Genomic DNA, 144179 nt, shown 5'->3' on the forward strand with positions numbered 1-144179 from the left:
TAACAACAAATGCCGTTGACCGCATGACTCTAGGTGGTGTAGTTTTTTTATTATAATTCAATGACACGTTTTCTGGGAAACCGTGTAGATATAGGTATGAATTTTGGGGTCAAATGCCAGAAGAGGAGCTGGAAGGAAAAGATCGGGTGCTAGCTTTAGTTTCGTAATCCCGAGTGAAATACGAGGTTATTTCGACCTTGACCAAGTGGCAACTCGGCAACCCTGGTGGGAGCGGTGATTTCAAACATAACTGCAATGACTAATTTCGCAACCATAATGATGACGTGATTGGGCGAGGTGTTCGGGTACGAGTTCCTGCTGACTGTCGACAACACACTTCACCTCACCTCACTTCAGAATTTCGAGACACCGATTCGCGGATAACTTCGGACTTGGTTCCTGGCGCGTCCATTCTGGGTTCACATTTCGATCTGACTGTCCCAGTCTTTGTCCTCCCCTAGGTTTTATAATCACTGTTGTTTTTCACCTGATTTACTGTGCCTATCTTTGGGCTCGTCGCTTTCCTTTGAAGATTCCAACTCCCATGCAGGGATGGGCAGTATTTAAATACATTGTATTTGAAATACTATTTAAAATATAAATACACGTAGTTATATCGTGTACGTAAATACAGTCTTGAAAAGTGTATTTGTTCCTCCAGCCCGTAACGACACACACGTGCTGCGAAGGCAGGGAAGGATAACGGACGTATTTTCGTTGCTGCAATGTTTTCGTTTCCGTTATTCGTTTCTGATACCGGCCTTCCAATTTCATTTCCGTTACTGTTTCCGGTAAAGGAACGGCTATTATAGAGCTGCGGGAGGACAGCCCATCCGGCTCTGTCACCACCCTGTTTTGCCTAAGTGCTGCTTTGGTGTCACGCGTACACACTACGCAAGTAATTTTGTATCGTTGGGATGCGCACATCTTGCAAGTTTTAAAATAAATAATATAGGAACAGGTCTTTGGTCATTCGGAGTCCAGCAGCTCAAGATGGGCGTAACCTTCATCCAATGTCGCATTCATAAGCGGATGCTCTCACCTGTAAATAATACTGCCATGGCCACAGTGAAAAAAGAAAAAAAAGTGCAAAATAAGTAACTAAAAACTACGGGTGTGCGAATCCGAATTTTTTGAGTCGAATCGAATATCGAATCGAATGGGAGAAGAAATTCCGAATACCGAATCAAATATCGAATATTCGTGCAAAATTTACAATATGTGACTTTCCCACTAAAAGTTTCCATTTTGTAGCCCATGCCTTTAGTGTAATTTTTCTGGCGTTAACTGTCACAAGAGAGACGTGCAATTCTTCTGCTAAAAACCCCTACTCTTTAATTTTACATGAGAATGCTTCCTGCTTTTCAGGTGAGCCTACACTTACTGGAGTGGTTACCTTCATTTCAAAATTTTATGTCCGGCAGTGACCTGTTATACGGATGAGGCTGTAATTGTTTCAGACAACTACAGGCCATTTCTGAAACAAACGAATTTGCATTGTGCGTCAGCTTTGCAGTGAACACCCTTTAGTTCCTTTGCTCTCGCCCGAGGAAGTTGCGCTGCTGACATTTTGGACATAAAGGACACCTTTAAGACACCCTTCTTGTTCGTGGGCTGTAGTCATTATTCAAGAGCCCTAACTTTTTAAAGGCAACCTCGCAGACATCAAATCAAAGTCCCCCGTCGGCACCGCTAAACTGCATATGGGAGGGGCGGCACCCTTTCCACAGATGACGTATACAAAACTAAGTTTGGATAACGTTATCTTAAACTAAACACTGTCCCGCCTGTGTTGGTCCTGCAGCCAGGGCAATTTCGTAAAGCAGGCTTCACCTCATGCACAGAAGCATCAGGTGAAGCCCACTTTCGGGTTGTGTCCTTTTACGAGGAATAGTCGTTTTACAAGGAATAGTTTTTTTTTTTCGTGGAATAGTCGAATATTCGAAAAAGCAATTTATTGGATATTCGATTCGCCAATCGAACAGTTCGAGCGTTTGATATTCGATTCGAATTCGAGAACTCGAATATTCGCACACCCCTACTAAAGACCGTAGGTTCTCATCCTCGTGGAGTATAGTCATGTGTGGATGCCATGGAGTTACGAGGACTGGGACGGGGTAAACAAGAGATGCACCCTCGAGATCCAATATTGTGCCTTCTTTCCATGCTCTCGTGTGCTATGTAGTGCATTACAGGGAATGGAGACATCAAAAAACAAAAACAAAAATTAAAAGTCACGCAAATGCCATTGCACAACAGGAATAGCCATTACCCGAATTCAATACCGGACGATAATTTTCGTTTCTGTTTCTGTTTCCGGTAATGGAGGACCATGGTATGCGTTTCCGTTATCGTTACCATCTCCAATTTCGGTAATATACTGTTTCTGTTACCCTTCCCTGCCCGAAGGTGTAAGAGCAATAAGGACCGACCTCCCAACCATCCCGTCGGTACCCTTTTTACTTGGGTCCCTCTTTTAAGTGGACGTAATGGGAGACATGTCCCGACAGCAGTCCACTACCGGACTTGTGGCTGCGAAGAGGCCACTTTACACACATGCATATTTTGGCCTGTGGATCACAGACCGCATATGTTTTCGTTTACCGTAAATACCGGGACGGGAGCACTCCCACTAGAGCCCTGCCCGGATGAGATTTTTTGCATCCGCATCCGACCCGCATCCGCACACACGTTATCCGCGTCCGATCCGCATCCGCAGCGTACACAACAGTTTACATCCACATCCGATCCGCTGAGTAGAACGCACCATCTGCATTCGATCCGCAAAAGCCGCACGTTTCATAGGGCGCGTAAAGACTGCAGGAAGCATATGTTTGTATTATTTCGGATGCCTCCATGCTGTCACGGAAGGAGTCATGACGACAAGCGAAGGTAAACCTTTCAACAAACGCAATATGGAGAGACTTCTGCAAGGCGTAGAAGGCTACCCCACCGTTGCTCGCGTGGACGCCAGAATGCCCCCTCAACCGTCTTGGCCGTGCATGGTCAAAGGTGAACCCGAGCATGCGCTCACTGTCGGCGCGCAATACAGATAAATTGCTGGTTGAAGAATTACAGCACGCGGTATATCCGCATCCGATCCGCACACCGCAGGAAGTGCTGAATTTTCATCCGAATCCGCAAGTGTCTTGCGGATATCCGCGGATATCCATTTCCATCCGCCGATGGTGCAGGGCTCTAACTCCCACCATCTCAACCCTACACCTTGACGGTGGAAAAATGCTTCAAAAATGCTTCACCTGTTTTTCTTCCTGATAACCTGGGAGGCAGATCGCCACTAGGGGAAACGTAGTTAGTATAATGTGTCTTTTATGCCTCTCGCACCCCTTTGAAGATTTTCAGCTTTTAAGTTGAGATGAACCAATAAATTATTGCCGTGTGTCTGAGAACTTACATGTGTCGTCTTCTGTGTCTGTCTCTCTCTGTCTTCTTCGTGGATCTATACCAGCTAGCCTGCACCCTTCCCTTGTTTATTAGTTCATAAGTTCAGTCCAGTGGCCATCACATGACTTGAAGCTTTCTAATGTGTCTTTATTTCTCTCCCCTTTTTTTGTTTCACTTCAGGATTGATGCCTGGGACGGGTCGCATCAAAGAAGAACCTCGAGAAGACTCTTCGAACGAACGTCCAATCATAGAAGTGAAGACAGAGCCTTACAATGTTCCAATCTTAGCAGAGCAGGACCAGATGGGACACAGCTGTGACTCAACATCCGAAGGTAAATACAAAATGGTTGAGGGAATTTTGTCAACATCAAACTGGACGGCAACACGTGGACGAAAAGAAGGATTCAACAGAAATGCTGTTTCGGGTTTCTCTTTGGCATGTGCCAGTTTTCCGGCATGTACTGTCCTCTGTGGAAGATTCGGATTTTGCAGATTCCTGGTCCAACTTTGCATTGATGCAGGATTTGCTGGTGGTGATGTGGGGAATGAAATAATGAACCCCTTCGTGATGACAATTTAGTTTTCTCGCATACAAAGCAGCTCCAAAAGGCTCAATGCAGAACCATGAAATGCCAACGAACGTCCCCATTACTGGTCGTTTTTATCACTCTGGACATCCTCAGGACGTACACTTTGGAGGCATTTTTGTGTCACTTCACCCATGTTGCGCACATGAAATGGATCTAAAAGTGTGTTGTTGGAGACCTTTTAGCATGCTGGGGTGAATTGAATTCAGTGCTGTTTGAGAAGTTGGCACATTATATGGTTACACAGTTGGTGGCCCTGCACATATTTTCTATGGCCGTTGGCTTCAGTGGTTATTGAAGATTGCTTTTGCCACAGGAATATTAGAGTCGCTGACTCATATTTCAGAGACCAAGAATTTAGACTTTCCAATTTTTTTGGATATAGCTCTTGGCACAGTCAAACGCCCCCATAGAGCCAATGTATTTCGGCTTCCAATATTTCGGAGAGTATTTTGGATGGAATGCCTGGTTTTTCATACTCTTTTTGCTCTTAGCGTACCTACTTTTGAGGGGTGTGCGAGTGCCAAAATTTTGACCGTGAATTGTTTTTGAACATTTGAAACTCACTGCAAGTTGAACACAAATATTGAAAACGAAGAATTCGAATAACTTCCAAATATTTTCATCCAGTAATAAAGCTGCGCAAATAGCAAAACTTCCATCGCAAATAGTTGCAGTGTGAATTGAACCCAAATAATTTCTTCAGATGGCAAATTGAATTCGAATAATCAAAAAATGCTCAATTCAAATACCTCATGGTGAGCTACCTTGTGGTGTTGTGCTTGTTCAATGATGTTCTACTCCGAACTTTTCACCCAGCACAAAGTATCGTGAGAGAGGGGTACCTCTGCGTTGTACGTATTTTGTTGGCTGCATTAGTGAGATGAACTGTTGACATGAGAGTTAACATTAACATGAGAGTGAACATGTTTCACGCTGCCCACTTTGTGCGCATCTCCTCAGTCCTGCATTTACATTGTGAATTTCCCGCGAATTTTTTTAGAAGCTGCACATATTTCTATCCGTTAATGAACATAATTATGAAAGTTGGGAGTACATTTACTGGAAGAAGCAGTGTTGACCCCGAGCTCACAAAATACTTTGGTGAAAAGAATGTCCACCAAAATGGCAGAAACGGGCCCGTTGTTACATGACGTCTCTAACCTGTGCTAAAGTGTCATGCACCTCAGAGTGAAGTACCTGATGATGTGACTGTATAATCGAGAGCTCACTCACTGTAGTGCGAGCGTGCAGGAATTGCTATGGGGCGTACGTTGAAAGAACACTGACGGGCTTCCTGTCAACTGTCCTCTAGCTCGCACAATTCCTTCCATCTAAGTCGAGGAATGGTGTAACATCATGTATCTTCGAAGTTTGGGGAATCTGCTTGTTTTTTTTAGAGCACGAATCTCATACATGAAGCCCAAATGTTGTACTTGTCCGATCCAGTAACGTTCAGCTGACATGACTTCCGTTGCTCGATGGGGCTCCGTTTGCTTTTGCAGCCCTCTTACCTTCTTTACAAACTGAACGATCCACGCTGTTGTTCGAGGAAAATGATTTATGCTACTGGGGGAGCCTTTCGATCAGGGTTGTGGAGTTGCCACTCCGGGATTGGAATGATTCCGGAATCATTCCAGATTTATCAGAGCCCGGAATGGTATTGGAATGGAATGGCTGAAACTGTCCTTGGAATGGAATGGGAATGGAATTGGGCATTTTTTCGCAGGCGGAATGGAATTGGAATGCAATGCTGTGGGTGCCACACGGTCAAGGGCGATGGCTTGGTTTAGTTTTATGAAAAAATAAAATGGAGATTTTGGCTTCATTAGTGTGAGGCCCGCAACCCCACATCACTTGCACCAGTTACTTTAGTGGAAAACTCCTGTAATGATGATGCCAATGAAGAAGAGGAGGATTGGAGGAGGGCGAAATAACCTTGTCTTTGCGCTTTTCCCGTGCTGCGTAATGCCAGTCTCCTCTATAGCACTGCTGGGCTAGCTAGTACGGTTACTGGTCCTAATTCTTTTATCGTAGAATTTAATGTATGGAATGGGGTTGCCAAGCCCTTCCAGGAGTGGGAATTCGCCATACCTTTTTGTTCCGAGGAATTGAAAGGAATGGAATTACCCAGATCTTCATTCCTCGGAATGGAATTGGAATGGGTGATCCCATTCCGCAACCCAGCTTCTGTACACGTAACAGGATGCAGGCGTGTCACTTGAAGTACTGATATGTCGGCACTTGTCATGGGCGTTACGATTTTCATGGGTGGCAATTGGTCGGGCATGGCATCTGGCCATTGGTCTGGTGTAGCCTTTAGCCGTGATGGCTCGCTCCACCAAATCCAGTTATGGATTACGGCAACTTTTGCACAGTTTGGCTGCATAAACGCGCTGATGGCCAGTAGTTAACTACATGTAGTTAAACAAACTGATTGTAGTTAAAAACCAGTTATCAACTACTTGCAGAAATGTAGTGGCAACTACTAGTTAAGCTACTATTTCGAGTAGTAAACTACACTAGTTAGGTTACTGCAGGCACAAACTGCTTATGATTTTGCTGCAAGCTTTACAGCACGATTGTGCTTCCAACTTTTATCTTGAGCCACTTGTTTGATGAGAACGGAGGTGCAGAGCAATTGTGCCATGCATGTGTACTAAATCTTCACTTTTAATGCTCCTTGTGGTCCACATTTATGTGTCCAAGAACACTATAGAATGGAATTGGTGTTGATGGACCACGTTGAGTAGTTAGAGATGTACTTAAAATAAATTACAACTTAGTTAAGGAAGTAGTTTTAACTGTCCCCTGAAAAGTAGTTGAACTACTAGTTAAACTACTCCATTGCAAAGGAGTTAGTAGTTATAACTAAACTACTGTAGAAGTAGTTAGTGGCCATCACTGCGTAAACGACTACATTATGATGATGTTTCTAAGTGAGAAAACAAGGAACGGTAGATGCAACCTAAGGAATCAAGTACAAAATGGTGCACGGTGTGCTTTCCCACTCGCGCATGCTCCCACAATGTTCAGCCCTAACCAGCACGCTCTACATAATCGAGCGCAACCGTATTGCAAAAGTACATAGGAGTGAGTGATTATGTGTGGTCAAGGTTTGTTTACAAAAACAACTCAGCTTTCATCCCTTTCCCTTCGGCTTTCAGGATTGCACTATATCTAATGCACAATTAATTAATTGTGCATCTGATAAAGTGCAATCCTGAAACCCGAAGGGAAGTTTCTGAACAATTATGCAGTGCATAGATGTATGCCTATATTGTGCTACATCTGATGCACAATTAATTAATTAATTGTGCATGAGATATAGCGCAATCTTGAAACCTGAAGGGAAGTTTCTGAACAATTATGCAGTGCATAGATGTGTGCCTATATCGTGCGACATGTGATACACAATTAATTCATTAATAAATTCACGCAAAAGTTGATAACAAATTATCTGGTGAGCGATTTAAAGAATGGGCTAAAAATGAGCGAAGCGAGTGCCACTTTTATTAGCTAGAACAGTGTGCAAACGCAAAACGTTAATCTGAAAACATGCCATAGAATATTTTTCATTCGTTAGTACAGGAGGGTGACAGTCTGTGAAGAAGCCAACCTCACGAGCGAGCTTTGATTGTACGTAATAATCTCTCCATGATCATTTCATCACTGCTTCAGTTGGAAATTGACTAGCGTTCAAGAGTCGTGGCTGGCAACCCCGGTTTCATCATTCCATCTCTGTGCATGTTGCCCGTACTACGATCCTTACTATCCAATCACACTTGTGTGCCAGCACCTAGCACATATGCGTTATAGTACAGCTTTGATGTATTCAAAACAGTACGAAGGTTTACGGAAAATTACACAACACTGAGTACAGATGCCAGAGACTTGAGAAAACAATAAGCATAGCTTAAATATATAAAAATAGTCGTACAGAAAAAGAAAAGAAAAAAGGCCGTGACCGTCCCAAATTTAACTCCGTTGGGGGATGGGGTGGGGGTAGGGGGCTTCCATCTGAAGGTCCAACACCGTCCATCTCAGCAAATGCTGGATGACGCCGCGTAGTGGCATGGTGTGCGCAGCCTCGCAGCGCATCATGGGAGATGCACTCTGGGCGAACGAGCGGCTGTTTTGGTTTTCGCTTCGCCTTGGCAGGTGTGTTTTCTTCGCTCGGTCTGAGCTTTCTTTGATTTGCTTCATCTACCGGACGTACTGGACGAAAACAGCTGATCGAAGGTAGGTGAATGGTGCTCGTTCCTCTATCGTGATGGTACGTGTGTGTGACTACTGGAAATTTTGTCTCCGACTGTTAGCTAAAGGGGAGTCGACAGAGGAAGCTAAGCCTGACGATAAGCTCGCCACAAATAATTTGTGGGTTGCATGCCTCGCTCTTTGCATTTGCAATCCGTGGCTCGTAATGTCGACACGAAGTTGACAAACGGGAAGATTGGCTTAGGATAGTTTGACTTGTTTGCGGTTGTCCTGACTCGATTCGAAAGGCGAACAAGTGACGTACTCAGTACTTCGAAGACCACCTATCACGACTTCTTTCGATTTTATTATTCCCTTTTTTTGTCTGTCGCTGTACGAAGAAGTATTCCTCGGCGCGTGTTGTGCCCACTTGAACAGTTTTTTAAAAAAATTATTTTTCGTTCCCCTCAGAGATGACATCGATCCCTTTGCGAGGGACGAGCCCTTGCGTTGTACCCAGCTGCAATCATCGTACTGGGTACAACAAAAAACTGTCGTGGCACTACTTTCCCAAGACGGATCCCCTGCGCAAGCTCTGGGTACAAGCCCTTATCTAGAACACTGTGCTACCGGGGTCATGGGAGCCTAAACCCAAACAAAGGATCTGCGGCGCACACTTCAACACTTCGGGAAGAAAGGGGTACATGGACAAGTTGCCACGCTACTTGACGCCTGGGACTTTCATCCAATCAGGTATGGGAACTATATACCATGTCCGTCAACGGGACAAAAAGTTTGATATTTCTTTATCTCTATTCATGGCAACCATTCAGCCATGCTAGACACCGCTGTGGAGGTTACCGTGGAAACGTCCTTTGAAGATGTCAGCTGCACATTGGAGCTGTGCCCAGAAGTGGGTACATATCCCAGTGTGAGCTAAGATGGGACTGGGATGGGGATACGATCACGGTAAGAGCATTTCTATGCTCGGTTATTTCCTACCTCTACTTGCAGAAGCGAAAATAATTACAAATCTGATTCCAGCACCTACAGCAACATTCGAATACAGTACATTCGAATGCAACAAATGCTACCAAGCCCAGGCAGCTTGAAGATGTAAATGCAAAGCTCACTCAAGAATGTTCACGGCTACGAGAAGCAGTTTCGAGCCTTCATGAAAAGAATGCAGCGCTGCAGAACGTGAATGTAGGGTTGCCACAGGTAAATGACGACCTGCATCAGAGGAACCAGCAGCTTGAGTGCCGTATCACTGAACTCGAAGCAGCCGTTGAACTACAAAGCCATGAACTGGAAAAGCTTCATGCAACACTGGCCACAGCTGGTGAAAAGTTCTCCAAGGAACGCCAGGAGTTGGAGTCTTATGTTTGTGACTTGGAGATGAAACCGGAACGGAGCAGTTCCATTCAAGAGCTCTGTACCAGGTGCACCCCCCCGCCCGCGTTCTCTCCGACGATGAACAGCTTCATTTTTACACTGGGTTTAATAGTCTGGAGCGCTTCAAAAGGTTTTGCAGCTTTGTTGAGGCAGGCTGTGAAGACTACGAGAACGCTTGCACCGAGAGTCCATCAAACAGAGGTAGGAATCGGGTTTTTTCTGCGGAGGAGCAGCAGCTCATCATCATTGTTCTCGTCAGACTCAGGGTGGGACTACTGGAAAGGGACCTGTCATTTAGATACGATATCAGTTTAGAGTACGTGAGTGAACTGTGCTCATTTTGGACTGAATTCTTGAGCAACTACTTGGAACGGACAGCGATATGGCCTTCCAGAGAGACCGTGAATGACTTTATGCCGGAAGTATTCGAGGAATCATACCCAACAACTAGAGTCATCTTGGACTGCACAGAACTCTTCATTGAGACCCCGAGTGACCTGCGAGTTCAGAGTGATACCTACTCGTCATAAAAGTCGCATGACACAGCAAAAGGTCTCATCGGTATTGCTACAAATGGGTTTGTTACATTTGTAAGTGACTTGGCACCTGGGAGGATCTCAGATAAGGCTCTGGTTAAACAGAGTGGACTGTATCAATTACTTGAACCAGGCGACAGTGTTATGGCGGACCGGGGATTTCTTATTGTTGAGGACCTTGCTGCACTGAGTGTTGGCTTAAATATTCCCCCATTCTTAAATGGTGCTCCACAGCTGACCCTGGAAGATGAAACAACAACAACACGAAGGATGGCTAGAGTTCGCATTCATGTAGAACGTGTTATTCGGAATGTGAAAACGTTTCGAATTTTGAAGTACGTTTTTTTGTGACTCAATGTCGGGGTCGCTCAATTTTGTTTGGAAGACTTGTGCATTGTTGTGCAACTTCTTAGATGAACCACTGCTGACAAGGAAATAGCTTGAGGGGCTGCCACTCTGTGCGCAGCACCTGTGGAAGATTACGCGTGTTTGCAATGTTCCGCGTACGAAACAAGATCCATCTGTTTCTGTAAAGTTGAACAGTACTTGCAGCGCATTCACCTTTAATGCTGAAAAAGCACCTGCAGATTGTGTGTTTTACATGTTGGGAGCTCTGTTACTTTGTCACGATTTAGCATATGATTCCTACACACTAAATCTGGTGACGCTTAAAATCACTACGTGACGCCTTTTCAGCGTTAACAAAAGGCACTTATTTTTGCGCCAAAGACTGTTTCTCTCCACTGAATGTCGGTTCCTCCAAATGATTCCGAACTTATGTTACTGGAAAGGCTACCCTACGGAGCAAACGTACCCGAAACATTTCGGCTCTATCTTATTTACACTTTGAATAATCAAACTCCGAAACAAACCCCCGAAATTCAGCAGTCAGCGTGGGCTCTTTCTTTGAACAGCTCGAATAAACCACTATAACCTGCGGTATTCAGTATACTTTACAAATTTGTCAGTGACGTCTTTGAAGTGTGTTCTTTAATTTCACTTAAGAAAATAACTGTTAGTTACAACCATGTTTTTACTATTAACCAAATACTTTAGTGTCAAAAAAGGACTGTTTTTTTTTAACGCTGAAAAGGCGTCACCAGATTTAGAGAGTAGCCCATTGAACTGCATCGAGATATGTACATAGTTACAAGAATTATCCTTCCGTACTCTGCATATGATGTGCCTATTATTTACACAAAATTAATTTACATACATGCATACATATCTACACATATGAAACGTTCTTCATCACATCAGCAACCTGATAAAAGCTCAGCAATGTAGGAAGCAAAACATCTGTCCAGAGATGCTGATCAAAGTAAATTCTGTCCACAAGTGGCTCGCCCGAACCACTGTCAGATACCTAGTCGCACCACAACAGACCGGTTAAAGCCATCTGCCCCTGTATCTGATAGTAGTGTTTATGCGTTTCCTTGAGCTTTCCACACTTCAGGAACGGAGCCAGTTTGCTCAAAATTGCAGCACTGGTGTCGATGTTTTGTTCCTTAGCTTTTGCAAGCGTTTTGACTTCAACCAATCCATACTCCATGATAGACTGATCATTATAGGGCCCGAATTTTTAGGCATGTGCCTATAAATGCCCAGGAGCGCCTAAATACGACATTTTCGGGGTTGCCTGCCTTTTTATCGACTCTACATTGCATTGTGGCTTTTTTCAAACATTTTTAGACGCCATAAGAGCCCTTTTTAGAGATGTAAGTGCGAGTGCGGCTTTCAGGCTCGTGTTGAGTGCTGCACTTCGCTTTTTGTAACTGCATGTTGCGTGTTGTTCCTTTTTTTGCGTACATTTGATCCAAAGATATAGCGTGCTTCCCTGCAGCCTCAGCATTTATGTCCCTGTCAAAAATATGAACTGAAATTCTGTGTAAAAATGATGAAACTTAACACAGCAGGATACAGCAAGAATGCCGGAAATTCAGACGCTCTGCTGTGTACAGCAGACCTGCAGTGTTTAGCATTAATTCTGCTGCAAATGTGTCCCTGCTGCACTGTGCTGTAATTCTGCTTTCAATAGCGATCCTGCTGTATTTTGCTGCACTTCTGCTGCAAGTAGTGTTCCTGCTGTGCTCTGCTGTAATTCTGCTTTCTACAGCCATCCTGCTGTATTTTGCTGCACATCTGCCGCAAGTAGTATTCCTGCTGCATTGTGCTGTAATTCTGTTTACTCATATCCTGTTGTATTTTGCTGCACTTCTGCACTATACAGCTGTTCTGCTGTACTGTGCTGAAAATGTGTTGCAAACAGCAATGATTGCTGCATTTTGCTGTACATATGCTGGAGATTAATAATGCAATTGTGCTGTCACAGGTGCCATAATGTAAAACCACAGTAGTTTCCACAGTATATCATTTAATGCGCACCCAACATTCAGAAATACTAGACAGATTTTTTTTACAAAGATACTGACTCTTGTCTCCGACGATTCTATTAAATACTGCGTCGCTGAACGGAGTGGTCTTGACATCCCGCCTGGCATTGGCCTGCCATACATATTCATGGTATGCACCTGGAAAGTATACACATCAAATACTAAGCAATCATGGAACAGTCAGGAATCAGGCAATTCAATACATTTCCTATCAATACATATAGCACCAAGAGGAATTATGCACAACAAAGTACATATCACGTGCTGCTGCTAGCTTCTGTGGTGTCAGTGGTGGCTTTGAATGTTCATCATGCTTGGTGTTGCATCTTTGGCCCTTCACACTCCTTTCACAGAGGACATCTTCACCCCACATAGCAGAACATACATTTCGTATGAACTTGCTGTCCGTTGCAGAGGTCAGGAGGGAGTTCCATGTTTCTGTAGGAATGGAAACTCCATGGCCGATATGAACCTGTAGTGCATGGATTTCTCAAACCAGAAACTGGCCAATCTTAGGTACGTACGTACCTGTACGTGTGTCTGGTACGTACCTGGTACGTACCAGACATCAAGGCTGATATGGTACTGTGGCCTATAAACGAGCAAGTTTTCCTTGGTGGGACATTCTGAAACACCAAGAAAGCCAAAGAGCGTACCAGATGAACCTGCCCATTTTTGCTTTTTATTGCCTGTTTTGGCCTTTTTTGAGGCCTAAATGCCTGCCTATTTCCGTCGTTTTTAGTGCTTAAATTTCCGGGTCCTACTGATCATAAACAAGGCCATCAGGTGACGCACCAAGGTCCGCAACACCAGGGTTTACACAACGCCCCACTGGAAAAACTTGCACATTTTTGTCAGCTTCGTATCTGACCAACGCCAACTTCTCGTTTTCTTGTCCAATCTTCATATATTTTGTCGGATGACACCGTTTGGAAAAGACAGATTCAACGAGGCTTTCTGTAAGCGGAGCTCTCCTTCTTACGATATCTCCAAAGTGAGAAGCAGTAATCCCGGTAGCCCTCTCGGACGCCCATAGCTTGACAGAGCTTTGCCCGCGCGTCTGTTTCTCCAGCTCCTGTGCATTTTGCAAGCTGAGCTGATGATGCTTCGGGAACTTTCGACTTTCCTCTTCCCACATGACTCTGAGAGGAAGGCTCACTGGGTTTTGACTGTGGGTTTGCCTTTCGGATGCGGGCTGTTTCTTTGGAAGCGGCTGGAAATTGCGTTCACGTAATATCCTGCTGTGCATCAATGTCTCTCCCTGACTAGTCATACTTTCAGCAAGAGTTCTCAAAGCACTTTCTGATGGTCTCACTTTAGCTTTTAATTTTGTCTTGCGTGGAGAGCGGTCACAGTTTCCGGGTGTATGCCTGATGAATTTAAGTTGTGCAAACTCATGGCAGTTAAGACCACCCTTAGCACACTGATGCCCCCACTGCTGTGGTTTGAGTGCACGACAAGCTGCCAGGGATGTAGGAAATGCCAGGACGAATGACGTGTAGTACGAACCAGGCGACGGCACAATCATGCTTGCACACCCCTCCCTGACCGGCGGGGCACCCACACCAACCACCTTTTATCTTGCCTGTGGGGCTCACAACACACTGTATTCTTTTCGCAGGGTGAACGATGCCTCTACTGATGCTTTGACCCACGTATCAGATGAGTAATGGAGTAGAACATTCTTCACCTTTGTCCCCTTTAAACATTGTATATCCTTGAGAGTAGTGCTTTTGGGCGCCGCTTTCATGTTGATAATCGGATATGGATGCTTCGCAAAATCCTTCCGGGAAGTTCTTCATTTGCTTCGTCCATGGACCCTTTGGGATGCCCTGGGAATGTGGGCGAAGTGGTCTGAAATAACGTATAGAATGGGATAACTATACTTCTGAATTGCACAAGATAGACACTGCAGTGCCTAGGAGTCCTTTGTACGATTGGCTTTGAGAGTCTGCACATTATTCATTAGAGCTTTGCAGGTCCTGAGTGTAAAGCAGTATTGAAATCCAACACTCAGGAAATAATTACATTTTAAAAAATGCCACAGCAAAAATTCGTAAAAATTCTCACGCCAGGATTGGAACTCGCGAACCTATGCTTCAGAACGCAACATGTTACCACTAGGCCAAACAGAATGACTTTTTCTTTATTTCTTTTTGTTCCACATGAAATGTAAGAGGAAACCAGCCATGCATGAGCAACAAGAACGCAAAGGGATAGCAACGGTTGCAGGAGGTTTCCCCTTGTATCCTTACATGGTATCCTTATATAACAGTTCAGTACAATTCAGCTTTGCGACATAGACGGTGTCTTCGTTACTGGAAACACTGCGCCTTCCAAAAACAGCGATAAAAGCAAAACGAGCGCTACATTTCTGCTGTTTGAGTTACGAAGAGGTGCTACACAGAAAGTAGCACCAGTTTCTAACTCAATAGCGTATAAATAGTCTCCAGTTTTCTTTTAGAGCTCTCTTCGTGAATCGTTACGCTTCCAATAAACAAAGACTGTATGTGGCTTCGTCGCGTTAAATTCGGTACATAAGAAATAGGAAGTTTGTAGGAAGTCCGACGCCGTTGGTATAGCAAGAACTCTCCAATAAACACCAACGTTCAGGTCATCGCTGGGCCATCCGACAGACCGCTACGCACTTCCGAAACAAGCACAGGCACTGAACGGAGTGCCATGTGCTTCCACGGTACGAGTGTTGAGTGCGGCGCTGCACAGCAGCCACTATTAATTTATTACCTATCAAGTATTGAACATGTATACTTACTCCATGTGAAGGAATAGACCTCTACCTGTATGTAAACAAATGACGTCATAGTGTCCGACAGCGCCGCGAGTTTGGTAGAGTTGAACTACGTTCAGATCTAGTGGCGAACAAGGTCGCGCCCGAAAGCCACGGTCTTGAGGGGATTACGATGGTCTCTGAAAGGGACGCGACCCTCGGTCCTACTTTTCTTTCAATAGGAGGCAGCAAACAATTGCAAATTCGTGAAACCCAGCTCTCCCCTTCCGAGCTGTTTCGGTTTCGGTCTGTCTATCAACGTCATGATGACGTTTCTCGGGTAGAGGTTTATACAGTCCAGCCAAAGACGGCTGTCAGGGCGGTTATCCGTGTGGGAAGTTAGCCTGCGCAGTACATGGCGGCATCCAGGACAGAAACCGAAACCAACCTTCCCTCCAGCCGGATTGATTCTCCCACAATGCAGCGCGCAGACAGCGACTGTGCGCCGCCGCGCGGGCCGCTGACGCATTTTCTGAAATCGTCTATTGTGCAAAATGGGGACAGTTTGCGCAGTTGGACACGAACACGCAGCACATTGAACATGGTGCCATATAGGTCCTTAAAAATGATGAATCAGAGATGCGCCTGGACTGGTACGCTCTCTTATTGTCAGGTTTCTGGAATTTCAGGAGCAAGAGAAAGCACTGGTATGCTCCATACCAGCCCAGCCAGAGGCACCTGTGATCAAGCATCTTCAGCTTGCAGTTTTTCAAATGCACAGCTCAAGATCAGCACATTAAAAGTTGAGCCGCAATTCGACAGCACGCTAGTAGTCACTACAGGGGGCCGACCCACAGAACAACCTCCAGACCAGTGCAGACCAGTGCCATGTGCATGCACATCGAAAGCCAGCATGAACTGCCACATGTTTGCTGAGCGTCGCCACGAGTCTGAAAAGTGTCCAGCTTCTCCTTCTTCGGATGCTCGGATGAGAGAGGATAGCTTTGAGTGCGACATCTTTCCCTCTGCATTCTCACAGTCTGTCAGTCACGAGAACCATGTGTCAAAGCCTACGGACCAGAAGTCATGCAAGTGTAATCTCTGTCCTGCTGCGTTCATCTGTAGCCTGGAGCTGCAGTGTCACAAGAAGATGCACGCAGGTGAGAGGCCATACAAGTGTGACCTGTGTCCTGCACAGTTCACCCGGAGCACAGACGTGAAGCGTCACAAGAGGACGCACACGGGTCAGAAGCCATACAAGTGCGATATCTGCCCTGCGGTATTCCGCCAGAGTGTACACCTACGGCGTCACAAGCGGGCACACACAGGCGAGAGGCCATACAAGTGTGATCTCTGTCCTGCAGAATTGACCCGTAGTGCGGATATGCAACGTCACAAGAGGACGCACACAGGTGAGAAGCCATACAAGTGCAATATCTGCCCTGCAGAGTTCAGCCAGAGTGGCCAGCTACAGCGTCACAAGCGGACACACACGGGCGAGAAGCCATACAAGTGTGATCTCTGTCCTGCAGAGTTCACCCGAGGTGCGGACGTGCTGCGTCACAAGAGGACACACACCGGTGAAAAGCCATACAAGTGCGATGTATGCCCTGCACAGTTCTGCCAGAGTGGGCACCTACAGCTTCACAAGCGGACACACACAGGCGAGAAGCCATACAAGTGTGACCTCTGTCCTGCGGGGTTCATCCAGCGCACGCAACTGAAGCATCACATGAAGAAACACGTGGATGAGAGGCCATACAAGTGCCATATATGTCCTGAAGAGTTCATCCAGAGCTCAGATCTGCAACGTCACAAGAAGACACACATAGGCGAGAAACCATACAAGTGCAATCTCTGTCCTGCAGAGTTCATTGTGAATGCAAACCTGCAGCGTCACAAGAAGAAACACATGGGCGAGAGGCCGTACAAGTGCGATATCTGCCCTGCAGTGTTCATCCAGAGCTCGGACCTACAGCGTCACAAGAGAACACACACAGGCGAGAAGCCATACAAGTGTGATATCTGCCCTGCAGGGTTCAGCCAGAGTGGAAACCTACAGCTTCACAAGCGTACACACACGGGCGAGAAGCCATACAAGTGTGACCTCTGTCCTGCGGAGTTCAGCCGGAGCACGCATCTACGGGACCACAAGAGGACGCACATGACCGTGAACCTGTACAACTGCAATGCCTGCCCTGCAGAGTCCAGCTGGATCGTGTAAATACATCATCACAAGCGGACAGACACAGGCAAGAGTGTGATGTTTGCATCGCAGAGTTGATCCGGAGCAGGCACCTACAGGATCACAATTGGACACACGTGGGTGACAAACCATACAAGTGCGATGCCTGCCCTGCAGAGTTGAACTGGAATAGGTCGCTACAGCATCACGGGTGGGCAGCCATTGTCGAGAAGCCATACAAGTGTGATGTCTACCCTGCTGACTTCAGCCAGAGCAGGCACCTGCAGTTTCAGATGCACAAGCAGGCACACACGGGACCGAAGTCATACAAGCCCTGGAGAATCCAGCCGGAACGGGCACCTACATGATCACCAGCGGACACAGACGGGCAAGAAGCCGTACATTGTGATGTTGTACTGCTTAGCCGCATCGTGGAGTGAGAAGCCACTCAGGAGCTTCCTCTGTTCTGCCAACTTGATGCAGAACAGAAGTGCTCAGCTAGAGCACGATCCTGTAGCTTCACAGCCACGGAACTCTTGGAGTAGAAACCGTACAGAAGAAAGAGGGGGTCCAAGTGTCAACTCCATTGTCCCCAACCGATTGGATTGAGTGGTGATGCACACGTGCAATATACGGAGCGATAACAGTCGAGTGTGGTACAAGAGATTAAAACCGTTTCCAATTTTTTTTTACATCTGGTAGCATTAGCTTTATCAATGACTAAATGGTTATGTGACTAATCCTTGAGGTACATTCGAAAAACGCTAGTTAGGGCAGTTTCTACTAATCCAGTCTTCTGAGGAGGAGGTTTTGTTTTTTCAGTAAGGGCGCTGATGATACAGCCACCAGTGTGGCTGTCCGACATTCTGTCATCACTGTTGTGTCCCCATGAATGATTTTCGTGGCAAAAGAGTGAGCCCTTGTGTGCCAAGAGCCACGGCGGCGGCATTCTATAATGATTGGATGCATTGAGCGCACAAAGCGCGTCAACTAGAATTGTGCGAATGTCCGAAATTTTGAATCCGAATATAATATCTTATGCTGTTCGCAACCAATTTTCATTTGTGGCGGAGCAAGGCAAGGGACTACCGAGAGACACGAGAGCCAGACTAAGAATGATTTATTGCTCACACACAGTGAGTGAGCTAAGCTCGGTTCGCGATGATGTCGATGCTGCTACACAGTCCCCCCGCTGGAGGAGACTATAGGTCTCCAAGTAACAGTGTTGGCTGGGAGCGCGGTAAGGGCCGGGGCGATGGGTCCAGAAAAACCAAGGAGGCTGCAGGCGAGACGTTTGGGTTCAGGAGGTAACCTGACTTCAGTCTATCATTTGAGACAGTCTCGTGTCTTCTGTTGACCTTGATCACGGAGGTCTTTGCGGTGCGAGACAGGACAAGGTGAGGACGTGAGTACGGCGATTGCAGGGGACTTGCGAACAGCATCAGTCCGGAGGAAGATGTGGGACGAAGTCGAGCGGTCCGGGCTGACGAAAGGAGAATGGCTGTGGTGCGTTTGTGGCAGAGAAGGGCGAAGGTGGGGGAAGGCCTGTTGTAACCGTGCGAGGTAGTCGGAAGGGCCTTGCGGGTCCGCCGACTGCTGGGAAACACAGAACTTGGAGGGCAGATAAAGGGTGGTTCCGTACACCAGCTCCTCCGTCGAGCAATTCCGTGAGGAGTGCATAGCTGTGTGAAGGCCGAGGAGCACAACGCGCAGACTGGAAACCCACGCCGATGTATTCCGATGACACATAATGGCAGCTTTCAGGGTGCGGTGGAGACGCTTAACCATGCCGTTCGTGGCCAGGTGGTAAGAAGTTGTCCGAAGGCGTGTGCAACCGAGGGTCTTGGTCAGGGCGTGGAACAAGGCAGATTGAAATTGGCCTCATCTGTCAGTGATAATCTCTGAAGGGGCTCCGAAACAGCTAACCCACGTGTTGACAAAGGCCGATGCAACGATTTGAGCTGTTATGTCGTCAAGCAGAACGGCCTCAGGCCAGCGCGTGAATCAGTCTACACAAGTTAGGATGTAACGTTTCCCTCCGGAGTGCGGCAGAGGACCAACAATGTCAACGTGGATTTGGTCGAAGCAGGCGTCGGGAGGAAGGAAACGGGATGGGGGGGGGGGGGGGGTGATGGTATAGCGATGAACTTTGCATCGCTGACAAGCCAGACAAGCATGTGACCAAAGCCGAGTTTCCTCGTTAATGCCGGGCCAGACGTAATGCGCGGAGATGATCTTGATGGTACGTCTGACGCCTGGGTGAGCGATGTTATGAAGACTCTCGAAGAGCGCACGGCGCAGACTTGCAGGAACGAGCGGTCGTGGCGAGCCCATAGGATACGTGACAAGTGACTGGCAAAGCAGAGTCTGGAAGGTGCAGGTGTTCGAGGACAAGCCCTGATGGAGAGAGTCTGAGGCTTTGGAGCTCGTCCTCGATCTGCTGGAGTTGCGCATGCATACTCTAAACAAGATTGAACTAAAGTTTTATATGCCTAATACAATATATTTATTTCATACTATGGCGAAATTTCCTTCTTAGCATTCAGACTTCGAGTGCCTATCCCATTGCGGACCGTTCCCTGTCGCCAGGAATGAAAAGGGTGCCCAGAAGAAGCACAGACTATTTGCTCACTCTAAGGCTTGGCTATGGTTACGGAGGAACAAGTGTCCCGTTTACTCGACGCAATCGCAATACTCCCCCGCTTGGTGGTTGGGCAAACCACTCTGTTGAACGACATAAAGGACATGAAAGAAAAACTGCACGCCGCAGATCAAGCGATAATGAACCTGAAATAAATTCTGGGAACGCCCATGTCAGTACCCCACTACTTCATTTGTGGACAAGGTTCACAAAATAGCACTGAATAACTGTTCTGTCTTGAGTGGGAATCCTTTAATGGAAAAATTGTTGTTGACAGCCTAAAAAACATTGCAAAGTACACGTAACAGCGGTATAGGCAGCCAGATATGGTACGCGCGTGTCTTGCGTGCTCCAAATAAATTGCTAAACTTTGTTTTACATTATTCCTCCCACTGGTAGTAAAAATTGGAACGTATAATAATGATTTGATTGTTCCTTTTTTTGTCTTTTTTGTGGTAAGCCATTTCAATTCAGAGTGTGTGGTTCGCCTTTGATTGGATGTGATCGAAAACTGGAGGGACAGCAGCGCACAGAGGCTATTGTTTCTGCTTAGTTTTTCTCGTTGTAGCGTAGATTATTTTAAATGGTCACATAAAGTACTGAAGTTTCGTCACACTTTCTTTTCTCTTTTTAGTTCAAAGAAACATTTTCCTTCGACCATCCTTGCGTTTGCTGACCAAGAGCAAGGCAGGGTCCGCCTTCTGTATACGGGCCAGTAGGAAGATGCGGGGGGGGGGGGGGGGGGCAGGCAGTTTCCGAGCCTCTGCTCTTGCCCAGGAGATGACATAGTGTTACCGTTAACGGTAACAGTACGGTTACATTGGTCCTCCATGACAGATGCCCTGCGACACGTGAGACAGTGGTTTCACGTGTCGCATGGCTTCTGTCATGGAGGACCAACCTAACCGACAGCTGTCTGCTGCGAGGCTTCTGTCATGGTGCACGAATACAGCCCACGGCTTCTCCGTCCGTTTACCAGCATGCACGACACTCCCGCTTAGGCTCCTTCCCTTGTTGATGGACGGTGAAGCCTTGGGTTTGATTGGCGCGCCTTGGCAGAAGCCTTGAACCAGGCGTAATAGCGGTAGCTACACTCGTGCCTAAGCCTCGTTCAGCAGTTGGTTAGATTGGTTCACTACGCCAAAGGCCTTGCGACACTGTTGTGCCATCTCTTAGGTGAGAGCAGAGGCCTGAGAAGTGCACACCCTCCACATCCCCCTATTGGCCAGCACCCAGGAGGCGGGGCCTTCGTCTTCTTGATCAGATAAAGCAAGGATAGCCGCTTTGCAAGGTGGCTTACGTTTCTCCTGTTTTGCCTTACTTCAGGATTGATGGCTGGGATGTGTAACATTAATGAAGAACCTCAAGAGGAACCTTCAAATGAACACCCAATCATAGAAGTGAAGACAGAGCCTTACAATGTTGCTATCTTGACAGAACAGGACCAGATGGGACAGAGTTATGAGTCAACATCAGTTGGTAAGTAGAAAATTGTCGAGGGTATTTTACACGAGCTGTCACATAGGCACTCTACAATGACAGTTGAAACCAATTGCGGTTGAACATGTGCACTGTGCCACCAGGTATGTAATTTGTCAGGGTCAGTAGGATCCAGTGCTCTTTGAGAAGTTGACGCTTTCATGGTTGGTGGTGCAGCGCATGTTATCAATTGACATTGGCTTCATTGATGATCGAAGATTGCCTTTGTGACAACGATATTAGTCAGCACCAAATTCAGTGGCATGGTATAGACAAAAAAGAGTGATGCAACAGGACTGCTTTTTGATTTCACCTGCACCACGTATCAGTATTCCGGTCTGTGAAAGATTCTCCACGTAGCAGAATACATATACACAGATTCTATATCCAATTTCGCATTATTGCAACTTTACTTTTGTAGACTTCGACCGCATAAACAACTGCGTATAATGGATGTAGACACAGGTAGAGATCCAGCGAACCAGGAGGAAAGTGCGAAGGGCGTTGCCAATCAATTGCTTGCTCTTGAAGTTTCCCCATGCTAACCTTCCCCCACCTAACCTTCTTATCTTTTGGAATGCTCGCCAATTCCTAGCCTGTTGTCCCATTTCGTCCTAGTGTTCGTTTCTTCCTCCTCCCATTTCTGTAACCGGTCATTCCTTTCGTGATGGAGAGCTAAGATCACTTCATTCACATGGTCCCCTCTACACTCTAACACATCGGTCATTCACTCCGGCCGTAGAAGTCCGTACGGACCCTTTCTTCCCTCCACGCTGTTCATCCACTATTCGCGTGGACCTTTGACTCGTAGCGCGAAATGTTTTGATGTGTGCAATTTGTTTCCCAGAAAAAAAAACTTGCATAAACATGGCTCCGCGCGTTCACCCTTAACTCGCCACTCCGGGTATCCGCTCCTTGCACTAGGCAGGTGGAGCCAGCGTCGTATGTCCCCTACCAGCGCTGTGCAAAATGTTGGGTAGTGAAGGGTGCGTATCCTCGCTTGCTTTGACTACGCGATTTGACTGCGTCGCGGCTGTTCCTGCTCTACTTGGCCTCAGAAATACTGTAGCTAAAGTTGTTGGTTGTTGTTATGACACGGTTTCTGACCCATGAACTGCCTGGACATTTTTTTTTTTTTTTTATGGAGTAGCGCTGTCAAAGGGTCAAGGATCTGTGAATGCACATCATTCGGCTGAAGATTTCCCGGGGTATTGTCGTAACGTGTGCTGGCTTGGACTCATGCCAAAATCCCTGACTTTTGCGGAATTCTATTTCCGCACGCATGTAATCTCAGAAGTTGTCTATTTGCCCAATTGTTATGTTGCGGTTGAACGGTTATGGTATTATTATGGTTTTTGTTAGATATGTAGAGTTAAAGGGACTCTGACCAGAAACTGTGGGAGCTCTTTCGTACTTGTAGTCGATAAAGCACCCAACAACGACTCTCCATGCGAAAATTCACGCATTAAAACCCCACGGTTTCTCTAAACTCGAATTTTAAACATTCGACTTCATCCGAGTGCAGCACGCCTAGCGTCAAACCGAGAAAACATACGTTTATATAGAATATCCACCCCGGCCCACCATCAAGATGACGTCAACACGGGGGCCACTCGCAACACCCACAATTGGCTCAAACGCGTCACGTGGCCACGCAATATCTGTCAATTTCCTTCGTGAAATGGCATTTCTACGTTAATATGTTTTTGTTACAGAGCCTCAAGAAGAAAAATATACCCTGCATTTATCACCTGCAACAGTTTCTACGATTTTCTTTTCAATCTGTACACGGCGTTCGATATATGCTTCCGTATCCGGTCAGCTGTAATGGATGCCGTATGCCGAGCTCTCTAACTGCGAACTTGTGTGACTCCCGGTTCATCCTCTTTGTTCGGGTCATTGGGTTGGTGTTGGAGTTGGTCACCATATTCTGAACGTTTCACCTATCGTCGCGGTGTACTGTTCTTGATCTGTTGCGAAGCGACGAACCGCAACGGCAGTCACTCGCCTCAGCGAACTTCTGTCTGCTGCATCTCAAAGGAGCATGGAGACCTGATGATACCTTCAACTAAAAAAACCAAATGTGCTCTCGTGTGGTCCTGACGGAAAAGTAGTATCAACAAGGTTAGCACATTTATTTTTCAGTTCCAAGTCTACGTACTGAAAACCATGCAGGTGCAGTCGATCATTCTCGTAGCTGTTGTGTAACGCGTATGCTTTCTTACATATCCCACAGAACCCTCCACTTTTTCGACCAAGTTATCGTTATGAGATCCTTCTGATGGCTTCTTACTAGGCTATGCCGCTCCGAAGCATTGAGATGACGAAGCGTCGTGGTAGCTGCACCTCTGCCTTCGAAAGATGAATCAGTCATTCCACACTGTGCTTACTGGCTTTGTATAGAGTCTGGCAAATCCGACAGACTTGGACTGCCTTTTTCAAGAAAGTTTGAAATGTAAGCATGTGTATATTGGTTTCACATATCCACCACATATTGAGCGTGTGTATGATTGTACTTTATATGCTACAGCGTATCAGCGTACATTATTATTCAACACGTAGTGTGGCAAACTCGACATCAGTCACACAAAGCCAACAATTGCCTTTTCTTCAATTGCCTTTTCTTCATATCATGTTTTTGTCTATATCTCAATTTACCAACCAACAAAGTATATTATTTTAGTATAATCATCTGATATTTAACAAGTCACAGTTTTACCATGGTTTTGGCACACTATAGCCCGAGTTGCTTATGCGTCATTAAATTGAATCATCGTCATCTTCAACTGCCATTATTCAGTTGAAGTGCCAGGTGGATATAATGATATGGCAAGATATTTTTTTTGCTGTCATCCTGGAATTGCTAATTTCAGAAGAGTAGTCACCGTGAAGTTTGTTTTCGTTTTCAGAAACATTAAGAGGACTAAAACCAAACACTTTTTTCTTTCAGAGCATCCCTTATGCACCTGCATTTCAATTCCAATCTGTATTACAAGAATGACAGACCACTCAACAGAGATGAACATCTGAAAGTGAAAGAGCTGGAATGAAGATACGTTAATCTGTGTCAAAGGTTCTTAGTATGTGTGTGAGTCGAGGACATAGGTCTCAAGCTTATTCCTGTCTCCAGAAGAGGTGACAACTATTACATGAGGGGGGACATCAACATGGGTCACTTAACAAATACGGAAGTTACAAGGAACATACATATTTGGAAGACAAGACTCTATTTTTTGTTCGTTCATCAGTCTTGCTCAAGAAATTGTTCACTGTAGCAATGGTACACAATGTCACGAAAGGAGTGCTCATCTATCATTCCGCAAGACTCATTAAAAAGGACTAGTGTTGTGTTTCAACACAACATGTTGAACTCATGAACCATGCATCATCCTGAGAGCTATAGATCATCCTAAATACAGATGCTGAATTATTTTAAATGTGATAGACGAGCTGTGCGAAGAGGTACCCCCAGTTAGGATCTTGGGTACTTGAAGCCTGTGGCATTTTCTGTGGGAAAGGCTTGCCAGACCCTCTTCACTGCACAGGCTGGGATGACCATGATCTTGTTTTTTCCAAGCTTGTGCCATACTCACCTTGCAAACTGGCGATACGCAGTGTATCTGCATCGTCTACACAGATGTACATAAAATATAGTTTAGGCAAATAGGTAACCGGTTACAGTACAGTGTGTGTGCATTGTCATTTCTACATGTACCTGAGAGTAACTGCAGTTTACCTGCCCACACCTTGTACATTACTACACATGCTGTGTTCTTTTAGAACCCAAAGTTGTTTTACTTTTCACTGAATCGACAATCAAGAACACTCAATATCGCTAAAAACCTACGCTAAAACCTTATGCACAGGGCAATACATAAAAACGTGACTCGGGACACAGCACACTGACAATTACAAAATTGCCTATATTGGTTTTCTCCAGTTCAGAGTCCTGTACTGTATAGCCTTTTTATGTGCTGCGCCCTGTACTGGAGTTTTTAACGACTCTATTGCAGGACCAAACCAGTTTTGGGCGCCCAAATTTTAACATCGTTCGACAAGGACACGTGTGACTTACTTGTGAATACAGTCGCTCATAGGTTCGCGTGCCCACGGAGTTCAATATGCGACCTTCAGGACAGTCATATTGAAGAATAGAAGTTGGAAATCTTTGTGGGTTGTAATGCACTCATACTGCAGTCATTCGGCAGTGTTTTCGAGCTCCTTGCAGCACAAGCATTCGATCTCCTTCGGCATTATGACACACCAGCCACACCGGCACCATGAACAGCAAGTGCGCATTAGATATCAGAACACGAAATTTCTGCGAACGTTTACATGTTCGATCACAGTGTGCGTTAAAAAGCTCATCGCTTACCTGAAGACAGGCGACTCATGCTGTTTGCTTCATCTGTAACTGATGTTCGTAGAGCTCTAACTTCGTCTCGCATTCGCGGCATCGGCGACGTTTCGAAAGCCTACCGAGCTGTTCAGCACGCAGAATTTTCTTCTCGATGTCTCAATCGCAGAAAGGTCAGAAAGAAGTTCCGGGCTCGAAGTCTCCGCATTTCTGCCTTCGACGTCCATATTGCCCGATCGGGCATTCCGGACGGATGCCGGCGCTCTCACAGACTCACTAACAACAGAGCTTCCGGTCCGGGCGCCCAATGAAACGTGGCCCTCGTGACTTCGTCACGCACACGGAAATTGGCGGATGTCCACTGCAAAGAGGCTAGATTTCGGCCCCGATTGCGCGAGTTGAGGGGGAAAAGCGAAGCCGATTTTCACCTCCCTGTTTGGCAAACTTTGCCTCCGCGCACAGCCAAAATATTTCGCGCGTGGCTTGGAGGCATATTATACCTTCGTAATAGATGCAAACGAAATATTTGTCGAACTTCTGGTCAGAGTCCCTTTAAAACACGCGGAGAGGTAGGTCACGGCTACGTTGGTCCCTGAGTTTGCATAAACTATTCACAAACGGTACAGGTGACAATGAATTTCAATTAAAATTGCCGCGGATCTGAACTGGCGTTTTCTTGGCCTGGTGGCTCTCTGGTATCAACGAAATTATGCTTATGAGAGCGCATTGCACAACTTTAATAGTATATTCTGCAGAAACGTTCGAAATGAAAATGAAATTTCGAAAATGCAGAACTACACAGCAATTTTTAGACATTCTTTCGTTGAACAGCAGACATGACGGCACATTTAGCTTAATAATTACGTAAGGTCTCTTTAGGTTCATGATTAAAAGCGTTAAAACCCCACTGTTGGGGAGCTAAAAAGTCAGACACAGACACATGCACTGACGCCGTTTTGCGTTGTTGCCGTTTAGAAAACCATGTAATGAGGGGTGGATTTCAGCGTAATTTGCTGCACACTTAATAGTGTGTTTCAGTATAACCGTGGTATAACGTACGCTGTCGCCTTTGCGCACGTAAGGGAAAGTGTTGGTGTTTCGCACGCGCAAGACACAAGCAGCGCATTGCGCAGAACCAAGAGGCTATTCCTTACGTATACGCAAAAGCGACAGCGTACGGTATGCTAAAACGCACTATTATCTATTACGAGCCTTTCCTATCAGGATGATCGTGTAGTACCGCAATTTCACCTCTCCCTCGAATTCCACAAGGAATGTATCAAAAGAGAAACGTGACGAAGTAAAACCCACCGAAAAAAAAAAAAAAAGCATCAGAAGAAAAAGAAACCCGTAAAAACCAGCAACCGTAAAAATGTCAAACCCACGGAAGAAAGTGGGAGTATTCGACTCCTTTTTCATTTCGGCGAGATTTGCCTGCTAGAGTCATGCATAGTAAGCTCGTCGCGTCTTATACATGTTTCATTACAAAAAATTACAAACGTGCAGTGTAACTTTGTCTAACCTAGAGCCACTAAATAAATTTGCGCTGTACTGAGCGATTGTAATAAGCTTCGCTTGAGTGGACACCATTTAGCGAGACAAGTCAAACCGAAGGAAAGCAGGAGACCCGCCCGAAGTTACTACTCAAATGTTAACACGTGGCTGGTAGAGGGCGCTCCAGCTGCTGGAGAAACTCTACTGCAAGGAGCGGATAACAAGGAGGAAAGGTATGATATGCCACGTCACCGATGACGGTATAAGGAGAACTCGTTCTGGTTCGTCAGTAAGCGGGGGTCAGCGCCTTGCCCCTTTGCCGCCGTAAACCAGTTTTGCCAGTTCTTCCGGAAAATTGGGGATAGAAGGAGCGGCCGAATCATTACCGAGCCTGGAGAAAGGCTTTTTCGCAACCCCGAACAGCGGAGTAGCAGACAACATTTCTCCAGACCAATCAGCGAGCATTCTCCATATAGCGACAACGCGAGGTTCCAAGTAGATCACAGGCTGGTACTGCTCTTCACCACCGTTGCGCATGGTCGCTTTTGTGCGGCGTAATTTAAATTCAATATCTGCGATAATTTTGACTCTGTGGTGCGAATTACTTGGCATGGTACACCTTATTAGCCTGCTTAATAGTTTTATAGGAAGAAAACAGGGTGTTAAAAATGGCTTCTGTGCTACTTTAACTGTTCCAACCTGTTCCAAAAGTCATCGATTGATGCGACATCCTCTGCAACCTGAATCTCCTATACAAGTGGAAAGACGGTGGGACACCCGCATCGCTGAAAACGTCGAACGACCATGCTCTACGGTTTCGTTCTTCTATGTGCAAGCGTCCTTGTCACAGCTTTGCAGCCAGGACGTTGGAAGGATACGGAACCTTATAGTACGTCCTCCCCACCTGTGGACATCTTCCGCGCTAGTTGTATTTAAATTTTTACGAGTCACATCACTACCCATGTTTTGGCACCTTCAAGTGATTCTGAGGATATCTCGATCGACTTCGTGCGAATGCGATGAAGACGCGAGCATGTCGGCAAGAGGAGTGTCATATCACGTTCATCGACAACTGCGCAGCACATGGCGCAGTACAGAGCCTCCATGCGATACCTTTAGAGTTCTTGCTTCCGAATCAAACGAGTGTCCTGCAGCCCATGGACCAAGGAACCATAAAACATCTCAAAGTTATCTACCGGTCCCGCCTGCTCTCGCGTGTTGTGCTGTGCTACGAAAACGAAACTACCGTAATTTCACGCGTATTAGCCGCGGCTTATGCGCGAGTTTTTTTTTCTTCTCACGGACGCCCTGCGGCTTATTCACCTGTGCGGCTTATCTGATGACTATTTGTTTCCTGGTATTTTCCCCATACGCCAGTTTTAACGAAAGGGCGGACAGTGTCTCTGTAACAGCACTGCCCTGCCGATGCATGAACAGTGCGTAACAGGGACGGGTCCACATTCGAGTGAATTGATCTTCCTTTTGAATTCCCCCAAGCAGCTTTAACGAAAGTGACAGCTAGTGATTCACGTCTTCTGGAAGACCACTGACCCATCAATCCACGAAAAACGCCCAACAAGGGCAGAATCCGATCCCGACCTCCTTTGTGGCGCACCGTGCTGACCGGTTTATGGGTGTAAAGGGTTTATGGCCTTCTCTATGGCCTGCTTTGTCGCACAAATCAGTTGTCTCGCATTGCCCGGAGCTTATTTGCGAGTGCGACTTATCTGCCAAAATATTTTTGAAACGTTCCTAAAAATGGGTCCTGCGGCATATCTGCGATGCAGCTTGTCCGCGTGAAATTACGGTAACTATAACGTTATACGCTTGTCGCCGCGCTCCATATTCTTGCCGACTCGTGGGAGTCGTGGGAAGCGGTGAAAGGGAGTACTGTAGCGAGCAGTTTTTGTCAAGCCGGATCTTGCAATGACATTACGAGCACAGTGGGTCTCGCCATCGACGACGGATCGGCGGACGGCCGGGCATTGGTAGAGGACCTCCGAAGCTCAGGTATGACAATACCTGCAAGTGTAACGTTTGAAACATACGCCCAAACTGGACGAATGTGCAGAATTTTTTGCCGAAATGTTTGATGGGCAAATCGTTTCATATGTCCTCGACCTGCCAGCGGAAGGCTCCGACGACGACGATGACGCGAGTGCTATTGGGTGCATTTTCTTATTCAACTCTGGCAACTCCGAGTTACTTCCAGCCGGCGAAAAATAGCCAGTGTAGCGGAAATGACGTCATAACTCTGCGGCGAAAATTAGTCAGAATAGCCAGGGAGTGACAACTCTTCGCTGTCTCTACTCTGCTCTGAAGAAAGGTAGTCGTCGTTCTGACGTCACACACAAGATAGCAGACGACGATGCGTCGTCTGCTACCAACCGTCCTGTTGACAGACAATTTCGGTGGTGTTCAATTTGGAAATGTAAGACTGGTTAAAAACTGTCGAACATGTGCAAAATCTGCTAGAGTGCGCGCATGTGCGGTAAGTTGTTAAACAGGCAGTATGCCACCACTTCCACATCGTCTTGCCCGTCAGGCCAGTCCGCCATTTTGAGCGCAGAGTAACTCTAACCGTTCGAAAATTACGATCAAAGGTGGCTACTCTGGAATCACGTGATCATAAAGGCTCTGACGTCGTTACCCAACTCCTGGCTGCTCGGGTTGGATAAGAAAATGCACCCATTGTTACCCCTTCAACGGCAGCAATACTCACGGCCGTCGATACACTCGGAAATGTCTACCGTGACAACGTGACATTAGCCGAAATACGTTGGGATGCCATTTGTCGCGTATGCGCAGCAAAGTAGATGCGCATTGAGTTTTCTTTAATAAAAACCATTTTAGGAGAGATTTGCGTCAATTACTGAAAATTCGGACTGCTCGATAATTCGGACAGATTTTGTGTCTTTTATAAGTCCGAAAAATCGGTCGGCGACTATATTAACGGCGTCCCTGAGCACATTGAATTTTCTGAAGCATCGTTGTATGCAGATGACACAACGTTACTGTTAGCTGGCAACCATATGGATGATCTATCATTACAATTAGAGAAAGGTATTGGTAATCTCATTTAATGGTGCCACACTAACCAATAAGATAGGATCAATTAATTTATGATACTTTTTTTTTCACAGTTACATCGGGACTCAAAGGGCAAGCCCGTAAATAACTATAAATACAAATTACAAGCAAATAAAAATTACAGTTAAATCCAAATAAGACAGTGTCCACGATTTTTTATTCTCATTTGCATAATCTTGTCACGCCCACTATGTCTTCTGGGAAGTTCATGACAGTTTCGTCATGAAACCAAATTCTTAGGCGTTGTTTTTGAAAGACCTCTTCGGTCTTACATTGCACATTAATCGTATCATACGCAGGATTTCATATGCTGTAAGTGTTCTCGTGAGCACCTGAAAGAATTTCCCATCGTCCGTCTGTCTTTCTCTATCAGGTCTCTCTGTCAGGTCTACAGACACTGTTCAAGGTTAGGCCGCGAGATTGCGGAGGCCATCCTCATTGAACTGCGAGCAAAGTTAACCAAAAATCGGTCAACCTCTCCCCCCTCGACCTTGCTTTCCCTAAAGCGACTTTCCGGAGTAGGTGAATTATGAAAATAAACTGAAGGTGCCAGTTGAACGCTGTTCTGACCAGGGTGTCGGAGCGAACGGAAAACCAAAACCGAAAACTGAAAAACAAACAAAAAAAACACCGCTATTTTGGTGCGAACCGGAACAGAATCGAAACCGTATACGTTTTTTTCGCTCTGGACTGAAACCGAAACATTTATTTAACGCTTTTCGGTCCAAGAAAAAAACTTAGCCGGTTTCGACTACGAATAGGCGAGTCAGACTGACGTCACGTGTTCTGAAGTCATGTCACGAGTACTTTACGAGGGATACGGTTACGGTGGAATGTATGTCGATATACGAATGGTCGTCGTCCTTCCAATGGACGTTCCACGTCGAGAAAGCCTATTTGAACAGACATTATTTCTTCCTTTCAGGATTGTTTCTCTTTCAAAGTTCTTAACTGGAGCCAGGAGCTACCAATTTCTCAGCTGCCTATTAATATTAAAAACAATGTATGTGGAATAGACCGGTTTACATTTTGCAACATTGATTTTTTTTTTGTGGGAATGCATATGCCCTCTAGAGGTGGAACCGCTTAAAACCGGTATGAACCGTTATTTTTTTTTGCTCCGGAGCAGAACCGGTACCGAACCGTTTATGATCAAACCGGAACGGAAACCGGAACGTTTCGGTTCGACATTCTGGTTCTGACCATGTCTTTGTTCTGTATGCTGTTCGTTATCGTGGTGACTGTTTGTTGTGTTGTTGGCGGCAATAAGTATAAACACAGTGCAGCACTAAGCGCGGCTTCAGTTCACGCATCAAAATGATCGCTGCATCGCTATGATCACTAATTCCGTTCGCTATGTCACTATATCAATATTCGCTGTATCACTAATTCGCTATGATCACTAGTGCCCGTCACTTCGACTAGCAACTTCCCTAGCCATTCAGTTAATTCCTTATTCAGCTGGAGGAGTGTTCTTGTCGATACATCGTCAGATACAATCCAGTAAAATCTATCGCAATATGCCGTCGCCGGCACGTCGTGGCATCGGGCGTTGAACATTCATTGCCTGAGTTACACACCAACATAGCCAAGCAGTGTCATAAGACCACCACAATTTATAGTCAACTTAATATATATATATATATAGTCAACTTATCGAGCTAAACGAGAATTGGCCGATGCAGACTACAAATGTGGACGGCGCAGACACGCAAGCTTGAGTTCATCCGTGCTCGGCACCTTTTGTTTTGTTACCATATAGTGCATCAGTTTTATCCACTATATAGTGACCGACAACGCCGTTAAGTTTGTGTCCACCGACATATCAGCGTGCACTGAAACAGCACGTGACTAGCGTAAATTGTAGCTGACTATAAAATGCACATGTCGCGCGTGGGAACGGCAAACTGTGACTAACCCAGCCATAATATTGCAAGCACACAACAAACCAACCAACATGCCGCACTGCTAAGCCAAATGGCTTCTAAATATGTCTTTCGTTTGCTACGACGACTTGAACAGGAGGAGGAGGAGGAGGAGGAGGAGTGTCGTTGGGAGGAACCCGAGAGGTCTGCCCGCCTGATTAGGCGGCATGTTTCTCGGGAAGGGAAAGATGGTGGAGAGGAGGAAAGGGTGAACGAGGAAGGGTGAACGACTTGAACACATATCGAAAACCCCTGCATTTGAGTGGTTAAACAGTGATGTTATGTTCTTAATTATGATCTTACGAAGAACCATTTTCCCTGGTTGTCCTTGTTTCCAGAACATGAATTTCGAGAACGGGGGTTTCACGACCAGGCATATCGAAGTCTTCCCTTATTCATGGCTTGACAGGGAGAAAGAAAACGGAAAGAAAGAAAAGGAAAACCAGTCAGCACTGACACGGACAGAAGCGCGGTCGCCACCTTGAACTTTTATTACGTCACCAATGACGTTTTTTTTTTTTTTTCATTCTCCTCGTTTGACCCGGAGGAGCGAGTTGAATGGAAATGCGCGCGGCGATGTTCAAGTGTCTTTCTTTCTACGAGAAACATCGCGTACAGAGAAAATTTTCCGTGAATTATCAAGTTAAGTTACCTGCTTCCACAACGCGTTCGGAACAGAATATTTTTTAGATGGCTTTCAGAGCTCCTTTAACCATGATTTTCCCTCGGGTTCCTTCAGTTCCACGTCAATTAGAATGAAAATAAAATGATTGACATAAAAAAATTGAGAAATTGAGTTTTGCGCGTGGACTGCCGTGCCAGTTTATTGTCTTATTTCCAAAATTTCAGAAACAAGAGGAAGCACTGCTGCGCTTCATAATAAAGGCCAGGCATCTTCAAGTTGCACTTTTGAAAAGGCTCATGTTAACACATTAACAACAGAACCACGGTTCGACAACACTGAGCACCTACTGAAGCACGTGCAGACACACAAGAGAGTGAAGCCATACAAGTGCAATGTCTGCCCCGCAGTGTTTATTCAGAAAATGGACATGCTGTGTCACAAGAGGACACACTCAGGGAAGAGATCATACAACTGTGACCTCTGCCCTGCGGAGTTCAACCATAGCATAGACCTGAAACGTCACAAAAGGACGCACACCGGTGAGAAGCCATACAAGTGTGATGCCTGCCCTGCGGAGTTCAGCCGAAACGTGTATCTACGGGATCACAAGTGGACACACACGGGAGAAAAGCCATACAAGTGCGATCTTTGCCCTGCGCAGGTCAGGCAGAGCAAGTCCCTACAGCATCACAAGTGGACGCACACCGGTGAGAAGCCATACAAGTGTGATGTCTGCCCTGCGAAGTTCAGCCGGATCGGGTATCTACGGGATCACAAACGTGCACACACGGGAGAGAGGCCATACAAGTGTGATATCTGCCCTGCGGAGTTCAACCAGAGCATAGACCTGAAACGTCACAAAAGGACGCACACTGGTGAGAAGCCATACAAGTGTGATGTCTGCCCTGCAGAGTTCACCCGGAACGGGTACCTACGGGATCACAAGTCGACACATACGGGTGAGAAACCACACAAGTGCATTCCCTGCCCTGCGGAGTTCAGACAGAGCAAGTCCCTACGGGACCACATGCGGACGCACACCGGTGAGAAGTCATACAAGTGTGATGTCTGACCTGCGGAGTTCATCTGGAATGTGCACCTACGGGATGAGAAGCGGACATTCACGGGTGGGGTACCATACAAGTGCGATGTCTACCCCGCGGAGTTCAATTGAAATGGGCATCTACAAGATCACAAGCGAATGTACATGGGCAAGAAGCCATACAAGTGCAATGTCCTCCCTGCAGGGTTCATACAGAGCAGCACCCTGCTAGAGCCGTATACTAAGAGTCTGGCCATTATTGTGTAATGCCTATACCTGAAGCTCCACCCACTTTTCAGCTTTCTGATGTAGATGTTCAACATTGCTCCGCTTTTAGCCGCTATGTCACCCAACTCATCATGTAAATCTCTCGTCCTGGACCATCTCATCGCTCATACCTGTAGATAGCTTTTAACTGCCACACTCACTTGTTATCGTCGTCCTCCTCTCTCTCTCATCCTCATCTCTCATGCACTCACCATTTGCTGCCTTTGTGCCACTAGACCCATGATCTTTCTCTCTCTCTCAGCTTTCTGACCAATGACGTATTAAAATACGGAACACTATCAATCAACCTCTCTTCACGCTTTGTCAATCTATCCAACATGGGCAGCGCCATTTCGGGTATCAAGTGGATTGGATGGGATTGAAATAGATACGCCCGGACGATCTGCAATATGATCAGGTACATCGGAGGAACGCTGATTGCGCCGATTACAACTATAGTCCCAGCTCCGGACAATGAGGGAGCGTTTTGAGAAAAGGCGCTGATGATACAGCCGCCAATGGGGCTGTCCGACGATCAATCGTTACAGTGGTATCCCAACACTCGGGGGAGCATGTTTTGTGCCAAAGGAAGTGACCGGATACATCAACTTGTCTCCTATCACTTGACGTGGGTCCAGGAAGAAATGTCCCCGGAAAAAATGTCCCCGGAAGAAATGCCCCCGGAAAAATTGTCCCCAGAAGAAATGTTCCCTGGAAGGAACGTCCCCGGAAAAAATGTCCCCTGAGGAAAATTCACTTTTGGTACGCGTGGACTGGTTGACTTCGGACGTCGACGTTTTACTATATAGGACGGTGTGAATGTTTGGATTTTTGAGCACTGAAGCGAGTAATCGTATATCCTATTCCATTTCCTAATCAAATATGGAATTCAATGTTCGAATTCCAAATCGAATTGATGCTTCCACTAAACTGAATATATTTGAAGAGACCCGGCACATGGAGAACAAAAAAAAAAAAAGAAAAGAGTAAGCGCTATACTTACGAATACATGTACGTACCGTACATGTTTGTAATACAATATATGTTGTATATGTATCCAATTACGGTTATTCAACGAGTCACTTAATTTATTCGTATTCAATTCCATTTTAAAATGACTATTCACACATAGCATTTCTTTGCCTAGGTAGTCGCTGTGCGTCAGTTTTGGTGAATTTACTTCATTGTGTCTTGCAACAATGTGGCCTGTACAGTCATGGGGCTCCCGAGATGTGATACCGCTAGACATATTTTTGTCTGTCAGTTTTGTTGCTTTCTCCCCGCATTTTATTTTCCTCTTTACACATCACCGTGCACGTCGATCTGCACACTTCTAAAAAAGAACTTGACATGCTCCTGGTCAATCCGAATGACGTCTTCTCTCCTGATTTGTTGAAACTGGACGGCGTACTACTTTCTGTGACACTTCATATTTGTGCTAATTAGCAGAGAAAATGTTTTTCCGTGTTAGCGGTGCGAAGCAACTATTGCTGTAGGCAGTGTACAGGCGTGGACAGAGGACAGCAGGAGGGAGGTCGACAGGGGGTTAGTATGCGTCCTGGACCGACTTCAGGGCTAAGTGAGCCGACATTCATCGGGAAAGTCCGACGGAAAACCCAGGGAAAACCTCAGAGAGCACACCTGGTGACAGGATTCGAACCCGTGTCACATTGTATCAACGAACGTGAAATTGATTGCGGTGTATTCCCTACGAGAAATCGTAAGTGAAAGTAGGTCGAGCTTTCAAAGCAAAAACCCTTAGTAAGTGGTTAGGAATTTCAGTATTTGTTTTGAGCCGGAGGACTTCAAGACCTGCAATATCGCAACCGGGGATTTCGCAAAAATTCCACGCGTACGAAGAGTGGATGTTCCTCGAGGGAACATTTTTTCCGGGGGACATACTTTCCAGGGGACATTTCTTCCGGGGACATTTTTTCCGGTTCCCACTTGACGTTGCTGGATTCTTCTCGATTCGGTTCCGTAATTCCCCCTGCGTGTGTCATGTGGTAAAGCTGTATCTGGAGTGTGATCAAGGATGATTCTTCAGCTGCATGATTTGTCTTTGCTGTTATGTCAGCTCAAAATAATACACTTACTCCAAATATGTTAAAACCCATTCAATGCTAGCGCCTCTTATTAGCGATGCACCTGCAGAGTCAACACAGGAAGCAATCGACTGTGTCCTGGAGGTAGCCGTCATACACAGGGTGTCCCAGCTAACTACGAACATATTTTTAAAAAGTATATATGACACTTTTTCCAAGATGAAATCATTTGCAATACAGCATATGCTGAAGGGCACTCCTTAGAAGGGCATTAGCAAAGTCCAAAGGCAATGTCTTAATTAACTTTCATTAATTAATTTAATTTGGGATCCCGGCGAAGTCGGACTAAGCAAAATTGAAAAGGTACAAAATCAGGCTGCCAGATTTGTCACCAATACTTACTCCGCTTATGTGAGGTCTGCTGAACTAAAGTCCATACTGGGCTGGCCATCGCTGGAGAGCCGCAGAAAAATAGCTCGCTTGAAGCTACTTTATGACATTTACCATAGCTTGTCCGGTATTTCAGGTTCTCTGTACTTGCAGAAACCTTGTTTCCTTTCAGGTTGTTTGGACCACGCCTATAAGATCGAGCCATATCGCTTTCGAACATCTACTTTCAAACCATCTTTTTCTGTCCAAACGATAGCGGATTGGAACAACCTTCCACGTGACCTTGCTCTCTCTCCTTCCAGTGAACTGTTCTCGGAGAAATTACACGAATTCCTTTCCCAGCAAAGTCTGTGTTAAATTATGATATCCTTTATGTTTGGTTAGCCATGTGTTATTGGTCTTTTGTGTTGATGTTCTATGTATTCCTCTCTCCCCTGCACAATTCCACGACTGTGGAGCAGCGGGGTACTTAAATAAATAAATTAACTTTTTAATTATAAGAGCTACGAAGTTGTCCCAATGAGAACGTCTGTTCCTTTCGGTCACCTGACATCGTAGCCGTTTTCAGAACAAAAATCCGTTCGATAGAACGCCCGCAAAAAATTCGTGAAGGAACGCCATTTTTTCTTTATTTTGTTCATTGCGCATCTTCGGAGAGGTGTATTTCCTTCATCCCCAACGTAAGAGGGGGAAGGGGCACAGTGCCGACTCATGCGTCGAAGGTGAGCTTTAACTTGCGGAAACAAAACAAAAAGAAATCTTTCAGGTGACTCTATCGGAACTAGGCTTATCTTGGGCCGCATTTCCTGTTTCCTTTAAATTTTTTTCCAGGACGCGAGGGGCAACAGTGTGCTCTTTCTCCGTCTCACATTGGGGGTGAAGGAAATACGCGTCTTCTAAGAAGCGTAACGAACAAAACAAAGAAAAAAATTGTTTTCCTTCACGAATTTTTTGCCGGCGATCTATCGAACGGATTTTTGTTCTGAAAACGGCTACGATATCAGGTGACCGAAAGGAACAGATGTTCACATTGGGACAACTTCGTAGCTTTTATAGTTCGAAAGTTAATAAATGAAAGTTAATTATGACATTGCCTTAGGACTTTGCTAATGCCCTCCTAAGGCATGCCCTTCAGCATATGCTATATTGCAATTGATTTCGTCTTGGAAAAAGTGTTAGATATATTTCAAAATATGTTCGCAGTAAGCTGGGAGCTACCTGGGACGCAGCAACATAAAACTAAAAACACTCATACAGGAAAAGGAAAGTGTTCTCGAGCCGAATTTGGGGCCTTCCGTCTGAAGGTCCAACACTTCATCTCTCAGCAGATACCAGAGGCGGGAGAGGTGAACTTCATACTTGCAACCTCGATCCCACACAATGTGGGCTATTTGCGGAATTGGAAATTGACAGCTAGCTTGACAGGGCAGAGTGAACGTGGTGCAGTGTACGAAGGGTGTTGCCTCAGGATGGCTCCTCTCCTGAGGCAACTCCCTTTGTACTTCTCGACTCGTTCGCTGGATTTCTACCCGTCTACGTGGTGCGGTGTAGTCTTTTACGCATCTTGTCTAGGGTGGTTGATCACGCTAGGAGGCGTCGTTATTGTTCACAAGCCGCGTCCTGCTCAACCACCATAGGTAAATGGGAGGTAGTCAAAGAGTTTCTTAATAGGGAGACCATCAGGGCCCGGACAGGTAAGATACTATTCTGCGAAGACCACCGTAGATTGCTGCACCTTTCAGTGCCCTTTTTTTATGGTTCGTTTGCTTATAGCGATGAGGACAACGTACCACTTGCTCCTATGCCATATCGTCTTCTGCAATCGCTTTTCGTCAACCAGCACCTTCTACGGAAGTGGCCGAAATTATTTCATCATATATCACTTGGGTATGACAACATATCCGCATCTAAATCGAAACTGGTTAAAGGAAGAGTTTGGAAGGATTCAAAAAAAAAAAAAAAAAAGGCGAGCATTATACCAAACACGGACCGCTCCCTCAATACCGAATACAACATTCGCGTTCATTTTGTGCGAGTAATTAATACGTAAATGATCACAATACCAAACCGAAACCAACATCCAAAGCGCACAGCCATTCGCCCGGAGGAAGATACTGTGACGTCACCCGGCATTGTCGACTGCTACGATGCTTCTATTCTTCCATGCAGGATGACATCGGCAGTGTTGATTTCAATGCCCTCTTGCTTCATAGAGGCCGAAGCGCTCACTTCGTAATAATTCGTAATAATGCTGTAAAGCCCTGAGGGTACTGAAATAATTCGTTCGAATAAAATCTGCAAACTTTGGGAACGCCATATTTTGTATCTATGTTGCTGACACCGCAAGGGTTACTGCTATGTCACAATCGTTGTGGGGATTTTGTTGCAGAATCCCACTCTAAGGACATTATATCCCTTGTGCTACATCTCACATTGTGAATCTCTCTTTTAGGCAAGGCGGTTTCCTGGTTCACTGAGATGTGCGATCATTGTGCCCGTACATAAAAAGCGTGATCCTTCCGGTATCAGTATTTACAAACCGATTTTGATCCTTCCTGTGGTGGGCAAAATCATTGAAAGTCCATTACAAAAATCGCCTATTCTATAGAATTATTAGCGCTTATTCTGCGGAAATAGCTCTTTTAACTTTTACAGAATGCATAAAACAATCCAGTGGCCTGGACGTTTTTCTCTTGACTTTTCTAGAGCTTTTGATGTGTCAGCCACGAAATTCTTTCTGATTTAGCCGTGCATGGGATCAGGAGGGCCTGCATTTGGTCTAATTGCCAATTGCCTCGAAAACCGGTCTCATATTGTTAGGTGTCAGGAGGCTTTCTGTGAACCTGTAGTTTCTAATATTGCCATACCGCAGGCATCATTACTAGGTCCGCTTCTCTTTTTACTGTACATCAACGACCCACCTGTGCACACTGGATTTTCTGGAGCATCGTTGTATGCAGATCGCACTACGTTACCGTTAGCCTGCAAGGATATGGATGATCTATCATTAAAATTTGATAAAGACATTGGTAATGCCGTACTAATAAATTACAGTAAATGCAAATAAAACGTGTACATGATTTGATTCTCATTAGCATAATTTGTCACGCACGCTTCACTATCTCTTCCGGGAGGTTCATTACAATTTCGTCACGAAACCAAGTTTCTAGGCGTTCTTTTTGTAACACTTCTTTGTCTTACATTGCACATTAATCATATCAATCGCAGGATTTCATATGCTATAAGTGTTCTTGGGAGAACCCGAAAGAATTTCCCATCGTCTGTCTGTCTTACTGTGTCTGTATTAGGTCCTTACACATTGGCACTTATCTTACTGTGCTCCTGCTTGGGCCTTAACTCACAAAATGCATCCTCGTGTGCTTTAGGTATTGCAAAACCGGGCTGCTAGGATCGCGTTTTGTTGGCCGTTTTTCTCTCATGTCCCATGTCGTGACATTCACAATCTTTGAGTTCAAGAGACAGTTTCTTAAAGCGTACACAACTTTACTCACTGCATATTACACCTTAATCTTGCTTGCCAAAATTAATTTTAGTCACCTCGGTTCAAAACCAATGCATGGGGGCTGGAGCAGGTAGTATGTTGAACTTACATGTGGTGAAAACAAACTATGGGAGGCTGTCATTCGTGTTTCTGGGAATCCGGGCGGAACCAGTGGTCTCATGGTACAACAAGCATCAGTCATTTTTTTGTTTTAGAAATCGAGCGAGGCATAGGTACCAGCTCGTAGTGCACTTTAATTGCTCTGGATTGATCAGTTGTTATCGCTGCTTTGCTATGCAACGATGCTTTAATTCGATTTATCTGTCCCGGTATTGTTTGTTTTGTTGCTTTATTTTTGTGTTATTGTATTGTACGATGTAGCCTTACCTAACTCCAGATTGGCGTAGGCACTTTTCATGAACCTTTAACCGTGATTTTCCCTCAGGTTCCTTCAGTTACACGTCAATTGTATGTATTATCTGAACGAATGAAAATAAAATGATCGATATGAAATCGCATATCAGAGTTTTGCGCCTGAACTAGTATGCCAGTTTATTGTTCAATTTTCGAAATTTCAGGAACAAGAGGAAGCAGTGCTGCGCGTCATAATAAAGATCAGCCCACAGGAGCTTGTGATGAAGCTTCTTCAAGTTGCACTTTTGCAAAGGCGCATATTAACACATCAACAACTGAACCACGATTCAACAACACTGGGCTTGGCACTATGGACATAGCTCACTTACGGTTACCTGGGCACCTACTGACGCACATGGAGATACAAAAGAGAGAGGAGCCATACAAGTGCGATTTCTGCCCCACAGTGTTTATTCAGAAAATGGACCTGCTGTGTCACAAGAGGTCACACACAGGGGAGAGACCATATAACTGCAATCTCTGCCCTGCGGAGTTCAACCAGAGCACAGACCTGAAACGTCACAAAAGGACGCACACTGGTGAGAAGCCATACAAGTGTGATGTCTGCCCCGCACAGTTCAACCAGAGCACAGACCTGAAACGTCACAAAAGGACACATACTGGTGAAAAGCCATACAAGTGTGATGTCTGCCCAGCTGAGTTCAGCCGAAACGGGTATCTAAGGGACCACAAGTGGACACACACGGGTGAGAAACCATACAAGTGCGATCTCTGCCCTGCGGAGTTCAGACAGAGCAAGTCCCTACAGCATCACAAGTGGACGCACACCGGTGAGAAGCCATACAAGTGTGACAACTGCCCTGCGGAGTTCAGCCAGAACTGCTATCTACGGGATCACAAGCGTGCACATACGGGAGAGAAGCCATACAAATGTGATATCTGCCCTGCGGAGTTCAGTCGAAATGGGTATCTACGGGATCACAAGTGGACACACACGAGTGAGAAACCATACAAGTGCGATCTCTGCCCTGCGGAGTTCAGACAGAGCAAGTCCCTACAGCGTCACAAGCGGACGCACACTGGTGAGAAGCCGTACAAGTGCGATGCCTGACCTGCGGAGTTCAACCGGTACGGGTATCTATGGGATCACAAGAGTGCACACACGGGAGACAAGCCATACAAGTGTGATATCTGACCTGCGGAGTTCGACCAGAGTATAGACCGAAAAAGTCACAAAAGGACGCATACCGGAGAGAGACCATACAGGTGTGATGTCTGGCCTACAGAGTTCAGCCAGAACTGGTATATACAGGACCTCAAGCGTGCACATACGGGAGAGAAGCCATACAAGTGTGATATCTGCCCTGTTAAGTTCAGCCGAAACGGGTATCTACGGGATCACAAGTGGACACACACGGGTGAGAAACCATACAAGTGCGATTTCTGCCCTGCGGAGTTCACACAGAGCAGGTCCCTACAGCCGCGAAGTTCAACCGTAACGGTCTCTACAGGATCGCAAGCGAACATGCATGGGCAAGAGGCCATACAAGTGCCAATGTCTTCCCTGCAGGGTTCATCAAGAGCAGGCCCCTGCTATAGCTGTATATTAAAAGACAGTCTGGCGCTTATTGGGTCACGGCTATACCTGAAGCTCCGCCCACTTTAGAGCATGCTGACCAATGAAGTATTAAAATATGGGACACTATCAATCAACCAGTCCTCACGATTTGTCATTCTATCCAGCCTGGTCAGCGTCATTTTGGCTGTCAAGTGGTGGTGATGATGATGATGATGATGATTAGGATTTTAATGGCGCAAAGGCAACTTTGGCCATAGAGCGCCACGACAGTGGTATGAATCAAAGCTAGTTAAAAATAATCGATTTCATTTAAAGTCAAAATAGGAAAGGTAAAAAGTAGTGAAAATGTTTGCATGTTCACAGGTCGTTTAGGTAACCTATGTCTCTTAAAAAGTTGTACACATGGTTAAAACTGATGAGAGGCTCGTCCCCCAGCAAAAGCGCTGGGTGAAGAGGAATCCTATACTTGTAAGACAGTGAGAAGTGTTGTTGACGATGGTGTTCGTGATGAGTGCAAACTATGAGTATATTTTTTAAAATGGATAAAATACCCCAGTGCGAAGGTAAAACAATGGGACGAGACAAACACAGACAAAGGGACGACGCACAGCACTGACTGCAACCAAAAGAATTTATTTCCGTCACCATCTCCTTTTTATACCAATACCTTCTCTCCACACTAACTACATATCGACATCCACAGCTGCAACAGACCTGATTGACATGGCGTACCAAGTCAGTAAGAAAGTTCCGGATGCGCAGAAGATCACGCTCATGGATCATGCCGTGGATGCTCTTCGAGGATGTGTAAAGAAATCGCCTTTCAATCGAAGGTTGCCGAAAGTGATAAGCGAACTAAAAACCAGTGAACTGCACTTATTGGTAGCCGACAAGACTAGCAGATTCGTCGTCGTGGATTCTCAAGAATTTAAAGAAAAACAGCGGGAAGCATTGGAAAAAAACTTCTGTACCGTAAAGGGTAGACCAAGTAGGAATTTAAAATCAAAAGCCAAGAAATGGTTTGAAGAGTGTCAATGGGAAAAATTCTCGAATTTAGTAAAAAATGCTCAAAGCCAATACCTGGAAGTTTTTTATACCATAAAGCTCCATAAAGATGGATACCCGTTTAGAACAATAGTATCTGAGAGAAAAACTTGGCAGAGTGTTGTTAGTTCTTTCCTGCAGGAACACCTGGCTATGTTGAATATTGATGACCCCTTTGAGATAAAGAATTCTTCGGATGTTATAAAGCAGCTTAAGGATATGAACGCAAAGGGTAAATCAATAATATCATTAGATGTTAAGGACCTTTATTACAATCTTCCAACTGAAGTCATGTTCGAATGTATAGAAAGCTGTATTGAACGTTTTGGGGTTATAAGGTTTCAGAACAATGTAAAATGTTCAGTTCAACAGTTTCTTGAGTTGGTGAGAATATATATTATGTCAACTTTGATTGAAGTGGAAGGGAAAGTTTATAGACAGAAGGAAGGCATATGTATCGGGTCAAGAATAGCTCCGATTTTGAGCTCCTTGGTGATGAGTAACATTGACAAGAATATTCAAACGGAATTAGATGTGAATAAGTGGCCTGTTCATGCTGTGTTTAGGTATGTGGATGATTATTTGATCATTCTGGATAAGGGCTTAGAATGTAACAGAGTTAAGGATATGTTTACCAGCAAAAGTAGGGGTCTCGAATTTACAGTGGAAGAGGCCAATGATAACTGCATACAGTTTTTGGATATTGAAATCACATGTTGTCAGGAAAAATTTTGTTGGGAATATAAGCAAAGAACAGAGAAACCTTTGATGCCCTTTGATTCATGTTGTTCAAAAACTGTAAAAAATGCTACAGCTCAAAATGTTGTAAAAAAAACGCGCTAGAGAGATCCTGTGAGCACAGAATGTTTGCGAGTTGTGTTGCGCAAATACATAGACTTGAGAGGGCTGGTTATCCGGAAGCAATTATCACTGACATATTGAGTCGTGTACTAACACGTTTAATAAATGGATCAAAACAAGAAAGGGCTAGGGAGAAGAATAAGTTCGCTGCCATTGAGTATGTGCATAAGGCATCGCATAGGTTAAAGAAATTATCGAAGAAGTTTGGGATAGATGTCGTGTTTAGAAAGGGATGGGGTCTTAATTCCCTACTTAATAGTGTAAATAAGGAGCGGAACACCGGGTGTAAAGTTGAACATCAAACAACGTACGTTAAATGTGCTATAGGGGTAGTGTATAGTATTCCATTAAAATGTGGGAAGAAATATGTTGGACAGACGACACGGTGCTTAAACACAAGGCTAAGAGAACATAACAAAAATAGTAAAAGAATGGAAACGACATTAGGTGGGCACCTCGCACAGTGTAATGGATGTGAACCCGACCTTAATAGCACAAAAGTTTTGTATAAAAACAAGAAACAAGGGGCGTTACTATACTTGGAAGCTTTAACGATAAAGAAATTGGGGAATTCGTGCATAAGTGTACCATCAGTAACCTTGTCTGATAAGATAGAATGTTTTCTTGCGTAGAATGTATTCTCACGTGATGCTGTAGTTAGTGTGGAGAGAAGGTATTGGTATAAAAAGGAGATGGTGACGGAAATAAATTCTTTTGGTTGCAGTCAGTGCTGTGCGTCGTCCCTTTGTCTGTGTTTGTCTCGTCCCATTGTTTTACCTTCGCACTGGGGTATTTTATCCATTTTAAAAGATGTCATACCAACCCGCCCAAATTTTAACCTTATTTTATGAGTATATGCATAACGGACAAGGCTGTCCCGCAATGCTCGCACTGTGGTGTCTGCTCGCGTCGGAGAAGATACCCGTGTGTTAAGAAGGTGTGTCCAGCACTCAGACGGCTGAATAGAACTTCATTTAATCGATTTTCGAAGTGTTGTGCACACTGTCTTATCCGTGGTTTGGTAGTATACCGTAATGTCGGTATCCTGAGCAGCAGGGGCAGCACGATCCGCGCTCTCATTTCCCTTTATGCCTACATGCTGGGCACCCAATAAATGCGTAAACTGTGGCCCTTTCCTTGTATGAGACTCGCAAGATTCTGTGCTCGTCTTACCAGCAGGTTTTTGTGCATGTGGAGACCACATATGGCATGAACTGCACTAAGAGAGTCTGTGTATATAACCGATGGTGATGTGTGCGTTTGCAAGATATGGTTGAGCGCAACAATGATGCCATAAACCTCAGCACTAAAAATTGACAAAATATTGCTTAAACGATGTGGCTTAGTGTATACGCCAGATACCATGGCACATGATACTCCTGTGTTTGTTTTCGAAGCGTCAGTGTATATTTCCACATGGTCGCTAAAGTTTTGCTTGAGGGCTTCAAATTCTTGTTGTATTTGCAAGGCTGGGCATTTCTGTTTGTCAAATTTTAGAAGAGTTGTATCATGTTCTACAGGTGGATAAAAAGGAGATACCAGCTTACTGCACAACAAGGGTGGTAGATTATAGCTCGTAAAATTGTAACGTTCTACATCCCGCTGGACACGAATACTAAATGGAGCCACAGCGTTTGGCTTATTAATAAAGAGCCGTTGGAAGCAAGTGCTGGTTACACTGCAAGGTAAAAGCGTTGCCTTTCCAAGGACCACTCGTTTGGCTCAACATATAAGCTTTGAACTGGTGTGGTTCTAAAAGCCCCAAGTACCAGCCTCAAGCCAAGGTGGTGCACTGGGTCGAGAGCTTTCAGGACTGATAAGCGTGCTGATCCATATGCAACACATCCATAATCTAGTTTAGGACGAACAACAGAACTGTATATGCGGCGAAGAGTCTCTCTGTCGGCACCCCAGGAACGGTGTTAAATGGTTTTAAGAATATTTAAAGATTTCAAGCATTTTGCTTTCAAGATCTTGACGTGCTGCACGAAAGTGAGTTTTTTATCAAAGATGACGCCAAGGAATTTGTGTTCCTCATGTACAGCAAGAGCGTGACCATCAATAGTCAGTGTGGGGTCTGCGTACAGTCCCCTTCTCCTGAAAAACAGGACACAAATAGTTTTTTCTGAAGAGAATTTAAAACCATTTCGATCGGCCCATTTGAGTAGTTTGTTAATTGCGAGTTGCAGCTGCCTCTCACAAGTACTCAAATTTCTGGACGAATAAGAAATCTGTACATCGTCCACATACAAAGAGTATGAAATAGAAGGGGAATAACGCTTGCTATTGAGTTCATTTTAACTATAAAAAGTGTTACGCTTAGTACTGAACCTTGTGGAACTCCGTTTTCTTGAATAAAAGGTCGCGACAGCGTTGTTCCCAGTTGAACTCTGAAGATTGTAAAAAGTTGGTTATGCAACTGAAAAGTCGGCCCCGTACTCCTAATGAGTAAAGGTCTCGGACGATACCATACCGCCAAGCAGTATCATAGGCCTTTTCTAAGTCAAAGAAAACAGACGCACAGTGATTTCCTCTAACAAAGGCCTCTCGAATAGTGGATTCCAGCCGGATGAGGTGGTCTGCTATCGACCGTGCATTTCGAAAACCACACTGGTTATTATTAAGACAGTTATTAACCTCAAGATAGGACATCAGTCGGTTGTTAACTATCCTCTCGAAAGTTTTTCCCAGACAGCTTGTCAGTGCAATAGGTCGGTAACTGGTTGGGTTTGAAGCATCCTTCCCAGGCTTCAGGAAGGGGATGACCGTTGCTACCTTCCATGTTGATGGCATTTGGCCCTTTTCCCAGACATTATTAAAAAACTTAAGCAAACATTCTTTAGATTCACTTGACAGGTGAGTGAGCATAGAATATGCAATGCGGTCTGGCCCCGGGGCGCTGACCTTTACTGAAGACAGTGCTCTCAGGAGCTCTACCATGGTAAAGGGCTTGTTATATAGAAGGTTCTCACCACCTGTGACTGGAATGGCTTGTTTTTCAGCTTGTTGCTTTGTAGAGAGGAAATCCTTGTTGTAATGAGAATAACTCGATATGTTATGAAAATGCTGATCGAGGAGGTCATCCTGCTCGCCCAAGTTCTGGCACGGGGCCCCATTTACCTGAAGTAATGGGATAGAAAAGCCTCTATAAGCTCCTTTAATTTTCCGAAGTCTATACCAAACCACCTTTGATGGAGTGTTGTGTGTCAAGGAAGAGATAAAACTGCACCACGAAGAGCGCTTGGCCTGCTTTCTCGTCCATTTGGCTTTCGCCCGTGCCTTTTAAATGCAAGGAGGTTCTCTGGAGTGGGGTATCTGCGAAAGATACCCCAAGCTCTGTTCTGTTCTTTGCGTGTTTTCCCACAATCGTTTGTCCACCACGGTTTGGGACGCTTTGGGAGACGGCCAGATGTCTGTGGCACAGATTTCAAAGCAGCATTTATTATTGCATTTGTTATAACATTATTCGCTTCTTCAATGCTAGTATCCTCAAAAGATAATGATACGAGGTTGGTTCTTTCTGAAACAAGTTCCAGTCTGCCTCAGAAAGTTTCCATCGCGGAGGTCGTGACCTTAAAGAATTTGTTGGACCACGAAATTTTATAATGATAGGAAAGTGGTCACTACCACGAGGGTTTTGTTCAACTGTCCACTCCAGACGTGAAAAAAGTGCAGGACTGCACAGCGAAATGTCTAAAGAAGAGAAACTTTGCGTTGAAGAATTTACGTATGTTGGTAACCCTGAATTTAGGAGACATAATGGCCTTGAGAGAAGAACCCTCTCCAACATTTTCCCCGGTCTCTCTAGTTTTGAGCTGCCCCACAAGGGATTGTGAGCGTTGAAGTCGCCTGAGATGATGTAGGGCTGAGGAAGTTGATCGCATAGCTTTTCAAGTTCTCTTTGTTCTATCAATGATGATGGTGGCAAGTATGATGAACACACTGTCAAGACAGTGTCAAGGCAGACTTGAATGGCAACTGCCTCCAAGTCTGTGACAAGCGGAAGTTGTCTTGCAGCTATACTCTGCGGGAGGACCACAGCCACTCCGCCAGATGCACGAGCCCAAGTTGTACGGTCGTTCCTAAAAATATTATGTCTGCGGAAAGGATTATAATTTTCTTCGTGTAAGTATGTTTCTTGGAAGCAGAAGCAGATGGCACTGTACTTTTCAAACAGGTCATGTATATCATCTATGTTAGTGTGAAGGCCTCGACAGTTCCACTGAAGGAATACTTGCCCCATAATGAAAGTGTGAATTAACAAGAACAAAGGGAGACTGGCCATTGTGTGTATTGAGGTACAACACTTGGTGGGGGTAATTTCTGTTTATCTTGGGACTTGCCCCTACCTCGGCCTCCTTGTTTCTCTTTTTGCTCCTTCTTTTGGGAAGGAGCACGTGGGTTAGATGAACTGGGGAGACTTGACGATGATTTCTGCGACATGCAGTCATCATCATCGAGCTCCATGTTGTGTGTGTCTGTCTGGACTGAACTCCCAGTGAGCCCATTCCAGACTGAGACTACATCATCAACCTCTGCAGAGGCTGTGGTCACGATTTCCTGGCTGCCCATTTGAGCAGCCGGAGCCAACAGAGGGAAACTCTCCGCAGGCTGTTGTTGTGTTTGAGGAGCTTGGAGTAAAGACCCATACGTCTGGGTCTCTACGGATTTCGTCGGTGGCGTCGCTCCCCTACGCACCACCGCCGCATAACCGCCTTTTTTGGCAAACTCAAATTTTGTTTGTGCTTCTTTGTATGTGATGTTTTCAGTTGCTTTAATCCTCAGGGTGTCTTTTTCTTGTTGCGACTGAGGGCAGGACCGTGAATAGACTGGGTGATTGCCACTGCAGTTTGCACATTTAATCTTATTTTGACAGGTTTCTGCTGTATGATTTTGGTCTGTATCGGCACACTTTGGGCAGGTAGTGCGTCCCCGGCAGACCTGCGATTCGTGCTCAAAACGTTGGCACTTAAAGCAACGACGTGGGTTAGGAACGTAAGGCCGCACGGGGCAGTCGATATATCCTGCTTTGATGTCTGCCGGAAGTTTGTGCAGCTGAAAGGAAAGTACGATATGTTTGGTCGTGATTTCTTTGCCGTCTCTGCGCATTACAATCCGCAGGGCTTTTACTACACCCTGATCTTTCAGGCCTTCCTCGACCTCAGAGTTAGAAGAGTCGAGAAGCTCATGTTGTGATATTACGCCCTTTATGATGTTGAGTGTCCTATGTTCGGAAATCGTAACTGACACATCGCTGATTCGATTGATGGAGAGTAGCGTGGTGCTTTGCAGTTTCGTTTGTACTTCGATTTGTATGTCTCCTGTCGGCAGTTTCTTTGGTGTGTAGGATTTCCCAATGATTTTCTCAAGCTCCCTAGCAACGACAAACGGTGATATTTTGGTCAAAGGCTTCGTATTGTCTTCTCCGTGGATAATAAGAAACTTGGCAAACCAAGGTTCTGGAGTGAAGTCTAGTATCTGGGTTGGCTGTGCATCGGTGCGGTGCCGCTTGCGGCGCCGATCTTTATGTTTATAATTCTCAGAATCCATAAAAGGAAAGCACTGTTTCAGTGTAGCAGGCGTGTCACCCACCATCGAGCCCAACAAGGGGGCACGCCCCGCGCGCCACCACTGACCTCTACACTATACCCGAGTGCAGCTGCTGGAGAGTGAAAAGACTGCCCTAGGTTGACCCTTGCCGCCAAAGAAGGTGAAAAGCAGGAAAGATAGAAGGAGAAAAGAAGAAAGAAAAGTGACGAAAAGCGAGATGGCGACTAGCTGAATAGTCCTGGCTGGGCCTTCCAGGACCACCCGACTATGGGAAGCAGGGGCCAAAGCGGTGTGTTGTTTTCCCGGAGGGGCCCCGAAGGGTCCAAACCAACCTCCGAGTCCACTCAACTGCCAGGATCCACCTTTCCCCAGACACAGGAAAGCCACGCACAGCTATACATGGGGGTCTCCCTCCTGCGGCGACCCAACCTGAATGCAGGAGGGGCCACTGCGGCTGCGGCCGGGCGATGGGGGCGCCAAGTTCCCGACGCCGGGGCTGTCAAGTGGATTGGATTGGATGGGATGTCAAGTGTGGATTGAGTGGATACTTTCAGTATGATCTACTCTTCCGGTACATTGGAGGAACGCTCATTACGGCGATTACAACTAGTCCCAGCTTTGGACACGGAAGGAGCTTTTTGAGAAAAGGCGCTGATGATGCAGCCACCGATGGGGCTGCTCGACGTTCTATAGTTACAGTGGCATCTCAATTTTGGGGGGAACGCCTTTTGTGCCAAGGGAGTAACGGGACACTACTACTACTCCCGCATTGCTTGACGTTGGTGGATTCTTCTCGAATCTGTTCATTGTGTGCCCGTGCATACTTGGGATACGTCGACGTTGCGGCGGAAGCTCGGCCTTCGTCAGGACTACGGGGTGGCAATGATTGCTTGGAGCTTTTACACGCGTCTTGAACGACGTCAGAATCAGGAGGGCTGCTCCACCTGGCGGCTGTCGTAGGTCGAGCCCAGGAGTGCTGTGTCGAGTCTTGGTGGTGTCATCGCCATTGGAGTGGGGGTGGGGGTGGCTGGCACACCACTGAAAGTCCAGTGCAAAGCCAGTCAAGTGTACAAGGGAAAACAAATTAGCCAGAGCTCTTTGGCTGCACATATAACACCTCTTCATAAGTTAAACGTCGCCATGCGAGTACTGGACAGCTGTTTCGGCCATATTGGGCCATCGTCAGTAGTACGCAGGCAGGCAACTTTTGAGCGGATGGCGTCGGAAGGTCAAGTAGCACGTCATTCCTCCACTCAGGGTGTGCTAACACACCACTGAAAGTCCAGCGCAAAGCTAGTCAAGTGTATAAGGGGAACAAAATTAGCCAGAGCTCTTTGGCTGCACGTATAACACCTGTTCGTAAGTCAAACGTCGCCATGCCAGTACTGGACAGCTGCTTCGGCCTTATTGGGCCATCGTCAGCACTACGCAGGCAGGCAACTTTTGAGCGGATGGCGTCGGAAGGTCAAGTAGCACGTGATTCCTCCGGTCAGGGTGTGCTAACACACCACTGAAAGTCCAGTGCAAAGCTAGTCAAGTGTATAAGGGGGAAAAATAGCCAGAGCTCTTTGGCTGCACGTATAACACCTGTTCGTAAGTCAGACGTCGCCATGCCATTACTGGACAGCTGTTTCGGCCTTATTGGGCCATCGTCAGCACCACGCAGGCATGCAACTTTTGAAAGGATGGCGTCAGAAGGTCAAGTAGCACGTGATTCCTCCGGTCAGGGTGTGCTAACACACCACTGAAAGTCCAGTGCAAAGCTAGTCAAGTGTATAAGGGGAACAAAATTAGCCAGAGCTCTTTGGCTGCACGTATAACACCTGTTCGTAAGTCAAACGTCGCCATGCCAGTACTGGACAGCTGCTTCGGCCTTATTGGGCCATCGTCAGCACTACGCAGGCAGGCAACTTTTGAGCAGATGGCGTCGGAAGGTCAAGTAGCACGTGATTCCTCCGGTCAGGGAGTGCTAACACACCACTGAAAGTCCAGTGCAAAGCTAGTCAAGTGTATAAGGGGGAAAAAATAGCCAGAGCTCTTTGGCTGCACGTATAACACCTGTTCGTAAGTCAGACGTTGCCATGCCATTACTGGACAGCTGTTTCGGCCTTATTGGGCCATCGTCAGCACCACGCAGGCAGGCAACTTTTGAGCGGATGGCGTCAGAAGGTCAAGTAGCAAGTGATTCCTCCGGTCAGGGTGTGCTAACACACCACTGAAAGTCCAGTGCAAAGCTAGTCAAGTGTATATAAGGGGAACAAAATTAGCCAGAGCTCTTTGGCTGCACGTATAACACCTGTTCGTAAGTCAAACGTCGCCATGCCAGTACTGGACAGCTGCTTCGGCCTTATTGGGCCATCGTCAGCACTACGCAGGCAGGCAACTTTTGAGCGGATGGCGTCGGAAGGTCAAGTAGCACGTGATTCCTCCGGTCAGGGAGTGCTAACACACCACTGAAAGTCCAGTGCAAAGCTAGTCAAGTGTATGAGGGAAAAAAATTAGCCAGAGCTCTTTGGCTGCACGTATAACACCTGTTCGTAAGTCAGACGTCGCCATGCCATTACTGGACAGCTGTTTCGGCCTTATTGGGCCATCGTCAGCACCACGCAGGCAACTTTTGAGCGGATGGCGTCAGAAGGTCAAGTAGCACGTGATTCCTCCGGTCAGGGTGTGCTAACACACCACTGAAAGTCCAGTGCAAAGCTAGTCAAGTGTATAAGGGGAAAAAAAATTAGCCAGAGCTCTTTGGCTGCACGCATAATACCTGTTCGTAAGTCAAACGTCGCCATGCCAGTACCGGACAGCTGTTTCGGCCTTATTTCGGCCATTTCCTTGCTATTAACTGCGCGGGAGAGGCTTTGTGCGTTCAAGCGCTACAAGATAATTTCACTCGCACAACAAACCCCAGTTATTCTTGAAGCAGCATGGAAGTGGTAATGGACAGTGAATATGTGAATAATGCGAGCGAGTAACAACAGTGTGATGTCGCAAGGAAAATTCCATTCTTACGACGTTCTACAAAGCTTTCTTTACCATAAATTATTTGAACATATAGCAAGCTACTTATCCGCGTTGCTGTTGTTTGAATAAATAAATAAAGTGTAGCACTCATAAAAGCGCCGGCTACTCCACATTATGTAGTTAACATGTTTAACTTCTTCGCTAGCACACAAGGGGAATCAATGGGAGAATGGAATAAGCTAGTCAACTGGCTGGCCATCCCGAACCTATGATACAACGTGGCGCGGAATGTGGTGCTTTAAGCAACAATCTTTTCCAGCGCAAGGCATTTACGTGTATTATTATTCTATTGCTTTCGTTCTGTTGCTTAATTCCAATCAATGTGACGCCACTACAGCAATATGACGCGTTCAAATGACATGGTTGCTAACGTAGATGGGTAGAAATCCAGCGAACCGGTAGAGATGTAGGAAGGGAGTTGCCTCAGGACAGAAGCCGCCGATATTTCGAACAGAGACTGTTCTTCTTCTGGGCACCGTCCTCATCATTGGCATGGTATTTAAAGGGTTAGGTGTGACGTGTTTAAAGGTTCATGCGAATTGTGGGTCAACAGCCCGGAGGGAAGAAAGGGTCCGTACGGGTTTTTACGGCCGGAGTGAATGGCTGCTTTGTTAGAGTGTGGAGGGGATTATGTGAACGTAGTGATCTAGGCTACAGACCGGTTACAGAAAAATGGAAGGTTCACGAACACGTGGACGGAACGGGACAACAGGGAAGAATTGGCAAGCATAGCGAAAGATAAGCAGGTTATTGGTTACGTGGGGAAAACTCCAGAACGAGCAAAGTTTTTTTTTATATATATATATTTGTAATACAAAGTTGTGGCATGCAATAAAGAGAGCAGAAAGCAGTAGCCATGCAGAACATAACAGATGATAATGGCGGTAGAAGGGAAAAGCATATTTTATTTGTGAAGCGTTTCTAGGATGCCTTGTGATTCGTTGATACCGGACGGGTGAAGAGCGTTGAACGGCGCGGACAATCACTGATCAGATGGCGAGATTTCAATCGCCCGCAGCAATCTCCAGAACAGACTGGAACGATGTGAAGATAACGTAAGGTAATATCCACGTAAAAGTCAGCGCCCGTTCGAAGCGTAGCAGCAGTTCTTAGACGGGCACCCCCGTGATGCGAGCAGGACAGCCCTCAACGCTCACTCCCGATAATTCCAGTTAGAGCCGCTAGGGTGTCGTCCCTCTTTCTCCGCAGGCCGGCGCCGTGTCGAAGTTAAGTTTGGACGAGGCTGTACCATCACGTTTCAAAGCCAGAACAACAGGAAATGCCCAAGGGCTCTGAGACCTTTGAACTGCACCGGTTTGGGAGACGAAGAGTGACATCTGTGGATTGCAATTCCACATGCTGCGATACGCAATGTTTGTAAACACTGTCCCCGACATACAAATCTTAAGAAGTACGCTTGAAGGAAACCTCCGAAACTGGGACGTACGGGCGAGGGGAGCGCCATATTGAATCAGCTACTGTTGCCGTGGCGCATGCAAAAAAGGAATCCCGTAAGCATACAGCAAACACAACGCCAAAAATGTTTTTGGAACATTAACACACAGCCAGAATCCATGAAACCGTGAGATATATGAAAAAAAAAGAACACACACACACGAAGAAACAAAAACACGACCCGAACGCCACATGGCAGGTCCCCCAAGGTCGCCATTTTCCCATGCATTTGTTCCTATTCCGATGCGTGCAATGCCGGAGGTCGCCCTTAGATACCCCATTGTTACCAGACGTTGGCTTGCGTTTGATTGTAGCGCGCTAAAGATCCAGTTAAAGCACAATCCAAGCCAGGCCAAGTCACCGAAGGAGAAACGGACGACTGCGTCTGCGGCGCCACTGGCGGCGCCTGGTACGACAGGTACGCTGTGTGATGCACGCAGCCGTGCACTAGATCCTTCCGATCGCTCAACACGTTTAAAAACGCGACCAGAAAGTGAAACACGACACAGAAAGTTGTTATACGCGTTTTATTTGGACATATAAAGACTAGATTCATTCGCAGAAACAACAAAAACATTTTGCCGCTAAACTTAGCGCGCTGAAGTGATCCGGAACGGCAACAGTGGGGTATCTAGTGGCGGCCTTCTTCGTTGCACGCTTTTCCGAGGTGAGTTTGGGGGACCTGCCACATGGGGACGCTGTCTCCGCCGCTGCCTCAACCAGACAAACCAGCCTTGACTACAAGTGTGGATAGAGGCGGACACCCACAAAATACGTAGCCAAGGGAAGCAGAGGAGCAACCGAGCAGGTGTTGCAAGAGTTTTCGGAACTGTGGCTGCTTTCACGGGATAGAAATACACGACATTTCCTCGGCTGATTCAATATGGCTGTCTCCGAGCGCATACACTGAGAGAGGGAAGAGCCCCGTTCAAGTTCTTTACTCTCCTCCGATCCTCCTCCCCGCCTTTACTTCTAGCCTCTCTCCGTAAGATTTATATGGTCTCCGATAAGGGAAAGCATCCCAAGCAGCACAATGTACTGAAAGTCGAGTGCAATAGGGGTGGACGGGTAGGTGGAAGACCTTGAACGAACTGGTGAAACCAAAGAACATTGATAAGACACATACCGTCCACCCCTATTGCACTCGACTTTCGGTACATTGTGCTGCTTGGGATAGCTCCCGTGTCGATAAGGGCGATGTAATCTCTACCCAAAATTCGAACGGCGATCTTTGGTTCCTTATCCTCGGTGAAATCTCGGACAGAAAAAGCAAGAGGAGCCAAAGCATCTCTTTGCGTTACCCTACTGCTTGCAAAGCTAGTTTTTGACTGATCAAGGCCACAAATAGTAACCGTTTGCTTGCTTTGTTCGCAACTTGCCGACGTCGTTGAGCGAGCGATCATTCATGGACGCCGGCTGCGACCGTTTCCCGATGGCACATTGCGGGTGTTTGGTCTTTGTCGCGGGCATTGCCGACGAAAATGGTCAGGGCTGACGCAATTCCAACAGCCGTTGGGCGCTCCTGGCAGCGGGGGCGCAGGATGATGCCGCTGCCGCTGCCGTGGGGTTTCGCTCGCTGAAAGGCCAGGTTGACCGCGACTTCGGGGCGGGACGGGTCTGTCAAGGCACGTTCCTGCAGGGATTGTCCTCTGGTCATAGAGGAAGGGATCTAGGGCTCGGTGGGATGACTTCGCATTGTATGAATTACGGGGGTTGTCACCCAAATCTGTTGCATGCAGGCGTTCGACCGAGGCGGCTCCTCCCGACCACGCGCAACGCGGTTCCAACGTTAGCTCCGGGGGCGGAGTGGGCCGGTATTCGAGCTCAGCCAGGAGGTCGCCTTGTATTGAACGAGCCTCCTGGGCCAACGCCTCAAGGGTTTTAAAGCGATAGGCTCTTAAGTAGGGCCAGAAGCTCGGGTGGCACTGACGTATAGCCCGTGCGATGCGCTGCTCTTCCGTAGCAGTGGGATCCGCTCTGCTGTACAGATCTTATAATGCCAGAATGAATTCAGATAAGTTTTCCTCAGGATGTTGAGTATGCTTATGCAATTCCTCTAGGACACGTTATTCGTAATCCGGGGGAAGAAATTCGTTTTTGAAACTCTTCTGGAAGTCCTGAAAAGACGTAAACTCCTATTGCAACCGAAGCCAGCGGGCGGCGTCTCCGATCAAAACAACCTGCATGATGCGTTGGATTAGAACTTCGTTCGAAATTCCCATACCTGTCTGATAAGCTGTAAGGTCGTCCAGGAAGTCGGCAACAGATTTCTTACCGCTGTAACCTGAGGAGGTAGGCACCTGCAAGTTAAGTCGTAGAGGCGCTTGTGCCTGCGGCGGCGAAACCGACCCGTCATCCAGGCGTTGAACCACTAACGAACACAACTCCGTCATGCGTGACAGGAGCTCTGCCGTTGGAATGGCGTGAGACTGCGGCATGGACACCTTCGCCTTGTCAGCCATCAGCTCCGAGGGTTCGTCCACCGGGTGGGAGCTGAAAAACTCTAAGAAAAAACAGACGCGCAAACCCAAAAAGAAACAGCAATGAAACACAAACAACTGAACCGCAAACTAAAACAACTACTATAAACTAACCTAAAAACTATTACAAACTACGCAAGACGCGTGCCGCCTGCTCCCCGCCAGGAACAGACTAGCTCGGGCCTCACGGTGGGCGCCAGCTGTGGAAACCTAAATTCCCACAACCTCGGGGCGTCAGCTCGTTCGTTCCGCGCGCGAAGGAACAAGCAGCACAGACAAAAATTCAAACAAACAACATAGTTTATTTTACCTTCAACACAACTTCTCGTCTGGTTGTACGTTCGGCAGCAGGCAACCCCCCCCCAAAAAAAGGCCCCACGGATAACGAGCCCCGTGTTTTTCTCTCTTTTCGTCTCAGATAACCAGCGTGCCCTCTGGCGGAGGAGTATCCGGACGCCGGATCCGATAAATTAAGCAAACTAAACATCCACAGTAAAACCTGGATGAGTGTTTTTCAAACTTCTCGCTACCACTGTGTCTCCGTTAATAATCACGACTTGATAATCACGGCTTTCAACTACCCGTTACACCTGGCTTGCCGAAAGGTTCTGTACTCGGTCCTCTACTGTTACTAATCTACAACAATGACCTGACGAATTGCGTCTCATCGTCCATATAATTGTATGCGGATGACTGCGTCATTTACGGCGATATTAAATCTGACGATGGTACAGAGTTATTGCCGCCGTCTAGTCTAGCCGCCGTTGGTGTCAAAAATGGACAATGGAACTAAATATTACCAAATGCAGCCAGATGAGAATTACTCCTAAGCAGCTCTCGCTAGGACCATATGATATTGACAACATATTTCTTGATCAGGTCACATCATACAAATACCTTGGAGTAATCTTATCCTATATAACCTGTCCTGGAATGTACATGTATAGACTTCGTTATTCACAAAGCTAATGTCTCTCGTGGCTATACCTAAAACGTAACCGGGCACCCAGCGTGATGTTAATGAGGGAGCAACTTCCCTTTCAAACCTTAGAAACGCGGCGTAATATATAGCGAGTACTTACCTTTTTCGCAAGATATATTTTCATAACTATGTACTAAAACAGGAATTCATGTCCCCTCCGCACTATATCTCATTAAGAATGGATCACATTCATCAGGTTTTTGTACCCTCAGCCTCCATGACCATTTCCGCTAATTCGTTTATTCCTCGCACATCATTAAGTTGAATCATCTTCCCTCCTGAATTTGTAGTATTGTTCAGGGTGTTGGACCGAAGCCAAAGCCGAACCGAAAACCATACCCGAACCGAAACTTTCATGTCGAACCCGAACCAGAGCAAAAACAGAAAAAATAATAGCAGTAACCTCTTCGCAACGATACGGTTCGGACACAAAAGAAGTCAGCATAAGACTTAGATGGCTCTTAATCCGCGGACGTGGACACACTAGTCTTCATATTATAGATTTTCGCAAATTTTCACCGTACGTATAGTAAGTACGCTTTGAGCGTCTTTTTTAACACGTTGAAGCGCAGTTGTCCTTGTGAGCGCCGCGGCTAGCGCCCCATGCACGCGCTCCCCTTCAGAGAGGAGGCGCCATGCGGACGCTCGTCGAACGCCGGGTTTTCAAACAGCCGTCGCGGCCGTCCTCTGCTAGCAACTGCTGGATTTTCCGAAAGGTGATTGACCTGCCATCGTCCACGGAATGAAGCAGGAAAGGAGTAGAGACCAGTTGTGTGGCTCTATGAGTCGAATATATGATTAAGCAAGTGCCCATTGCAACGTTTCCCTTTACACGTGTGCACTAGAAATTAAACAAGTTAGAAACATGAAAGGTAGAAAAGAAGCATACTCAGAACGGTGCCTGTATGATTGGTGGTGGTTTTAAAAATAAATGTAGTCCTTCTTACTGGTAGTGGAATTGTGTCGTGACACATTGCCTTTGCGTTGTGGAATATCTGGTACACAGCTGCAAGCCCGGACAGGGCGAGACCGGCAGACGTGTTTTCGACATGCCTCAGTACGGTCTCACATCTATTCATACTGCGAATGCAGTGTGCCGCTCGGTACCGTCATCCATGCAAAAAGCTGTACATCATATTTGGCTTCCTCGTGTGTGTCTTGCTGGCACTATGCGTGTGAAAAAAGCGACTGGGAAACAGACAGTAGCAGGTCTACACCACTTCATCAGCGTGGATACTATTTGCAACTGTTCATCCATACCTTCTTTCTCTCGCAAGAGGAAGCACTTGGTCACTAAAAATGTCGATGCAGACAAAAGCTGTGAGCTATTAGCCACGTATTTCCTGATAAAAGCAACCAGGATAAATCAAAGCATAGGGAATAAAAGCGAGGATGATAAAAGCAGTTTTATGGGAGATGTAAAACGGAAATGTTGAACCGGTTCGCGTGGTTTGTGGCGGCAAACCGGTTTGCAGACCGGTTCGATTTTTGGCGCTACCGAACCGGAGCCGAACCCGTATTTTCTGCGGTTCGACACTCCGGTATTGTTTGCATTAACATTTTAACAATGTGTTACTTGATTATTTGTCGTGTATTGCATAACTAATTTGCACTCATAACATCTCACATCATCATCATTATTTAGTTGTCGGTCGTTTGATTGATCAATTACCAATATATTTCTGTGTTATTAATGTTCCCCTTCCTTTGTATTTTATTTTGTATAATGTTGATGTTCTTATTTATCTTCTAACCCACTCCCCTCTGTAGAGTTACTACCTTGAGGGTATTACAAATAAATAAATGAAATAAATAAAATGCGAAGGCCCGTACCGTACAACATGCACACCAAACGGACTTTGTGCAGCCTAACGGCACATGCACCGGTAGCAGACCTAGCAGTACTTGCACAGTAAAACGACAGAAATTTTTACCACACTGTATATGTATATGCATGCATGCGTGTGCGTGGGCGTGATGCTTTTGTACGCGTGTATTTGATAGTTACACTCCTCATAACCTGCAGTTCACAGAAGCCGTGTCTCGTACAGAATAATGCTGTCAAATAGCCCGATCTCGGACACTCGGTCAGCATCAAACCAAGGCTAAGACGAACGTCACCGCTCAGAGCAGTACGCCGGTGGAAACCTGGTTGGGGCTTAGCGACAAACTAATTTCCCCGTACGAAGGGAGTTGCCTCAGGACAGAAGCCGCCGATATTTCGAACAGAGACTGTTCTTCTTCTGGGCACCGTCCTCATCATTGGCATGGTATCTAAAGGGTTAGATGTGACGTGTTTAAAGGTTCATGCGAATTGTGGGTCAACAGCCCGGAGGGAAGAAAGGTTCCGTACGGGCTTTTACGGCCGGAGTGAATGGCTGCTTTGTTAGTGATCTAGGCTACAGACCGGTTACAGAAAAATGGAAGGTTCACGACCTGACCTGACTTCAAACCTGGCAGACTCCTTGGTCAATGCCAAAATCAACAAAACAAGCACTACGTTCACATAATCCCCTCCACACTCTAACAAAGCAGCCATTCACTCCGGCCGTAAAAGCCCGTACGGAACCTTTCTTCCCTCCGGGCTGTTGACCCACAATTCGCTCCTTTAAACACGTCACACCTAACCCTTTAAATACCATGCCAATGATGAGGACGGTGCCCAGAAGAAGAACAGTCTCTGTTCGAAATATCGGCGGCTTCTGTCCTGAGGCAACTCCCTTCCTACATTCTACCGGTTCGCTGGATTTCTACCCATCTAATTTCCCCGTACGTTAGCCAGTGTCATGTCAACTCTCCGACCTCTCATGTGTTGTAGAACCTCTGGGGAAGCGACATCAAATGGTGGCCTTAGACAAGTGGTTCCCAAACTTTACCCCCCTGCGACAAATCACAATTACAAGATATCGCGTCACGACCCCCCCCCCCCCCCCCCCCCCCGCTGATTTCGTGCAGCGAGCCGTAGTAGTAGCAGGCCCAGCAGTAGTCCTTCTGATCCGCTACCACGACCTTTTTTTTTGGGCCGAACAATACTGGACAGTGCATGGTCTCTATGGCATCTCTTCTTTGTAGTTTCTGATCCGATTCGTGACGCCCAGCTGAATCTGTCAACACCCCCTTGGGGTTGCGAACAACAGTTTAGGAAACACTGACTCAGTGTTTCCACCACGAGTTCGACTGAAGCAATAACGCAGAGGTCACTGTAACGGCAGTCTCTAGTCCACACGTGTTTCATGCACAGTAATATGGTAATCCCTTAAAACCGCGACCTACTGGCAACTACTGGAGTAACAGTAAAATAGGTGACTGTATTGATAAATTGTGCGGGCTGAACATAACAATAGTAACAAAACGAAGCGAATGCTTCGATGTTGTTTTAAATGTGTATATAAATCTGTAATAAACGCACGTATGTGCTTTGTACGTGGCTATTAAATGTATTTGTGAATTTCACTTATCATGTATGTTGGTGTCATTAGAATTTGCAACAAGAGCTGCATGGTTGCATTCACTGCAGGCTTGTTGGCTTTGATACGGCCCACAATATAAAAGTAACGGGAAAAGTCACGTGTTAATTTTTACTCGGTAATGTATTATATTTTTGATGAAGTAATTTGTAACGGTAAAGAATTACTTTTCGCGCAGTATAGTAACAGTAATTGTAATCAATTACTTTTTTTCGAGTAACGTGTACAACTCTGAGACTGAGTTAGTCTCTGCTGTGCACAGTGTTGCGCCGATCGTATTTGACATCTTATCCTAAATATTTTTTTGTAATATATTGTACATGTGGTGCATACAGTAACAGTAATGACGCGAACTGAGAGACGTCAGCATTTGGGGAAAAGTGAGCGAGTGCCTCTCCAGCACAAGATCACCTGTGCTTCTCGTGCTGGTAGATAACAAGATGATCTTTACTTGTGACGCACTCTTCCCTTTAACTTGCTTGGGGTGCACGGACAGCTGAATCACAAAGCTCCGACGCAAACTCATGGCGATTTCGGGTGATGCACCTGGTAATCCGAGCGAAAGCGCCCAGGGTCAGAGCATGCTCTGCACGGGAGTCGCTCTGGGGCAGTCATCACCCGAATTTGTCGGACGCTCTACCGCTCTTCTGCGAGGGTCGCTGCGCTCGCTACGCATTGTGCGTTAGTTGTGTTCGTGAACTTCCGGCATGTCGTTGGCATCGTCGCGCACTTTCACCTGATCACAAGCATAGCTTGCGGGAAGCAGGTCACATAATCTTTGTAATTCGCATTATCGGTGTCAATTGAACTTTCATCGCTACTACTTTCGTAAAGATCCATGCCGTCAATGGTAAACGCAACAAAGAAACAGATGACAGGCCATATGACAAGAAGACAGCCGCAGGAGCAATACGTAGCAGACGACACTCGCGAGGCGCATATATGCGCATGCTCGCCGTCGAGAGCGGAAGAAGAGAGTTGAGGGCGGTTTTGGCTCGGCCTCTCGCAGCAAGAGCCAAAAAAGTGCTCTTGGGGCGAGCGAACTGCTCCGTAGTGCATCATCCGAACACGCGGCTCTTGATCTGGCCGCACCACCCGAATTTACCGCTCGGGTTCGGGGCAGAAAAAAGTGCCCCAAATGCATCACCCGAAATCGCCATCAGACGACTAAAACAACGTCTATTGAATATCATCAATCATACACGTGCCCTGCAGGCACGTACGTGCAGGCAAGAAAAATGACAGTGAAACACATTGTCATCCCACTACCATTAAAGCCCGTTGTGTCCTCATGTTTGTCTTTCATGCTGCTCGGGCATTGTGCAGGTGCATCAATATTGCAATGTCAATACTGCAATAGGGCGAAAGCAGCGGGGGAAATGAGATAGCTGAACGCTTTCTCCGCATTTCCTCCTTGCTACTCATCGACATGTTAGTGAACGATTTTGTTGTTTTCTACTTGTGCCTCTTCCCGGCTATCAGTGCGGCTCTTGGAACTCCGTACAATATTTGTGACGTAGACCCAAAGACAGGTAATGCAGGTGTCATTATTTAGAGGAGTTGTAAGCTGTGTAAGCGGTCTGACACCACTAATGGTGCGGTGGGTTTAGCGAACGTGCATACGTGTCGAGCTCGTAAATTTCATTTCACAGATTTGTAGTGAAAACAAGAGAGCAGTAAAAGTCACAGTAGCCAGTCTGTTACCACGTGTAGAGTACTAGAAAGTACAATAAAAAAATGGCTAGGAAGCAAGCGAGCTGGTGAAGATGATGCGTAATGTAAAAACCCCGAGACTAGGGAACACGAAGGGACAGACACAACACGAAGTCTCATACACAGCTGAAAATTTTACTTCACATACAAGAAATATACAAAAACAGAAGGGAAGGGAACAACCAGTTGAGGACAAAATAGGAGGTCATTTCGGGGGAACGAGCAGTCTGTTCAAGGCCGGACCAAGGATTACGGATGGGTTGCTGACACAGTTCCCACAAGAAGTTATGAAAAAGGTCTCTCTCAAAAGCCTTCTGTGAGGGTCCACTTCGGATGCCTTTACAATTGTTTCATCCCATAGAGGGAGAGTGTAATTGACAACGCTGTATTATCATTTATGTCCTCTCTGTCTTCAAATGATGTCGTTGTAAAAAGGTTTGTAGATGATCTGGTTTTCATTTCCACCAATGAGAGTGTTATTGATCAGTGTAAAAATGTAGTTGTGTCCGCGGCCCCAGAGCTTGAGTTTACCAGTGAGTTCCCCACTGTTGGCGTGCTTCAGTTTCTTGATATCAGGCTCTTGTTACAGTCCGCTCTTTGTTGGTCTTACGGCAAATCTCAAGCTAAACCCATTTTGCCCGCTTCAAGTTGTCATTCTAAAACTGTAAAAAGGTATCCTATCAAATGCCGTAAAAAAATCTTGTCATCATATCATTCCCTCTGTGGAAAGTCCGCTTCTCCGTTTAAATGATGCTGGTTACCCCCATCATATGGTACTTGGTGCTTTAAATGTTTTGTTAAACACCTTGCTTCCTGGTTCGCCTGAAACTAAGCCCTCTGTCCCCAAACGGGTGGTTTTACCTTACTTTCACCAAGTGTCTCACAACTTGTTAGCCGTTGCGAAGAAGTTTCAAGTCAGCCTCGTTTTCAAGAATAACTTCCGCCTTGACCGCCTTACGCCAAACCTGAAGTTTTTTGCAAGAATCACCGGAATAAATTTGTCCCCTGTTCTTCAAACGTTGTTTACCAGATCCCCTTAGCTTGTGGTTTCTGTTATATTGGCCAGACAAAACGTTGCTTAAATGATCGTTTGAGAGAGCATTCATTAAAAGTAAAAAATAAAGCTTCACACTCTGAAATTGCAAAACATTTGGAAGAATGCTCAGATTGCTTCCCTCGATGGGATGAAACAATGGTAAAGGCATCCGAAGTGGACCCTCACAGAAGGCTTTTGAGAGAGACCCTTTTCATAACTTCTTGTGGGAACTGTGGCAGCAAACCATCCGTAATCCTTGGTCCAGCTCTGAACAGACTGTTCGTTCCCCCGAAATGACCTCCTATTTTGTCCTCAACTGGTTGTTCCCTTCCCTTCTGTTTGTATATATTTCTTGTATGTGAAGTAAAATTTTCAGCTGTGTTTGAGACTTCGTGTTGTGTCTGTCCCTTCGTGTTCCCTAGTCTCGGGGTTTTTACTTTATGCATTATGCACTAGAAAGTATTTTCGGCGAATCTCAATGTCTATCTCAAAACCTGGCGTAAAAGGGGGCAACAAATAACTCTGATCCAAGGCCAACCTTTGCAGAGTGCCACTCCCGACATCTGGAAAACGCGGGACGTATGCCTTTTTGTGACAATAATCATAACTATGACATTCGGCATAATCGTTGACTGCGAGCGTGCCATGCGGCCAAGTTCCATTACGAGAGTGCATTCAATTACATTCTTAAAAACTCACAACTGTAACAGACGAAAAAAAAAAAAAAAAAAAGGAGAACGACGGCGCAATGGTGGCAACGAGTCTGAGAACGTGGGAATCTGTGCTCTTTGCTACAACAATACGCATAAGAGGATTTGGGCGGTGATTCTATCCGAAATGTGCACCCGACTCTGTGAACACCGCAGCCGCTCTTCGCGGAGAAGACAGATTACCAGGGTCGCTCCTCTGGCCGTGGTTGTCCTTGAAGTGTTTTTGATATTCTTGCAGTTTTGATCCTCGTGTATTGTATATCCATGATCATTTCCTCCTACAGCTATGCGATGTGTATGATATTCTCATCTCCTCTCTCTATTTGGTATTTTTGTTTCAAGCAATAAATATATTTGAAGATTGATGTTTGGCCGGTTTCACGTCAATTCAGGCAGGGAGGTCCCACCGACCTCTTGGATTTTTATTATTTTTTTATATTTAGAAGCTCGTCGTACGTGATGACGAACAGTGGTAAAACGAATAATTTATACAAAATATTTTTCACGAAAAAAAAAATGCAGAAAATCCGGCCCTGAATTCGAGTGTTTCAGTTTTGCCGTGTTTGCACGCGTATATCTCCCGAGTCTTAAAAGATACTGCAGTCAATTTTTTTTATGCTGTAGTATGCCTACAGGCAAGCAGTCCGAGCGCAAATTTTGGCGCGCAGGAGCAACGCTCTGTGATATAAAAAATGGCGAACATACTTTCTCGTGCGGTTTTGGTCCAATTTCGACGCGTGATTTCTCTGACTGTAGATATTCTTCACTACCCTATTTGGTAACACTTCACTCAGCTTTTAATGCTCTTTCATCTGGTATATATATCGTGCGTGTACCCCCTACAGGTATCTGCTGAGACAGGCAAATGTCAAGGTATATTTCGAAAAAACAAGGATTTTGAGCGTCCGTTTCTCGAAAAGGCCCCTTTTTATTTCCTTTATATTTTGCCAGGACATGGCCCGACGTTAGACCTTCCATCTTACGTTAAAAAATTCTGCTTCAAAAGGCGTACACTGGCAATTGGCGCGTTAAAACGCGGCCCTAGTCTGCGTGCGTACGTGTCGGAGCCCGGCTGCCTGTACCGCGGGATGGCGGGCCTCGTGTCGATGCTCCCTTTGTTTGAGCAAGGTTGTCTGGCCTTAGCCTTACCTGAGCTATTCGTAAGCAAACTTTTGACGTCCTGCTGAAGAAATAATTCACTTCTGGGAGCTAGTGATTTCCAACAAAGCATCATAATGAAATCCTACGTTGCCGTAAAGCCGTATTTCAAAGGCTAGGTCAAACTTAATGGTCAGCGAAGGTAAAACCTCACTCTTGCAAGCTCCGTACACGGTGATACCAATACTGCACAAATAAATATCGAGTTAGGAATTGCTTTTTTTTTCAGGGTTCCCGCAAGTTCCTGCGAAGCTTGCGTTACTTCATTTTACGATATTTTTAAGTTATGCAGAGGGCTTTTAGCACGAAATGCGTGTGCTGTGCTGAACTTGCAGCAGTACATTTCTTCTCAGGGCTAGGGAAGTGGGCGGGTTCTTGCATTTGTCATAGTTACATTAGATACGTTCAGAGCAGAGCCATACGGGAGACGCACCTAATGCACATCGACTTCGCTCAAAACTGGACAGTAGCCATGCATAGCGAACTACAAGCGTGCCACTGCGGAAAACAGATTTCCATATTCACATGTGTGGTAACAGCTGGCACGGAAACGCACAGTTTTGGTGTGGTGAGCGAAGACTTCTGTCACGATTCAGCACGGTCACTGTTAGCTTCCATAGCTATTGAAGAATGCCTTGACGAGAATGTTCCTCTTGCAGCTAATGATTTACGTGTCAGATGGAGCGGCGAGCCATTTTAAAAATCGGCATAGGGTCTATATCAGCTCTCCAAATCTACTTTTGCGAGCGCGACATGGCTGTTCAGGAACAGGCCACGACAAAAGTGCGTGTGACAGGATCGGTGCACATGATCGGTGTGACAGGAATCAAGCACCATGCCATGACACCTAACTTGCGTTCAATCGAGCGAGACGTCATCTTAGAGTCACAATATGTGATAACGTGCTTGCCAAAACACCTAACGTGCGTCCACTTACTCCATGTACGGGCTGAGGACGTGGCTTCTTTTACAATGCAAAAGAAAAAACAGTGGGTAAACCTATACCGCATCAAAGTGGCATACAGGGTTCGCATGCGTGGAAAGCAAGACACCGGAAAGTCTAGGCCGAGAAACATTCATAGCTAGTACTGTGGACAGTGAGTGCAGAAGACTGACGTTTTCATAGAAAATTAGTGAAATCATTTGTCGCTGTCATTGCAAAATACTGCCTTTTCGCAGTCTTGTAATTATATCGACATAAACTACCACTTTTGATTACACAAAGTTGTCCCTTTTTTGTACGACATCGACAGGAGGCCCGCCATCCCACGGTACCGGCAGCCGGGCTCCGACAAGTACGCACGCAGACTAGGGACGCGTTTTAACGGGCTAATCGCCAGTGTATGTCTTTTGAAGCAGGATGTTTTTACGTAAGATGAAAGGTCTAAGATCGGGCCGTGTCCTGGCAAAATATAAATGAAATAAAAAGGGGCCTTTTCGAGAAACGGACGCTCAAAATCCTTGTTTTTTCGAAATATACCTTGACATTTGCCTGTCTCAGCAGATACCTGTAGGGGGTACACGCACGATATATATACCAGATGAAAGAGCATTAAAAGCTGAGTGAAGTGATACTAAATAGGGTAGTGAAGAATATCTACAGTCAGAGAAATCACGCGTCGAAATTGCAACAAAACCGCACGAGAGAGCATGTTCGCCATTTTTTATATCATGGAGCGTTGCTCCTGCGCGCCAAAATTTGCGCTTGGACTGCCGGCCTGTAGGCCTACTAAAGTATTAAAAAAATTTCACTGCAGTATCTTTTAAGACTCGGGAGATATACGCGTGCAAACAGGGCAAAACTGGAGCACTCGAATTCAGGGCCGGATTTTCTGGAGTTTTTTGCGCGAAAACTATTCCGTAGAAATTCTTCATTTTACCGCTGTTGGTCATCATGTACGATGAGCTTCTAAATATAAAAAAATAATGAAAATCCAAGAGGTCGATGGGACCTCCCTGCCTGAACTGACGTGAAACCGGCCATTTGTGAAATAAGAAATTTATCAATCAATCAATAAATATTTAAGATAGTAGCAGGTGCGGCTCTCTTTGAGACAGTTTTAGTTATTTCTCGCTTTCTGTGAGAACCATTAGACAGGTCTAGCGGTAGTTTCTTCACATATTTTTAAGTGCCTTCCAGAAATATACCTCGTTTTTTTTTGTGATTGTAAACAAAAGTATCAAATTACATATTTTCCTCTTCGTACCCCGCACAAAGTCTAAGTTTAAGATATCGAAAAGGGTACGCTTGACTGCACGCATAAATGTGCCCGAAATATATGGTACACACTTCCGGCACCGACCAGATGCTTCAACCACGTACTTTGTGACACTGCACTTTGCTGGCTGTACACTGAACACACTCTGATTGCTGTTGAAGCAAACACATCGGCAGCTTGACAGTACGACTGCACGCGCAGTCTCATTATGACCACAGTCAGATCGCCACACCCTTCCTAATGAGGCTTGTGCGCGTGACGTCACGCGCAGCCTTTGCGCGCCTTGGAGCCACGTGACATGGGAAAAACATGGGGATGCTTCAGAGGCGTCTTTCTTTGGGCCGAATGAGGCAGCACCGTATGTTTTTACAATTTTCTCTCGTAATTGCACGCATACCGCAACAACTCACGGGATGCCCTCCTACTGTGACTTCAGACTGCAATATGTTTTCCAATGTCACGTGACCAAACATGACGTCACTGCCAAGCCTCATTGCGGGACTTAACAACGAGGCAGCAGCCCCGGCAGGCCACCCGCATGGAGGCCACAAACACGTAAGCCTCCAACGCCAATAATCAACGAAATAGGTGTTGTGGTCAGGATGGACGTACGGACGTTGATTTGATTTAATTGCGAGGCGTCTTAAACAATAGCGTGCGGTACCGCTGAACCGCGCAAGACGAGGAAAACTGATCTGCAACTCTTGTTTTGCACCTTGTGTAGCACAAGCAGAGCAGCAGGAAAGTACTATCCACGGGGCTGCTCTCCACTTGGCCTACAACCCCGTTCTTTGTGAGTGCCGCGAAGCAACTATAACTATCGGTGAAGTTAAGACGTGCACTAATGGGGAGAGGGCAGCAGGAAGGACCGGGTTGCAGGGTGGTGAGTACGCGCAGTGAGACGATTCTCGAGTAACTAGCCGATGTCCGTGTGTAAAGTCTTCCGGAAAACCCAGGGATATCCCCAGGCAGCAGAGGCGGTGGAAGGATTCCAACCTACTCCTTCACAGTCTTCAGCACGACGTTGCCTAGCAACAGCGAACGGACGCTTTTACCTAGGGAGCCTCAACACTAGCCCCCTGTGCATTGGGTGGAGTCACCCTTTGTAGAAGCGAATGTCGCCATATTGACTCCCACGCTTACCATGTACGAATGCTGTGTACCGATCTCTCCAACTTTGTGAAACCGCCTTTGCTACGGATTTACTCAACTCTAAAATGCAGTGTGTCGCAAAGCGTTACCGCTGCACTCTTGTGAACGTATCGCGAGCTGTGCGTGGGAGTCAATATGGCGGAAATTCGCGGCAGACTGCGCGGTTGTCGTCACTCTACTCAGAGGTAGGTACGTTCGATTAGGCCTGCACTCCTTGAACCAGTTCAGGGCGGTGCAGGGCCAGTTCTGAACTACCGCAGCACTAGGCCAGCTCCAGTTCAACGGTGCAACACTAGTGCCGCCGCGAAACGAATATCGAAGTGCAGCGCTAGTGCAGGCCTTCTGCTCTCCGCGAGTCTTAACATCGCTACAGATTGTAAGATCGCGTGTGACATTTCAGTCACACGTGCATTGCTGCTTTTTAATTTCGAAAACAACGAACTGTTCAACAATTGTGCAAACAGCCATGGAACTTGTGGATTCTGACAGCGAGGACGAAGAATTCGACGACGTGGTAACCGTGATAGCGTTGAATCTTCTGCGAACTGACAGGAACCGTGTACCAATGTACACCGAAACTGTAGTGAATCGTTATTTCGACTTCGAATTCAAACGCCTCTTCCGGCACTTCTGTTAACTATTATGTGCCTTGTGTCGTCTGCTGCCATTGCCGCCATTACTCTGCACTACCGTTGAACTGACCCTTGCGGGAGTGCAGAGTTTCCTTACACTAGGGCTACACTTGGCGTGCACTGGTTTGAAACGAACGAGACGGCGCAGGGGGCGCTCGGCTGCACTGGCGAAACGAACGGGCGAGTGCAGCACCACCGGAACTGGTTCAGGCAGTGCAGGCCTAATCGAACGTACCTAGTATTTAGGCACCCTACTTTGAGCCGCTAGGGCAGGCCTCTGGTGACTTGTTCCAGTTAGTTCCTCAGTTTCCTGAGATGGCACATTAGCTTTCAACGATTATCCAGGCAGCTGTAAAACCGATACCGGATAATTAGTGTTGTCCTTATATGTTGCTGGCTCGTAATTAAATGCATCGTGCCGACTATGTGTTCAGTAAAACTTTAGTTGTTAGAAGGCCGAGTTTGTCTCCCGTGTCATCGAGGTTTCTCCTTTCCACGCTATGAACCAGTCGTATGTATCAGCTCCAACTCTCTCGAGACAGCGCTAAATTAGACATTGGTGACGGTGCCGTTGAGGGGAATCTCATCACCGTTCCTTCCAGGGGGGGGGGGGGGGCGTGGTTCTCTTGGCGTTTTTCACTTAGTTGGTTTTCAGTTACCACAGATATGCCAAGGCGTCGGCTGGCGTTCGTTTGGGAATGACTTATACCGGCAGGAAGTCGAGATCGCCCTTCGCATAACGTGCGACAGGAATGTCAAGACAAGCGGTGATAGATACCACTAATCTTCGTGACCACTTGAGCAGATGGTATGTATCCGTAGAAACACAAAATTTACGAGTGACACAAGTTAGCAGCACTCCTCTCCACGTCGACATCGTGCTGTGTGCCGACAAGAAGGGCAACCTTTTTCGAGTGTTGAAGTAAAGGCCTGATGTTTTTTTTTTTTTTTCAAATACCGGTACACCGATATTTCTTATCAAAATAACGATGCAACAATAGAATGCCGATATATACATAGATATTTAATCGATTTTGTCAATTATTCTTTTGCGACGTTGATGTGTATGGATATCGAATTCGAGTTTCGATATTTTTGCATCACTGCAAGGCGGTCTCTCTGCTATCCTGCGCCACATGCAGCGCCACAGCTCGTTGAACTAACGCGTCTTCGGTCATTCTTTTCTCGACAGCTGGAACACATAGTTTCCCATTCTCCACAAATATTTACGTTCCACCGTCGTTCTGACCCCTATACTTTGCAGAGCGGTCAAAAGTAATGCCGGATGCGGTTCAACTGTTTAACGTTATGTCGACCGCAAGTGTGTCATTTCCAGTCTGTGTCTTGTAGCGAATAACAACTAAGATAAATACGAATGCACATTTCCTGACACCCTTTTTTTTTTCTTTGCCAGCGATGTTTCACGCAACAGCCATTGGACGGGCAACGCAACGCATATTTGACGCATGTTTTCAAATAATGAAGGACCTTCACAAGAAACCCGACGCGAAAATGTTCAACGATGTGAGTATGCTGCAAAATATTGAATGCAGGCTTTTCGTCAGAGTGCTGCACAAGATGAATAGTACACATAAACAACACGTATACAAACGATTTTCACTATGCAATACAGGTTCACGTTACATCAGCCTACTTGCACATAGACTATTCCAACAATACTATTCCAACTATTCCAACTTGCGGGAACCGGGGAGGGATACCGCAACAAACATTTGGCGCCATCTCTCGACGCAAATGGAAGAGAAATGCTGTTTTGTGAGCCCCTGTATGAAGATTTCTTCGCAGAAGGAGAACGGACGTGCCTTAACATATATTTAACCGATAAGATTACATTTTTATTGTAATGAAATATTTTTTTTCCCATTCAACGATGGACGGGAGCGGCGAAAATAGACGCAGAATACAGATAGACGAGCCCACCAACCCCTACAACAATACGTAATAGCAGCAGCAGAGTATGTGCATATGAACCGCAATTTTAAATAATACGCACACATTTTGTGCAATCTACCGCAGCACTTAACTAGTAGGTGTATGAAACGGAATCCCAAAAAGTTAGCGGTCTACCTGCTAGCGTGCCGAGAGGGAATGTGGTAGCAATCGTGAATTGCTATGTAAATCCGGGGATGATTTTGAATTGCGCGTAATGGTGTAGAGACATCAGTCATATATGCTGGAGCATAACTGCAATGCGTTATGATGTAACACTAGAGAAGACAACTCGCTATGGGCTTGACGGTAAGTAAAACTTGGTCGCACCGGGACTACCGACGAAGTTATAAAGTTAATGTGATATCCACAGGGAGTGACGTTTTCGGATTAAACGCCTTTCTCAGATTTGGGGGGGGGGGGGTAAAAATCGGGCGCTATTTTTAAATCTGTAATTCGGGGAGAAATCCGGCGATAACTGTTCCTTCGTGTGTTATCGGGTGTTTTTATTTCTCCTCTTGTCTATTAAGCCCTTTCCTATTTCCTTTCCTTTTTTGTTGTTGTTGTTTTTTACGGGATCGTGAAGTTCCGGCGGTAAACCCCGAAGGCATAGACAGTGTTGACACACATGGGTGTATTGTTGGGAACATAAGTGACCCATTCTTACATGTTTTACACGTGGCGACTTCATTCGTCCTCAGAGGAAACGTCACTTGATGTGACTGGAATTCAGGGAGAAATCGGGTTTCCGATTCCGGGAAATCCGAATTGGTCGGAGGTCAGTTCGGGGGGGGGGGGAAGGGAATAACCGGGCGGAATCGGGTTTAACCCGAAAAAGTCATTCCTAGATATCCACTAGGAGATATCTTCCAATAACAACCCCCCCCCAAAAAAAAAAGTTTTTCTCTGTGTGTGTGTGTTAGCAAAACATCGAATTTGAAACCAACTGCCAGCTTTCGGTTGAAACGGGTCTTTCCTGCTTCTCCGCTTCCAATGAAGTAATTTGCATTGTCCGCGGGATTCGAAATTGCTCAGCTGACGGCGTCGCGAGACTGATTGCAATCCGATAACACCGAGAGCATGCATGAAGAAGTTTCTACCGACTGTTCCGCAGCAGATTGCGAATCGGAAAACCGGATTTTGTAACCTAGAGCCTGCATCTATAATCGACTCCAGTGACGTCTGTCCTCACACTGTTGCCTGAATTCAACCGGGTGCGCACAGGCTGCCGCAAAATCCGGTGAAACACGTTTTCTAACGTTCCTGACTGTTTCAAAACGAAATATTCCGGTTACATGTATTTCAGGCACACACTATTCTGATCGCACCTGCAGTTCAACCGCCCTTTTTGTCAGAGCACCACCTTGAAGTAGCACCCATAACCATCTCGTAGAGCAGTTGCCCGATGTGAAAGTGAAGGAACCGCGAGCCCGCCGTTTGCCCTTAATTAGTTTCAAGGTCGATGAACACTCGAATTGTCCACCTCCCTCCTGCACATCCCTATAGGGGGCACGAGGTTCCTGCGAGGAAGTCGTAGACCCCATGCTAATACGGAGACCTTTTTCCTTACAGCGGCCAGGAAGAACTCTAGTCGTATCATAGTAGTACTATTGCACATTAGTTCTGATATGCTTTACAGAATCGGTACGTTAGTTCACCCTGTCAAGTCCACAATGAACCTCAAAGTCCATCCTCGCCGGTTTGCCGGTGGCAAACACACCGACTGTATGATACCCACTTTTTTTCGTCTCTTTCGATAGCCATTCATTTTAATGAGCTGTACTTCACATGAAACCTGTGGCGATGACGACAGGCCCGAATAGATTTACTGCAACGCGGACACACATGCCACTAACAATGGGAAGTCCGAGAACGACCGTTTGGTGTCGGAATGCACATGCCACGACGAAGCATGATGTCACTCTCCCGGCTTGGCAGCATCGCTCGTAAGGTGTAGTACAACGTGGGTTTCCAATACCCGCAGCTGCCTCGTGATAACTTCCCCTCGCGGACACGCCCGGTGCTATGCATTACTACGCACGAACTGTATACGGTGAAAGGTGAGCCGTCATCAGCTTGTCCGCGCCCACAGTTCCCGTGGCGCCATCCATCGTCCCAGCTGGGTTTTCAGCGCATGGAACAGCAATTTGTGTACTGCGAGTCCACGGTCGCTATCGCATTAAAAGTACACAGATATCATCACTCGCAGTAACGAAACTCACTTAACTATGAGCCATTATATCTTGTCATTTTAGCCATTATCATTTCGCATATTTAGTCTTCATACCCTTTCGAAGGCAGAACGTTTCAACAATCCCATATTATCGCGACATCCCCATCAAGAATGGCGTACTACATAGGGAGGCAGCAGTGTCCTCGAATATTTTCTACGACGTGTTTCTGACCACGAGAGTCACTAAATAAGCTTCACTTCAGAGTATCGACACTGAGGTCCGAGGGAGAGCAGGAGCTCCATCTTGTTTCCGCACCACACCGGTACAATCCCCGTTTGAGGATCAAAGACGGCTAACATAATGCTCGTTGTGGGATAGAGAAGGGTCTATGATTGTTGTGCGATAATCCATATATTGTCAACCACAGCACCCCGAGGCTGTCAAGGCGAACTCAAGGCCGTCAACTGCTGCTTGTAAACGAAAGGAACATTTCACCCGCGCACGATACATGGCATCGTGCGCTAAAGTGCGCAGTGCGCGTGCGCGTGGGTAGCGTGGCGCGGGAACAAGATGGCGCATGCTCCCTCTTGGAACTCTGTGTCGATACTCTGAAGCGTAGCTTATTTAGTGACACTACTGACCAGTCTTGGGTAAGTTACTTCTAAAAAGTAACTGAGTTACAGTTACAGTTTATCTGCCAAAAATAGTAACTAAGTTACAGTTATAGTTACTTTCTTGGTCGAGTAGCTAGTTACAGTTACTGAGAGAAAGTAACTTAGTTACATTACAGTTACTTTTTATAAAAATGTCCATGAGAGGGTGATACAATTCTTGAAAACATACATTTATTTACATTTACTCAAGTGCAATAAAAGTTGTTTTGCACTTAACCAGAAGCAGTATAAGTTAATACGCGGTTATCCCACACGGAAAAATACGACATGTGCATGCGACCTGGCGCATCACGGTGAAAAGGAGAGCACGATGATACGCACATGTTTCGTAACGTGCAGAGAGTGAGACATATGCAAGAAGAAGGAACTCGCCTCAAGATGCTTTTTCAGGTTTGAAGTTGACGTCCTGCTTGCCGAGTACGTCTTATTCCATAGCTTGCACTTTACAGTTAAATTATTCTCGTCCTTCCATGATAAAAACTCGAAGGTCGCTTCATAGAGCGGCTTCGGAAGCTTATGGTAGCAGCAACCGGAGCAGAATTAGCCATTGTACTGGTCGGAGCGCAAGTGAGCTGACCGGAAAGTTTCCTTTGTGCATAATGATTCCCTTGTCCATATCCACAGGAGGCAGGATCCCGTGGTAGGGCAGTGACACTGTTACTCACATATGACCCACTCCGACCGTTGAGGGTCACTTCAACAAATTTCTGTTCGCAAAGCTGGAATTCCCTGCTTGGTCAAGAGCCCAAGGCACGGGGCACATACCGGTTACGGATAACAGGAAGCAAGTAACTGTTAGGGGGAAGTAGGGGAAGGTAGAGTAAAGAAAAAAAAGGAACGACATTTATTCGAGTAACTAGTTACATTTTGCGGTTCCTTTCACAGAAATAGTAACTAGTTACAGTTAAAGGCTACTTCTCTGGAAACGTAACTAGTTACCCCCAAAAGTAACTAGTTACCGTTACATGTTAAAAGTAACTTAGTTACTACCCAAGACTGCTACTGACCACTAGTCTGAATGACGAATGAATTTAGTGACCACAAATTCCGCGAGGCTTTCAAGGAACGTAGGTCTGTAACAAACAGTTACGACATCCGCGGAGCACTTGAGTGATGTGTAGTAGACGAAGTCCGATCCCTGTCGATCCTGCTTCAACTTCATTCAGGAATCTCTCAAGGTGAACCACGGAAAGGCAAACGATGATCGCCGTAAAGGTCAGGAGGATTCCACAGCAAGAAGGACACTCCGTACGAGATAAAGTGCATTGGATGTTCCTCCCTTCTCCCCCAACGTACTGTCTGCCACATACTTACCAAATTCGCAAAAACACGGCAGTCACAAATGTTGCACATAAATCGTGTTATGGTATTCTGAAGAGCACCCTGCTCTTCTGCTCGAAGAGCAATGATGACACTTCTTGCACCACGTCTGATATTCCTGTTCGTTGCTTGTCTTCGTTCTCACTTTTTCCGTCAAGGTGTCGATTCAACAACTTGTTCGCACATTTGCTTCCCATGTTTCTCCATCAGATCATAAAGTTTGGATGCGAGAATGGGTACATCTGCGTCGAAAAGTTTGGAGAGGAAGTCCCAAAGGTAAGACCTAATATGAACACAGACATGCATTGAGCGAAAAATAAATATCCTAAAAGAAGAAGCAAGGTTCTGGCTTTCTCAAACACATAGAGGTTGTTCCAGACGAACGTGTAGAAAAAAAACCTAACGAGGGCCGGAAACCAAGAGGTCTGTGTTCGATCTATATGGCGCTTGCTGGATTTTGCGACAATTGCCAAAATTTGAATATGTTTGGGGACAACGTTGCACTCAGATGTAATATACTCACAGTTGTTCCTGATCCGTAACGATGTCATACATTGTATTATTCCTTCACTTTCATTGCCTTTCTCAAATCCACAATCTGTGAAGTTGCAAAGGAAATCAGAGGTGGGAGGAATCACAATATATCAATCCGCAAATGGATTAAATGGGACTAGCCCGTTATATGACTCACCCCTGTTTCTATTGAAGAAAAAAAAATGAAATGTCGTTCAGGATTGTTCGGAAACCTGATGAGTTTTTCATGTATACCAGGGAGACCCCATTGTTGAAAAGAGCTCGAATCGTACCTATACGAGCCTGGGTATGCGCTAACTGCAGAGTCACTGTGACGTCTCAGTCCACCAGTAAGGTCAATAGGAAACCAGGACGTTTACCTTCTGGCCGCATTGTAAGTGGGAAAATGAAAGCGGAGAAGGTCAGTGCTCAGATACCGAGAGTTTCTGTGAGAGCATATTTCACATACAGGATGTCCCAGCTAACTGCAAACATATTTTTTTAAAATATATATAACACTTTTTCCAAGATGAAATCAATTGCAATATAGCATATGCTGAAGGGCACTCTCTAGGAGGGCATTAGCAAAGTCCAAAGGGAATGTCTTAATTAACTCTCATTAATTAACTTTTTAATTATAACAGCTACAAAATTGTCCCAATGAGAACATCTGTTCCTATCCGTCACCTGATATCGTAGCCGTTTTCAGAACTAAAATCCGTTCGATAGATCGCCCGCAAAAAATTAGTGAAGGAACGCCATTTTTTCTTAATTTTGTTCATTGCGCATCTTCGCAGACGCGTATTTCCTTCATCCCCAACGTGAGAGGGGAAAGGAGTACAGTGCCGCCTCATGCGTCGAAGATGAGCTTTAGCTTGCGGAAACAAAACAAAAACAAATATATCGGGTGACTCTATCGGAACTGGCCTTATCTTGGGTTGCATTTTCTGTTTCCTTTTAATCGTTTTCCAGGACGCGAGAGGCGATAGTGTGCTCTTTCTCCCTCTCACATTGGGGGTGAAGGAAAGACGCGTCTTCGAAGAAGCGCAATGAACAAAATAAAGAAAAAAATGGCGTTCCTTCACGAATTTTTTTGCGGGCGATCTATCGAACAGATTTTTGTTCTGCAAACGGCTACAATATCAGGTGACCGAAAGGAACCGATGTTCTCATTGGGACAACTTTGTAGCTTTTATAATTAAAAAGTTAATGAATGAAAGTTAATTAAGACATTGCCTTTGGACTTTGCTAATGCCCTCCTAGGGAGTGCCCTTCAGCATATGCTATATTGCAATTGATTTCATCTTGGAAAAAGTGTTATATATATTTTTAAAAAATATGTTTGCAGTTAGCTGGGACACCCTGTTTATTTTCTTCTTGATAATTAGGTAACAAGTCCGATACCCACTTCATAGTGAATACAAAAATACGCTCATGAACTTTTTTGCTAATTGACAGTATGACTTCAATAGTATTATGCACCACTGTGGTATATTTTTGTTTTACGAATAGCAAGCCGACCTTCGGTCAGGCTTACCTTTCCTAAATAAACGTATATCCCTCCCCCCCAATAGTTTCAAATTGCGAATACTGCGTGCTGGGCTGAAATATCTGAGCGAATCTTAATCAGATTACCTCTTCGAGGATGATGCAGTTATGTAAGCATCGCGCATGGAAGCCAGATGGGCCACTCCATGACAAACGTCCCGGATATTGCACTCTACCACCCCAGATTTCTTCCAAATAGACTGTGGTTGATATTTCCCATTTAGCCAATGCTCTCACAGCTCATTCTTGACGTAAAAAAGTTTTTCGAGCCGTACCTACTTCTTTAAGATTGCAATGGAATAAGTGACCTACCCGGTGAGAAAAAAAAGGAAAAGAAAAACAACAACAACATAGCTTTTTTTGCAAATTCCAACCAGTTCTCGTCTGAGTGAAGGCAAAACATAATACTTTTGTGCCATGACCGTTGAAGGATTATCAACACTTTTTGTTAAGAGTTTATGCCTCTGAATATAGTCCAATTGCCGGGAGTAGACATCTTTACTAGTTTGAACCGCACCGGCTTTCAACAAACATAACAAAATACAGTTAACGTTTCGGGTCCCATTCGGGTCCCATCATCAGAATGACGCTGTCCTGGTCGTCACCGGGTATTTACGTAGAAGAGGAGCGTAGCATTCTGGGAGGGGGCCTGGTTGTCGATTGATAGCTTCTTTTGTTTTCTTTATGTGCCATGACTCCAGCTGTCTCCTCACCCCCCATTTGTTCTTTTTCGCCAGAATGCATGGGTTGTCAAGGTCTAACACGTGTCCTGTTTTGCGCGCGTGTTCACAAGTTCTGTTGGGTTTGTTGCTGATTAGCAACAAACAGCAGCAAACCCAACAGAACTGTGTGAACACGCGCGCAAAACAGGACACGTGTTAGACCTTGACAACCCATGCATTCTGGCGAAAAAGAACAAATGGGGGGTGAGGAGACAACTGGAGTCATGGCACATAAAGAAAACAAAAGAAGCTATCAATCGACAACCAGGCCCCCTCCCAGAATGCTACGCTCCTCTTCTACGTAAATACCCGGTGACGACCAGGACAACGTCATTCTGATGATGGGACCCGAATGGGACCCGAAACGTTAACTGTATTTTGTTATGTTTGTTGAAAGCCGGTGCGGTTCAAACTAGTAAAGAGTTTATGCCTCGAGAAAACTATAAACTTTCGATAACTTTTGGATTTTTTACGGAATGCTGCAATGTTTTTAAGGCCATTTAAACTGTTTAACGGCTTAGAAGGCATAGAACGTATTTAAAATATATTGACGCGCGCACACTCTGAAGAGTACCCAGAAAAAAAAAAAAATGCATGTCGGAAATATTGCCTTTTACCACATATTCAGCCGTCAGTCGCACACTAAGGCCGTTATAATAAAAATATGAGACAGATTGCATATGATTTCATGCCCCTGGGCATTTATTTGGCTTAGTTTCATCGAAACACTTTTTGTTTTGGCAGCGAAAACAATGAGTGAACTTGACCACCCCCGCACTCATTAGGCTTTGCACCGCAAGGCTACTTCACCCCAAGAAGCATGGCCGCCGCCCAAACACACAGAGGAGCGGCCGAAACCGATATGCGTTGCGTGCAAAATGATGTTTAGAAATGAATTTTCCAAGCTTCAGGTTCTCGTGAGACAGGCATTGTGCGGCTGCGCAGTACACAAGAAGCACCGGATATACTTCGGCGACGACGGGTCGGCAAATATGATAGGCGAGCCTGAGTGATGGGCAAAGACACGTAAACAAAACACGTCGCAATGGCTCAAGCGGTCGTGTTGTGTTTTGTTTACGTGTTTTTGCCCATCGCGCAGGCTTGCCTATCAGCGGGTTTATCCACCAGCTAGCCTGCATCTACGTCGTTCGATTATGCACCTTTTACATCTCGCTCACTTTGATCGGAGGCGACACAGGACTCCTGAGGTCTTCGTATTCAATGACTTCACCTGGAGAGCTTTAGTCTTCCCTCTGTTATGGTATTCTTAGGCAGTGGCCGAACGAGTGAAGTTAACGTGTTGTCGCTGTTTATTGCATATCCTTTATTGAAATATGAAATACGAATATATTATGAAATCGCTGGCGCCGTAAATTCGGTGTTAGTAAGCGCTGTTTCCATAATCGCTCGCGGTTACTATACGTATTCAATAGCACGCCAGTCCCCGTTGTGACCGAAGTACAACCCTAGGCCCAACGCTCATACGGAATTGTGTCATCGCAGTAGGCCATTGTCGTTAGAATCTGAAGCTTAGAAGATTAATTTCTATAGGTTTTTCTTAGTTTTTCGATGAAGAACGCAAATCGGGTTACATCGCTCCTGTGTGTGCATGGCGGTAGCGGCGGCGATGCGTCTTGAGGTGAAGCAGCCTTGTGGGGCAACCCCGACTGAGTGCAAGGGTTGTCAAGGTAAAATAAACTTTCCCTGCCAGAAAGTGTTTAGATGAAACTTTGTGAAATAAATATTCGCGGAACGTGCTATCAAACGCAATTTGTCTCATATTTTTATGAGGACCACCTCAGGGTACAATTGACGGCTGAATATGGGAATGCAATGTTTCCAAAATTCATATTTTTTTTCTTCTCCCTACTCTTCCAGGTCTGCGGGCGTCCAAATAAGTTAGCACGCTCTCTGTCTCCTAGACAACAGCGCTAAACAATTTGAATGTCCTGAAAAAATTGCAGAATTCGGCTAAAATTCCCAATGTTTTCGACATTATACAGCTTTTTGCGGGCACAAATTCTGGATAATTATTGTCGATCAACCTTCAACGGGTCTTGGCACGGAAATATTGTGCTTTGCCTTCACTCAGAAGAGATTGCGAAAAAGCTTTTTTTTTTTCAGCAGGTTGGTCATATGTCCCATCACGACCTCCAAGAGGCGTCCACGGTGCGAAAAAAAAAAAAAAAAAAATGTATGGCGAATAGGCCGGGAGAGCTTTGGCTGCCAATCAACCGACCACAATTTATTTAAAAGAAATCGAGGATGGTTGAGCGTAACATATGGGACGTTTGGCAGGGTGCGACCCAGATTGAAGGTGAGCCTGCCAAAGTAGCATTGATTTTCGCATGCGACTACGGTCAAGCAGCATGAATTAAACAGTTTGAACCAAATTTTTATTTCGGACTCCCACATCTACCGCATCAACCCCTGGTGCGCCTTGACACTTGCACTGTGCCTTGAACACTGTTCTCAGAGTGTCAGATTTCGCCCTAGCTTGTCTCTCAACATATATCGTGACCATGTCGCAAAGTGCAATAGAGAGGTTCTTTTATTGTTTAACTCGATAACACTGACATTTGATATTGCCTTACAGTACGCGAAGTGTCTGGAGGGGATCTACATAGCAAATTGGGTATGTATGTCTACGCATATCTATACTAGTACGTGTTCTCAGGTGGTTGCTGTGTTCGCACACGCAGCGACCGCAGCACGACCGAAGACGCAACAAATGTAAACGCAGAGAAAGAAAGAGAGAGAGAGATAGAGAGAGAGAGGGAGGGAGATTACAAAAACTGCTACAAGTGGCGGGACGCACGAGAAACACGTTGAACAGACACGTGTCCGTCTGCTCCGTCCGTGTCCGCCGTCCGTGTCTGCTCCCAGTATTTCTCGTAGATTCTACCATAAGGAACTGCATGTTCCTCAGAAGGGTAGAAAATCCAGAGTACCGGTGAGGAGATGTGAAGGGAAGTGCTTCAAGAGGAGAGCCACCGATATTTCAGACTGAAACTGTTCTTCTTTCTGGGCATCAGCCTCATCATTGCACAATATTTAGATAGCAATATATTTATAAATTAACGACGTGAGGTTCACGGATATTTTGGGTCACCATCCCGGAGGGTAGAGAAGGTCCATGGACACTTCTACGACACAGGTGAGCGGACTACGTCCGTTAACTGCTTTATTAGAATGTTGAAGGGGATTGCGTGAATGAAGGAATCTGTACACCAGAGCCGGTTACAAAAATACAAAGTTCGCAAGGAGGGGCACGAACAACGGGACGAAATGGGACGACAGGCAGACATGGAAGAACACTTGAAAGATAAAGGGGCGATCGGTAACGTGGGGAAATTTCCAAGGCATGCATTTTTATAGCATATACTGGGTAGTCCACCAACCATGATAGCAATTCATATTGAAGAACGTAGGCAACGGAGACATGCGGTCAAGGGATTTTGCTCGGCCAGGAACATTTGCCACATATTGGCACCATATTTATTTAATTTCAGTTCATGGAAATTTAATTTCTTGAATTTAACTCCCAAATTTCTCAAGTCCACCTAATGTTTTCTTCGCGGAAATGTGTTTCTCGTGGTCATTGTAGTCCTTATAGCACATGTAACGCTGATATAAATTGCGACAATTACTGAGAAGATTGGCCGAAAATCCCGGAATTAATTCATTGGCTCCGCCTCGTTTTTGTAGACTCTAGTTCGAGCACCATATAGTGCGACTATAGGAGGTTACTCTGGCACGCCATACGAGAGTGAGAAGAACAACAACACGGACAGCTTTATTTTAAGATGATGATTGCGGAGTTTCATCCCCGGGGTTGATACCCTACTCCATTGCTGGTGGTGATATGTGGAATGAAATGACGAGCCCTTTCACAATAAGGCTCGAAGTCCTATTGTGTCCAAAAAGGTAAGAAACAACTTTGAGCGCAGAGCGTTGGTGGGCTGGATTCGGTCAGGGACCGAGCAATTTCCATACAGAGAAGGGTCGAGAGTCCAGCTGAATAAGGGACCCGGAGAGTGCGGGTCGGGAAGGTTGGTATTGTGGGCAATCAAGAAGAATGTGCTTCAGATCCTCTAGAGCACCGCGGAGACAGCATATGAGAGAGTCAGCTTGTCTCAAGTGGTAACGTCACTGAGCTGTAAAAGCCACCTTGAATCGCATTCGATGAATTAATGCAGCTTCTCGACATGAGGCGTTTCGTGGCACGCGGAAAGCGAACGTTGGATCGACTCTCCTCAGGTATCGGAGCGGGAATCAGAGCTATCTTAACAAAAACGATGTCACCCACGAGCGGAATGACTCTGTGGGTTTGGAGATTCTAACCCTGTTCATCTCGTATGGCTCGTGAATGTAACCTTATTTTGACGCCCTTTGGCACTCAACTAGAGACTAGAGCCAACGAAAAAGAGGAGGAGCAAAAGGCTCATTTCCACGGATTTTCGGCAAACTTTTTTGTCATTTCTATCACGTGTGGAATTGAACCTGGTTTCTAGAACTAATAGTTTACTTTTCTCCACGTTGTGAGCTGGAACGCTAAAGAGTTCGGCAACTGCTTTAGGGAGCTCGTTAGAGGCGTGTGTTCTGTGGCATGTAAGGCGGTTGCTCATTTGTTGGCCGTTGTTGGCTCATTTGTTGTGTGGTTACTTACTTTATTTGTTGGCCGATTGGCTTACTTACGGTCTGAGTCCGTTCACCTCTATCGTAATTGACTTTTTCTACCCTTCGGGTTGTTGGGCCACAATACCCATGAACCTTTAAATCAGCACTGCCCCCAAGCTATTTTTTGTTTGTTTTGCTGCGGCGTGTTCTGCAACGAACAAAATGAGCCCCTGCGAAAGAACGATGACCGCAGGCCACCTACGCAGTTAGGTAGTTAGGTTGCACGTACTATGTGTGCATGTAGTGTATAAATGTGTGGTGCGCGCCGCCTCCGCCGACGAAGATAAAGACATCAGCAGGCTTGATCCGGCTCACGCTGGAACCGAGTAAACAGTTCAGAACTGACATCGGCAGCCGCCCAAGCTGCTTCGGCCCCGGCTGCTCCCGTCCATTATCGCCAGCAAGGCACCCTCACTGCCATCCATTCAAACCAACATTCAAAACCCGACAAATACCGTCGCCTCCAAGGACTGAACTGGCCAATCGCACCGTGTGGCTTGTGGCCACTGTGTTTGTGGTGGAAGAAGAACTGACCTCATCCAGTGTGGTTGTCCTCCTTACTGAGCTACCACAAGTTTTGACCGGAACATCCTCTTGACCTTTGACCCGAACAACCCGAACTTCGGCTCTACCTCTCCAAGCGGACCCGGCCTTCGCCATGAACCCCTGTCCATCGGCGGCCCGAGTGAGCCATATTACCCCCGTCAAACTACCGCCCTTCTACAACGCTAATCCCACCGTATGGCTCATGCAAGCCGAAGGCCAATTCAAACTCGCAGGCATCACATCGCATGCTACGGAGTTCCACCACGTCGTCTCGATCCTCCTTCACGAAGTAGCTGCCGACGTGTCCGACATCATATACGCTCCTTTGTGCACCGTCCCTTCGACTCCCTCACGGCGGCAATTGTCCAACGTACGATGGCTTCGGAACAATGCCGTTACCATAGGTGCTGTCCGCTGAGGATCTGGGTGACCGCCGGCCGTCATAATTTCTGCGCCATATGCAGAACCTGCTTAGCGATCGCATGGCTGTTTTTGACGAAGCTATGCTGAATGAATTATTCCTCCAGCGCCTTCCTTCCACAGTATAGATCATTCTGGCCACCGCAACGAATCTCTCCATCAACGGACTTGGCCTTCATGCCGACAAGATCATGGCTGTTGTACAACCATCAGTCTCCACCTTCACCTTCTTGGCATTTGCGGACACTCCTATCACAGCGGCAGCCGCCCAAGGTGCTTCGGCCGCGGCTGCTCCCGTCCCTTATCGCCAGCAAGACACTCTCACTGCCCTCCATACCAACATTCAAAGCCCGACAAATACCGTCGTCTCCAAGGCAGGGTTCAGTTCCGCCGTTCCTAAGATCTAGGATGCCACGCTGACAGTCCCAAGCTGGTACCAAACCTTCACCATTCTGGTCTTTTTTCACTAATCTTTTGCCACCGAGGCTCGCAACTGCACACCTTCTTGTTCTTGGCCAGGAAATGCCACGGGGGATCGCTAGAGGCTGCGAGCGGCCGCAAAAAAAAAAAAAAGAAAAACATCTCAAGATGATCCAAGCCGTCTCTTCTTCATAACCGATATATCCTTGCGCCGATGCTTTCTCGTCGACAGAGAGGCGGAAATTAGCATATTCCCGACGCGTCACGCGGAGAAGCAAAAGTGTCCCCTGTACCGCCTCTACGCAGTGAACAACACCGGTGTTGCAGTTTATGGTGAGCGGTCACTGACGGTAAACCTCGGATTGCGTCACGCTTTCCCTTGAATATTTAAGGTCGCAGCAGTCGCCCTTGCCATTATGGGAGTTAATTTCCTGCACCATTTCGGCCTCTTTGTTGACGTTCACAAGGAGTCCCTCGCTGACTCTACTAGAACGAATCTTTATGTCTTCGGCTTGGGTTCGACACCCCATATCCCTTACCCTACGACGACACTTTCTGCCCTTGCATCTCCCTTTGCTGCAGTGCTCCGCGAAGTCGCTTCTGTGTCCAGGCCTCCTGATTGGACGGGACCTGTGCGCCATGATGTATTGCACTACATTTCAACATCTGGTCCAGCTGTGCACGTCAAGCCTCGATGTCTTACCCCGGAGAAGTGCAAGATTGCCCGCAACGAATTCGAGCATATGCTCCTTCCATTGGTATTGCTGGTCGTTCTTGAAGCGATTAGGCATCGCCTCTCCACATGGTCCCCAAGAAAACCGGCAACTAGCGCCCATGTGGAGATCATCGCGCCTTGAACCTCGTCACCAAGCCTGCTCGCGACTCGCTTCCCAACATCCAGGACTTCACTATGAACCTTGCGGGCGCAAAATTCTTCAGCAAGATCGATCTCGCCAAGGCATACCATCAGATTCCGATGGCTCCGAAGGACGTTCCAAGAACAGCGATCATTACACCATTCGCAGACCTTTCAGGGCTTCATTGACTCTATTCTGCGCGGATTGCCTTTCGTCTTCGCGTACTTGGACAACCTCCCCAAGCAGGACTGAAGAGCAGCATTTCGAACACCTCCCTCTCGTATTCAGCGAACTTGAAAGCCACGGCATTGTGATCAATGCGAAAAAATGCGACTTTGGCAAGCCTTCCCTGGAATTTTTGGGTCATCACGTATCTGCCAACGGTATCTACCCACTTCCTGATAAGGTGAAGGCTATCACAGACTTTCCTCGCTCTTCGTCGCTATGTCAACTGCGCCGCTTCGTGGGGCTTGTAAATTTTTAACGCGGTTTCGTGCCAGCATGTGCCACCTTGCTCCGTCCTCCGCCTGCGCCGCCGTCCGTTATTTGCGGCACTTCCTCGAAGGTCAGCGTTTTACCATCTAGGTTTTACCATCTAGGCCGCGCTCGTAGGCGTCTTTAACTCCGTCACCTTGCTTGTCGCCACCTTCCTTATACTCCGGAATTTTCGACGAACGTCCGCCACATCAAGGGCAACGCGAACCTCGCCGTATCCACGCGCTAGCGTACTCTTTCATCCTGAGTCTCGAGGCTCTTGCCTCTGCGCAGAAGACCGATGAAGAAACGCAACGGTTGCACTGGTCTAACTCTACGGCCCTGATGGTCCGAGACGTCCTTTTTTCCAGACGCCAGCAGCGTCCTTCTGTGCGACATCTCCACCAAGTCTCCTCGACCCATTGTCACCAACTTTGCGCCCAACCCTTTTCAACACCATCCACGTCCTCTCCCACCCTGGCATTCGTGTTCCCATCAAGCTTAATACTGACCGCTACGTCTGACCTGGCGTTCGCCAGGACATCCGCCACTGGGTACAAGCTTGCACGCCCTTCCAGATCAGCAAATGTTACCGGCATATGTTGCCGCCCCTCGGCAAGTTTCTTCCACCAACTCAACGTTCTATCAAGGTCCACGTGGGCATCGTCGGACCCTTACAATACTCCAATGGCAGCCACTACTTGTTAAAATCCGTCGATCGCTTCACCGGGCGCCCAGAAGCGGTCCCCGTGCCAGAGAGGACCACGCACATCGTGGCTCCCACATTTCTTAGTACATGTATAGCCCGCTTTGGCGTGCCTGACGAGGTCGTGACAGACCGTGGTCCGCAGTGAGAGAGCAGTCTGTTCGCCGCGTTCAGAAGCTTTTGGGCATAACTCTCCTCCGAACAAAAGCGTACCGCTCTGCTTGCAACGGCCTAGTGGAACGGTTCCACCGACACCCCAAGCAGGCGCTTATGGCCCGCACGACCCCCCAACCCGCTGGGCAGAAAAGTTGCCTTCCGTGCTCGTCGGCCGCCCGCTCGTCGGCCGACCGCTCACCACCCCGCACCCGGCGCTCCGTCTTCGTGCTGAGATCTTCGAGCCTGCGCCTCCCCCCCCCCCTTCTTGCGGCGTCCCACTACATGCAGCGTCTAAAAGAAGCCTTCTCTCGGCTTCGGGCAACACCGACTCGAGCCGTTCCCAGCTCTGACCCTCATTTACTTCTGACCTTCACACTTCTTCTCACGTTTTCCTGCGTACGGTCTCTGTGTGTCGCACAGTCGAGCCTCCATACTTCGGTCCCCATAAAGTGCTACGCCGCGAAGCAACCGTCGCCATAGCCAGGTTAAATCCCGCTTACGTCGAGGCCGGACTCCAACTTCCGCAGCCTCCCACCCATTTCGTAAAGCTCTCACCGCCACCAAGCCCTATCTCCGCCAGTTCTCCTAGCTCCAAACGAGTTACATGGGCCGACCGTCCCTACTGTTGAACTCCAGAACTCCAGGGGGGGGGGATAGTTGGGGTGGGCGCCGCCGCTGCCGACGAGAAAGAGGCCAGCAGGGTTGATCCCGCCCGCACTGGAACCGAATAAACAGTTCACAATCTAACCTCATTCGGTGCGGTTGTTCTCCTAAATGCACCCCAAATGCACGATCGGACGGACATACTGATGGACGTCTGTAAGCATATCTACATGTGTGTCTCTCTAAAGAGGGGATTCTTGAGCATTAACATTGTGAAAAGGACCTCAACGTCCACGATATTTATAGAAGGGATCGGGGGCCCTCATCGCCTTAGCTGAGCCAGTAGTTCACCACCATGTTCTTTTCATGCACGAATATGTTCTAGTTGGACGAAAGAGCAACCCAAAGGTCATGCATGTTTCAACTAGTGCGAGTACCGCGAAGCAAGGTGTGTTTGCTTTCTTGCTTTTCCGCGTGTTTGGCAACCTCGGCGATTCGTAAAACCGTCGTATAAATGTAGGGCCACCAAGAGTGAAATAAATGGCATTGCATTGACTCTACGTATTAACTGAATGCTTATGTTTGTGCTGATAACGTGGATCATCTATTGTTCCGCAGACGAGACTGGCGGAATTTGACGAACATGACAGAAAAGTGCTTCTAGAATCGTGGGTGAGTACAACCAATGGGCGTTGTGGCAATGCAGTAAAGAGTGCTACAGCGAAAGCGTCAGAGTTGAACCAATCCCAAGCCAAGCAGACTTATGATGTCCAGACTAACCGCGCAAAATGTTGCAGTCAGCCGAAAATCTAAAATTAAGTTTTACTTTTGAGTTCCAAAATTCATTTTGAACGAACCTTCCCGTACAAAGTAGTGAATGATCTGTGACGACTGCCTGAAGGGAACCACGTCGCCACATTTGCTGGTCTTCTTTTCCATTAGAGACGTTAGTACACTCCCTACATACATGACGTTGTAGTATCGCTCGTTATTTCTACCTGTTTTTCTGAGAAGACAATGAGAGCGTGGCGGTGATATATATTTCCAGACAGGGCCCGGTCCGGGCCCGACCCCGCCGGCCGGTGCCCAGCCCGTACCCGACTCTTTCCATGCTCATGCCCGGTCCCAGCCCGCCACTGCTCTATGTGTTCTCGAGGCCCGGAGGCCTATTTTGATTTACTAGAGAGCACAGCATATCGCAGGATATGCTGCACTCTTGCTGTGCAGGATATGCTTGCAGAATATGCTGTGGCAGGAAAAGGGCTCAGTTAATTGGTGGAGAGTGAGGCGGTACACTCGAACGGAGCGGCTGTGTTTCTCTGCGGTCAAGCCGCTCTGTACTTGGCGCTTGCTTGGGAAGGCAGCGCACAGCGGCGCGTGGGCGATGTGTATGTACCCTTTCGGTTCAAGAGAGACACATCTCCGCTCTATTGCGCATGCACCGGTGTTAGTTCCCCTTTCTCGAACTCTCACGCGAACGAAATATGTCCCAACACCTAACCTAACTGACCCTCGTGCCGGACACTCAGCGCGCCCGCAACACCAATCGTCCCCAAATGTGTCTGAGAGCACGTGTGAAATCCAGACCTATTACACGAAATAAGCATGATCACATATAAAAAAGTGATAGTTCTCAGATGAGAATACCATGATATCCCACACCCAATGGAACAAGGTGACATGAAAATTCAGCTCTCCAGTCTCGCGAAATATGTTCGCGTATATGCCCGACCATGGCCGGCGTTGTCAAGCGTGGCCCCGCCGGGGCTCGGTCTTTCGGGTAAGCCCGGGCCATTGCAGTGCTGTAGTATAGATGATCGCGAATAGGAGAACAAGGCACGCTGCCTCCGTGTGGTTGCCTGCGCTTGTTTCCCTGTTGGCCTTCATCCACAGTGTGCTGTCGTGACCACTGTTAACCAATCTCCGGTTTCCGTGGCCTCGCTCCCATAAGCACTCGACTATCGGAAAATAGTGAAAACAGCATTGGACCGGTCGATTTTCATTTTGGGGGTGACGGAGTGCTGGCATGGCATCACTTGTTGACAACAGGTTTGAAAATGAAAAAAAAAGAAAAAAAGTCGGAAGCTTAATGAAAGAAGACTAGTTATATAAGACATGTCGGAATGGTTTCCTGGGGCTTCATTCATTGCGCTTGGGCCCTTGTTCTTATAGGGGTTATTAATAAACGATACCACACCAGCCATCAACCACCTCCAAAGTGACGGTCGATTGATCCACTGCTATTTTCACTGGTCTCTGGTATTCGGGCACTTACCGGAGCGGGGCCACGGAAACGGGGATTCGTTGACAGCGGTCACGACTGTACATCTATTGTCTCGGGTGCAGGGTAATGGGTGAGTAGTGTAATTGTCCGCAAGGTTGAAACACCAGGGCTATTTTGATTGCGAATCTGGGATGAGTCCATCCAACGCTTTCTAGCAGTACGCCTTCTGAACACGTCTCAATTAGTCACAACGCACGTCATTAACTGACTGTTTTTCATTTCAGCGGTGCTTTACTGAATCGCTTCCAAACATCGACGTGGCACGACATATGATACAGTACTTTCGAAGAATTATCGGTTAACTTTGTACAACCGATACTCTTTTGGTCAAGCTGACGTAAATAAAAGAGCAAAACAAAATGCCAGCATAGAACTGTCCTATCATTACCTCTATGTTCGCAGTAATATGTGACGTATACAGGATATGTGTACTTATAGTGCCTGCGTGGAACACTTTTTGGCGACGGTCGTGATATTGCTGTTCTCACCGCACTGTTTGCCTGGCGATACGGCGGCCTGCACATGTGGAGAGATCGTACGCCATAAGATTTGATAGGTAATAGTGTCGAACCTTCCCAATTCCTATTTATCTTCACAACAGGTACATTCAATGGTTGCCCGCTAGAAAAATGTCAGAAACGACAAACAGTGCCGTGCTTGGCCATCGTTCAAAAAAAAAACAAAGACGTTCTGAACCCAAAGCGAAACAATAAGCTGGGAAGTCAACTGGTACCAGTCCGCTCCCAGTTTGCACCAACCGTTGACCAACTGAAACCAACAGGTACCAAACTTGTGGGAAGGGAAAATTGAAGTGGTACCAGTTCAAGAGGCACTGGTGGTAACTGGAAAGTGAACTGGTACCGGGGCAAGCTGGGCTGGTGGAAGCTGGGCACTAAATGATACCACTTCAAGCTAAACTGGTGGAAACTGGAGAGTGAATTGGTACCAGTTGAAGCTGGGCTGTGGGCCATTGCTGGACATTACGTGGTACCAGATCCAGCTGGACAGCTCGTAACTGGAGACTGAAATGCTACCAGTTGAAGCTCGACCAGTTGGCGTGTTTGGGGGAAGTTTCAGTTTCAGTACTGGAATAAATTTGTAAGAATATCTACGAAGATTGCAAGGTCAAGTTATAGAAACGGTCGGAAAGTAACTTACTAGTAGAAAGAAATCATGATTAATTTTTTTTAAAATGTTCGTTCGTGTTAATGTAACGTAATTTCAAATTGTTACATTTGTGGATTGCGTGTTCCCGCTCCTGCGATGAATGATAAGTTTGAACATTGTGTAACGGTCGCTTGCTTCGCTCGCTGATGCTGCGTTCGCAACGCCTGTCGTGCCTGGACGTTTTGCGTTCGTCTCAGCATGCCTGAAGTGAGATTTTTGCCCATTATGTCCTTAGCGTAATCTCCGACATTTCCACCTCAGACCAGCTTTTATCGTCCTTTTCCTTCTCATGTAAAGGCTTCACTCTCATTCGTCGTTATGTCGACGGCCTTTAGTTGTATCTTCTGAACCTCCTTCCCTGAAGAAGATTGTGGCCAATCGCACAACGCTCATGTCACGAACGCGTTCTTACAACAGAGAAAGCTACCGAAGGCTCTCTAGGTTTCTTAGATGTCACATTCGGTCTTCATCCCACCCTCTGTTGGAAGTACGGATGTACTGACGCCAAGCCACTCCTCTCACGTCAAAGTTCTCACCCAAAAAACTGTTAAACATGGTGTCATAAAGTGAATTTCGTCTTCCGCCATAGCAAGTCATGTTGTCATCGTGTCTCTTTCGCAGTCTGTCGTCAGCTTCTCCACCTAAAACAAGCTGGTTACCCAACGGGACATATCTACCGGTTCCTAATGAATCTTGTGTGTCCCCCCAAATTCTCGACAAATAGCGGTCGTTCCATTGTAATTCCATTTTTCTACGGAATGCTACTACGCATGCTTCGGGTAAACTTGCTTCTGAACAAGGTGTCCGTCTTGCCTACTCCCTAAAACAAAAGCTTTCCGTGTTGACACTATCCACACGCCCACAACCTTCACCTGACTATATTTATGCACATAGTACAATATACAGAACCTGTAAAAGATAGTATCCCCCTGTAATGTCGAAAAATATACAGGGTGTTACCCTATAAAAGTCTACCCGTGCCGCCATGCCGTATTCGCCAATTACTCTAATGTAGGTGGCACATTGTGCGATCTTTATATAAAGCTCATAAGGGCATTTAATCTTGGTAAATTTCGAAGTGATTGAGCGCCGCAGCGCGAAGTTATAACTCAAAACGGGCAATTCCCATAGTCAAAACAATCAAGATGGCGGCGTTGAGAAGCGCACTTGACATGGTGCTCCCCAGACGACGATGTGTCGCATATCCTGCCAGCCGGATGGAACTGCAGTTTTCATTTCGCTTTCGTGTAACTGTCGTATTTTGGTCAGAAGTAAGCAACGTGAGGAACGAAAAATGCAGACGTATACTCAGCAGACGACACCCAAAAGGGATGTCGTCTGCTAACTGAGAGGCGCCATCTTGGCTGTTTTGACTACGGGAACCTCACGTTTTGCGCCATAACTTTGCGTTACGGGGCTCAATCACTTCGATATTTACCATTATGGAATGTCCTTATGAGTTCTATACGTAGGCAACACATTGTACCGCCTGCATTGAGTAATTGGCGAGCACGGCATGCCGGCGCGGGGAGACTTTTATAGGGTAACACCCTGTACATTGGTCAGACAGGGCGTTGTCTCAACGGCGTGAACACGACAACAATGTAAGAAATATGTCTAGTCCATCTGAATTGAGCAAGCATGTCATGTCTTGCTCCAAGTGCCAAAGGTTTTCAATGCTCCTCAACCTTTTTTTTCCTCTGTGGAAACGGCCCCACCCGAACCTTGCTAGAGTCATGTGAAATTGCACGTTCTCCCAAATGTGTGCATCCGTTGTCATTTCTGTGGACCTGATTGACTTTGTCTTTGCTTTCATGTCTCACCAATACACTTTTGTTCATTGCTCGTTTGTGAGTCTACACGTAAACTTCGTTTGTGTTTTCTTCCCTACATTTGTTACCCTCCTCAGGCTCAAGGGAATGTGCCTGTTCCACGAAACCATCAGCTCGCTTGCCTCCTAGTGCTATGTTCAACAGGATATGAGGTTACTATTCCCCGGCTACAGAAGATGGCGTAATGTCCTCACCGTAAGAAGAATATGGATCCGTAATTTTACTGCACAAGTGACTGCAAACGCTGTTGCCGGCATATATGCTGCACAAACTCCGTGTGGAGTGTACGCTACACAGTTCCGGAATGAGATTTCGCAGTTTAATATGACTGTAATATAAGTGGCTCTCCTTTCGCTTATGGGAGCTGTCTGTGTGCCGGCTGTGCTGTGTGGGTTTCTTTCTAGGTTTTCCTCATACGGCTTTCAGACATATGTCGGCAGAGTTCCCTTAGAAGTAAGCCCAGGACGCACATTCATTCCCCCAGGGCGCCTGTCGTGACGTTGCCCTCCTCTGTGAGGGGGACAACGTCGAGCCTTCTCACCAGCACCACCACCTCCACCAGTGTGCATTCCAAATTTTTTTAGCAATAAGTACTTTACGGCACATATGCCAGCAAGAGAGTTACAAATCAGTTGCGTGTAAAATTACAGATTTTTTTACAGTGTAAAAGTGGGGCACCAGGGCTTAGTGGTTGCGAAAAAAGTAAGACCGTTCGGCTGTATAACTTATTTTGCAGTCTGTACAGAAACGGGAAAATTTACACGGCGCTCATCTTGAGCTGCAAACTGTCGAAAAAAGTTCCGCGCATGTGAAGGTCCTTCTAGAAGATGAACATTGCTTTTTTCAGGCTCAAGATGTACGATTATGATACGGTTTCTTCATTAGGTTACAGGTTAGGCCACACCGAGAGTATTCGGGGTGTGGGACGGAACGCGAGCTCTCAAGATCCTTCTCACCCTCATTTTCTTTGTTTACACTTGCTTAACGTGGCCGCCTTGGAACCAGCAGACCTACTGCAGATATTCAATGCGTTTGGGTGAGGCAAGTTCGCTGAGTACAGACAGCTTAAGCAGTAGCAGTAATTACACCTCGCTTTATGCTGAGGCGCTCGACAGCCTTTTCTTTCTTCTTTTTTTTCTATTGGCGGCGCTATCCGGCGCTTCGCCGGAAGGTGGAGAACTACGTGGACACTGCTTCGCACTACTCGGACGATGAGGTATAATGTGGTTTGTGGTTATGAATATGGTCGCATGAGCGACCGACCGCCATCGGTATCAATTCAGAATCTGTTTTGAACTTGGAAACGTCTGTTAGCGTTGTTGCGTCTCGTCTTGGCAACATTCCCAGACGTATACACGGATTTTCGGCAGGTGTTCACGAAGGACACCCCTTCTTCCCGCCAGCCATCCAGACAGCCAAATAAGGCAAAAGCGTGCAGGGGATAATGTGTCAATTCTTCCCGCTGGTCATCCAGTCGACGAGCGACCTTCCGAGCCAGTCTGTCTGTCCGTATCACCATTGCCTTCCGTAGAGCTAAGCCGATTGCGCTGTCTGGGAGACGGACATTGAAGGTGAAGACAAACGCCGTGCGGCAAGGACACACCACCATGTACAACAAGTGTGCTCTATTGTAAACGGTGTCACGTGTTGATGCTAGACTGTATATAAAAGCGGATACCTTCAGGGCTCCTCTGTCTGTCCACTTCGAGCATGTAAATAAACCTCGTTGTGTTTCTCGTAATGGACCCCTGCCTGACTACCTCCGGTACCAGACCACTCGGACCCGAAGCCGCAACAACTGGTTGGCAGCACTGGGATGGAACTCACCGGCCGTAACTCGTCACATGGGTGAGTGCTCCGTTTTCCTTGGTCAGATTGTAGCCAGATCGTAAGTGACCAGAACGATAGGCAAAATCTGTTAGCCCTTTTGGTATAAGAAGCACTAAGTTTTAGCTTCATTCAAAAGGCTAGGGTACGGGAAATTTGCGCTCAGGGGAGAACCATGGACTTGACGAAGTTGCGAGTGCCAGACTTGTTGCTTTTGCTTGAAGAACTTGGGGGTAGCACGGGGCAGGTAAAGCGGAAACCTCAAATCATTGAGCTCATTAAGAGTATTGGAGCAGATGTTGAGGAGATTGAGGAATGCTGGGAAACGATCCTCGAAAGAAAACGAGACGAAGAAGCAATCAAACGCGAACGCGAGGAAAAAAAAAAGGGAGGAACGGCAAGCTAAAGAAGCGAGAGAGCATGAACTTGCTTTAAAGAAATTCGAGTTAGAGCGCCTCCGACTTGAATCCGAGACCTCTGCTAGGACGACTGGTAGAAGTGGGGATAATGAAAAGTTGAAGATAAAGGATCTCCTACAGCCGTTCAAAATCGGGGAGGACATTGGTCTGTTTCTCGTGAACTTTGAACGAACCTGCGAGAGCGTAGGCTTTGATCGAGAGGCATGGCCACAAAAACTTCTCACCCTACTTCCTTGCGAAGCTGCAGACGTTATTGCGAGGCTGAGCAAGCAAGACGCGGGGGAGTACGACAAGGCAAAAGCCGCTCTACTCAAAAAGTACCGACTATCCACCGAGGCTTTTCCGCAGCGCTTCCGTTCGTCAGAGAAAAAGGAGGACGAGTCATACCCGGAATTCGCCTACAGTTTAAAGGCAAACTTAGTAGAATGGATCAAAAGCGCTGAAGTATTCGGAGACCACGACAAGGTCGTAGAGTGCGTGGCTCTCGAACAGTTTTATCAGGGCCTCCCTGACCAGATTATGTTTTGGGTACAAGACAGAATGACTGAAGTCAAAATACAGAGAGCCGCCGAGTTTGCGGAAGAGTATGTTACACGTAGAAAGGCGCAAAGTGCGGCCTCCGTTTCCTCTAGGGCAACAGAAGAAACTGATAGGGAACAATCCGCACAAGGGAAAGGCGAGCATAGAAGGAGGTTTCATCCTAAACGCGTTGAGAAAAACCGGGTCAGTGAAAGCGAGAACGGGAACGAGACCCGACTGACGTATTCCAAGTCTGAGAACAAAGCCCAACCAAAGAAGGAAACAGCAAAAGTGTTTGAGTCTAGGAGACGCGACGTTTGTTATGTTTGCAACAAACCAGGGCACTACGCTGCAAATTGTCCCAACAAAGTGGTGTTTTCTTATGTAAGTGACGGTGGCGAGAATGCTAAATTGTTGGAACCATACGTGCGGGATATGACCGTGAACGGAAAGTCGTGTAAGGTTTTGCGCGATTCGGCAGCTACAATGGATGTAGTGCACCCGTCGTATGTGACAAAAAATGACTACACCGGCGAATCCGCTTGGATAAAGCAGGTCGTGGAAGAGCACAGTGTGTGTCTTCCGATAGCACGCGTTACAATTGAAGGGCCGTTGGGAACTGTCGCGACTGAGGCAGCAGTATCGGCCAACCTTCCTCGTGCGTATCCATATTTGTTTTCGAACAAATCTGATCAGCTGCTCAGGGACCGAGGACAGTGTTTTTCAGACCAACTTGTACTGGCTTTGACACGCTCTAAAGCAAGAGAGCTCGCTACAAAAATGGAGTATAATGTAGAGGTAAAGGCGCCTCAAGCTGAGACAGCGGAGAAGGATGAGCAGAATTCGGACACGGCTAATTCAGGGAGCAACGGGGACGAACATATTGTAAAGGAGCAGAATTGTTCGCCTAAGGAAAACGCGCATGACACCGCGGGTGTTAGTCCACCGCCAGTTGAGGGAGAATTCCTTTCGCCAGTTTCGCGGAACTTCGAAAACCTTGCCAAGGTAGATCGAGTAAGCTTGGCCGATGCACAGATATGCGACCCCTCGTTGATTGAGTTGCAGAATCATGTCCGGGATGGTGTAGCGAAGAAAAACATTACGTTTTTTGTGAATGATGGTCTGTTATACCGAAAATATCAAGACCGAAACGGCAGGATGTTTGAGCAGTTGGTAGTTCCTGAGAAGTACCGTAAGGATCTTCTACACTTAGCTCACTCGGGAACATGGGCTGGGCACTTGGGTATTCGTAAAACGAAACTTCGCCTCTTGCAAGAATACTATTGGCCCATGTGTTGGAGAGATGTCGAATCATTCGTAAGGTCGTGTGATACGTGCCAGCGGGTAGGGAAGTCGGGGGACAGAAAGAAAGCGCCCATGCAGCTGGTCCCGGTTATCACTGAACCATTCAAGAGACTTGTGATAGACATAGTGGGGCCTCTCCCGGCTACAAAGTCAGGACGCCGGTATACATTCTGACGGCGCTTTGCCCCGCCTCCAAATTTCCCGAGGCAGTGGCCCTCAATGAACTCAATTCCACAGTGGTAGTGGACGCCCTACTTTCAATTTTTGCGCGCGTCGGCTTCCCTGCTGAAATACAATGCGATAATGGGAGCATCTTTACCAGTTGTCTCACGACGACGTCCTTTGAGAAATGCGGGATAAAGCTGATCCACAGCTTCATCTATCAACCCCAGTCGAACTGCGTCGAACGGGTTCACTCGGTATTGAAACGCGTCCTGAGGGCCTTGTGTTTTGAAAATAAAAGGGATTGGGAAGCGTGCCTCCCCGCGACAATGTTCGCGCTCCGTTCCGCCCCTCACGAGACCACGGGCTTCAGCCCCGCAGAGTTGGTGTACGGGAAGAACCTCAGATCCCCCTTGCGTATGTTGAGAGAATCGTGGGAAGGCCAGGGAGAAGACCCGACAGTCGTGGAATATGTGCTTAATTTGCTGCACCGGCTTAGCTGTGCAAAAGAGATTGTAGAAGAAAATATGAAGGCGGCACAGAGAAAGGCAAAAACCTATTACGACAAATCAGCCAGAAAGCGTGTGTTCGCTGTGGGTGACAAGATAATGTTGCTGAAACCCGCGAAGCAAAATTGACTGGAAGTGCAGTGGGAAGGCCCGGCGACGGTAGTTCAAAAGATTTCAGAGACGAACTACGTCGTCGAATTCGGAGGTCGCCGGAGGTCGGTAAAGATATATCACAGCAATCTTATGAAGCAGTATCGTAAGCGAGAGGAAATTGTGAATCTCACTTTGAATATTCCCGAGGAAGGCGATACAGGAAATTCCCAGTATCGGTGATAGCCGGCGACTAACGGTCGAGGAGATAATGTCCTGCGCACGTATAGGAGAAGGGCTCACACCGGCACAGATCGCCGATATTGAGCAGATTGTGCGTGATTTTCAGGGCACCTTTTCAGAAAAACCTGGCAGAAGCTCCACTGTAGTTCATGATATCGAACTCACGTGTGACCAGCCGATACGCGCCAAGCCATATAGAATGTCGCCAAGGCAGAAGGAGGTCATGGAGGCCGAGATCAAGCGCATGTTAGAGCTTGGGGTGATCGAACGGGCGAAAAGTGATTACACTTCACCGATGATACTGGTTGAAGTCCCGGGGAAAGATCCCCGCCCTTGTATAGATTATCGACGCCTCAACGCGATAACCCGCGACGAAACCTATCCAATCCCTAACATCGATGAGAGAGTAGAAACCGTGAGCAAGGCCAAATACATTTCAACCTTAGATTTAGTAAGGGGATATTGGCAAGTGCCCCTGACTCAGAAGGCTAGCCGGTATGCCGCTTTTGTGTCCCCTTTCGGAACGTTTCGGCCTACGGCACTAGCATTTGGTCTCAAAAACGCTCCATTTTGCTTTTCTAAAGTAATTGATAAAATACTGGACGGCCTGAGTGGTTTTGCTCTGCCCTACTTGAACGATGTTGCCATATTCTCCAACAGTTGGGAGGAGCACGTTGAACACATACGGGTGGTTTTGGATCGTCTTCAACGGGCTGGGCTGACGGTACGACCAAAGAAATGTCAGTTAGGTATCGCAGAGGTAACCTATCTAGGACACGTTGTCGGGCAGGGTTTCCGTCGCCCGTTGGACGTAAAGATTGCAGCGGATGTCGACTTTCCTCAGCCTAAGACAAACTGCGGGCGTTTTTAGGCCTGGCTGGCTATTACCAGCACTACATCCCAAACTATTCACAGATAGCAAGTCCGCTTACGGATGCGCTGCGGAAAAACGCCCCAGTAAAAGTGGAATGGGAAAAGTCGAAAGAAGTAGTATATAGGGGTTGGGAGGGAAACTGGATGAGAGTTAGCTATATGGGTGTCTGGTTCGAACCCCACAGCGTCTGGGACACCGTCGCGTGTGCGGAGGGCGCGGCGCCTGTGCGGAGGCTTGTCCGCGCGCTTATAACATGCAGAGACATGCAAAGAAAGGGTCATACACAAAAAAGTACGAGTGAAAATATATTTATTAATGCCAATCAAGTTGAGATATATTTACTACAGCCAATTGTGCTGGGAATTGTGCCAATTGTGATGCCAATCAGGTGAAGGAGAAAAACCCAGCCGAAAAACCTTCACCACCTGTAACAGAAGAAACACAATACACATAATAAAGAATATGTACATTTATTGTTCTCTAAATATTTCATTAAATGTCTCAACGATGACATATTTTAGAAACTCTTTTGTTTCCAATCCTGAAAGAAAACATAAAATTAACGTCGTCACATTTGCTTACCACACGATAACTCACGTTGGACACAGCACTGACCTGAAAAGTAGATATTGTTATTATGCGAAACCACAATTGTATTTCAGTAATACATACAATGCTGTGGCGGCAGACCCCAGTAATCTGTAAGCAAATCTAAATTAATATCAATTTATACATTTCATTAATACATACACTGTGGCGACGGACCCCAGTAATCTGTAAGTGAACATCATTTATTATTGTAATTACGCTCTAACTTTTACTTACATTCAGGCATTCTTGGTACTGGCGTGTAAGCTGAAAAAAGATATTATCAATTAATAACACACACACACACAACTACACAGCAACTATATACACAACACAATAATACATACATATCGGCAGCGGCGACTCTGGAGCTGAAACATGAAATCAAATTTAAACACCTTTTTCATAGTCTTTATAATTCCTTACCGTTTTGAAAAAATGACGGACTAGAGCTAAATACTGAAAAAAAGACAATAGCCATGAGAAAAAAGAACTACATTGCAAATCAAAAACTTACTGCTCTCATCCGACACTGGCGTGTAAGCTGGAAAGATATCATCAATTAATAATACACACACACACACAACTACACAACAACATCAACTATACACAAACACAACAACTATATACACAACACAATAATACATACATATCGGCGGCGGCGACTCTGGAGCTGAAACAAGAAATCAAATTTAAACACCTTTTTCATATTCTTTATAATTCCTTACCGTTTTCAAAGTATATTGGGCTCGAGCTGAGTTCTGAAAAAGACAATATCCATGAGAAAAAAGAACTACGTTGCGAATCAAAAACTTACCGTTTTCGTTGGACATTTTTTTTGGAATGTGTGTCAGTCAAGTGAGGAAGAAACTTTTAAACGTGCGCGTCCTCATTATCATACAACCTCCTCTCCACTCTTTCCTATTTATTACCGTTCAAGTGAGCCCACCTCCTCATTTTCCCATTCGTTCCCCAGACCAGGAGCTCTCTCCCAAAATAATTATGCGGAAGCTCTTTCGTCGTTGTTTCGGAAAGAAATGTGAAGAGGAGGAAGTTGAGTCTACCGAAGACAGGAAATGGCGTCTGAAACAGGAAATTCATGAAGCAAAAGCTGAAGCTATCAGACGCGTTTTGTCTCACGAACGTCTCCTCAGGATCAAACGAGAGTCTGCGAAAAGTCAATTTGATCAAATCGACGGTGGATGGTAATAAATCTAGTTATCAATACATCTTATTATCAGTTTCAGTTCTACCTCTGCGACACAATGTCCGACGTAAGACCATTTTCTTTCATCCACCCTGCACGAATTATTATATGCGGACCTTCCATGTCAGGAAAAACTTACTTAGTTCGTAACATCCTTAGAAATCTATCAGTATTCAGTGTAGTCCCAGAACAAATATTTTATGTTAGTAAATATGACGCTAGCTGGCAGAATGAATTCACTAAAATTACATTTAGTAAAGAATTACCAACGACATGGGATGAGAACATACCAACACTGATTATAGTTGATGATCTCATGACTGAAAAGAATGTTATGCAAGATATGGTTCACCTCTATATGAGAGCGTCCCATCACAAGAATGCATCAATTATTTTTCTTTGTCAATACTTATTTCATAACGATGTAAACTACCGCACTCTATCCCACAACAGCACATATATAATATTATTCAATAATTTAAGATCTTGTGCGCAACTCGAACTTCTAGGACGGGAAATCACGGTTGCCATACTTTCTGAATGCATTCGAACAAGCAACAGAGAAACCATTTGGTTATCTAGTGATTGACCTACACCTACTTACCCACTCTGATAAAAGATTGCGAACAGGTATAACCAAGCTGGAGTCACAATTTGTTTTCATACCAAAATGAAAAGTCTACATCACCATTTAACTTTCCTTAAAGTGCTTGCAACCTGCACTCCAAAAGAACGGGAAAATATATTGAAGGAGGCTCCTCCGCACAGCATTGAAACTCTTTCCGAAGTTTGCAAGAATATATTGAATGGTAATGTTAAATTTTCACCAAAACTATACAAAGATTTAAAGAAATATAAAGCTACAATTCGATACATCGCATATAAAACATTGCACAAATCACCAAAGAAGCTACAAAAGTTTTTATATCGACAACGAGGAGGTTTGGTCCCATTACTCCCACTATTACTGACAGGCCTGACTAGTATATTAGGTGGTGTAGCAGGGCGGGCTATAGCTAAGGTAGCCGGTGTTTGAAAATGGCAACAAAAATTGAGGTATTAAATCCAGTGGACACTATTTTGGAATCTAATGAAAGCGAAGATGTAAAGGTAAAACGTATGCTAACAGCTATGTACTACACTATAAAAAATCAATTGAAAGCAACAATAGAATCAGATCCGCCAATAATCAAACCATTGCAACTGGAGGAAAGTATTAGCAGAAAATTCGATTATGATGCTCTACCAGATAATATAAATATTAAAAAGTTAGACGCATAGTGTCAACGATACCGAGGAGTTTGTCATGGAATGAAAAAGGAGAAATCATTCATAACAACAAAACCATTCATGGCTCTAGTATCATGGAATTGGTCTTGTACCTATCCGGTCATAAACGAGTGAGGCCCGCTTGGTTTCTAAAGGTGTCAAAACTTCTACCATCACACAAGATCCGACAGAAAAGAAAATCAAAGAAGAAAATATTGTGGGAGACCTACAAGTCGCCGCAAAGAACAAAGTTGATTTAATCTTCGGATGAAGAATATTTCTCATAAGAATGAGCTACAGATCACCTGACGGCGGGCTCGGAAGGGTCAAACGCTATCAAAAGGCACAGAAAATCACAAGGAAAGAAGCACTACAAGAATTACAACGCGACGGTGTCTATACTCTCCACAAAGATGCAAGACGAAGATTTAAGAGAAGGAAAGTCATCTCACTCCATCTGAATGATCTACATCAAGCAGACCTCATTTCATTCATCCAATACAAGAAATACAATAAAGAATTCTCATACATACTGCTTGTGATAGACTGTTTGTCGAGGCAAGTCATGGCCACACCTCTCAAGACCAAGCGAGGTGAAGATGTGAAGAAAGGATTTATGAAGCTATATCGAAAGAGAGGCACATATCCACGACTAATCCAAGTAGATCAGGGGTCTGAGTTCTTCAACAAACATGTGCAGGCTTGGTGTAGGCGACATGGTATAGTTCTCTATCATTCGTTTTCAATTACTAAATCTTGTTTAGCTGAACGCGCCATTAGGACTATTAAAGGTCGCCTATTCCGTTATTTCCGTAGTAAAGGACATCACAAGTACCTTAAAATTCTTCCAAAGATTATAGAAGATTATCACAATTCTTACCATAGAACTATTAAAATGACACCGAATGAAGTGAATGAAAGTAACGAGGTTGAGCTCTTCAATAGGCTCAATAGTAAAAAAGATGATGACATCACAATACCATTCGAAATTGGCCAGCAAGTTCGTGTTCTATTGAATCGATCAATATTTGACAAGGGGTACACAGGACACTGGTCTATACAATTTCGAGGTATCAGAAAACAGATCCACCTGTCTTTTACATTGCAGGCCCAGATGGTGTAGAAGAAGAGGGCACATATTATGCAAACGAATTGCAGCACGTTATTAAAGAGGCTGATGACCCATATCCAATTGAAAAAATTATATCCAGTAAGAAAATTGATGGAGTCACTCATTATAAAGTGAAGTGGGCTGGTTATGACGATTCATTTAATTCATGGGTTCCAGTGCACGATGTTGCCAGGCTCTGAGTTTTATATGTACCTCCTGTCCAATGATTGTACCGAATTATATCCAACAAATACACTGGACAACTTTACAATTGCTTTGAATGCACCCCTACAACTGAGTGGAAAGTATGAAGTTGGATTACAAGAACTATCTATCTGTAATCTATTCTACAATATACCGCGGACTGATGATGGTGTCATGCAGGTTGATTACAAAGACTTTGCAGAGGTTCGCAAGACTATTGTCGTTAAAAAAACTATCGAAATGGCCCTTCTAGAGCTTTTTGAAGACTTGAACAGTTCTCTCAATTATATTGATGGGAGATATGTATTCAGTTTACCACATTCTGTTAGGTCAATTAAATTTATAGATGAAAACTTGCAAGAGACTATTGGAGTGTCATCCATTCAAGGCAATACTATGATAGGTTCTAAGGTGCCTCGTCAGGACACATTCCTTCGAGAGGAATTCGCTTCGCAGCTATGCATACTAGAAGAAATTTCTATTCTTACTTCAAATAGCTTGATCGCATTCGTTCCAGGTTCTATCAAGACAACATTAAATCGCTTTTTTAAAACACACAAAATTGAAGCAAATGTAACATTCCGAGAGAATAGTTATAGATTGTCACAGTCATTACACAGTCTCTTTGCTATTCCAGAACAGCTCAAGAATCTCCTCAGATTAAATAATTTTAATATAAAAGATGATACAGCCTACTACTATGGAGATCCATTTGAACGCACTTATGACTTGATTATAGAGAAAGAAGTACTTGTTACAAAAAGAATAACTATTCCACCAGATCATTATGAAACTCCGAAATTACTGCTACATACAATCAACAATCAATTAGAAGGCAAAGCTCTACTCACATATAGTAATGACAGAAAGCTCTGCACTATCAACCCAATTGACGGTGTTACTATTCATCTATCAGAATACCTCTCTAATATGCTAGGTTTTGCACCACTTACAACTTTTGCGAACAGTACAAGTGGAAACACACACCTCATACTTACACCATTATTCCATCATTTTATAGTTTATTGCGATATTATCGAATCATCGCACTTGGGTGCAAAGAAGTTTCCTATATTAAAATTAGTTCCATACTCTGCAAAGGAAGACAATATCATTCATTATGCTTTCCAAAACATACAATATTTTAAGCTATTGGATAATTAAATAAATTTCATTTCAATTAAGTTGTGTGACGACTCTGGTCGACCTCTCCACTTCAAAGGACCTGGCAAAACAGCTCTAGCTCTACATTTTAGACATGTATCTTAAAGAAATCCCGGAAATCCACTACGGTCACGGACTTGGCAATATTACGCCATACTCAGGACCAATGTTCCAGAGGGGCAGTGGATTCTTTAAATCATTGCGCAAGTTTGCATTACCACTCCTGCGACGAGCACATCCATACGTTACTAAGACCGCAATGAATGCAGCAAAAAACCTGGCACGAAAACTATCAGATGGTCAACATCTGAAAGAAGCTATTAGAAGCAGTGCATCCGAGCTTAAGTCGCAAGTGTTAAAAGATTTCGCTGGCGGCGGTGGCAGACGTAGGAAAAGAAGAAGAAAAGACGTCTTTGACAAGCAACCCAATTGGAGTGAGGAATAAATATTTTCGTCAACGCTGGCGTCCGTTTGTCTGACTGGATAGTAAAATGAGCAGTCCAAGATAGGCCTAAGTGGGAAATAAGGCAAGATTGCAGTGGGGATAAGTGCGACTGTCCACTTAAAAAAGCCATTAGAACCGGCGCATCGACACGGGAGGTCGCGACGATAACGGATTGCGGTGGGGGTAAGTAAAAAAAAAGCCGTTAGAACCGGCGCATCGACACGGAGTTGTCCAATTTGAAAGAAAACCATTAGAAGTGGTGCGTATCGGGCGGGTCTCGACACGGGATCGGATTTCGTACTCGTTACCATAGGTCATGGGAAGATGCGATAAAAAGCTGCTTAGGAAGAGCCGCGAAACGACGCCGAGGTCTCGACACGGGATCGGATTTTGTACTCGTTACCATAGGTCATGGGAAGATGCTTAGAAAGAGCTGCGAAACGATTCATTTCTTCTTAGAAGCGACACACTGTCTTCCAACTTGAAAGAAGTGGAGGGGGAGGGAAAAAGGGGCTACAGGTAAACAATCCTAAAAATAAAACATGGGAGAGGGTGACAATTGTATTCAGTCGCAAACATGTCACTGGTCAACGTAGTCCACGCCCAGTCCGAATTGGTTTTGAAGGGGGAGTGTGAGCTTTTTCAAATCCCACCCACTCAAATTTCTATAGAATCATGCGAGAATCAATTATTCTACCCTGTATCAACAATTACAGGCGGCGAATCTACGATTGAATGGAATATAAGCAACTTATCCGATCTCTATCTCGATGTTTCTAGTATGTACATTAAACTAACTATGCAGATATTGAGAAGCGATGGGAGTGATCCGTATACAAGAACGGCGGATGGTGTAGTCAACGATGTTGTATTCCCCGTGAATAACTTGGGAGCTGCAATGTTTAAGTATATTAATGTGTATATCAATCAGCGATTGGTATCATCAAATTGTTTGAATTCCTACCGATGTATGCTTGATACTTTGCTCCACACCAACACGCATCTTCAGAAAACGGTAGATGATTGCGGAATGTATATTTATGATTCAGGTGAACATGCCGCAAACGATCCAAATTCGAATGTTGCTAAAGCACTCATTTCTAGAACAAGTGGTGGCAAACTATTTGAAGTTGTCATGCGTGTTAATACGGATTTGACAGATCAAATTAAGCTATTATTACCGGGATTGGATGTTAGGGTGTCTGCTGTGCACGCCAGCGACATGCATCGCTTATTGACTGGTCCAGGAGAAACTCATCAACATCAAATCAAGATACACAATGCAGTACTGTCATTACGTAAAGTCAAAGTCAGTAACTCAACTTTCCTCTCTCACCAGTCTATACTGAAGAAACATCCAGCGTGTTATACTATGCGAGGTTTAGAAAGCAAAATTAAGACAATAACTGCTGGCTCAGTGGATGGTATTTTCGACAATCTATACACCGATCGCATTCCAGATCGGATCTCAATGGTTATGACACGGACCGACGCCTATCAGGGTGACTTCAAACTGAGTCCTTTCAATTTTGAACATTTCAACGTGAGTTCAGTAACACTAACAATTGATCGGACATCGAAAACAACTCTCATACGACTGGGACAATGACCTATGCAGAGGAAGCTATTATGATTTCCTATCTCAACTGAATGATAGAAGCGTCGAGCTGCGTTATCAGAATTATAAAACTAATTCATTCATATTGCATTGGAACCTCAGTGCAGACGAGTCCGTTGGCGGCTACTTTAATCCGATACGTAAGGGAAATTGTAGAATTGAACTTAAATTTGCAAAACCATTGCCTCACGCTGTGTCGATTATACTTATAAGTGAGAGCCCCAAGATATTGACAGTCAATGCTGACCTTGCAGTTCATTTGGATTAAATCATGGACGTTCTAGATCTTGAATTATTGTTTTCAATGAACCCTCAAACTGTGAGAATGTATCGAGGAACCTACGCTGTCGACAGAGTTTCGCCACTTCAAGAAGAAGGCTTCATTGTCATTAATACGCATCCACACGACGGCCCGGGAGAGCATTGGTTGTTGTACATGATGGATCGAAATGATAGATTCATCTATGTGGACAGCTTTGGTCTACCACCAATTGAAGAGGAACTGCTAGATCTACCTGTTGACGAATATTGTGACAAGTGTATACAGAGTCTCTACAGCTCCCACTGTGGCCTATTTGTTTCCGTATTTGCTTCCCGTCTTTGTAAGAATTATTCACTCAAAAGCATTATGTCATTATTTGACAATAACCTTGTACACAACGATCTCAAGGTAATAAAAATGACTGAAGAGGAATACCTCATTTAAGAAAAATTCTCTCATTTATTCAATGTACAAGCACTTTGAAGATAATCCTCCAGACTCACTATCTTGCGAGATCCGTCTTCTTTTCGTTGGACGATGTAGTGCGAATGCTGAATGTAATAATTCCGAAGGATCGGTCTTCTCAAACCGGCATTGATAATGGCCGGTGAAATCTGTTCACCATCACGGTATCGTCTTAACAAGTCACATTTCACGGCGACAAACTTTTGTAGTCTCTTCCTTAGTTGTCCGCGTCTTGTTTTGAGTTGATACGGTAAACATCGCAATATGAGTGTGAAGTCACTCTCAGGTCCGTTGCAATTCAAGTACGAGTTTAATTTCATCAGGTCTTTATACATCATCCACTGTATAGTCAAGTGAAATCTCTCAGCCGAGTTCATACTCAATCCGAGTTGGGATGGCATCCGAGATATGGTCTGATGTTATGATCTAGCCAGTCTGACGATTTCGATGAAATCAATCCCCCGCAGCGACATTGTCTCAGATGATTGCCATTTTGTATAAAGAAACTTCTGGGTGGTGTCTTCAATGTTTGCACAATGGGCAAGTCGCCTGTCAGAAGACACTCGTAATCTAAAACAAAAAATCTCCTTAAGTTACTGGAAAGAGAGGAGAAAAGCTGTAAAAAACTCACAGTCCTCCAGGGAGAGTGAATAGCACTCGTCTGTTTCCATCGTTGATTTGGGAGAGAATGAGATGGAAAGGATGCCTATTGGTTTTCTTAGTATGCCATTGGTTAACGATTTTCTATATGCAATTTTCGGTTCCGCCCACATTTACTATAAAATAGTGACCCATGGCTTGTTTTTTCCACCAAGTTCTGTTGCCCTGGTTGCAGTGCTTGTTTCCTTTGCCAAAAATTGTTTTGGTGTGCTGCCGAGATCTTTGAAAAGTAAGTCTGCTTCTTGCTTATTGTTCTTATTTTAATTTATGGAATGTCTGTTTCTAGTGCCTCGCTGTGGAATCTGTGGGTATGATTGCGTTGAGGAGGTAATTCGTCGTATGGAGGAGGATGCTAATGTTCCAAATTTAGATCCTGCTTTGTTTGATGAAGAGTGGGGATTAGAATTTGATCAGGTTTTGATGGATGGAGTTTTTGATGATAATACGCCGGCAGATGCCGTGCAAAATCCTGATAGCCCAGAGCCTGTTGTGAACAATCTCGCGGAACATGTTTCGGTGGCTCATCCTGGTGTTAGCGTACCATACTTTCCGTTCTTTGAAACCGCTGCGGCCTTTGAAGGGTACCTTGGACGTTACGTCCTGTTCGCGTCACCGTATGACGACTTTGTCGAGGATCCGTTCGAATACCTGGTACATTACCAGCACGATATAGTTTCCATATTACAACAACATCCCATACCTTTTAAATTTTATATGCGTGTGAAAGTATTGATGGTAAAGCAAGTTGGCGATTCGATGAGTAGCCACTTTGCTTTTCTAAGTGCCGTGTCGCGAGAAATTCATAGTCTCGCGGATATAATGGTTGCGCTAAATGAAATGATTAGCGAGTTAGCACGCAACCTGGAAAATTATCAGGGTGAAGGTAGCTGGTTACGTCTCACGAGACGTATCCGAAATCGAATTGAACATAAGCACAGTTGAAAAAAAGAAGATTGGCTGTGACACTGTAATTCCTGCCGAACTGAAAAAAAGAAGAACACTCACAAATGTAAAATGCCCAGACAATGAGTGTTTCAAATATAATACTTTAGCGCTATTGCATCCTAAAAAAACATTTGGAAATGATTGGAAAACATATCGCAAGTATCTAGTTGATCTCGATTCGAATCCATTGGCACGAGTCAGATGGTGGCCCGACGGTCCGGTATCGTATTCGGAGATTGCAGAATTTGAAGAACAGAATCAAATTGAAGTGTATGTGTACTCATATCAGGATGGGAGTATCCACACTTCTCGTGTTCCGCGTCTCGCATTTAACGATAAAGTGCAATTATTGGAATTTGATAATCACTTTTTTGGATAAAGAATTATAGTACCTTGTTTGGTCGCAAAGAAATGTTTTTTTGTGAAAAGTGTACGAGGGGATTTACAACACAGGAAAACCTAGTGTCACATAGGAGAGTGTGCAGGAATTTTGAGGAGCTTTTGATGGAGTTCCCTGAGCCAGGTAAGAATGTTCTAAAATTTAACAAGTTTGGTCACATGTTTGCATTTCCATATATTATCGGACTCGATACAGAGTCTGTCCTCGACCCTAATACGAACGTGAAAAGTGCCGTGCAGAAGCATGTTATGAGTTCCTTCTGCTGCATTCTAATCAGAACATATGATTCGAAAATACTAGCAAATGAAAAATATTTAGGCCCCGATGCCGCTTCCAGGTGCGTCGACTGCCTGTTACGTTTTCATAACAAGGTGGTCGATATCAGTCGTTGCCCTGCCCCCATTAAACTCACAGACGAAGAAACTCGTAAACATGTCGCTGCAACGCACTGTGAGTATTGTGGTGTGTTATTTAGTGTTGCCAGGAAAAAGGTTCGTCATCACGATCACAGTCGTGAAAGCAGTGTCAGCAACTTTTTGGCTACCATTTGTAACGAATGTAACATCAGTTGCAGCAATCATGGCAAAATTCCCGTGCTCATCCACAACCTTCAGTACGACATCAGCTCCTTGTTGCATTGCTTCCATGCTTTGAAGTGGAAATGCCCGCCCAGGCTCATCGCGACGAGCTCGGAGAAGATTCGCAATTTTGAATATGGCAATCTCATATTCAGGGACACCACGCAATTTTTAAATAGTTCCCTTTCTTGTTTGGTGGATAGTTTGAAGGTGTCGGAAGGAATTGAGGCATTTAAGTGCCTACAGCAAGTGTATGGTAATGACTTTGCCCGTTTAACTAGGAAAGGTGTGTACCCATATTCCTGGATCAAAAGCTTTCAAGTCTACAATGAAGAATGCCTGCCGCCAAGGATGGTTTTTATGACGATTTGAATGGAACACACATCAGCGAAGATGACTATGCTTTCGCTCGGGAAACATATGACCATTTTGATTGCAAGTCATTGAAAGATTATACAATGATCTATTTGGAATGTGATGTCCTGCTCCTTTTAGATGTTATGCAGCATTTTAGACAGCTTTCTATGAAGACATATGGATTGGAAGTGCTGCACTTTGTCAGTCTACCTGGATTCAGTTGGCAGGCTGCTCTCAAGTATACAAAGGCCGAGATCGAGCTGCTTACAGATGAAGATATGTATCGAACCATCGAGTCTTCTATTAGAGGTGGTATTTGCCAACAAGGATTGAGGTATGCTGCTGCCAATAACAAATATTGTGCAAACTTTGACCCGGAGAAACCGCAAAGTTACATCTCCTATTGGGATGCAAACAGTCTGTATGCTGGTTGCCAGACATTGCCATTGCCTATTGGAAGATTCGAGTGGGTGCCCGAATCCGAATTTTCGAGTTTGGACATCATTAACCATCCTCAGGATGCAGAGTATGGCTACATTTACGTGTGCGACCTCGTCTACCCACCGGAGCTACACCAGAAGACCAGGTATTTCCCACTAGCTCCAATGAAGCAAAAGGTTGACGAGAGCTGGTTGTCTGAGTATCAGTTGGCTCTAAAAGACCAATTGAATTACAAACCTGCAGCACAGGGTAAGTTACTTCTCACTTGTAATGATAAAACAGAGTATGTTGTACATTATCGTTTGTTGAGTCTGTATTGTAAGTTAGGTATGCGGGTTAGCAAAATTCATAGAGTGTTGAAATTTCGTCAGGGTATGGTCTTTGGTCCATACATTGAAATGAACATTAAGCGACGCATTGCAGCGCAAACAGACTTTGAGAAGAAGATACTAAAACTAAGCTGTAATGCGCTTTATGGCAGGACGCTCCTTTCCCCCAGGCGATTTAGATCAATTAAGATAGCATTCAGCAAAGAAGAGGCCCAAAGATATAGCTCCTCGAACGACTGCATTCGATTTGAAATTTTGTCTGAGAATTGTGTGTTGTATGAGATGAAGAAAAGGAAGGTAAAGTGTAGCTTTCCATTGCAGATTGGTTTTTGTATTTTAGATTATAGTAAGTTGGTAATGTATGAATTTGTCTATTGCACTCTCTTGGAAAAGTTGAATTGTCCCATCACCATCATGTATTCGGATACCGATTCTATCATCGGTGTGTTTCATACGTCAGAGTATGAAGAGGAAATCAAAAAGATTGCAGATGATCACCTCGATCTTTCATCCTATCCCACTGATCATCCACTCTATAGCAATAAAAATAAGGGTGCATTGTTCCACTTCAAGGATGAGACTGGAGGTAGGATAATTGAAGAGGTGGTTGCTCTGAAAGCAAAAATGTATTCTATCCGATTGAGTGACGATAGTCAAATTGCTAGAGCAAAAGGTGTTAAGAAAAGTATTGCTCGTAAGGAATTGTATCATGATGTATATAAAGATGTTTTGTTTAATAGTGTGAAGGTAAGTCATCCACAAAGGACCATATGTAGTAAGCGCCAATGTATGTATACAGTGGAAACAACTAAGCTTGCACTCATGCCCTATGATGATAAGAGATATCTCTTTAATGCTATTGAGTCATACCCATATGGAAGCTGTGAAATTGGTAATGAGTAAGATTATTCTTTATTATGTGTCTTGTGTTTCTTCTGTTACAGGTGGTGAACGTTTTTCGGCTGGGTTTTTCTCCTTCACCTGATTGGCATCACAATTGGCACAATTCCCAGCACAATTGGCTTTAATAAATATATCTCAACTTGATTGGCATTAATAAATATATTTTCACTCGTACTTTTTTGTGTATGACCCTTTCTTTGCATGTCTATGCATGTTATAAGCGCGCGGACAAGCCGCCGCACAGGCGCCGCGCCCTCCGCACACGCGACGGTGTCCCAGACGCTGTGGGGTTCGAACCAGACACCCATATAGCTAACTCTCATCCAGTTTCCCTCCCAACTCCTATATACTACTGAAAGAACAAGCATTTCAAGATTTAAAGATGGCACTAACTCGCAAGCCAGTGCTTGCGACGCCGGACTACAACCGGACATTTATCGTGCAATGTGATGCAAGTGACCGCGGAGTCGGAGCGGTGCTGTGTCAACTGGACGATCGTGGGCGTGAACGGCCTGTTCTCTATATCAGCCGCAAGTTGACGGTACGCGAAGAAGCGTACAGCACCTCAGAAAAGGAGTGTGCCTGCCTCGTATGGGCCATACAAAAGTTGGCATGTTATTTGGTAGGAACGAGGTTCATTGTAGAAACAGATCATTGTCCTCTGACCTGGTCACAAAACATGTCACCTAAGAACGGTCGACTGTTGCGTTGGTGCCTCACCCTTCAACAATACAACTACGAGGTACGATACAAAAAGGGGAGCCTCAACGGCAACGCCGACGGCCTGAGCAGAGGGTTCAGAGTCAGTGAAGGAGCTCAAGCTCGTCTCAATTCATGTAAATAGTTATACATTATTGACCTGCGCAGTTCTGGGTACGAGTGATAGTCTGGAGCTGGCGGCTTTAAAAGTATTCGTGTCTCTGCTGATCGCAATTAGGGTAATGCAATTATCAGGTAGATGTAATTTTGGGGGAAACCAGCACGATATGAAGTCTTAGTGTGGAATGAACTTTGATAAAGACTGGCTCAATAGCGCCTGGAAATGCGGGGTGCTTATTTGTGCGACGTGTGCGGTTTGGGGTTACCCTTCTCTTTGCTGTTGTCCATTGTTGTGCTTGCAGCCATATTCGCCTTTCGTGGTCATTTCTGGTAGGCCCTCTGTCAAGCCAACCCTCGGTGCCATTCTGCAACCGTCTCGGGGTCAAGTCCGCCATGACATCTTCGAAGTAGCACCTCAAGCGAGAAGCACTCTCTCCAAGGGGTTCCTCATCGTCATCGCAGATCAGCATCTCTGTGGAGCAGCGAGAGAAACTGCTTCCCCATCATGATGACCAGGCCGCCGGGGGAAGGTGTTGTTGCGTCTCGTCGTGGCAACATTCCCAGACGTATACACGGATTTTCGGCAGGTGTTCACGAAGGACACCCCTTCTTCCCGCCAGCCATCCAGACAGCCAAATAAGGCAAAAGCGTGCAGGGGATAATGTGTCCATTCTTCCCGCTGGCCATCCAGTCGACGAGCGACCTTCCGAGCCAGTCTGTCTGTCCGTATCACCACTGCCTTCCGTAGTGCTAAGCCGATTGCGCTGTCTGGGAGACGGACATTGAAGGTGAAGACAAACGCCGTGCGGCAAGGACACACCACCATGTACAACAAGTGTGCTCTATTGTAAACGGTGTCACGTGTTGATGCTAGACTGTATATAAAAGCGGAGACCTTCAGGGCTCCTCTGTCTGTTCACTTCGAGTCTTCGAACATGTAAATAAACCTCGTTGTGTTTCTCGTAACGGACCCCTGCCTGAACACCTCCGGTACCAGACCGCTCGGACCCGAAGCCGCAACAGCTTGTTGGCGTTGTTTGGCGTCTAGGATCTAAGACGCCAGTGTGGTAGCCTCTCAACTCCTTCGACCGTATAAAAATGTGAACGTCTTTGCATTTGTGTAGTGAGGTGCTTCATCATGCATTTTGTTGCTGGATCCGTGCGCGAGCTCTATCACAGACAAAGGTAAGCGGCGTGTGTAGGACGATTGATCCTCAAGTCCCAAATCTGAACCAAGAGGTGTAGTAGCGACCCGATATGTATCTATAGTTATCTGAACTGCCTTCATCATGTGCCATCATCCCGCATGCATGAGACGGACTTACTTTGTCGGACAATTGAATGAGAAAAAGTGACACTGAGAAGTGACATTTGTGATTTCGCATATGCATGTATCAGACTTTGCATCAAATTGTGTGATATCACATTATCTTCTTATAGTGTTGTCACTGTTGCCGCATGTACACCGAGTATTTCTAGCATATCTGTTCTCAAACCTCTTATGGGGTATTAGTGTGGATCAGAAATTAATCAAACAGAGGGATGCCTTTCTTGCTGTTAAACGAGACTGCGTAGACAGTGTCTTCATTTGCAGCCAGTCTGCCTCAACTCGTGCAATAAATATTTTATTGCTCATTGTCACATGATAATTTTCTAGCATATCTCAGTTTTTTTCTGCTTCCACGTGCAACAGTTTATCTTGAATCAGTTGCTTCAGTGTGATCTGATGTATGTTTTCAGCGAGGATACCCTACATACCAGGGTTGCGTAATGGGGTCTCCCATTCCGCTCCAATTCCATTCCGAGGAATGGAGAGTTGCGATAATTCCATTCCTTTCAATTCTTCGGAATGAAAAGGTACGGTCAGTTCCCACTCCTGGAATAGCTTGGCAACCCAATTCCATTCCGTTATATCCCTCAATAAAAGAAAAGGACTGGTAACCATATACTGGCAAGTCCAGCAGTGCTAGAGGAGATCGACACTACCAAGCACGGAAAAAGCACAAGGACAAGGTTATTTCACTCTTGACCGTGTACAGGTGCGGTGCAAAGGGTGCGAGAGCATAAAACCAGCACGTTGAAACCAAAACTGCCACCGGGGCACCCAGACCATTCCATTCCTAGGACCGTTTCCGCCATTGCATTCCAATTTCATTCCGGGCTATCTGGAATGATTCCGGAATCATTCCAACTCCGGAGCGGCAACTCCGCAACCCTGCTACATACATGGAAAAACGTAGGAAAGTGACGCAGCGTTCCATTCTGAGGCCAACCAAAAGCGATATTCACTGAAGTCCATCGGTGGACTGGATAAAGAGATTGGTGGAGTCATTACCCTTCTGCTGATGCTGCTGATTGTTTGTTTCTTGCCAACATACAGGGTGTTCGTTTTTATGTGTTACATAATTTTTATTAAAAACTAGTACAGCAAAATAGATGCCGTTTTTCCAGTTGTGTTATATGGACAGACGAACATTCTCTCGAAGAAAACAGAAGAAAAGGAGGAAGAAAATCATGCTACATGATCACTAATTACCTAAAATTCATTACCTCATCCTTTAGGGGATTTCGCGCGAAAGCGAAATAACAGAACGGGAGGCATTCGTCGTCGAGAGCAATTTCTTGCTACATAAACACTGAAACGCGCACGTGCGTTGAAATACCGATCGCTGAATTTCACTATGCAAATATGCCGAGAACTAAGCACTTTCGTTGCGCAGAAAGAGCGACATGCAATCCATGTGAGAGGGCCACGTGCTTTGGCGCGATGGAGCTGGTTGGTGTAGGAGCTAATCTATTTGTCAGATAGACCACTCTTCAACCCAGGTAAGATGAAGGTCGCATAATTTCTGCGCTCGCAAAGTGTGTATGCCTCGTTTCGGGTCATTTTGCATAGCAAAATTCAGGGATTAATATTTCAACACAGGTGCGCTTTTAAGTTTTTTTTAAACATCGAATGTCATTCAACGAGGAATACATTCCTTTCTGTTATCTTGCTTTGATGCGAAATCCCATAATTAAAAAGTTAATTAAGCAATGTTAGGTAATTAGTGATGTTATAGTTACATACTTTGTTCCAGAGAATGTTCTTGTGGACATATAGCTCAACTGCAAAACGGGCATCTATTTTGCTCCGCTAGTTTTTTAATAAAGATTCTGCGAAGAATAAAAATAAATACCCTGCAGAATGCCTCTTTGGCTTGAGACAGCCACATACCCGTGACAGTCCGTACAACGCCGAAGAACACCGTGCGAATGTAACCTGGGAAAAATGAAGACATAATTGCAAACTGGAGCATGTTTATTAGTGCAGCTGGTCCTTTAGATCTGAAGACGGGGTGGTTGTCCTCTAACGTCTGCTGCATCTCCCTTACTGCTGTTTCATCAGTCCGTTCTCTTGGGGTGTTAGTGGTGATAGGGTCCATGGCTGAGGCGTAGTACTCTCCTTTATGGTGGCACCAACTGCATCCGTTGTACCCGTGAAACCCAACGTGGTATTACATGGGAGGTAGCGCTACGAAGTCGACACAGCAGTATAATCCAATAAATCCGCTTTTAACAATGCTTCCTGGCTTCGTCTTCCATGTCACACCACTGAAAATATCATTTGCATCATCCACAGAGTCCGAGGAAGGTGTTCATGTCCAGCTCTCCTTTACCACAGTTAAAAACATGTGCTGCATACAGTTGTGCATATAGGGCTGTTGCACTGAAGTTTGCACAGCGCCATTTCTGGCCCAAGCGGCCACGGATCGAAACAGTAAGGAGTTTCATCAGCGGGTTTCGCATGGTGTTTCAAACGGTATGGTGCCAAGGAAAGCTACAAAACCTGTAGGAAATCCACAGAAAAAGCGGTGCTTCTTGAAAACTGCGAACAACTCGGGACCGTGTATTTGAAAGTGCCGCGTCTTCTGCTAAACTAGGGAGTGTTGCATAATTTGGGGCGCTGATGTTGCTGCTCACTTGCGCCACCTGGCCCAGAGCAACGGGTCTATAGTTGTGCACAAGCATGTGTTGCACAGTTAAAAGCATCCAATGGGTTCAACGAGATTTTCATAAGATTTTCAGTGAGACAGTTTCCAGCAGGGATAGTGACAAACCAGAAAATGTTAACGTGCGTCTCACATAACAATATCTGATGTGTAACAGGCAGCCTTTATAATACACTGAGGCACATTGTCACGGATAGGCGTGAAAGGAGCGCATCCATCGCAGCCAAGTTCATCTTCACTTGATCATACTAGAGCAAAACAGCACACGAATTCAAAATCAAATATGGAAGAGCAAAGGTCTTATCTATTGAGAACAAGTGCAATTACCGGCACTAGGAGGCTGACGTTTGTTCACTTCCATCTTGTTCGTCAACTGATAACTACCGTCTTTCCGGCCAGTCGCCTGGACAAAACCTCTTCGCAGCCAACAGATGTTACTCTCAAATTTCGGAAAGAAAATACACGAGTTCCTTCTTTAAAAGCCTTCTTTACGCCGATATCCTAAATAGTCAAAACGGTTGTGATATTCTGAAAGCCCACGTCCAACTTTCCCCAAAATACACTTTCATTATCCCAGTTCGGTACACTACCATGTCGAAGAAACTGATAATTCATTCCTAAACACACGTGGCCGCAGCCATGTTTGATGACGTATATGCACCCGAACGGGCACTGTGACGTGTACGCGCCCTCGTACTTGTCAATGGATTCCAGCTACGGCTTTTCGTGGCTTCACGTATCTGTGCTTAATGGCGGACAGCCGGGCTCTGCGATGAGCAGCTGCGAACTCATACGTGAACCAAGCTTCGTGTGATGTTGTGACTGGAATTGGGACTGGATACGTCGTTTGTGTTTTGTGAGCTCGAAGAATTTGTATCAACTCGCGTCTGCGTTAGCCCCTTTACAGTACTTGCCGGATGTAGGGGCGCGTATCTTTGGAAATTGACTAACGTTTCGACAGCCGTTTTAGCAACAAAATGCCGACAACGGTCTATTTCAACGTTTTCCATACGATTTATCGATGTGTAACACCGTCGACGATGCTATGGAACGACCAGCGACGTAAAACAAAATACCAATCACTTTTTAAACTTTTTGCGGTATCCTGTGCATTTTCCAGAAGCTTTCTTTGATTCACACACTCATTCTATTTCACAGGCAGCCGTAGCATCAAGGCCAGTTCCCACATATAGCGCTTTGCTACATAGCACTAGAAAATTGCGCTATATTTTCCTTCTCGCATTGCTACGAACCGCTATAATACCGCTCTTGTCGAAGTAGAGCCCCGGTCAACTTTTCTAGCGCTATATTGAGCGGTGAGTCTGCGTTAACCAATCGTGAGCTTCTTTCAGCCGTGACGTCGCGGAAGCTGGGATCTGTTTTGCTTTCGATCACTCAAAGCAGCAAGACGGGAATGCGACGACGACGACGACGTGAAAATGGCCACGAGTTTAATCTGTCAATGCATGGGTGTTTGATTACTATTGTCTGGTATCGCGATCACAGCATCGAAAGTTTCATCCCCCTTCATGCTGCGGATACCCGACGCCGACAGTATGCAATCACGGCAGCACCGGTGCATCACGTCTGAATGAGATATACCGTGACCCCAGCAGGATAGCGATATGCGCTCGGTTGTATGTGAGAACGGCAGGCGGAAAAACAGCGCAAGATTTTGAGGGCTATTTTCTAGCACTATAAAGCGAAACGCTGTATGTGGGAACTCGCCTTTCCGCTCCGATGCCAATACATACAGCATCGAAAGTGTCATCCCCCTTGATGCTGCGGATACCCGACGCAGACAGTAAGCAATCACGGCAGCACCGGTGCATCACGTCGCAAAGAGATATCCCGTGACCCCAGCAGGACAGCGCTATGTGCTCGGTTGTATGTGAGAACGGCAAACGGAAAAACAGCGCTAGGTTTCGAGCGCTATTTTCTAGCCCTATAAAGCGCAGCGCTATACGTGGGAACTCGCCTTCACCCCGTGTGTGCCCGAGCGTCCCCTTTGAGATAACGTATCTCAGACAGAAGCAAGTCCAACCACGGCTGCTTCAACATGCATCTGTCTTAGATTTCTCTAACCAGTTCTTGTTTAAACGCAACCTTTATATAGATAGACAAGATATGACAACAGATATGATCTTTTGTACCTCAACACAGTACATCTTCGAAATTATCAAACAGTACAGGATCAGCAATCTTAAAATATCTCAACGGGGGAATCACATAAAGCTCCAATAATACGCTGGGCAATCAAAGCTCCAAAATACAAAATAGTTCCAGAAAAATCTGAATAATTGGTTGCCATTGTGATCTGTACTACTATGTACAGTTCTTGAATGGAACGTGTTACCTCATTGCATTGCCGCCATGTGAACACTAGAACAGGCAGCTTTCCCGGTCGCTCTTTTCGTGTTTTTCAATTGTCTTTTTATTTTTTATTTCTTGCAATAGCAAACATGGCCATAGTGAAACACAAGCAGCCACGGACACGATGAGACAGCCACAACACAACTGCTAGCCCTCAACTGATATATTTATTAGCAGGCAGCGGAATATATACACACATGCTGCTAAACAAATGGCAATTTAACCAACAGAATCACAGACCAGAAAAGGGTTATATATATTCCCCTCTCCTCATTCTAGTTCACGGGCAGCCGTTGTGTCACTCTGAGTGTGCCCGTGCGTCCCCTTTGAGATAACGTATCTCGGACAGAAGCAAATCCAACAGCGGACTGCTAGCACATGCATCTGTCTTGAATTTCTCTAAACACTTCTCGCTTAAACGCAGCCTTTATCTGTATGTTCTAGAAATTTGGGGAGCATCCGGAGTCCCCTACAATGTCTCGCCAAGTTTCCTGAGGGCATCGAAAATATGTGCTTGGCTGGCTGTGTTTCACTATGGCTCTCAGACACAAACTATACCCCATTTCAACATAGTACGAAACACCGATTTGTAAATAGTATCTGTTGATTGCACTGTACGTAGGATCATAGCGAATACTACGTCTTGTGTGATAACGTCAGTAACACAAGAAAGCACCTTTAGCTCTTCACATGCAAAGGGGTGACCTGAGCTGTGTGTATGGCTCCGTGCGTGGTGCTCTGAAGCAAACATCAGCGCAAAATCCACACTGGAACTTCGAGAAATGGTCGCGCTGTTCTGATCGGCAGCTAGCTCGAAAATGCATAGAAGCAGCTTTCGCTCTTCACATGCAAAGGGGTGACCTGAGCTGTGTGTATGGCTCCGTGCGTGGTGCTCTGAAGCAAACATCAGCGCAAAATCCGCACTGGAACTTCGAGAAACGGTCGCGCTGTTCTGATCGGCAGCTAGCTCGAAAATGCATAGAAGCAGCTTTCGCTCTTCACATGCAAAGGGGTGACCTGAGCTGTGTGTATGGCTCCGTGCGTGGTGCTCTGAAGCAAACATCAGCGCAAAATCCGCACTGGAACTTCGAGAAACGGTCGCGGTGTTCTGATCGGCAGCTAGCTCGAAAATGCATAGAAGCAGCTTTCGCTCTTCACATGCAAAGGGGTGACCTGAGCTGTGTGTATGGTTCCATGCGTGGTGCTCCGAAGCAAACATCAGCGCAAAATCCGCACTGGAACTTCGAGAAACGGTTGCGCTGTTTTAGTCGGCAGCTAGCTCGAAAATGCATAGAAGCAGCTTTCGCTTTTCACATGCAAAGGGGTGATCTGAGCTGTGTGTATGGTTCCGTGCGTGGTGCTCTAAAGCAAACATCAGCGCAAAATCCGCACTGGAACTTCGCTGCTTCGTCTATGATGCAGCCGAAACGAGCAGCAGCAAAAGCAGGCGAACATACATTTGTATGCAGGCGGCAGCACTGACGTCGCTACTCTTCGCTACCTTCACCCGACAGGGTGTAGCGCGAGTCGCTCCGGACTCTCTACCCTTGCGTACGTGACCCGTTTTATGAAAGCGGGTCATGACGTAATCGCGCTGATCCTGGAATGCAAGGAGTAGCTGCCCTGAGCTCTCGGGTCGACCCGGGAGATTTCGCGAACGCAGCATTTCCGTGTTACCTGGCTTCAGAGCGGTAAATAATACGCAAAACAAGTACAATCGTAAATTTGCATCAACCGCAAGAAAGCTCGAACGAGGACACAAAATACCTTTTTTGCAATTTACGATGAACGCGTGAGACACTATTATCTGAAAATTACATCCAGCGTTAATATGTCCTTTACAAATATTCTGTCAGCAGATCATTAATGAAGAGTAAAATTGTTCGTCATGAGCATTTGTTATGAATATGTTCGTCTAGGATCCCCATAACGAGATTAATTGTGTTTTTCATGTTTTTATTTAACGCTCGATGAAGCTCTTTTCTTTCGTTGCAAGATTATCCTGAAGCTTCCCGTGTCGTCTTATCCGGACACCGCCCGCACGTGCAGAATCAACTGTTTCAACGTTTCAAGGTCCGGCACCATTTGATATCCGCAGCGCTGAAATAAAGAGAGAGAGAGAGAGAGAGAAACCAAATTTCGTGCAACATCACAAATAAACTGTTACTCGGCTTCAAACTTAACCTTTTGTATACATTACAGCAGTAAACTCAAGTTCCAGACAAGCTTGTCTGTAATCTCAGCTGGTGCGGTAACAATGCACTATCGTATAGGCGTCGCGCCCGAAGAAAGCGTATTAAATATGTTGCAAAGTAACCGCTCTGAGGCTGAAACACACTAACAATGACAGTACATACCAGCGCAGCTCAATTGATTAGCGACCCTACCGGCAATCATTAGAGGTACCTGGCTCGACTTCCGCCGCTGTCTTGCATTTACAAAGACTGTCATATTTCAACGTGTGTCAAAGTGAGATCTGAGCGGAGGCAGACAACAGCCTGAGAAATTGTAAGCTGAGAGGGTGAGAAGAAAAAGCTAGAAGAAAGACACAGTGGGGGGGGGGGGGGGGGAAGGAAATAATTTGTACGGAGGCAACGCCTCTAACCCAACGCAGAAGTCCGGGGACAGCTCGCATCAGAGTTAACTTTAACGGCGTCCCGGCCTGCGGACCCTGGTGGAGCTTAGTAGAAATAACGGCGGACGGTGTTTTGGCATTTACGGTTAGAGAGGAGTGACCCTCGTTATGAAGGCGTTGTTTTCTGCTTGGCGCTGCCAGGTTGGCTCTCTTTCCGCTTCGCAGGCTGGAACGGTGTTCAAGATAACTTTGACGCGAGCCACACCACCATGACCGATGCGGCCACGGCCTTTCAACACGTGAACGGCACTGCGCCTCGGCGTCGCTGACCTCCAATCCTATTCAAGTCGTGTCGTTGCCTTTTTTTTCCTGCGGACTCCATGTGCGCCGCGCGTTCGTCGTGTTTGCTGTCGTCGTATGTGCTCGGATAGCTTCCTGTTCCCTATCAATTGAACCTTGTGATGCGGCATGACGCAGAGGCGTACGCAGGTTGAAGAGATGCTGTTCGGAACTAGTTAGGTGTATCGTGTCTCCACCAGCTCCCGTAGCATAGTGGTTACGATGATTGCTTTCCACGCCGAGACTGGGAGACTGACTGGGAGACCGTGACTGAAGTCGGTCCAGGACGCATACTAACCTCCCTCTTCCCCAGTCCTTCCTGCTGTCCTCTCTCTATCTGTCCACGTTTGTACGCCGCTCATAGCCACAGGTGGCGCTAACAAGGAACTTAAAAAAATGGTTTTAATCACTGTATTGGCGCATTATGGTCGTCGTTACCGCTGCGCCACTAAAACACGAATCATCATCATCATCATATATCGTGTCTCTTATGGCGGCTGAGCTGTTGAGCTCTGCTCTGTTGAGCTGAGCTCTTCACCATCTTGGTTTCTAGGTGTTATCTCTTACATCAGCATTGGACATCAGCATTAATGGCATTGCACGACGTGACGCCGAAGTATTGCACACTTAGCTCCTTCGATTTGGTGGCTCTCTCCCATGGAGGAAGGAAACACAAAGAGCGGCTCTTCGCCCCAGACCAGAGCCGTATATTAAAAGGGAGTCTGGCCATTGGGAGGAGTCATAAAAAGAGGCTCGACCTGTTAATCACAGTTTCGCTCCACTGATTGGTTCGCTTTTTCGCAAGGGGGTCGCCATGACACTTCACTGCCACCCAAAATGGCGACGAAAACAAACACAGTGAAGCGTAGATTTCGCGACAAACATTTTTCACATACTACTCTGATTTTACGCTGCAAATGTACATCCTCATATACGTTTCTCGGAAATCAGTTTCAACTGATGCTCACCCATCGATATCTATCCGAAAATAATACGTCTTGTCGCCGGTGTTAGGCCTAGTGAACACGGCGATCGCGGCGATCACAACGAAATAATAACAAAAAATGGCGCTGTGCTGTACAGTCTTATATTTAATTGCTGGATTTCATGGATATAATCATTCTTGCCTTTTATATTCCAACTATTCATGTAATTTGTTTAAAAATCGTACCGGCGACAGAATGTGTCCAGCAGGTGGTTCTGCCGGCAGCATTGCAATGACGGAAGCAGACGACAATTCCCGACGTACCCCACGCACCCCACGTGGCGTTCATCAAATTTGCACCAAAAAATGCACTAGTTTGCAGATTGCGAGAGGTATCCACTCCAACCCCATCCAATCCACTTGCCACCCGAAATGGCGCGGCCCATGTTGGATAGGGGGACAAATAGTGAGGATAGGTTGATTGATAGCGTCCCATATTTCAACACTCCATTGGTCAGAAAGCTGAAGAAGTGGGTGGAGTTTAGGGATAGGCATGACCCATTAATGGCCAGACTTCCTTTTAATATACGGCTCTGCCCCAGACTAGCGCAGCCACCCTCTAACGGTCGCTCGAGTCAAAACCGCCATCACGTCCTGTCCACCACGTGATTCCCTGCAAAGTTTCGGTTTTGCAAGGCTTTGTTTCTCGAGCTGCTTTCCTTGTGATTTTGCTTTTAGAAGATAACTTATTGTGAAAATGTGAGCACCATCGTAGAAACGACGTATGGTAATGTGTTCCTGTCCCGGCTGCGGCTCTCGTTGAACTGAAAGCAGCTCTGTCACGGGAATACGTTTTGTTTGTAAGTTCACGGTCAGTTGTTTTAGTCACCCGTTCGTGTTCTAGTCAGCTTGAATTGTTCGCTTGGGACCCGACACTGTTCCGCAGCTTCATTTCACATCCTGTGTTGCTGTACAAATCTGATTAATAGTTGAACATGAGACAACTACGGCCACCGCACGTTTGTGGCGCTCAATTCGGGCCCCTCGGCCACAGGGGTGACACAAACCCGCCATTGTTGTAACTACCCTCAAGCGGGTGCTTTTGGCAAAACTGCCATCTTGTCCTGGTCGCACGTCATAGAAAACGTCATTATGAGGTCATGTGACTTTGTTTACATGTCGTTTTGCCGCTTACCGACACATTTTCGTCGTCATAACACCAAGAGATGACCTATTTTGCCAGCGTAAACTATGCGGTGCTTCTTCCGCAACATGGTAGCCCATTTCACCTTAGTTTAAGTACATCGCATCGGCTCGGTAAGTCTTAACGCGCGGTCGTCATCACATCTTTGGAAGTTGTCAACAATACGAGGCTTTATGTGTAAAATTGCGCGTTTTACTGCGAGATTATCGGATAAAAATAATTACCGTGATCGAAAAACATCCAAAACGTCGTCCAGAAACAACAACCGCATTGTTTACAAACGGTTTGGCCGCCGATCACGGGCGCAGCCATCTTTAAGGTCACGTGTGCCTTGACGTTTGCTGTGACGTACGACCAGGATCTGTCCAGGATGCATTGCGTTCGCCCAGCACGCTTTCGTCTACGGAGCAATACATTGGATGCCACCCCTGTATTGTTTTTCCTACCTCCATGCTCTCTGCAGAGATAGGGATTGAACAGCCTCCGCTCGAGGGCGATATTGCTGCAGCTCCTTCACCGAATATACTATTGATAGGCGATCACCGCGCAGTAGTTCGATAGTGCGGATAATTCCGTCGTGAAGAGTATGTACCAGTTGGCTTACACCACGACCATCCCTATAATACACGACCATAACACTCGCACCTAGCCCCAGCGCCGTTGATTTAGTTTCGCCAAGCGACCGCCGCACGTTTGTGGCGCTGAATACGGGGCCTTCGGCAGACGAAGCATGCCATGCGGATACCGTCGCTGCCGCTTCGCGTTTGGTTTTGGCTGCTTTTCACACGTGGTCGGCGGTGTTTTTCTCCAGTGCATGGTTTTTCAGATGTGAGCCGTGATGGTGTACTGCACCGTTCCGCTTTGCAACCCGAAGAAAGCAATGTCGGACCCAAGTATTTCCTTCCATGAGTTCCCCTCAAATGCTGGCTTACGGGAGAAGTGACTGGAAGTATATCGCGGGGTCCTGACATAGGTAACTGCACTGCAATTGTGTCATTTCATATACGGTGTACCTTACGGGTGGCGGTGTGTATCATGAATAGTTTTATTTAATAGATGCGTATGTTTTACGCATCTCTCTTTGAAAGAACAGATGAACCATGGCCTCCGACAGACAACCCGACAGAGTGTTCTCTGCATTTCAATGCCGATGACTTTAGCATCGTCAGTGACGTCAGTGTCATGATAAATGACTGAACATCTACGGATGTGTCACTCGAACGCCTACTGGGAAGAGTGCCTAAATGCTGCTGCAGTGCAGGACACCACGCACACATTTATAGTTGGAAAGATTTAAGCTTTCTTCCTTCACGTAAACACCAGGGGAATATGTGGCGTCTCATTCACACTACTTTCACTGCGTGCCCGGCAAGAAATGCCCGCGATGTGTTGTTGTACGTCTATCGTGCCTGGTTATTTATTTATTTTAGGTAAGAAATTCTTCAAGGCTATATCTGAAGTAAACTGGTTGTTACTAATATGTGGCTGCCACTACCTTAGGCTCATTACATACCATGCCATTCCCGAAGTAACTAACGCTGCTGAAACCCATGAAAAACATGAGGCAGTGTTAGAGCACAAACTGTAGTTTCAGAAATCACAAGGTGTTGTGGGTGTCGCTTTTCTCTTCTTTTGAACATGAACTTCTCACGCTACCTCTGTGTCTTTTGAAACTCACTGCATTACTTAAGAGCGCTAAAATGATGAAACACGAACACACACAACATCGAACGCCACATTCTTCTAGCTACAAAACTGATGTGATGATAGCATACTTACTATAGCTTCTGCTCCAAGCTTCCTATCATGTTCATCAAATTCGAGCGCCACCTCCTGTGAAAGAGCGAATGCATGTCAGCGAACTCCCAAGAATACAGGGTGTTCAAAATTAAGCTTTCACTAGCACTTTATAAATAGGCGAACAAAAGAAAACTGGTGCTATTTTTCTGTTCCTTGAGTAAGAAACAGGTGCTACATAATTAGCAGCACCTGTTTCTTACACAAGTAGCGTAAAGTTATCATCCGGTTTCCTGTCATCGCTGTGTTTGCGTAGCGCTCGTGAAAGGGGGGGGGAATATGTTTAATGCAAAGTAAGAAGGAAAGGGAAAGGTGAAAGCTTAAGTTTGAAGACCCTGTATATTCACTGTGCAAGTAGGTCGACGCACTGTTCATCCCTCAGGCTTCCCTCCTTCTCCCTGTTTGTGAACGCTGTGACCTCATTGGTTGGGCTTCAAAGCATGGGAAGGAAGCATGGGAAGTCTCAAGTAAACCGTTTGCGTTTCACCACGGTTTCAGCATCGGTAGTAAGCAATAAGGCAGCGCAACCAATCAGGCAGTATATCGAAACGACGACCACGTGTTTCACAATTTTCCTCTTAGCGTTACATCTTATCGTGTATCCACAAGGTCGTGGTATGAGAACCGCTGGCCGCTGGGATATGAGCCTCTTTTCCCGTTCATACGAACTTATGAGTTTTGATATACAGTCAACCCTCAAGTTATGAACCTTCGATTTATAAACCTCTATATTCGAATAATGAACGGAATTTCTGAGAACCAACTAGGAGTTGCCAAGCGTTTCTGCCCTCAGTTTATGAACGGATCGTTCCGAGGTCAACAGAAACCTTCAAAGGGATAATTCCGTGGTCTTATGAATGACGCCTGAACGGACAAAACGTTTTCCAGGTATTGCACCCTCGGTTCTTAACCCCTCGAAATCCGAACAACAAACGGGTTTTCCGGGGTCGCACAAGGTGCGACCAAGTGTTTCTGACCTCAGTTGATGAATAAAGTGGGCGCTGTCACCCGGAGATTAATAAACGGAGGTTAAAAATCCCGGAGGAAATCCGAGACCAGTCCAGTGCGAATGTGGTGACATCTGTTATTTCCAAGATTGACGCAGCGGAAGGCATGGTCGAAAGCAAAATTACACAATATATGGCATTATAAACACAATCCCAACTCGGAAATACTGTTGCATTTGCTCGATAGTACTCAGTTAACTGAATTTTCGATTTATGAATCCCTCGATTTATGAACGACTTTTCGGGGAACCGAGGGTGTTCATAAATCGAGGGTTGACTGTGTACTGTCTATTTCAATTCTGTATACCCTATACAAAGTTTTACTGCATCATGTAGAGTTTCATTCTAGAAGTTACATGGTGCATTGTTTTCACATTATCGCTTTACCTTTAACGAGTCACAATTTTCAGGATCCTTTGATGCATTAAAAGCAAAATTCGATTATGCACCATAAAACATAAACACATCATCATCACCATCTTATTGTCACCTCCTCCCGTGCGGAGAGACGCAGTGTATGCAATAAGGCGTGAGACACATAGTATTATGTTGAGACGTAGTGTTATGATACTCTGCAACACAAGGCCGCATCTCAGTCACGTTTGTCGAAAATTGCGTCTAACACTGTCCATAATTTTGTTAACTTCGCACTATGAAGTAAAATGACGTTTATTGTACTGCGTATCATCAATAAGCTTCGCTCAAAGACTCAACACGCTGACTCGAAACGACGAGTACACGCAAAACATGGGCGCTGTTAGTGACCATCAGAGTAGTATAGAGAGGTTGAGAAATGACGACATTGCCACCAGGCAGCGCTTCCGTCGCGTCCGCGCCGACTTTTTTCGCGAGTTTTTCCTGTGCGCGACAGGCGGCGCCCGGGTGGAGGCGCTTACTAGAGTCACTGTACCGGGGTAAGAGTACCGCAACCGCTCCGCGTCGTCTGCTCCGGCAGCCATATTGCTTCCAAGCCACCGCGGATCGCTTGTTAGGATAGCCGTAGTCAGTGTCACATCGCGTTGCTTTCGCGGCTGTGCACCAAAAATTTTGTGACTTCCTGTGGTGGGACTCGGTTAATACTTAATGAAACAGGGCACAAGCGTCACTACAGTATCGTTTGTTGCATTCTGAAGCTAAGAGACGAATTATGTTGGCGCGTGTTCGCCTCTAAAAGGCATTGTCGAGTCTCATTTGCGCTCTATAGATCAGCTTTTTTTCTTTTAGTTCACTTGTTTTGTAGACATAGAACTATGTCCTCGTGTGTGCAGCTTCAGGTTGACATAAATAACCTCCACCAGTTTTTGCTCATCTCTTCGCATTTAAATTTCTATTTCACACGTTCAATGGCCATGTGCATGTCAACGTTTTTTCATGCACATGTAAAGTGCTGTGGATTGTTCTTCCAATCCCCCGCTCTAAAGCAAGCAGTTGATCTCCCATGAGGAGTAGACCGCGAGTTCAAGTCACTATATTCCGTCAGCCTTTGCTCGTTTCTATTAAGACTGCGACCTCGTCGAGGGGACCATCGCATGGCTTGTCTGCAGGATTTTCCTGTGCATACTCCTCGATGCTCTGGTCACAGAAATTTGTGGCAGGGTTGTCTTCCTCTGCAAAGTTGATTCACTCACAATTACAGTTCAATATTTAGGAATAGTTTTCATAACTTTCAGTAGTTCTCATAGTGCATATCTACATATATTTCAACGCATTACCATCCTCCACTGCCCCTTGGTCAATATTTAGGAATAGTTTTCATAAGTTTCAATAGTTCTCATAGTGCATATCTACATATATTTCGACACATTACCATCCTCCACTGCCCCTTGATCAATATTTAGGAATAGTTTTCATAAGTTTCAATAGTTCTCATAGTGCATATCTACATATATTTTGATGCATTACCATCCTTCACTGCCCCTTGATCAATATTTAGGAATAGTTTTCATAAGTTTCAATAGTTCTCATAGTGCATATCTACATATATTTCGACGCATTACAATCCTCCACTGCCCCTTGATCAATATTTAGGAATAGTTTTCATAAGTTTCAATAGTTCTCATAGTGCATATCTACATACATTTCGACGCATTACCATCCTTCACTGCCCCCTGATCAATATTTAGGAGTAGTTTTCATAGTGCATATCTAAATATAATTCGACACATTACCATCCTTCACTGCCCCTTCGTCAATATTTAGGAATAGTTTTAATAAGTTTCAATAGTTTTCATAGTGCATATCTACATATATTTCGACGCATTACCATCCTCCACTGCCCCTTGATCTGACACTTGAAGTTGATGGTTGTCATCAACTTCAGTGTGCAAGTCTTTTGGTGACTCCTTGGAGAACTCTGCGTGCGAAAAACAGGGGATAGGAGCCTTCCTCAGCCTCGTAGGTGTCCGGTATGCAAAACTGCTTCGGACTGCCGTCCACTTCAACTTCTTTCAAATCTTCTTGTCCTCGAAGTCGTCGCGTGTGAAGTGGTCCTGATAGTGGCGTTTTGTTAGCACTGCAGAACAGGGAACGCAATTGGAAGATCCAACAAGCACTACGCCCGGCTGTTCTTCGCACTGCGCGAAGTTCTTCCGGCCGGTTCTGTGCCGATCTACGCGTCTCGTCACTTTTGCCCGTCGGAATGCAGAAAAATGCTTTGCCTGACTCTGTCCCGTTGCAGCACAACATCCAGACATGGTTGTTCGTAGTTCCTCAGCTCTCTGAGATCCTTTTCACGTACAAAAAACCAAGAGCGGCACACGAACGTACGCGTACATGCGTCCCAGCTATTGCGTTCCCCGTAGAGCCGGCGGGAGGTTGGAAGCAAAGAGGAGGAAAACGCACCACATGACGGGCCTCGGCGAATGAGCAAGGCGGCGACACGGGGAAAGCGAATACGATACTCTTCCCCCAGGTACAGTGACTCTAGGCGCTTACCGGTTGGCGGCGCGTGGCCGGAGGGCTGCGTGCACGCCTACCCGCTCACATTTTTCAGCCTGGGCCGACATCTTTCGTCATTTTTCAATCTGTGCCGACTTCGATCGCATTTTCCCCCGATACAACAGGTGTGCAGTAAGCGGTTTACATACAAAGGATAGCCATACACAAAAGTACAAGTGAAAATATATTTATTAAAATTATTAGTGTCGGTAATTATGTTATGACTCTGTGTGAAGGAGAAAAACTTAGCCAAAAATCTGATGCAGAAGAAACACAATACACGTAACAAAAGTTATACTTATTACAGCCATGATGCAATAGCATTGAAGGGGTATCATACATCATACACAATATTTTTTGTTAGTGATAATCACGCAAGTTTTCAATTAAGCAGAAGGAGTAGCACATTTTAATAAAATCAGATATTTTTAATCAATATGATTACAATCAAAATTAAAAGTTTTAACATCATTATACGCGAGCACCGTAGCGGAGTTTTAATTACAAAGTTCTGACAGGGGATGTACGTAACTTCATGCACAACAGCTAATATTTCATTATGGCACATTTAATCAAAGAGGATATTTTTAATCAATACGATTACAATCAAAATTAAAAGTTTTATAAGAAGTCATTATACGTGAGCACCATAGCGGAGTTTTAATTACAGAGTTGTGGCAGGATGTACGTAACTTCATGCACAACAGCTAATATTCCATTATGACACATTTAATCAAAGAAGATATTTTTAATCAATATGATTACAATCAAAATTACAAGTTTTATTATAAAAGGTCACATTATTATATGTGAGCACCACAGCGGAGTTTTAATTACAAAGTTCTGATGTATGTAACTTCAAGAACAATAGCTGGGTGACTTCTCTAGCGATTTTTTATTATTTATATTATCGTTGTGCACCCTGGGCCGACTTCTTTGGCGATTTTTCTGCATTGGCCGACTTCTCTAATGATTTTTTTATTTTTTCCAGCGCGCGGTGGGTGGCGCGCAGCTGAGGGGCTGTCCATGCGCATACCAGCGGGCCGAAGAGCTGAGCGTACACTTATGGTTGTGCACCCTGGGCCGACTTCTTTGGCTATTTTTCAGCCTGGGCCTACTTCGCTCTTTTTTTTTCATGCAGCGCGTGGGCACTTTACATGCAAGTAGGGGCATGCACACTGACGACACCGGGACGACTTCTTTGGTGATTTTTCACACTAGGCCGACTTCGTTCGCAATTTTTTTCAGGTGATGCGTGAGTAGTTTACATGCAAGTAGGTGGGTGAGGGGGTGTCCGAGTGTCTACCAGCGAGCCGGAGAGAAGAGTGTGCCCTTATCATTCTGTATTTTTCCACCTGGGCCGACTTCGTTCGCAATTTTTTCAGGCGGTGCTCAAGTAGGGACATGCATACTGTCATCCCAGCCAGGCGATGATACCGTCACACCTGGGCCGACTTCATTCGCGATTTTTGCCCTGGGCCGACTTCTTTCATAATTTTTTCCCACTACAACAGCTATGCGGTGGATAGTTTACATGCAAATATAGTAAAGCCAACTAGTAGCAGGAATTATGATGTAACTCTGTGTGAAGGCAAAAAATTCATCAAAAAAAGCAGAAGGAATGCAATACACATAATAAAGAATATGGGAAGCTAAGTTGAATATTGCAACACGACACAATTAATCAATTTCTTATGATGTGAATAGCACACACGCAAGGAAATAATGAGAAACACGATCAACAGCTAACAGAGAACCAAAACCAATCACATAAACAAGAGGTACACAAAGGATAAATAATTGAAAAAGAATCTATCAAAACGAGAAACATGCACGGATGAATAGCAGAGAAACACTTTGAACGACACACCATCCACACGTAAACAATAGGTACATGCAATGAAATAATGAGAAATACAATCAATAGCTAATAGAGAACCAAAACCCATCACGTAAACAAGAGGTACACAAAAGAAAATAATTGAAAAAAACAATCTATCAAAACGATAAACATCGATGAATAGCAGAGAAACGCTTTGAACGACGCGTCTGCCAACATGTAAACAACACACAGGAAAATAATAGCGAAACAAACTATCAAACATTACAAATTGAAATGGAAATAATATATCTTTTGAGCTATCATAAAATCATCCTTGCGACCTAACAATATAGAATTTTCATCCTCCTAGGGCACTATAAACATTAGCTTGACAGAGGTATTCAAACACGCAGCACAGCTATGCTTTACACAGTACAACCAGACTCGAGCCCGGCGGGGTCACTCTCTCCCTCTATACAGCCCAAAGCGAAGAATCCGCGCATCTGTGGTCAATCTACGGGGTGGGGAAACTCTCTCTCTTTTTCACACTCTTTCCTCCAAAAGGAAATATTCTTAGGCCCGGTGTACAGAGACGGAATTTTTTATTGATCGCAAATAGACAATGGAATTATTCGGAATTGTAAACAAAGATTGGATTATTTGGAATTGTAAACAAAGATTGATGTAACATACCTCTAAACTTCAATTAGCGATTCTTCTACAATTCTTTCCTTCGGCTGTCGGTGTTATATAGAGAGTGGTCGTGTAAAATCTCTGATCGCCAGCGCTGATTCCATACGAAGATCCTTGTACGTAGTGTGGAATAAACGTCTCCTTAGCAATCTTCAATTAATCATAAGCTGTTTTCGTTGCGATGTGTAGAATACATTACAATGATGACAAAGAATACAATTATTATTTCAATTACACACTTGTTTATTTCGATAAATTACAGTTCTATTGTAAACTCTGAAGTTTCCGTTTGTTGTGTTGATTGATGAATTCCCAAGACATCAAGTAGTTTACTCTGATTATTGGGCGCTAGAATCCAGCGTTGATTAATGCCGGTGATATGTTGTCGCCGTGTTTGTATTGCTTCAACAACTTGCACTTTGTTGCGATGAACTTGCACAGTCTCTTATTAATGTTTCCTTTCTTTGTATGAAGATTCTTGAACGGCGTACAAGAGAGTATTAGATGAAAATCGTCTGGTGGTCCACCGCAATTGATATGTTTGTTGAGTTTCAATAAGTGATGATACATCAGACCTTGCACGACAATATTGAACGTCTGTTCATTCGACATCATTGGCTGGTAGAACAAAATAAATGTGTAGAGGCTCTAGGGTGGAATATATCACGTGATAAGATTTTTCATGTACTTTCCATTTCAACCGTTAGGTGTAATTTCAACAAATCCGTAATGAATCGTGCGATATAGACTGCTTGTATATGATAATTTGATCTGATTGCTTTCTTGATTAATGCAATGCCCATTGCAATGATTACAATTACGTTTGGTCTAGTGTATTTCAATTCTTCGTTAGCAAACCTCAAAAACTCCACCATCAGTCCCAGTGGTCCTTCCGATGTTGACGTGCAAATATTTTTATAACTATTGTAGATTCGGCATACAAGTTCTCGCATCATGAATTCCATAGTTTGCACCATATCTCCGAATAGGACCATGTCTAGGACGTATTGAAATGCAGCGATAATTGAATCGTTTCGAGGCTCCTCCTTTTCGAAGCAGCTTTTTATCAGGTCCTCCCATCACCTATGGTAACGAGTAGAAAATCCGTCCATCTCTTCATGTATAGCAATTGTCTGTTCTGTTTTGTAGTGTGACTCGACACTTAATTAAATCGGTGCTAATTTTATTTATTGAGAACTTTATTATGTTATCGCGTTTTGAACGTTATTAATGTCCACCTGACGTGAGAATTATGAAAGTCAATTTACAAAAAAGATGTGATGAGCGAGAAAAACCTAGAAGCACCCTCAATTCCCGCCTTGAGTTGTTGGAGTTAGTTTATGACTTTGACCACGACCATTGTGGGATCCCCGTTCTCCTCGCGGGGCATAACCTTGGCGAAAGTGCATGGAAGCTCAGCTTCCTTCTCTCACTTTTTTTTTGTAGTGGGCTCTGAATGAAAAAGATGTGTTCCTGTGATGTATCGCCCTGCTTGGTCAGGAAGTGTTTCCCTAAATTAATTACTGCTTTGAGTTTGCTTCAGATGATCGCTCGATTGATATTAATAAAAATATTCTACTAGTTGGGAAAGTATTTTTAAGTTATGGGGGGTGCGTTGATTTTCATTGTAGCTTTTTACTTAAACTTTTACATCAATTTGCATTCCAGATGAGTTGCTTGCGGCTTCTGCGTGTAGAAATTACTATTGCAAAGTTATCATAAAACGATGTAATTAAATTTGATTCTCATTTTCAAATGAGTATTGTTTCTATCAATAAATAAATTTGACTTTCTCTTTTTTTGCTTCAGATATTCACTCGATTGATATTTTGTGAGTTGAGAATAATGTATGCATAATATTTCCTTTTGGAGGAAAGAATGTGAAAAAGAGAGAGGGTTTCCCCACCCCGTAGATTGACAACAGATGCGCGCATTCTTCGCTTTGGGCTGTATAGAAGGAGAGAGTGACCCCGCCAGGATCGAGTCTGGTTGTACTGTGTAAAGCATAGCTGTGCTGCGTGTTTGAATACCTCTGTCAAGCTAATGTTTATAGTGCCCTAGGAGGATGAAAATTCTATATTGTTAGGTCGCAAGGATGATTTTATGATAGTTCAAAAGATATATTATTTCCAATTCAATTTGTAATGTTTGATAGTTCGTTTCGCTATTATTTTCCTGCGTGTTGTTTACATGTTGGCAGACGCGTCATCAAAGCGTTTCTCTGCTATTCATCCGTGCATGTTTGTCATTTTGATAGATTGTTTTTTCAATTATTTTCTTTTGTGTACCTCTTGTTTACGCGATGGGTTTTGGTTCTCTATTAGCTGTTAATTGTATTTCTCATTATTTCATTGCATGTACCTATTGTTTACGTGTGGATGGTGTGTCGTTCAAAGTGTTTCTCTGCTATTCATCCGTGTATGTTTCTCAGTTTGATAGATTCTTTTTCAATTATTTATTCTTTGTGTACCTCTTGTTTATGTGATTGGTTTTGGTTCTCTATTAGCTGTTAATCGTGTTTCTCATTGTTTCCTTGCGTGTGTGCTATTGACATCATAAGAAATTGATTAATTGCGTCGTGTTGCAATATTCAACTTAGCTTCCCATATTCTTTATTATGTGTATTGCATTCCTTCTGCTTTTTTGGATGAATTTTTCGCCTTCACACAGAGTTACATCATAAGTCCTGCTACTAGTTGGCTTTACTATACTTCCATGTAAACTATCCACCGCATAGCTGTTGTAGTGGGAAAAAAATTTATGAAAGAAGACGGCCCAGAGCGAGAATCGCGCATGAAGTCGGCCCAGATGTGACGGTATCATCGCCTGGCTGGGATGACAGTATGCATGTCCCTACTTGCGCACCGCCTGAAAAAAATGCGAACGAAGTCTGCCCAGGCGGAAAAATCGACAAAGAAGTCGGCCCAGGTGGAAAAATACAGAATGATAAGGGCACATTCTTCTCTCCGGCTCGCTGGTAGACACTCGGACACCCCCTCACCCACCTACTTGCATGTAAACCACTCACGCATCACCTGAAAAAAATTGCGAACGAAGTCGGCCCAGGGTAAAAAATCGCCAAAGAAGTCATCCCGGTGTTGTCAGTGTACATGCCCCTACTTGCATGTAAAGTGCCCACGCGCCGCATGAAAAAAAAGCGAGCAAAGTTGGCCCAGGCTGAAAAATAGCCAAAGAAGTCGGCCCAGGGTGCCAACCATAAGTGCACGCTCAGCTCTTCGGCCCGCTGGTATGCGCACGGACAGCCCCTCACCTGCGCGCCACCCACCGCGCGCTGGAAAAAGTAATAAAAAATCGCTAGAGAAGTCGGCCCAGCTATTGTTCTTGAAGTTACATGCATCAGTGTAGCGGACGCTGGACGACGACAACGATGGCCACGCGCATGGAGCACCCGCTTCTCAGTTCCACCGGCGCGGCCATGGAGATAGGCCACCGTCATCGCCTCTCCATGGCATACCATCATCGCCGGACGGGGCTCATGTAGAGGAAGACCATCGTCCTCTACATTTGGTGACCCGGACGAAGAACATCACGTACGGAGCAATTCGGCCCTTCACCATCCCAAATTTGTGACGACGTCATCGAGAAGCACTACCTCCGGCATACACGCGCTTCACAGATTGAGCCTCCTTCACTCCTACCGCATCTCGGTACTCTTCACTCCTCTTCTCACGCTCCTCACTGCCGGCCGCGACACTCGAGCCTTGTGCTCACCTGCCGGTCGCGGCAGCCGACGCCTTGGCACGCTTCAGCCCGTCTCGGCACCTCACTCACTCCACCTGGGACTCTCGAGCTTCGGCTCCCGTGCCGGTCGCGGCACCCCAGGACCACGCCACCGAGCGCCTCACTCTCTCTCGTTCGTCTCTACCTGACGGATCGCTGTTCCCGTTTCATCCTCTGTGAAATGCCGCCAACGTGTGCCGTGCCCCTGTTCGACCACACGTCACCACGTCTGCACGTCTACCACGGTCGCCCTCAACTGCAGCTTTTCGCAGACGCGTTACCTGGACTCCAGCTCTTGCGATGCGTCCGCAACGCATCTGACGGCCGGGGGGGGGGGGGGGACCCCTGTAGTGGACGCTGGACGACGACAACGATGGCCACGCGCATGGAGCACCCGCTTCTCAGTTCCACCGGCGCGGCCACGGAGATAGGTCACAGTCATCGCCTCTCCGTGGCATACCATCATCGCCGGTCGGGACTCATGTAGAGGAAGACCATCGTCCTCTACCCCCCCCCCCCCCAATCAGAACTTTGTAATTAAAACTCCGCTGTGGTGCTCACATATAATAATGTCACTTTTTATAATAAAACATGTAATTTTGATTGTAATCATATTGATTAATAATATCTTCTTTGATTAAATGTATCATAATGGAATATTAGCTGTTGTACATGAAGTTACGTACATCCTGTCACAACTCTGTAATTAAAACTCCGCTATGGTGCTCCCGTATAATGACTTTTTATAAAACTTTTAATTTTGATTGTAATCATATTGATTAAAAATATCTTCTTTGATTAAATGTGCCATATGGAATATTAGCTGTTATGCATGTAGTTACGTACATTTGTCAGAACTTTGTAATTAAAACTCCGCTAGGGTGCTCACGTATAATAATGTTAGACTTTTTATAATAAAACTTTTAATTTTGATTGTAATCATATCGATTAAAAATAACTGATTTTATTAAAATGTGCTACTCCTTCTGCTTAATTGAAAACTTGCGTGATTATCACTAACAAAAAATATTGTGTATGATGTATGATACCCCTTCAATGCTATTGCATCATGGCTGTAATAAGTATAACTTTTGTTACGTGTATTGTGTTTTTCTCCTTCACACAGAGTCATAACATAATTCTCGACACTAATAATTTTAATAAATATATTTTCACTTGTACTTTTGTGTATGGCTATCCTTTGTATGTAAACCGCTTACTGCACACCTGTTGTATCGGGAAAAAAATGCGATTGAAGTCGGCACAGATTGAAAAATGACAAAAGAAGTCGGCCCAGGCTGAAAAATGTGAGCGGGTAGGCGTGCACGCAGCCCCCCGGCCACGCGCCGCCCACCGGTAAGTGCCTCCACCCGGGCGCCGCCTGTCGCGCACAGGAAACACTCGCGAAAAAAGTCGGCGCGGACGCGACGGTGGCGCTGCCCTGGTGGCAATGTCGTCGTTTCTCAACCTCTCTATACTACTCATCAGGCAGCGCTATGTATTTTCGGAAGAGGCCGCAAAACTCCGTAGATTTGGGTTATCCAATAGCAAGTGACGTCATCAGAAGTTTTGACGTCTCTCCCCCAGGAACAAAACGAGCGTCTCATCTATTCGCTCAACTTTGGTTGTGTGCCAGAATCTGTGGTGAGGATATGCAAATTAGAGCTTTGCACGGCTCGACTTTGGCCCGACTCGACACGGGCGGCGGTCTTCCCTTGTCCGCAGGCCCAGGAAGTAGAGCCGGGACCGGCCTAGCATTTGCAGCCGTGACTTACGCGTTTCAGAGCGCTTATCAAACAAATTTATAAGCAAATTTAGATGAAGAGAAGACACTGCCACAAAGCTACAAGAACTGGCGGTTTCATACCGCGACAGTACAAAACCAAATTAAATCCAGTAAGCGCGTTATTGTTACAATACACGTTCTTGTGGAGGTAGAGGATGTGGTCGACAAACTCCTTCTTTCAATCACGAGCCCTCTCACCAGGCTTTGTGAACATGATTGTGAATTATGTGAAGAGTCAGGAGCAACGTAAAGCGGCTTTGAGGAGGCTCTAGAAGGCCTAGAAGAAGGTTCTAGAGCATAGAATCATACGCATAATGCAGTGTCCTTCGCTTGGTTTGGAAAATATATGCACAGGAATGAGGCAAGCACGTGATCATGTGAACGAATAGACCTCCATTGTGGCCAGACTCCCCTAAACATGTTTGTCGGAAGGGGTCCGGCGTGATCCGCGGTGCTGGCGTATTTTTTCGACACTGAGCACGGGTCGGGTCGAGCCCGTACGGGGCTCTAAAGCAAATAGACCATCGAATACAATGCGAGACGCATTGCAGCTGTGCCACCCTCTGACGTCTGATTTCTCAACACTCAAATCTACTGAATTCGATAATACTTTGGCTTCTCCTAGAGAAATAATATTTTGGAAGAATACAACGAAAGGTACGTGGACTGCGAAGGTACAAATTTCGCATGATCCTGAAGACGCGGGATCTAGTTCGTAGAACTGGCCTAGTAATTTAAGATAGGCTGAGAGCAATACTGAGGCGCTGTGTACTCTAACCTAAGATTAGATTTACGATTATGGTTATCAAAACCAAATGAATATATTGATTGATACGTAAAAGTCAGTGTGAGCGGCAGCCATTGCCGAGAGAGATGATATCCGAGGTATTCTATTTGTCAGAAGCTTGTGTTTTTCCCTTCTGTGTCTCTGAAGTTTGTGTAATAATTTTGTGACTCGTTATTGAACCGTGGCACTTGCCCATGGGTGCCTTCACGAAACAGCAATGCAGTAAAGCAATGATAGCGTTAAGTCGCTGCTGAGCCCACGTTGTTGTGCCCCGTTCAGCCTTCGTCTTCATGGTTCCTGTCCACCAGCTTGCCCGCGGACATTCAATTTTGTCTGATAGTCAAAGTACACGAGCAGAACACTTGATCCTGTGGATGTCTGAAATAGATCCCAATGTCCATATTCGAAAACGGTTGTCCGGCGGGTATCCTTAAGAGCATCTTAAATGGACATCCCTGGTTCGCCGTCCGCAGTATGTCACATGTCGGCTGTTTCAAGGATTGTTTAACTCATGCCCCTGACGAGATGTTACACGGAGCATTTCTTGCAGTAGAGAGAGAAACGCAAGATTTTTTGCACTGCGGAGGTTTAACTTGCTGTCGAACAACTGAATATTCCAAACGAAATCAGTAAGAAACACAAGGTGCATTCTTTTCGCTTGCACTGGATTTTCACTACCTTGGACTCCACGCAAGACGGGTTATCGGGTGCTGCGCTTTCCTACTGAAAGGAACTTTAGTAAGAATGTCTTTCTTTTCAACAGGAAAGAGCAGCACGCAAATAACCCAGTTCTGATCTAGCACAGGAGGTACAAGCGAAAAGAATGCACCTATGTGTTCTTCTGATGTTTGTACTATTCAGACGCGTATAAATGTTTCTATGGGTTTCGAACGCGGAGTGGCTTGGAATTATTATTCAATTACAGGCAGGTCCTTTGGAGTTACCTTTCCAGAACATGTGTTTATTTTTATCATTGACAGAATTTGTATGGAAAAGTTATGAGAATAGCATACACGTCGTTTTTACAATTGAGTTATACGGCCATGCGGACATCCACTGGAAGAGAGTACGTAACTACAGGATGACTGGTTACCTAAAATCCATTCCGTAAAGCAATAAACAATTAGGGAATTTTGTGCAAAAGTGAGATAGCAGAAAAGGAGACTACCCTCGTTAAAAGCCATTTTCTCTTTCAAGAATGCAGAAAAGAGCAATGCCGTGAAATATTCATCGCTGAGTTTCGGTATGCAAATGAGCCGAAACCGACAAAGACGAAAAAGAAAAATCATCGACGCCATGGAGGAAGGAAAGAGAGGAGGAGCCCTATTGCTCTGAGAAGCGAAGCCGAGATTGGGGGCCACTCCAGTGACATCCAGCGCGCCTTCCGGTTTCGGTTACATACATCTCTATGGGAGCCCCCAACGCATAGTTTCGGGATACTCGGAGAGGTGCGGCGGTAGCGCGCCGAAGTGACCTCCAAAGTGGCGTGTGCAAAGTGACCTCATTGGGCTATTCAGGTAACGTGACCTCGCATGGCTCCAAAGAAGCTACAGCTCACCTCCTATCCTCATGTCACTTGCCCCATCCTTCTCTCTTCTGTCGAAGAGCCGTTGGGGCCCCTCCTTTTCTTCTTTCCTCCATGATCGACGCCGACGGAGGCTTATGCGGGCCGGAAAGGGTTTATCTCGCCAGCAGATTGGCGCCTACTTCCCTTGCTCCAAAGCACGCGCTCCTCTGATGTGAAATAAGCGTTGTGCTCCCTGCGTTCCCAGACTGCGCGGGTTCGGAAAGAAATTGGGTGGGATACTAATTCACCATCAACATGCTCGTGAGCCGAGAAAACTTCAACGTTTTCTTCCTCATCTTCGCAGTTTCGTTTTGAATGGTAATTTTGCGCCATCCTCCCAAGTGAGGGTCGACGCATTGTACTTCCGCTTCAAGGGCGTAGATCAACTATGCTGGGTGTCGTGTGGCGTTGCCCGACAACAGTTTTATGGTACACGCTGTAGTATGGTACACGCCCTAACTGTAGTGTAGACTTTAAGGGTCGCAGAGCTGTTACTTTAAATTCCGACGAGAGTGGCCTTCCAGTCATGAGGTCTCCCATCTCCGCGCTGTGATGCTCAGAAAGTGTCTGTTTCACCCATTGAATTTTAGCGTTTTCTAGTTCTGCAGCGGTCAAGGACCTGGAGGTTCTACCAGCTGATTTCCTTGAGTTATTTACGAAACGGACCATCCAAGCCGTGACGCTGATCAATCTTCGATGCGTGCTGAATGTCCGTACATCCATCAAGGGTGTCCAAGGTTGAACTGAGACTTGCAGAGCACTGACCTTCATGCGTCTCTCCTCATCCACTTTGGCGTCTCATTCGATGTTGTCGTTTGGCCATGTTGGCGTATAGTGCGACAATCAGCTCGGCCCGTGCCACCAAATGTTTCGTTCTGCAAGTGTCTTTGACTTCAGGCCTCTCGTCAGACGGTCAGCAGGGTTCTCAGTGCCAGGGTAGGGCTTCCAGCAGCGATAGTCAGCTCTCAGTTAAATTTCTTGCACTCGAATGCTTACAAAGTGAGTCCAGTCTATAGAAGTTTTTTTTTATCCACCATAGAGCAATGATAGAGCCAGTCTGTAGGAAGTACTGGAACTGGGAACCCGCCGAGATTCACTTTTAATACCTTTAGAACTCCCATGAGTTCTAAACGAGGGAGAGTCAATTTCTTGAGGGGCGCTACTCAGTGCTTGGAGATTATCATTCTGGACGTGACAGATCGTTTTCTCTCCTCTACTCTGAGGTAAGTCACGGTGCCGTAGCACTTTGGGTTCGCATCGCAGAGGATGTGTACTTGTGGGCTGTGGTAACCACGTGAAAGAAGACACCGATCCACTGCCAGTTTCGTTAGTTCTGGGACTTCGTTACACCACTGGTTCCATAATTGTTGCTTGTCCCTTGGCATTGCTTCGTCCCCTCCGATCTGCTCGACCCACAAAGACTGGAACAGAAGCTTGGCTCGGATCGTGGACGGGTTCAGTAGTCCGAGAGGATCAAAGAGCCCAGCAGAAGCTTGCAGAACAGCTCATTTGCTTCCAGTGACGTCTGCTACGAACTTGAGTATTTTGTCCAAGGTGCCCCCAGCCTTATCGTTCTGTTTATCCCATATGAGTCCAAGCAGTTTGGTACCTAAACAGTCACCACTTCTAGACACACCCCGTCTTTCTGCCAAGGTAGCGCCTTCAACGTCCAAGGAGATAGAAGACCACTTCCGCAAGCTCCTTTGTGCTTTCCTCATAACCGTGTTGGCGTCATTGTATAGCTTCAGCGCAGTTTCCTCGTCGGTAACACCAGTCAGTAAGTCGCTCACATAAAATAATGTGTCTAAGACATCTGCGGTGTCTCTGAGCGCAACAATAATGGTATTGAAATCCTGCTTCAGCGTTGCTGACAGAAAAAATGGACTTGCAGTTGTACCAAAGGGCACTTTTTTCATACGCCACTCGGCAATTCCTCAACGATCTTCTCCGATGTTTCGATTGGTCACGTTGTCGAACCATAGCAAACGAAGGGCATCTCTTCCATTCTCGTCGATGACCATATGTAAAAATGCCTTTTCTATGTCCGCTGTGAGTCCAATCTGGTGTGTTCGGAAGCGAACCATTACATCCAGTAGATCAAGCTGAACTTTTGGTCCGTTCTCAAGATGATCGTTTAGTGATGTGCTGGTGCCCGAATGAGACGACGCATCGAAGACGATCCGCATCTTTGTAGATGTCGAAGCAGGTCGAATAACTTTACGGTGCGGCATGTAGTAGACGTGGTCAGGGGCTTTCGGTTGCGCTGTGGGAACCGGCTCAGCATGTCCGTTCACAAGATATTCGCGGATGTTCCGATCATACTCCTTAAAACCGGAATAGTCTACGTTCTGCCACATTCCAATTGTCGTTGAGGGGAGCGTTACGTCCTTCCACGAAAGCCGTACCCCGTATCATCTGTGAACTGCCTTTATGGAACGTGTTGGCAGAATTCCGTAATCTGCCAACGCGTTTTCATTTGGTCCCGGCTGTTGCATCATCGCTTATTCCGATACCTTCAATCTCCCGCATTCTTCTCGTCAATTCCTCTTCCTGCGGAGACATAACGCTAACATCAGTCGTGAGAACGCAGATGAAACTGCTGGCTTGTCGTTCGATGGGTGACTTTACGCTGTAGGTATTTGGAATGTCCAGACAAGTTTTGAATTGACGGCAATAAGTTCTTGTTGACTCCCACAACGGGAGTCCCAACTCCTGACTTTCTACTTACGCGTTCAATAACTTAACAGCTGGTCCAGCTCTTCGGAAATAGTTGTCGAAGTGGCAATATTGCCTTCTGAAGGCGGCCTGGGATCATGCCATGTAGGTAGAGACGTTCCAGGAGTGTCTACTGCATTACGAAGCTTGCCATGGTGGTATTCGAGGATGACGTCGCCCTGTATTGATGCAAGAAGGATTTGAGAGATCATGGCCGACTAAGTGCAGGTGGGCACTCCCAATGATTTCCGTCCGCAGATGTTCGCTAGCACATGGTCATACAAACTTCCTAGACATGCCGTGTCTTTGGATGACCTCACCAATGCGAGGTTTCTGAGTTTATTGAGGAGCTGCTTCTCGAGATTCGCCCGATCACCGACACGTTGAGTGAGTAGCGGCATGGCGCCGTCATACTTCGCTTCGGTTGTTTGGAGTCGCGATATAGCGGCCGCCGCAGTTCCCACCAATAGCGAAAGAAGATAGTGGAACTTGTCAGACTTGCCTTGTTTGAGATTGTCGTGTACATTTGCCTTTTATTGCTCCCAGAAGGGCTGCCATGCCGTGAGGTCTCCTCGAAGCTTCAGTAGTTGAAGACGCAGCGGTTTGACCCCAGAGTTATTAGTCGACATCGAATATGCCGGTGTTGTGCGGTGAAGCTACAGCAGTAGCTGCCGTGAAACTGGAGGGTTACGTAGCTCCCAGTGGTTCAAAGTTGAGGCGCAAATTCCCAATGACTTCCGTTACCCTCTCTTCGTAATGTTAGCACTGAGGCGTACTCAACCTCAAAGTTCTCAGCGGGTGTTTGGTACTCGATTTGTCGACAGGTGCTTGGAGTTCCTAGCTGCAGATGACCAACTTGACAAGGAAATCGTTGAGCGCCTCTGCAGTTACGTTAGCGTCTTGAATCGTGGCAGTGGCTTCGTTGACTATCTTGGTGGCTGGCGTGCGTCCCGCTGCTCGTTCGACCCTGATCCGATCAAATGCATTACTGTCGTTAAGCATGAGGAAAACCTCTCCACGCTTTTTGCAGGCGACTAGTTCCCGGGTTTCGGCACCAAATGTTGTGCAAAGATAACTCCAAAACAGCTGCCTATAGTTGAAGAATCAGTCCAAGCCACTCCGCGTTCCTAACCCAGAGAAACTTTTATACACGTCTGAATAGTACAAGCATCAGAAGAACTTGTACTAAAGTGTCGCACATTCCAGAGCGAAGTACCTGACGATGTGACTGTGTAATCACAAACTCGCCGTAGTGCTAGTGTGCCGGGGTTACTATAGGGTGACGTTGAGAGAACGCTAATGGGCTGGCTGTCACCTGTCCTCCAACTCGTAGAATTCCATTTTCGTCAAGGAATGGTCGAAGATCATGTATCTTCGGGGTTTTAGGAACCGGCTTGTCCTTTCTTGGAGCACGAACCTCGTCCATGAAGGCTAAAAGTTGT

General features: G+C 45.8%; 2 protein-coding genes and 2 long non-coding RNA genes across 4 annotated transcripts; all 4 read left to right on the top strand.

Moving 5' to 3' along the window:
- The first annotated feature begins 15843 nt into the window (after nucleotides 1-15843).
- Nucleotides 15844-17795, top strand: LOC135394215 (zinc finger protein 883-like). The gene is made up of 2 exons (XM_064624829.1): nucleotides 15844-17462; nucleotides 17537-17795. The coding sequence occupies exons 1-2, from the start codon at nucleotides 15844-15846 to the stop codon at nucleotides 17793-17795; spliced, it is 1878 nt and encodes a 625-aa protein (XP_064480899.1).
- Nucleotides 17796-21474: 3679 nt separating this feature from the next.
- LOC135379025 (uncharacterized) lies at nucleotides 21475-76112 on the top strand. The gene is made up of 3 exons (XR_010418672.1): nucleotides 21475-21547; nucleotides 71133-71242; nucleotides 76047-76112. It is a non-coding gene; the product is annotated as an uncharacterized LOC135379025 (long non-coding RNA).
- LOC135379024 (uncharacterized) lies at nucleotides 23217-24666 on the top strand. The gene is made up of 3 exons (XR_010418671.1): nucleotides 23217-23671; nucleotides 23784-24002; nucleotides 24498-24666. It is a non-coding gene; the product is annotated as an uncharacterized LOC135379024 (long non-coding RNA).
- On the top strand, nucleotides 33306-42217 carry LOC135379169 (zinc finger protein 845-like). Its single transcript, XM_064612414.1, has 3 exons — nucleotides 33306-34104; nucleotides 39655-39811; nucleotides 40863-42217. The coding sequence occupies exons 1-3, from the start codon at nucleotides 33460-33462 to the stop codon at nucleotides 41768-41770; spliced, it is 1710 nt and encodes a 569-aa protein (XP_064468484.1). The 5' UTR covers nucleotides 33306-33459; the 3' UTR covers nucleotides 41771-42217.
- Nucleotides 76113-144179: the final 68067 nt, after the last annotated feature.

This window comes from Ornithodoros turicata, chromosome 1, assembly GCF_037126465.1.
Source record: "Ornithodoros turicata isolate Travis chromosome 1, ASM3712646v1, whole genome shotgun sequence".
Lineage (NCBI taxonomy): Eukaryota > Metazoa > Arthropoda > Arachnida > Ixodida > Argasidae > Ornithodoros > Ornithodoros turicata.

Excerpts from the sequence above, each read along its gene's own strand:
- LOC135394215 (XM_064624829.1), top strand. The coding sequence starts at position 15,844 with ATGGTGCCATATAGGTCCTTAAAAATGATGAATCAGAGATGCGCCTGG. Across the intron at positions 17,463-17,536 it reads GCAGAGTCCAGCTGGATCGT|GCACCTACAGGATCACAATT; the intron begins GTAAATACATCA and ends GATCCGGAGCAG.
- LOC135379169 (XM_064612414.1), top strand. The coding sequence starts at position 33,460 with ATGGACATGCTGTGTCACAAGAGGACACACTCAGGGAAGAGATCATAC. Across the intron at positions 34,105-39,654 it reads AGAAGTCATACAAGTGTGAT|GCATCATTACTAGGTCCGCT; the intron begins GTCTGACCTGCG and ends GCCATACCGCAG. Across the intron at positions 39,812-40,862 it reads AAAATTTGATAAAGACATTG|GAACAAGAGGAAGCAGTGCT; the intron begins GTAATGCCGTAC and ends TCGAAATTTCAG.